Here is a 109747-nt window from a genome sequence, read left to right on the forward strand (position 1 = left end):
TAAAAATAGAAGAGTCAAATGGGAAGGGCAGTAAGAGCAAGTCACATGTATCATCAGTCACAACGAAACTCTTCAGTGGGTGAAGAACAGACACCCCAAGGATGGTCCACTCTAAAGCAGCGTCCACATGGACAGGGGCTCAGGAAGAGCGGGAAGCTGGGGTTACACCGCCAACTCCTAGGGAGGAAGGCACCTCCACCCTGCAGGGTGTCAGGAGGAGCCAGCCGCACTACAGGCATCCACACAGGAGGATGGTCCAGCCAGGAGGCCCAGACACCTAAACTGATGCTCCTCAAGTTCCACTAAGAAAAACCTGTAGGAATGACAAGGTTTAAATCCAGAACCACAGGAGCAGGGTTTGCTTTTGTGGTTGTTGTTTGGTTTAATGTAGATGGACACATGCCTTTATTTTATTTTTATGTGGTGCTGAGGATCAAACCCAGTGCCCAGGCAATTACTCTACGAACTAAGCTACAGCCCCAGCCCCAGGGGCAGTTTTAATACATTTACTATTTTTTCATTGATGATAAGCAAACGGCAACTTAGCACTGCAGGCAGACACAGAGGGTCTTGTGGCCTCAAGCTACCTTGGCACGCGCACAGGGCATGGACCTCAGTGGGCCACCTGCAAACACCCCCTGGGGCCAGCCACCTGGACAGCTGAATAATACGGAAAACAGTGCACGTCAAAACCAGGTTACATCCCCGGCTCAGGAAGGTTCCTGCGAGTTGGCTGCAGGGAGACCGCGGCGATCCTGCGGGCCAGGGACCCCAGCGCCTCTCAGCCGGGCCGCCAGGGGGCGGTCACGAACAGCCCGGACCAGCTTCCCCAGCAAGGAGGCCCGGGACCGGTGGGTGCCTCTCACCGCGCGGCCAGGTAGCCCGAGGCCACCAGAGCCAAGCGGGCTGCAGCAGTGGGCGAGCACACAGCCTGGCTGGTGAGGCGATGCCACGCCAAAACGCGCAAAAGGATAACACATCCCACAAGCCGCAGTGGCGGAATGCAAGGGCCCCCCACCCCTTAAAACTGTCCCCAAATTCACCAAAGGGAAACAGGGCCTGGCCATTCCAACGGCTGCAGAAACCAGTCAAGTTCAACACGTACTCCAGACACAGGAAAAGGGACCTGCAAATTAGAAATGAAAGCAACCTCCCTTCATCTAAGTCGCACTCTCGCATGCACGGTCCATGTCACCCAACAGCAGAGTGTTAGAGGCATTAGCCCAACCAGGAGTCCAGTTGTCCACTACACCATGAAAGCCCTGTCCTGATCAGAACAGTGGATCATGAAGATGAAAAGGGAACACATACTTCCAAATTTCACTAAAATGAGTGTCAGCACAGAAAATCAAAGAAAATCTACAGGTGAATCATTGGAATTAAAAATAGAACTTGGCCTGAGGCAGTGGCCCAGGCCTGTAATCCCAGCCACGGGGAGGCTGAGGCAGGAGGATCACGGGTTCAAAGCCAATCTTAGCAAAAGTGAGGCACTAAGCAACTCAGTGAGACCCCATCTCTAAATAAAATACACAATAGAGCTGGGATGTGTCTTGGTGGTTGAGTGCCTCTGAGTTCAATCCCGAGTACACCCCCCCAAAAAATAGAACTTGGTAAGGTTGCTGAGAACAAGAAAAACACACAAAAACAATCAACAACAGTTAGAAAACACAATTTTAAAAGGTACCATTTCCTACAGCAACTGGGGGGGGGGGGGGACAAGGTGTGTGCATAACAATGACTCTAACCAGGAAAGCACTTAAGGCAGGAAACATCAGAGTATAAGTGTAAATATAGCCTAAAACTTTAAAATATGCTGATATGTTTAAAAAAAACATTTTTTTTTTTTGTATGTAGATGGACAGCATGCCTTTATTTCACTTGTTTATCTTTATGTGGTGCTAAGGATTGAACCCAGTGCCTCACACATGCTAGGCAAGTGCTCTGCACTGAGCCCCAGCCCCAGCCCATCATGTTATATGTTTCACATACATGTTCAGTATGTTTAAAATATATATGACATCCACAGATAAGAATTCAAAATCTTAAATATGACAATTCTCCCCCAAATTAATCTGCAAGTTCAGCTCAGGTATAATACACATTCTGATAAAGATTCTTCCTGAAACCTGATAAGCTGAAACCACAGATACACCACCCAGGCTGTCCAGGTCACTACAGGCTGTCCTGGTTCGGGCATCAGGATGCTAGAATAGGGACACTCTAAGAGACCTAGAGCAGACAGAAGCCAGGGGCTTGAAAAGATGGAATAGGACAGGTCATGGAAAAACCCACAGATGCGGCCAGATCTGTTATCCACGTGGGGAAAATGAGAGATGGAAACCCTGCTTCAAAAAACAAACAAGATTTAATTCTAGGTGGTTTAAACTCCAAACTTATCAGGCAAAAGTGGTGCATGCCTGTAATCCAGAAACAGGGTCATAAGTTCAAGGCCAGCCGCAGCAATTTAGAGAGACCCTATTTCAAAATGCAGATTGAAAAGGGCTGGGGATATGGCTTGGTGACAGAGCACCCTGGGTTCAATCCCCTGCACCACTAAATAAATAAATAGTCTCTAAACTTTGAAAGCTTCACACACACACACACACACACACACACACACACACACATAAATCAACTTTTTGTCACTGGGACAAAACACCTGAGAACACTAACGTGAAGGAGGAAAGCTGGCTCCATTGTCCTGGGCCTGAGGTAAGGAACAAGATCATGGCTGACGGGTGTGCAGGAGGAGAGCTGCTCGGCTCTTGCAGCCAGGAAGGACAAGCCAGGAAAGGGCCAAGAACAAGGCTGAGTTCCCAGAGTACCACCCCCAGGACCCACTCCCTCCCCCTGGGTCCCAGCCCCAGCTTCCTCCACCCCCCCAGGGGGATTCAGAGGGTGCCCCCATGAATGGACCCACTGATGAGGTTGAGCCTTCAGGATCCAGGCACTGCCCCAAGTCCCCCTTTGCGCACGGCTGCATTGGGGACCAAACCTTCCCAGTGAGCCTCTGGGGGACACTTCATAGTCAACCCCCCACGCACACACACTTTATTACATTCAGATGAAAACTTGGTAAAAGGGGGAAGGAAGAGGGAAAGGGGGTGGAGAAGGAGAAGGAGAGGAAGCTGGAAGCTGGGATGAGCCTGCAATCGTGCATTATTGGTCAGAATGCAAACGTTCAAAGCACTCAGACCTCCATACAAAGAGTCAGAGCCCAATTCTGAGTGGCCAAAGGATGTGAGGAGGAAACGAAAAGAAAGGAAAAGGGACCTAGAAAATGAGATGACAGCAGTGGCCCTCCCCAGGGGTCCTGGTCAAGCCCAGGGTGAGGAGGGAGTGGACAGGCCTGGGGCCTCCTTGCCTCCTCAGCACCGGCTGGAACCCTCACCGTCACCATGGAAAGGGGCTGAGGGGCAAAGGCAGGCGCAGCCACTCCAAACACACTGGGAGCCTCCGCAGAAGGTGGTGCTGCTAGAGACAGTGACAGATCAACCAGAGGTCACCTCTGTGAACAGTGCTACAGCCAGAGATCAAGATGGGCCCACAGTCACCTGGAGACCCTTCACCAGCCGTCTCAGGAGAAGCCGGCAGCAGGAGAAAGACCACGTACCACCAGTTACACAAAGTTTGAGCATGCAAAGTAAATTGAAAGGCCATCCATGCTCAGTAGGAGCATGAGGCCCTTGGAGTGGTAATTCCAAGGAGGCTCCATCTGTGTTGTGATTATTTCCGTAAGTTGGATGTTTTCTATGGCTATGTGATACATTATTCTCTGTACCCTTTGCAGATCTAAAACAGAGAACTTTTTAATCAAATATAACTCTTCAGGTAACAAAAATGGGCTGCACCCTGGGACCTTCCTCCTGTATGGACACAAATTTGACAAAAGAGCTGGCCCCACTGGGCACCTGACAAGCACTAAACATGGGCCATACACAAGGGTTGCTGTTAAGAGGGACTCAGGATAAAGAGGACCTAAAAATGGCACAAACAGGAACCAGGAAGTGACCAGGTGCCCAACTTCACACCTGACCCAGGCAGGTACTTAAAGCCCTGGCTCAGGAGGCCCCACACCTCACTCCTCCCTCTCCACCTGCTCCTCTCACCTCCTCCACCCTCCACCTCCAGAACCATGACCTGCTGTGGCTGCTCAGGGGGCTGTGGCTCCAGCTGTGGGGGCTGTGGCTCCAGCTGTGGCTCTTGCTGCAAGCCCGTGTGCTGCTGCAAGCCCGTGTGTTGCTGTGTGCCAGCCTGTTCCTGCTCCAGCTGTGGCTCCTGTGGGGGCTGCAAGGGGGGCTGTGGCTCCTGTGGGGGCTGCAAGTCCAGCTGCTGTCAATCCAGCTGCTGCAAGCCCTGCTGCTGCCAGGACAGCTGCTGCAAGCCCTGCTGCTGCAAGCCCTGCTGCTGCCAGGATAGCTGCTGCAAGAGCAGCTGCTGCAAGCCCTGCTGCTGCAAACCCTGCTGCTGCAAGCCCTGCTGCTGCCAGGACACCTGCTGTAAGTCCAGCTGCTGCAAGCCCTGCTGCTGCCAGGATAGCTGCTGCAAGTCCAGCTGTTGCAAGCCCTGCTGCTGCCAGTCCAGCTGCTGCCAGTCCAGCTGTTGCAAGCCCTGCTGCTGCCAGGACAGTTGCTGCAAGTCCAGCTGCTGCAAACCCTGCTGCTGCCAGTCCAGCTGCTGCAAGCCCTGCTGCTCTTCAGGCTGTGGGTCCTCCTGCTGCCAGTCCAGCTGCTGTGTCCCCGTGTGCTGCCAGTGCAAGATCTGATTTCTGATTTTCAACTTTGCAAGGTTCTTACCAGGTTGATGCCATTCCTGGTCAGGAGTCAGGGATTCCTGCCCAGGCTTTCCCAGTTATTCCTGGCACCCTCTGAGCCAGTCTTTTTCTCCACCCATAGTCCTCTCTCCTGTCCTCCCTTGCCAAACATGCACACTTCTCTCTGGACTCCTGCCGAGAAATGCCACAGGCCCTTGTCTCCAAGGAGAATGGCTTCCAGTGCCTCCTCCTCCAACCTCTGCTGACCCTCCTCACCCCTGCTGCCCGTGCCCATCCCCACCCTTCCCCATCACAGGCAGCCTGCAGCAGCAGGGGGTCCTCAGCTGCTTGCTCTACAGTCTCTCGGAGCTCAGACCTCTGTCCTTAGACATCTAATAAACCCTCTTACCCACACCCACTGTGTGCTCATGTCTATCTTCCCAAGGGCTGGGACATATGGGACCAAAACCTGTGGCTGTACTGTGATCTCCACACGCCTGAACCAGACCAGAGCCCTACAGGTACGGCGTGGCCCTGCATGCACTGTGGCTGTCACCGGCAGGAACACCAGTGACTGCCCAGCCCTGGCCCTCACTGCAGATCCTCCTTCGCGGGGTCGCTGTGGCCTCCTCCGCCGGGTCATCGTGGCCTCCTTCGCAGTTCTGTCTTGGCTAGCTCAGGTGTGTCACAAACACTAGACACTGGGGGGCTTATCAACAAGAGAAGTGATTCCTGAGAGTCCAAGAGGGAGGTGGGGCTGAACCTGTGACTAGGGACGAAGGAGGGTGTGCTCCGTCCCTCTGAGGAGGGCTCCGCCTCCAGGACTTCACACCTCTGAAGGCCCAGTCGGGGAGACAAATCACAGCAGTCCCCAGCTCCCCAGGGAAACTTCTGCTACCCTGTGCAGTCCCCTCTCCCTCCTTGTCCTTGAACTTGGACCTCATTCTGCAGATTCTGGAAACCAGGCTCAGGGTGTTTGGTTATTTGACGTGTGAGAGACGGAAGGTCAGAGAGAAGTGGGGAGGCCATGAGAAAGGTGGGGTGGCCCAGGGACCAAGGGGTGCTTGGGGACGCCGCCTGCCTTCCCTGGGCTCTCAGCCGTCCTGCCCACAGCCGTCCCCATTGCTCGGTGGACTCCAGGCCTCAGCATCCCCACTGGTGCTGGTTCATGCACATGCGCACATTCCTGCTCCCAAGGACCTCCCCAGCCACTCGCCCTCAGGCCCAGCCGCCTCAGGGCACATGAGCTTTGGCTCAGCCTGCTCCAGGTCCAAACGGGGACGATGGGAATCTCAGGGAGGTCTCCAGAGGCAGCTGCCTGAGCATGGGCCTCATCCCCACAGGTGGTGGGGCCCATGCGCAGCAGGCCAGGTGATCACACACTGGTGGAGCCACACACTGGTGGAGCCCCTGCCGTCCAGGAGGAAGTGTCCAGTGTGTCAGTCCTGGAGCAGACGAGGCCACAGCGCACAGACTCGTGTCCACTCTGAGAAGGTCCAGCTTTGACATGAGACTAACATGTAAGTTCAGTAACAGAGAGGAAGGTGGGAGGCCCGGCCCACACAGCTGGTGTGTTGCATGGACGACGGATCCGTCTGTGCAGGGCCTACGGGGCTGGGCTGGGGCTATCTCTCCAGGCAGGTCTCAGCCTGTCACACAGGCCATTCCTGGCCTCACCAGGGGCCTCCTGTCTCCTGGGTCTCCTCCCTGTCTGCCCAGCACCACAAGGCTAATCTTCGTGGACCACCAGCTACCACCAGCTGGACTTGTCCCAAAAGTCACAGCAGGGACATTCCCTCAGGGAGGCCCAGGCTGTCCTGATATGGGGCCAGTTAGGATTCCAAAGGAAGTAGCAAGCAGTAAAGGCCAAGGCACCCAGAGGGCTGCAGCCTCCTGGCGACAAGAGCAAGGGGAGGGGACACAGTGCCCAGCGAAGTCTGGGGTGAGGCTGGGTGGCGCTCAGAAGGCGGAAGGGACTGGCTTGGGTGGGTGAGTCTCTAGTGTTGGACTGCATGTTGGATCACCCCTTGTTTGGGGGTAACGACCTGGGTGCCCTGCTCAGTGCTGGGAATGTCCAAGGCCTGGCTGGTGCTCTAGCCTGCAGGGACCTGCAGGGACAGGCTGCAGTGAGGTCAGCGCCCTGTGTTTCTCAGTCAAGGCAGAAAGGAAACAGCTGACCTGGGGGACCCTACGGACACAGACCTGTACAGACAGGGAGAGGAGGAAACCGGCCACCTGGGCCCAAACAGCTGCTGGTGGAGTGGGTGCTGGGGGCAGCAGAGGACTGCTCCTAAGGTGGGTGGCCACGACCAAGGGTCTCCTGTGCAGCCCCCAAACTGCCCTGCAGCCTTGCTGTCTGGGTTGGTTTCAATGGCCACGGTGCTTCCAAGCCAGGGAGATTTCCGTAATACTGACAAAACCTGGTAGACTCCCAGCACAGGGGCAGGCCCAAACCTGAGGGCTGTGGCTGCTCCCAGTGACCAGCGGCTGACGGGAAGACCCGGCCCCTGGACCGAGATAACCAGTGCGTTGTCAGGATCTGCCTCTGCAGTAGGGGCCTCCGTCCCCTTGCCAGTGCCAAGGCCCTGTGTGGAAGCCAGTGTGGGGCCAGGAAGATAGATCCCGGCACCTAACACCAGACAAAACCCAGTACAGAACAAATAACTCAGGCCATGTGTAGCTGTGGGAATCCCCAAGGCACCCGCTGGTAGTTCTTGAGACCAAAAAGGCCTCTAGGAAGTCAAGCACCCTCCAGTGGGGGAGTTAAGCCCTCCAGGGCCACCCCCACAGTCCAGCCTGCACCCCAGCACCCTGATTCAGCCCCCAGAAGAAGCATTGGCATGGAGCTGGGCATTGCACCCTGGTGAGGCCAAGGGCCTAGACTGCTCCTCTGGATGTGACGCTCACGTGAGCACCAAGGCAGCACAGGAAGCACCCAGAGAGCCAGCTGTGGGTGGACAGCAACTAGTATAGACTGGGGACTAAAGAATATCCTTCCTGCAGGTACCGTGGTGCAAAACTGTCATCCCAGAAACTCAAGAGGCTAGAGGATCACAAGTTTGAGGCCAGCCTCAATATTTTAGTGAGACCCTGTCTCAAAATAAAAAATAAAAAGGGCTGAGGATGTGGCTCAGTGGTTAAGCACCCCTGGGTTATATCACCAGTACCACAGGAAGGAGGGGCAGTGGGAGAGGAAGAAGAAAGGGAGAGGGAGAAGGGAGAGAAGTGGGAGGGGGAGGGGGGAGGAGGAAGGGGAGGGGGAAGAGGAGGAAGGGGGAGGGGGAGGAGGAGGAAGGGGGAGGGGAGGGGGAGAGAAGGGGAGGGGGAGGGGGAGGGGAGGGGAGAGAAGGGGAGGGGGAGGGGGAGGAAGGGGGAGGGGAGGGAGGGGAGGGGAAGGGGAGGGGGAAGGGGGAGGGAGAGGAGGAGGAAGAGGGAGGGGGAGGAGGAGGAAGGGGGAGGCTGTCCCTCACAGTCAGGACACAGGACAGATCTCCAGGTACAGGACCTGCTCAGCCTGCTGTCCTGGCCTCAGCTCTTGGCCTTGCTGCCTGGAGAGGCAACCTTGGACTTGGCCATCACATTGCAGCAACAGAAGCCCCAGAAGCCCCTGCTCCTGGCCCATCTTAGATACTAGCCGCTGCCCAGAGGGACGAGGAGCATGACCCAAAGGAGCAGGAGGTTGGTTCCTGGTGAGGCGGGCTTCCACCTGCGAGGACAGCGAACGCGGAGTGTGCAGGTGCACCGTCCTCCTCCAGACCATTCCGAGAGGCAGTCTCCTTGCAGATCCTGGAGGTGACCTAGACAAGCGACCAGCGGCAACTTCCAAACACCATGGCCAGACCAGCGGGGCGACTGACCTCAAGCTTGCTTCCCCTCCCTTGTCGGGAGCAGAGACTGAACTATGGGTTTCGAACTGTCTTGCGACAGAGGCGACACCCTCTGGAGAACTCTCAGAGCAAGGTGCCGAAGAGATAGCCCAGTTGCTATGGTGACACACTGTTCAACAGATGGCTCTGTGCCAGCCACAGAGCTATACAATTTATAACTGCTCAGGGGAGAGAGCCAGGGGTGCAAGCTTGTCATAATGGAGCTGCCCATACCCATGACCTTGGCTCCACTTACTTTGAAGAAACTTTCCCACAATAACCCTTTTAATGACAGAACTTATATAATCAACATGCTGAGCTTGCTATGGTCAGTCCTCCTCCACCAGAGGTTGGCTGAACCACCCAGCCCCACCTTTCCTCTCTTCATGTGTCAGGTCTTTTCTCCACCCCCTCATCGCCTCCTCTGGGATCCCCCTGGAATCAACTGTCCTGCAGGTCACAACACTCTCTGGCTCCAGGCCTCCCCACCTGCCTCCCCAGGGCTGTCACTTTCAAGGAGACACATGCACCAAGTCCCACTCTCTCTTTTAGGGACTGATGACTCCTGCCATTGCCATGAATGGCAATTGTAGCCAATGCAATATGACAAGGAAACGGAATGAAAAGTTTACAAAGAAATGATAGTCAGGATTGACAGGCATCCTGACTGTCTACTGGAAAATCCAAGCAAATCTACAGGCACTCTGTCAGCACTAACAGGAGGGTTCATAATGTCCAAATGAACAGCATCATACAGCAGGTGACAATAAGAAACTATGATTTAAAAAAAAAAAAAAGCCTTTCAAAATAGCAAAAGAAATTATTAGATATGTTTTAAAATACTTAATAAAATAAAGCCTATCTAGTGAGAACCATAAAGCAATAGAAGGCCATTTTAAAAACTAAATAAATATGCCTATGTGAAAAGACTCCTAGAGTTCTCCTCCAAACTAGTCAGTCAGTGAAGGCAACCATAAAAAGGTCCAAATGCAAAGTGCTAACAAGGATGTTAAGAAACAGAGTCCTCATAACCCACTAGGGGTGGGTACATTAAATAGTAGCCACTTTGAAAGCAAAGCAACAACATCTGGGGAAGCTCAGGAGGGCATATCCTGCCACCTGGCAACCCTCTTCCACGTGCATACCTCCAAGGAAGCTGGCCTGAGGCCACTTCCCAAAGGTTGATATATAAATGGCATGGCCACTCCGGAAGAGTGTGGTGTTTGCTTGCGTGTTTTGTTGTTGTATTGTGCTGGGTTGTTTTGGTGTGTGGGTGAGTGTGTGTGGGCTGCTGTGCTGGGATGAACCCAGGGCCTCACAACTGGCAGTCAAGTGCTCTAGCACTGAGCTACATCCCGACTTATTGTTTTTCATTTTGAGACAGGGTCTTGCTAGGCTGCCCAGACTGGCCTTGTGCTTGTGATCCTCCTGCCTCGGCCTCCAGAATTGCTGGAATTACAGGTGTGCATGGCTTTTTTAAAAACTTTTTGACATTTTTTAGTAAGCCTGGATTTTTCTGGTGTTAACAGAAATAGGTTAACATCTTTTTCTTTCCTTTTACTTTTAAGATATATCTTTATATTTATCATGCTTTTTTTTCAAGATAGGGCCTCTGCCTCTGGATCTGATGGCTATGGAGACCCTACACAAGCAAAGTCACGTGGTATTATTAATTTGTGACCAGTTTATCTCACTGAGCACAAGGTGCTCAAGGCTCTCAGTGTTGTGGCATGTGACAAATTGTCCTTCCTTCTTATATTAACGGACACTTGGCCTGCCAGTGGTCAGGGAGCAATGTTGCCCTTGAACTACAGAGCTCAAGTGATCCTCCCTCTCGAGTAGATGGGGTCAAGAGCAGGCACCACCGTGCCCATGTTGGTATGCAACCCTACACCTGGCTGCTTATCCAAGAAACACAACCTGTGTTCACACAGAAACCTGTATGTGCAGGTCTAGAGTTACTTTATTCACAATAACCAAAAACTGAAAGCGGCACAAACGCCCTCCAGTCAGTGAACAGGGCAACTGTCCATCTGAGCCACGGACAGCACTCAGAGCAAAAGGGGAAGAGCCACAGACACCTGCAACCACCTGGGTGACCCTCAGAGCCCCAGATCTCAAAGCTCCCCTCATGACATTCTCAGGAAGGCTGGGCCACAGACTGGAGAACGGATGCCCAGCTGCAGTGAAAGGGGGCAGGGGACACAGATATAAGGAGATGTGCATCAGGAGATGTGCCGGTGATGGAGCTGCCTGCATCTTGATTAGGATTCTGGTGCCCAGACCTGCACCTGCATTAAAACTCACAGAACTACACAGCTCAAAATGCCAGCCTGGCACGGATGTCGGACTCAGAGCCCTGGTGCAGTGCTACTCAGAGTGTAGGGTGCAGGGTGCTGATGTGGTGCAGCCACGTGGGAAAGCCTGGCACCTCCTGAAAAATTAAGCCTAGAATCACCACATGCTCCAACAATTCCACTCCACTTGCCAAGCCCAAGAGAAATGAAGGCGGGGATAAGAACAGATACATGTTCACCAAGGTACACCAGACATGCACCAATAGGGGCGGGAACAACCCAGTGTCCAGCAATATAAAAAGGAAGGACGCTCAGACACCACTATAGGACAAATGAGCCTCCAGCAGGTGATGCTCAGTGAGAAGAAGCCACTGCAGGGGCACAGACACATTTCTGCCTTTATGAGGCCCTAGGGTCTTCAGATCACGGAGACAGAGAGGATGCAGTGTCAGGGGCCGGAGGGCAGAAAGCTCATGTTGAACGGGGAAAGAGCTCCAATTCAGGAAGATGAGAAGTTTTTACAGGTGGACAGTGGTGATGGCTGTACAGTGGTGTGAACGTGTTAATGTCCCCGAAATCATGCTTAAAATAGCTAAGACGGTTCCTTTCATGCTATGTGTATTTTACCACAATTTTTTAATGCCAATGAAATATCAACTTTACTATGTAATTTTTTTTTTTTTTTTGGTTGACCTTGTACAGGGCCTTCTGCATGCTGGCCAAGGGCTGTACCACTGAGCAACACCTCCACATTATATAATAATGTTTTAAATTAAGCAAAAGTTTGCAAAAGTGAAAATCAAAAATCTGAATGTGCAAATTGGTCAACTTGTTAACATATGGATTTGGACTTAGCAGGCTGTGGGGACTTGGATTCTGCCGTTTTAACAGGGCAGCTGGCCAGGGAGCTGGGAAGTATCCATCAGCCCTGCCCTACAGCAGTGGTTTATGAGGCAAAACCTGTGCCCAAATGTTCATGAATGGCTCGACACCCAGACTACTCTCACAATAGAAAACTAGGTAGCAAGCTAACCTGAAAAAGCAAGGCTTGCTTCGCCAACAAGGATGAACTGACAGATTTTTTATATATATACTAGGGATCAAACACAGGGGCACTAAACCAATGAACCATATCCACAGCCTTTTTTGTATTTTATTTTGAGACAGGCTCTCACAAGTTGCTCAGGGCCTCACTAAATGGCTGAGGTTGGCCTTGAACTTACCATCCTCCTGCCTCAGCCTCCTGAGTTGCTGAGAATACAGGGGTGTGTCACCATGCTCAGTTGGAATAAATGTCAAAGCACACAAAATAAACCTACCTGCTACACGTGGAGACTTCTATGCAATTAAACTATAAAGACATCCACAAGCCTGAGCAGTACCTGCCTCTGGAAAGGGGCGTGAGGGCAGGCTCACCTGCATCCTAACCGTTGTCTTTCTAATCTGAAAATAAAATGGAAAAATGTTGACCTTGTTCTCTGTACATTTGTAAATTTCCCTGTGTCACAATAACAACGCTAGGAAAGGAAATAACCTGAAATTTGTGTATTAGATATTTGAAAGGACGCTGTGTTGTTAACAGCCAAAACATGGAAATAGTCTAATATGTGAAACAGAGAAGTGGTTCAGATGCCACTGGCCACTGTAAAGCATAACACCACACAGATGTTTGTGGTCGGGTGTGGGAAAGCAGCAAACAGAGATCTCGAAGGGGCTTTCTTGCAAGAAAGAAGCCAGCCAGACACACACACACACACACACACACACACACACACACACACATATTTCCAGTTCTGTGTACTTGGAGAACTGGCAACCCTAGCCAGTGGGACAGGCCAGAGAGAGGGGACTGAGGGAAGGCTCGGGGCTTGTCCTGGGGGGTGCTTAAATGGGAGTATTCATCTGTCAATGCCCACTCCTTGAGTGCAGATGCCAGGGGCTGGGCGGCTGTGGGGAGCTGGTGTCTAACGGAGACAGGTTCAGCTTCGCAGTACAAAGGGTAATGCAGATGGACGGTGGGGATAAGAGCCCGGCTAGGCCAACGTTCTCAGTGCCACTTGGGGCTGGGAATGCAGCACAGTGGCAGAGTGCCTGCCTAGCACGCACAAGTTCTGGGCTCATCCCCAGCACAACGATTTTTTAAAAACAAATGAGGTTGGGGTGCGGGGAGGGGGGGGTGACAATCTGCTTTAACGCCTGAGACGAGCATTTCATTAATTCTGCGTTGACTTTAAAAAATATCAGGTTGGGCGACAGAACAGCATGGCTGGTTAATGCGCACGGTTACTGGAAACAATGAACCGCAAATCAGCGGAAACCCACCGCTCTTTTCAGGAAAGAGATCCACCTTCTCTCTCTCCTGCGGCGGCGGTGGCGACCAGCCTGCACCGCGACCTGTGCGCTGCAGAGGGCGCGCGCGGGCCGCCCGGCCTCCCGGCTCCCCGCACCTGCGAGCCGGGTGCAAGCGTTCCCGCGCCGCTGCCCGCCTGACCTCCGCCCTAGCCTCGGCGCCTCCCTGGCCCACGCCAAGTACTGTCCGCCCCGCGGACTCGGAGGCAGCGACCTCAGTCCCAGTCCGGCTTGGCGCTCGCCCGCGGTAGGCACCTACAGTCGCAGTAGGCCTCCCGCTCCTGGCCCAGCGGCCACGGCCTGGGCCCAGCGCAGAGGCCAAGCGGTACTCCGCGAATGCTCAGCCCACCGCAGCCCCCTCCCCATCCACGCCTGCGCGGAGAGGAGAAGCTGGCTGCTGTGGAGAGTCCCAGCTTCCCAGGCGAGGCCCTTGAGGGAGCAGTGCAAGAGGAGGGGAAAGGGACGCCCCCACACGGTGGGAACTACCTCCACCTTGCTGGTGGCCGAGTCCGAGGTTTTAACTGCTTGTTACATGAGAGTGCTCCATTGGGATTTTCAAAGAACCACAATCATATGGCCCTTTCCTCCTGAGGTGCCCAGGGTCTTAGGGGAAGCCGAGTGCCACATCTTTACCTTCCCAAATCTTACAGAAGGGACTCCTGGTCACCATCCACCCCTGCTCAGGCCTTGTGAGGAGTGTTGCACATGCCCCGAGGTCTTCGGAGCCAGTGGCCACCCCCAGGGCATCTGCAATTGCTGACCACATCAGCGCTGGGATGAAGAGGCTCCTGCCCTATCCTGCAGCAGCCACACGGACACCTTGGAGGTGCAGTCCCCCACTAGGCTCATTCTGGGCCTGGCATGGGAGACAGCTGGTCGGGCAGCCCCTAAGGTGAGTTCTTGACAGTGAGTACCCCACACCTGCAGATCCCAGATCCTTCAAGGCCTGCTGCTGCCCTCTCAGGACCCTTGCAGGCACCTCCTACCGTGCAGCCTCTCCAGTCTCAGCCTGAATTCCAAGGGCCCAGCTTCCCCACTCTTCAGTCAAGGAGTAAGTGGAAACCCAGCAAGGTGATATCTCCCTCCCCCACTCATCTGGTCATGCATCCAGCTGACTTCCAGGCTCAGGGTCCACCTCCAGCCAGGGTCCAGCTTGGGGCAAGGAGAGAGGGAAGACCTGAACCTAGAGCTAACTCCAAATAGTCCAGGGGCTCCCAGGGATTCCTTCCAGGATTCTCCCTCCGGGTGTTTGTCCTCTGAGCCAAGAACAATGCACTCCCCCCTCTGCCCCAAACACACAAAGCCTGGGCTCTTCTCAGGCTGGGGAGGGAAGAGAGCCACCAGCAGAGCCTCAACACCTGCTGTGCACACAGGGGACAGGGGTGGAAGGGGAAGGTCCTGCAGGGCCCTGCCCAGCACCCACCTTCTGCCCAGAGGGTCCAGTTTTCATTTACCCTCTGAGCCTGTGGTCCCAGGAGGGGCTTGGCCTGTCAGTCAGCCTTCCTAAGACCCTTCACTCATCAAGCACTGGCTGAGGGCCGCCCTTCAGCTCTTCCCACCTCCCTCCAGTAAGGCACTGCCCTCCCAGCTCCAAACCCCAGGGTGACCCTAGAGGACAGGCCGGCTGGGGGCCCAGGTTGGAGAGTGATGGCCCCTATGCTCCATCCAACACCCCACTCAAGGACAATTTTTAAATGTCTGAGGTGTCCTGTCACACTCCCCCTCCCCAAATCATTACCCTCAAAGACTCCCAGGGCTCCTCAGCTCCCACATACAGGGCTCTTTGTTCTCTTTCTCGGGTCTGGTGCAGGGCACAAGGCCTGGCACAAAGAAGGTGCTCAGTAAATACTGGATGAACTTGAGTGAAGGACTCTGGGCCCACCAGGCCCCTCCTGAGCCACAGCTGTCCCTGGGGTGGCCACCTGAGACCTGCAGGTGCCTTGGAGTGGCCTCAGAACTGGCCCCCGTGTGCTTCCGGCCCAATAAGGTCCAAGGTGTCGTTACCTAGGTTTTGTTAGCGCTCTGGACGTGCTTATGTTCCCACAGTGGTGGGCTGGGGCTGACTTTCCCCAGCCTGCCTGGGTGACATTAAGGTGGTCGTGGAGGGCTGTAGCGGGGTGAGTTTTCACTGGAAGGGTCAAAGGCTATAGGTCATGAGTGGGGTTAGGGTCAGTGCCGCCCCAAGAACGCTCGGGGGTTCTGGAAACGGCCCAACTCCAGCGTTGACGGGATTGTGACCTGAGACAAACCATGTCGCCTCTGGAGCTTCCGATTTCCACCCAAGCAAAGTGGAGATCCGGGCTCCCACCTCCAGGGGTCGCGTAGAGGGTAAACGTGCAAGCTGCAGGTAAGACGCTTCGCCGGCTGGACCCGTCGTGCGCGCGCTCGCAGGCCGCACGGGACTGAAGAAGGCCCTCCGGGCTGCGGCTCTGTGTGAACAAAGACTGGGGACAGGAGAGAAGCCGGCTCCAGCTCCAGCCCAGGCGGGCAGGGAGAGGACCTTCGCGCCAAGGAAATGGACAGGAGGACCGCCCGCGGGTCTGTGCGCAGCAAGGCAGGGGGGTCCTGGGGCCACGCTGAGCCCTAGGCTGGAAAGGCTTCCTGGTGGTGGGGTCCCCAGTACCGCCGCCGGTCGCCCGGGCAAGGGACCGGGACGCCGCGTAGCTCCTTTAAGAGCCGGTGCCAGGTGAGCGCGGAGGGCGGTGGCGGCGAGCCCCGGCACCCCCGCCCCCGCGGCCGCCGCCTCTAATCTGCACTCGGGGCCGGGGCACGGCTGACGTCATCTGCCCTCGAGCTGCGCGTGCTGATTGGCTGCAGGTGACGTCAGGGGCTTTTTCGCTCGGCATGACCTCATCCCCGTTGGCGGCCCCGCCCTCCGCCCCGGGCCTGTCACTCGCTGCTCCCGAGGCTGCTGAGCCGGCTCCGCGGCCCCCGCCCCACCCGGACGCCGGAGCCCGAGCCCGGGCCGAGCTGAGCCGGAGCCGCCGGCCGCGCCCGCCGAGTCGCGGGCTGGGATGCGCGCCGCGAGCGCGCGTGCCCGCCCGCAGTGCGCGCTCTCCGGCTCGAGCGAGCGCTCCCCGCGGCGGCGGCGGCGGCGGCGAGGGCGGCGGCGACGCGGCCAGTGCGCCCCCCCGGCCCCTGCCCCGGCTGCGCGGCCCCCGGGCGGGCCCATGGGCGGCGCAGCGGAGCGAGCGCCCTGAGTGCGGCGCGGGTCCCGGTGCGTCCCGGCGGTGAGAGAGAACCAGGTGAGCGGGGCGCCGGGCCCGGCGGGGAGCGGGAGAACCGGTGGGGAGGGGTCGACCCAAGCTCCCGACACCCGCGCAGCGTCGAGGTCTCTCGGCGGGCGCCCGGGAGGAGGCGTCCCCAGCCCGGGAGCGCAGGGCTGGGACCCAGCCCCGGCCTCGGCTCGCTGGGTACGCTCTGCGGACCCCCGCCCGGCTCAACGCCCGGGGGCCGCTTTGCTTCTCCCCGAAATTCCTTCTTATTTGGGGGGACGTGAATTAAGGACCCAGGTGGGTTATTTGATGCAAACGCAGAGCTGTCGGAGCCCTACGCCGCATCCCCTTGGGGGCCAGAATGGCAGAAGGTCGTCCTTTGCGGGTAGGAGATGTGGAGCCTGGGCCGGCCATAGGAAAAACGGTCTTTGGCTCGCAGGAAGCCTCAGGAAAGGGTTCGGTCCACATCTGCGCGGGGAGAACCTGCAGATCCTCCTCCTGGTCAGGCTGCTCCACACCCGCACCTTGGGGTGCTCAGCCGATGCGGAATAAAGACCATCCTTGCCGGCTGCAGAAGCAGACGCGGTGCTGGGGGAGGGGCCGGCTCAGCCAGCCTCCTAGGCCTTCTGCCCACCTGGGGAGAGGGGTGCAGGCCAGCTGCAGGGTGCCGGCCAGCCTGGCCAGGAGAGGGAGGAGCCACAATAGACCCAGCCCCCACCAAGTCATCCCTGCTGGGAGAATTTGCTTTCTAACCTCCTGCTGCAAAGGTGCGCTGGATTTGCCTGGGAGTTGGGGACCTTGGTGGTGCAGTGATGCGGTTGGAGGTATTCTGGGACGGAGGAAGCGGTGGCTTAGCCCTGCGGTGCTCTGTTGTGCGTTTCGGGATGGGGTGGAGTGGCGCAAGGCAGGAGAGCAGCCCTCTCTGTGCTGCATGCCCCTGCCGGAGGGGTCTGTGTAGAAGCACAGAGGACCCCCACAGACCATGTCACACCTGCTTGCTCCCAGAGCAGCCTTTGGAATTAGGGTGGCCTGCAGTGCCTGGCTCTGCACAGGGAGGACAGAGTTCTGTGTATTTGCTCTTCAGTTGACAAGCACCTGCCCCATGGGCAGATCATGTGACCAGGAGGTAGAAGTTCATCCTTAGGTCTGACTGAAATACCTCCAGTGGGGCCTCAGGAGAGTTGCTGGGCAGTTCTCTTCCCTCCTGCCCTCAGCCTTTGGGGAGGCTACCCCTGGGAGCAGAGTTCTGTGAGCAGAGATGCAGAGAGAGCTTCAAGTCCTCCCGTGTCAGGACTCCTCCTGGCATCTCTCCTCTTGGGCTCATGCTGATGTCTGGAACCAAAAGTCTCAACTGCATTGGAGACCCAGGAGAGAGTCTGGCTGGTCCGTGGCAGGTCTGGGGAGGCCTTGGTGGGCAGCTTAGAGAAAGCAGGGAAGGGTCCAAACTCACAGCCAGGGAGAAATGGCTCTGGTCACCAGACTTCAAGGACTGAGGCCACCTCTGGGCTGCTTGGGACAGTGACTGACTGAAGCCCTGCAGATCAGGGGGGCTGCAAGGGCCAGGTGGGAATGGAGGGGAACTTCTGGCCTCCCTCTCAAAGGCCTACTTGCTGAGCCTCTCCCACTCCAGGCTGGGCCCACTCCTGTTCCTGGGAACTGAGGTTGCCTCCATACCACTCTCCAGCCCAGCACTGGCTCTGCATGGCCTTACCATTGTCCCAGCCAAAGCAGACTGTCCCCACTTGCCCCAGGGAGCTGAGGGGCAAGAGCACTGGACTAACCCTTGTGAGCACTGGAACCCCTGTCTCCTGGATGACCCCTCCAATCTCCCTTCCTGGCCTCCAGAGGTGCCCCTGGGTGACAGTGAGCCAGCGTCTCAGCAGCTCAGTTCTCCATCATCAGTTCTCCATCATCAGTTCTTGTCTGAGCAGGGGAAAGGAGACACCATTCCTGTCCTCCAGTGGCTGAAGGCTCTGGGAGCCATCTCTAGAGGCAGTGAGTTCCGTCTCGCTAGGTGTACGCGGGAGGTAGCTTGGCGAGTGTGCTATCGGTTGTGGCAGGCCCCAGCACTTGACTGTCACTTCTGCGCTCGGGGACATGAATGCTGTGAGGAGGCCTTAGGTGTAGGAGTCAGGGTGTGAGGTCTCAGAGCTAGTACCTGGGGTACCGGTGTACTGAGATGCTCAGGGATTTTGGTAGGCAGAGGGTGAGCACATGTGTGTGAATATGCACATGGGCGTGTGCACACTCTGGCACCTCATGTGTACGCACCTGCATCCCTGTGAGAGTGATTACACACGGGAAGAGGTAGATTGTAGGCCATCCAGGTTCAGTGGGTGTGCAAGGGGTGTGTGTCTTCCTGCATCTGCAGAGGGCAGTGTGGGCCCAGGAGCCAGGCTGGGCTGTGAGGGAGCTGGAAGGTCACAGCCCAGGACATTGGACTTGGGCCCCCTTTCCTCCGAGCCCTTCAGACTGTACCTGCAGGTCTTGCCCTACTAGGACTTCCTCTTGCTCACACCAGGCTCTGAAATAGCAGGGTGACAGCTGTTCTCCCACCCTGGTTCCCAGGTTCCTAGGTTCCCAGGAATGGGGTGTGGGTCAGGCCTGGGGGGGCTTGATGGGGTGCTGGCCTGCCTCAGTTCCCCCTGCTTGTCCTAACCCTGCTGACCTGCTCAGGGCTGACCCAACCTCTCCACTCCCCACATACTCTGCCCAGCTCTGGACTCTGATCAGAACATCTGGAAGGCCAAAGGGGAGGGCCTGTCCACCCCCCAGCATGCACCCTGGGGGCACCAGGGTGCAGAAATTTCTGCAGCAGGGTGTGCTCTGGCCAGACCTTCCCCATGCTGACAAGAAAGCCTCAGAGCAGGCAGGCGGGAGCCAGTGAACTGCAGTGCGAGGTGGATCCTGGGAATTAAGACTAGGTAGGGCAGGGTGGGGGACGGGCTTCCTCACAGGCTGGGGCCAATACAGGCCCAGCTACAGGGCACCTGCTGTGAGGAGTGGGAGCCAGCCGGGAGGGGCGACCTGCGGCTCAGCAGAGCGGTGCAGCCTGCTCTGTGGCTGCTGTGGCAGGAGCAGCCGTTGCCTGGCACCTCTGTGGTTGCCATGGTGACGATGGAGGTGCTAAGTTGCTAATGAGTCCCCCTGGCTGCAAATAACAATACTATAGTGGCTAATAGGGCCAAGCCTCAGCTCCGAGGGTTCCTGGGAGGCAGGGCAGGGACCAGGTACTAGGCCTTGAGCCACCTGCCCACCTCTCCAGCTCCCACCCAGGGCCCTGCAACCAGATTTGCCCTTCCCTGCCCTTCCCTCTGGGTCAGGCCCTCCACCGCCTGGCTCCTAGGCCTGCGCTGGTTGCCTGTCTTCTGAATGGGCACCTGTCCATCCCAGCTTCCTTCAGGGCTGTGTAAGGTCCAGGGCCTGAGTGCTGGGCCTCTCCCAGCTGCCTGTCCTTCTGTACTGGGCGTTCTCTGTTTCTGTTGCTTCAGGTGAGAGCATTGCCCACTTAGCAGGTGAGGATGTTGAGGCTCTGGGGTGGCAAGCCTGGGGACCCCCACCCCCCAGAGTCCCTACCTCACTGTGGCCTGCTCTTGCTCTAGCCACCCAGGGCAGAAGTTCTGCCCAGGCCTGCACAAACTGGGGGTTGGGGGGGAGGTGTTAAGAGCTGCTTTCTCTGGTCCAGAAGACCTGCTGGCCCTTCACCAACTTGTACAGGATTCAGGTTAGAATTGAGGAGAACTTCCCAAGACAGTTCATATAGGAATTAATCTGTAGGCAGGACCCCCTTCAGGAGGCAGCAATCCCCTCAGCAAGTAGGTAGGAAACCCCTCACTCAGCAGGCAGGGATTGTCACTGTTGAACTGGACCCGGGGAGAGGCTCAATCCTGGCCTTCCCCCAGTGCAGAAATGAGGAGAGATGGGAGGCATGGGAATCAGTGAGTGGGACTCACGGTCCCCATGCCCCTGTGCTGCCCAGCAGCACTCCCACAGTTTTGTGGCTCAGCATACGGCCTAGTGAGGCCAGCTGCGGCAGGGCAGGAGGGGAGAGGTCAGGGGCTGAGCTGGAAGTGCCCGAGGAAAGGGATTCTGGGGGTGGCCAGGGGCAGCAGGGCTCCATCCTGCCCCACTACATCTGTTGGTGCCTGTGTCGAGGCTTCTCTGTACCCGCCTAGCTACTCTGCCCCCCTCTCTGGGATTCTGCCGACAGCCCTCACCCACTGGCCTAAGAGCTGACCCAGGGGATAGAGAGCCAGTGGCAGCTGTCACTGTGGTCCCCAGCTTCATGGAGCTGTTTGAATGTTTTGAGGTCAGGTGTGCCACTCCAGCGCCCCACGTGGCTGTGGGTTGAGGGCCCATGGAGGGGGTTTTGCCCACCTTGTCCCTCTGCTACAGACTCTGGAGCACGCCCTGGGCTGGTACAGATATGGTACAGTACAGACCTCCACTGAAAGGCTACCATGGCACTGGGGGGCCGGAGCCACGCAGGGCCACCCAGGACCCTGGGTTCTGTCCAGCCTCCTTGTGTGTGACCTGGGTGGGTCTCACCCCTGCCCTGAGCCTCCTTTTCCCCATATGTAAAGCAGACTTGTCATCCCTGACACTGTGTCTGCTAAGGGGCTGTGAGGCTTGAGGGCACCTAGAGAAAGGCCAGTGCTGGCCGGTGACAGGGGATATAGGACTTGACACCAAGCCTGCAGGAAGGGCTTCCAGTGTCCCCAGGTGCCTGCCACCTCTAAACACCCCTCAGCCCGAGGACATTTGGGGCCATGCTGAGGACCTCCGGCTGCCCCTAAGGGGCCCTGAGACCCCAGGCCACTGCTGCGCCGAGCACTGCCCCGCACACCCCACAGGGGCCAGCACTCACCCCCACCCCTTTGTGCAGCAGGTGGCGTGGGCCAAACCTCGGCCTGCAGAACTGGGACAGTGCAGTCCCTGTCCCCACATCCAGGCTCCTCCTCCAGCACCCTGGCCTTCAGCATCCAGGAGCCATAGCTAGCAGAGGCAGTCCCAGCCCCTGCCCCCCACCAGGGTGGGGATTATCGGCTCAGAGAGCTGCCCTTGGAGATGAGCCTCTAGGGATTGGCCTTGTGGCACTGTGCCAGGGAAGGAGGGCAGGGGCAAGGGCAGCTAGCTGGGCAGAGGGCAGAGGGGCGAGGGCAAGCTCTGGACCCGTCTTACTCAGGGTGGGTAGATAAAGAAGAGGCCAACGGGGCAGAGGTTCCAGAACAGAGGAGTGTAGATGCATGCCAGGGTCCAGAGGAAGGACCCTGGGGACAGTCTGGACCCTTTTTCTGGGTCCCTCTTACCCTCCTCTGCCTCCTTGTGCCTTGAGCAGCTGCTGATGCCAGGACTGGACAGTGCAGGGGCTGGACAGGGTCTCCTGTGTCCTCCACCCTGGGTGAGACTGATGCGTCTGGGACAAAGTGCTCCAGGGTGCACGTCCGGGTTCCAGCCCCAGCCTGCCCAGGAGTCTCTGGCCACTCCCGGGGCCTGTGGCGCTGCTGACAGCCTGCCTCTCCCTCAGGTCTGGCACCATGCACTAGGGCAGTCTCCACGCCGCGAGGCCGTACCCTCCTCACTTCAGGGTCACCCTACCCACCACACACCGCCCCACCATGGCCGGGGACCGGCTCCCGAGGAAAGTGATGGACGCCAAGAAGTTGGCCAGCCTGCTGCGAGGCGGGCCTGGGGGACCTCTGGTCATTGACAGCCGCTCCTTTGTGGAGTACAACAGCTGGCACGTGCTGAGCTCCGTCAACATCTGCTGCTCCAAGCTGGTGAAGCGGCGGCTGCAGCAGGGCAAAGTGACCATCGCGGAGCTCATCCAGCCCGCTGTGCGCAGTCAGGTACCCTTCGCCTGTCCCTGAGAGTGTCCCCATCACCTCCTAGTGCCCAGCGGAGCCTCCTCCTCGGCCGCTGAACCCACACTGGGCTCCTCCACGCTCTCAGGCTCTCTTGCTCGTTTGCCAGCCTCCTGCCTGTCTGCGTGCCCACTCAGATCACCGAGGTGGTGGGCTTGCCACACCGAGGTGTAGCCCCTCACAGGGTACAGGGAACGACAAGAGACACAGGGCCCAGGGGGCTGGCACACACGCAGGCACAGCTGGGTGGCCACTCTGACTGCCATGAGGGCAGGAGGAGTGGTCTGGGACCCACGCTGAGCAGTCCATAAGGCTAGCATCCCAGTCCTTCCCCCCCCCCCACACCCCGGGGTCTTCAGTGAGCCAGAATTCTCTCTGTGGCCCCCCCCAGGAATGTCCTTGCAGGAAGGAACAGTTCATTTGGACAGTTCATTTCTCCTCAGAACCACTGAATCCAGCTACTAGGGAGGGACACTGAGCCAGTGACCTGTGTGGGCAGCAGCAACCCCTCCTACCACCTTAGGTTGGGGCAGCCTGGAGGCTTAGGGAGCATCCTGGTCACAGTTCTTCCCCCTGCAGGCTGGCATGTGAGAGGAGCCAGGTGGGAGGGCTGCTTGTCAGGGGTCCCCACTCAAGGCCAGAATGCCCCCCCCCCCCCCCCCCCCGTGGCTCCAGTGAAGGGAATCCTGTGATTAATCACCCCCAATGAGGACTCCCGGCCACAGTGCAATCCCATTGGCTGCCGATGACATCACCCAGCCAGGGTTGGTGGCTCAGCTGGCTTAAGGACTGAGTGTGCTTGGGGGGTGGGGACCTCGGCCTGTCTGAGCAAAAGTACTCAACATCTGGCCCCCAGACTGGCCCGTGGGGTAGGGAGGAGGGCAGCAGGAGCCCCAGCCTGCATCCTGACTTGCCAGGTGGGGTCCCCTGCAGCCTCAGTTCCTCCATCAAGGGGCTGGAGGGGAGAGGAGTCAGGTGGGCCAGCGGTCAGCTCACTGAGCCTGGACCCAGGGCACTGTTTTGAAATCCAAGAAACATGCTTCCAAGAGCCTGAGGACGGGCTTCCCTTGGCTCAGCCACCCTGGAAGCCAGCTCAGACCTCATACATGTGGCACAGGACCTGTCACTCTCCTGTGACACAGTGGACAGCCACTCTGTTTCCTTCGTCATGAGCCCCTCTGTCTTTCCTGGTCTGATGCCTGTCTGCCAGGCCGTGGGTGTTTGCACCTGCCCAGGTGGGGTGTGTGTGTGTGTCTGGGCAGGTGAAGGAGAACTTGTGAGGTTGTGGCGGCACCTGCCCACCTTCAGGGAGCAAGGTGACAGCACCCCTCCTCTGGACCTCTGACCCCTCACTCTTTCCCTGAACCAGAGGCAACAGGCAGTGGCAGGACACAGGGCACCTGATGGGTGCCCATGGCGCCCTGACCTCTGCCCTCACGGCCCCCAGGTGGAGGCCACGGAACCACAGGACGTGGTGGTCTATGACCAGAGCACACGGGACGCCAGTGTGCTGGCAGCAGACAGCTTCCTGTCCATCCTGCTCAGCAAGCTGGACGGCTGCTTCGACAGTGTGGCCATCCTCACAGGTGAGCTCACAGGGCCCCCTGCCGGGACACCTTCTCCTCTTTTCCCACTGACTCCTTGGCTGGGATGGGTTGTCCAAGGAGGCCAGTGTCTGCTGGGGCAGTGGGGAGGCTTCAGTGCCTCCAGTTCTCACGCTTCAGGACCTGTGTAACCTGGGCCTGCCGCCATGGTCAGCAGGTAGAAAAGTAGACAGGAGGAAACCCCAAGGCTAGTTCTTTTAGAGCAGGGCCCGGGACCCGACCTTGGGAATCTGTCAGCTAGAAGTGGTCTGTACCAAGGGGGTCTCCCTGAAGGCCACAGCTGACCACAGATTGCTTCCTGCTTAGCCAGGGCTGCTGCCTGGGGTCACCTGTTCTGCAGCAGCAGTCTGGCCCTGTGACTCCACACTGGAGACTGAAAGCCCCTGGCGCACACACACACGCACACACATGCACACTCACAGGCAATGGTGAGAGGGATTCTGTGGGATCTACTTCCTGAGGAGGTGGCCCAGGTCCCAGAGGAGCCAGATGGAGCTGGTGTGTCCCAGGAATGCCCCCCACCCCCCCACACCCGTCTGAGGTCTTCATCAGCATTCCTGCAACCCAACCTCTGGGCGCCACAGGGTGTAGCAGGCAGGTGGAGAGTGGAGGCTCAAGACAGCACATACCCACCCTGTGGGGGACAGTGGGATGGCCAGTGAGCAGCCAGGCTGGCCCTCTGGCTTTGGTACCTAGCAGGCACAGTGGCCCCCAACCCAGGCCTTGGGGACCTGCAGACCACATTAGTCAGGCTGCTGGGCAGGCCTCCTGAGGAGCATCTAGGAGGCTTGGGGTTCTGTACCACATGCGAGGTACTTGCTATAGTCCTTTGCGTCTGAATGAGTTGACACCCACCCTGCGGTTACTGTGCTGGGCACCTGGCACTTGCAGCCATGGGTCCCACTTGTGATGTCTGGGGGCATCGGTGGTCTGCGGTGCCTGTGTGTGAACGTGGGACCCCTACGCACAGCACGGAGCTGCACACCCTGGCATCCAGTCCTCTTCCCCTAGGTCACCGTTTGGAGGCCAAGTCAGAGTGGAGGGAGGAGGAGTCCTGGGCATAACAGGACCCTCTGGTCCAGCTTGCCACCCTCGCCAGGAGTGGGAGCCATGAGGCTTTTCTGAGAGTCAGAAGTGGGTCTAGAACACACCTCCCTGACCTGCTTAGGGAGGGGGCCAGTGCTCAGAAGGGGTACAGGGTGGGAGGCTGGGTTTGCCTGGAGGGCAGGGCTGATCTTGTCTGTCCCTGCCTCACTCAGCTCTCAGCTTCCCCCTGCTCTTCCCATTCTGAATATCCATCCCTGCAAGGTCTACGTCTGCCCCAGCTCTCTAAAGGCCAAGCCAGGGAGGAGGCAGGTCCCATCACATGAGGTGGCTCATGGTGACACCAAGTCAGGACTGGAGTTCAGGACAGCCTCCTGGCCTCGCCCACCAGCCCTCCTCCCTAAGGTGGGCCCAGCCCCTGCTCTGAGCAGCCCTCCCCTGAGCAGTGAGAAGGAGGGGAGTGGGGAGTAGGGAGGGAGCTGCCTGCCGTGACCACCAGCAGGGGTGCCTGGTCCCCGCTCCTCTGTTGTGCTGCCGGACCCCTCCTGGGCCCGGACCAGAGGAGTGCCAGGGAGAGGAGGATGGCACAATGGAGAGAAGGGGACGCCCTGGCAGGGCAGATCTGCGGGTAGCAGGAGCAGCACTGTTAATCCAGGGTCTGCTACTGTGACCCAGCCCCCACTCCACCGCTGCTACAGGCTGTCCTGTCCAGCAGGGGCAGGGACAGGAGAGGGCCTAGCTCTTCAAAGCAGCGGTGTGCCCTCCCTGGAGCCAGTGCCTGCTGGAGTGTCGGTCCTACAGAAGGAGGGCAGGTAGTGTCACGATAGTGCCCCCAGCCCAGCCCTTGCAGCCCAGGCCAGACACCCCAGAAGGCCCTCTACCCCCACAGGAGCTGCAGCAAGAGCCCTCCCTGAGTCCAGAGGGACTGGGAACCCTTCCGGGCTCTGTGCTCCCATGCAGGCAGCTGCGAGTCTGGGTCCCTGTTCTCGGGGCAGCAGGAAAGGTGAACGTGGGGTCTGTCTGGCGGCACACATGCCAGTTCCTGCCCTTTGGCGTGTGTCTGAGATTTCCTTGTGGCTAGCAGGTGTGCCCTCCATGCCCCAGAGAACAGGCAACCTTGGTGGGCTGGAGGAAGGTGTCCTTGGGAAATGGCTGGAGGCTAGGGAGGCTCCTAGGCCCCACAGAGACCCACTCACTAAAGTTTGGTGCCCCTCCCTTGCCAGAACATCCCCAGAGCCTGGACAGCTCTGAAATCCTGAAACCTGGAGACTCTATAGAAACACCCAACTTGCCTGGCTCTGCCTGGGGGTCCTGGGAGGCTTCCCTGGGACACGGCTGAGAAGGCTACCAGGTGGCCACACCTGCCAGAACTTCCCTGCTTTGGGAGGAGACAGGGGTGGGAGGACTCTGATGGAATCCACAACCCATGCTGTGGCCAGGGGCAGGGAGAGCAGAGAGTAAGACCCAAGGTCCCTGGGAGAGTCGGGGAGAAGCATGCACTGGGGAAGAGTCTGGAAAGACCCAACCCTCCCGGGTCCTGACCGCTCAGGAACATGCAGGGCTACCCTGGCTCTGGGCTGTGAGCAGGAGCGCGCCCCCCCGCCCCCCCCGCCCCCCCCCCCCCCCCCCCCGCCAGCCCCCACAGCACCCAGCTCAACCTCCCCTCAGGGGACCTGTGAGCTGCAGCACTCCCAGTGCCAACGTCACCTGCTCCTTCCTGTCCAGCCAGCAGTTCCTAAGGAAGGAACCACTTCTCCTCCAAAGCTAGGGCCTGAACGCTCCCAGGTCATCTCCATGCCCCCTCCAAGTCAAGCCTTCTTTGGGTGTACAGGAAGCCCACACAGCACACATTCTGGGTGGGTATTGTATCAGCTATCTGCGAGCTGGACCGGGGTGAGGCCAAAGTGCCAGACTTCTCTTCCTCACGAAGTGTGGAGGTCCCTGGCACCCACTCCTGAAGACCAAGGCAGGAAAGAGCATGGGTATTCCCAGGCCCAAGACCCTGCCTCCACTTTCCTGCCCTTTCCCATGGGATGGGTGGGTCTGAGCTACTGTCTCATGTGCTAGATAATCGGTTGAGGCCAGAAACAGGAACCCACTTGCCATGAGGGTTGTCTCCCAAGAAATGTGGACACCCCGGGTACTTCAAGACAGGTCTCAGCTTGCCCTATCAAGAACTGGTGGCCACTGGATGGGTGCTGCCCAGTGTCGGGTCCGACTCAGCAGTCACCCCAGCCAGGTCAGGTGTGGCCAGGTCCATTCTCCTGTCTCCCTAGTCATTCTTACCTTTGAGCTGCACAGCAATGCTGTGTGGCAGGCAGGATAAGGAAACTGAGGCCAGAGGCCTGCTCTGCCCCGTGTGGCGGAGTCAGATACACCGGGGACTCCTGCTTGAGTCTCTTCAGCCGTCAGTGGAGGGTTCCCTTCATAGTCTGGGGCCTGGGACTTGCCTGCACATGGAAGGTGGCAGGGCACACGCCTGCCATGTGGAAGGGGCAGATGCTCCCTGTGCCCAGGTTTCTCCTGTTGGTGGAACAGAGCTCCGACCAGAACACAGATGTCCCTGCGGGCTATGCCAATCCTAGTGGGTGATGTCATGCCCGGGGCAGGGAAGGGCCCTCTGGAAGCCCTTACCTCGGAGCCCTGGCACCAGAGCCCAGGCATGGGGCTGCCAGCCAAGTGGAGTCAGGGAGGGATTGCATCAGTGCAGCAGAGGAGACGGAAGGCCTGGCCTGGCCCTGGGCCAGCGGTGTGCTGGGACTGAGGAGGGTGCTTCTCCCCAAGCTGTGTGACCCTTGCCCTCAACAGGAGACCCTGTGGAGGTCTGAGCCAGCCCTTGCCTGGGCCATCGCGTGCTGTGCTAGCTGGCCACCTCGACCCCACATTTATGGGCATCACAGCAGCGTCCACAGTGGGGCCATCCCTTAATTAGGATGAGAAGGAATGTGGGCGTAGGTGCAGGCTGTAAATGGGCGGCAGCACGCGCCCCCAGCGTGGCAGAGAGGCCTGCCAGCAGGAGACCAGGTACCTGGGCCAGAGGCTGGCTGGCCAGCTCTGCGCAGGGTCGGTAGGGTGTGGCTGAGCTGCGGCAGTGGATGCAGTGCCCGGGCTCTCTCTCCTGCCCCAGCTGGCCAGCCGGCCTGACGTGCCTCCCGTACCTCCTCCTACAGGCGGGTTTGCCACCTTCTCCTCCTGTTTCCCTGGCCTCTGCGAGGGCAAGCCTGCCACCCTGCTGCCCATGAGCCTCTCCCAGCCCTGCCTGCCTGTGCCCAGTGTGGGCCTGACCCGCATCCTGCCTCACCTCTACCTGGGCTCTCAGAAAGATGTCCTGAATAAGGTGTGTGCACTGCTAGGGATTCTGGATGACAAGGGAAAGAAGCAGGGGTTCAAGAGCTAACTCCTGGGGTAGCCTGGGGGAGGAAGAGGGAAGGGCCATGGATGAACCAGGGTGGGAGAGCATGTGGTAGGGGCACAGGACAACAGAGGGCCCCAGCCCAACCTAGTGGAGCAGGGCATGGGGGAGGTACCAGCAGGGCTGGGTGGAGAGGCAGGCTCCCAGCCCCTTCCCTGGTGGAGCTGGAGCCCGCATGCCAAACTGCTGATGTCACTGGGCCCCTGCCAGCTCTGAAAGAATCCCGTGTTTTAAAAATGGTGACAAGGGAAAAGGGTAAAGCCACCACCCAGGCAACCATGAAATTCCTGGGAGCCTACCGCAGACTGTGGGCGGGGCTGCAGGGAGGCCAGCGGTCCCCCAGCTCCAGCTCAAGGCCTTTGGGCTCTGTAGTTGAGATGGGAGGGAGCTCCTAGGCCCAGCCCCTTCCACATGGCCAGAACCAGGACCAACTGGGGCTTGGGATCTAGGCTCAGGAGCACCCAACACTCACGGCCTTCAGGCTACAGAGAAGAAGAGCGTCTAACCCCACCAGGGGGCTTCTCTTTTCTCTGCCACCTCTTCAACCCATCCTCCTTCCCCTCCAGGATCTGATGACCCAAAATGGAATAAGCTATGTCCTCAATGCCAGCAACTCCTGCCCCAAGCCAGACTTCATCTGCGAGAGCCACTTCCTGCGCATCCCCATCAATGACAACTACTGCGAGAAGCTGTTGCCCTGGCTGGACAAGTCCATCGAGTTCATTGGTGAGGCTGGGTGCTGTTGCTCCCCTCCCAGGAGGGCAAGCTGAGACAGAGGGGAGGCCAGGCACTGTGGCCACTCTGCTCAGGCAAGGGAGGGGTCCCTGAAAAGTAGCTGGGACTGTTGTTACAGGTGTGTGTGGGGGGGGTTGCTACCAAAGGGAGGGAGGGGCCTAGCAATTTCAGCTTTCACTTGGTCCCCATGGTTCTGCTCCCAGATAAAGCCAAGCTGTCCAGCTGCCAAGTCATCGTCCACTGTCTGGCTGGCATCTCCCGCTCTGCCACCATCGCCATCGCCTATATCATGAAGACCATGGGCATGTCCTCTGATGATGCCTACAGGTATTGCACTCCTCCTGGGTTCCAGGTGCTTGAACTCAGCAACCTATGGCCCACAGCATCCCCTCCCTTCCCCTCTCCACCCACTGGCATCCGAATGGCCCAACCTCCTGCCCTGGCCAGGAAGGGGAAGTCGAAGTCTGTGGGACCTGGTGAGAGCCTCTCCCACTGACTGCCTCTCCTTGCCCACTCCAGGTTTGTGAAGGACCGGCGCCCATCCATCTCGCCCAACTTCAACTTCCTGGGCCAGCTGCTGGAGTATGAGCGGAGCCTGAAGCTACTGGCTGCCCTGCAGGGTGATGCGACCCACCCTGGGACCCCTGAATCCCTCCCAGGCCCTGCGGCAGGGGTCCCACTGCCCCGGCTGCCACCACCTACCTCAGAGAGCGCTGCAACGGGGAACGCAGCGACTACCGCAGCCAGGGAGGGCAGCCCAAGCACCGGTGGGGAGGCCCCAGTGCCCATGGCACGGGCTACCAGCGCACTACAGCAGGGCCTCCACGGCCTACACCTCTCCTCCGACCGCCTCCAAGATACCAACCGCCTCAAGCGTTCCTTCTCGCTGGACATCAAGTCCGCCTATGCCCCCAGCCGGCGGCCAGAATGCCCGGGCCCGCCTGACCCTGGAGAGGCCCCTAAGCTCTGTAAGCTGGACAGCCCGTCGGGGGGTACGCTGGGTCTCCCCTCGCCCAGCCCCGACAGCCCGGACCCAGCACCCGAGGCGCGCCCCCGTCCCCGCAGGCGGCCCCGGCCTCCCGCTGGCTCTCCTGTGCGCTCCCCAGCTCATGGCCTGGGCCTGAACTTTGGCGATGCAGCCAGGCAGACTCCGCGGCATGGCCTCTCAGCCCTGTCGGCTGGACTGCCTGGACCAGGCCAGCCGGCTGGCGCAGGAACCTGGGCGCCTCCCCTGGATTCCCCAGGCACTCCGTCCCCAGACGGGCCCTGGTGCTTTAGCCCCGAGGGCGCGCAGGGGGCGGGTGGCACGCGGTTCTCAGCCTTCGGCCGGGCAGGTGTACCAGGACCAGGCAGTGACCTGCGGCGGCGGGAGGCGGCCCGGGCTGAGCCCCGGGAAGCGCGGACCGGCTGGCCCGATGAGCCGGCCCCCGACACGCAGTTCAAGCGGCGCAGCTGTCAGATGGAGTTCGAGGAGGGCATGGTGGAGGGGCGCGCGCGCGGCGAGGACCTGGCCGGTCTGGGCAAGCAGGCCAGCTTCTCCGGAAGCGTGGAGGTCATCGAGGTGTCTTGACCCTTCCGTGGGGTCTCCGCGCCCCTCTGCTGTCCTCAGCACTCCGGGCTCGGCCGCCAGTAGCCGGACCCAGCATAAATATATATTATATATAATGCAAAGAAAGGTAAATGGTTTTACTGCGATTTTTATCGAGAAGTAAATATTTCGATTTTTTTATTTATTTAAGCTGTTCATTCTGGCAATGATTTGGCAACAGTGCAGGGCGGGCCTCGGAGCTCTATTTTTACTGTCTGGTATTTAACTGAAACACAGTTTCTAAGCAATAGGAGGCCACCTTCAGTTGCAAGCTGGGGTGCCAGGCTGGGGCCCCTTCCCGCTCCCTCCCCAGGAAACACTGCTGACCTTGCAAAGAGGCTGCCAGCTTTCATGCACTTTTTACTTAAGAAAAAGGGGAAAAAGGAGAAAGAAAAAAAAACTTTGCCACAAACTGAGCCGCAGAACCTCCCTTTCCCCCTCCTGCCTCCTTTTCCCCATCTCCCTTCTCTTCTCCCTTCTTGGGCTCTGCACCAAAGCCATAAGTGGGGGGGGGGCCTGGGAGCTGGGGCCTCCTAGGAGGTGCCAACCCCCAGCTCAAGGTGCCAAGTCTTGACTTGAGGGCACCTTGCTGCCCACCACCCCATTGCTGTTCCCTGGCAGGTGTTGGTGAGCACTGGGTCCAATGGGGCTAGGGTTTTCAGAGGGGCTTAGCAAAGGGGACTCCTAAGAGTCAGGTAAGGTGGCCTCCAGCACAGGGATGGGGTTGGAAATGGCTTCCCACTCCTGCCTGAGTTGCTCCGTTCCTCAGAATGGCCTCCATTCAGAGGAGGCTGCTCCGATCTCCTCTCCTTTGGGATGCCCCCTAAAGCCCCTGCCCATGGGGAAGCCCAGTGAGAGACCTGGCCTCTCCGGGACTCCTGTGTCAGGCAGGAGGAGCCAGGCTAGCCAGTGCTCTGAGCCCATCTGTGAGGAGGGCATGGGTTTAGGATCTTGTTCTGGGCTCTTCTCCAACCCAACACCAGCCTCAGGCAGGTCTTGGAATTCAGGTGGACACCTGCAGGCTGAGTGGCCTTGGAAGACAGGCCTGCCTTGCACAGGGAGTTCACACCTGCCAAACCTGCATGCTTCCAGGGGATGGGGCCTCTGACTTTGGGTGAGCCATCCCAAGGCAGAGGAAGGCTCCAGACAGGAGCAGATGCTGGAGAAATCCCCTTTTCTGCCCCAACCCCCACAGGGGCCTCTCAGGAGAGAAACCCCCAGTACACCCCTTTCCCAGGGCACTCTCCCTGTATCTTCAAGGTGACATGCCAGCCCCACCCCCAGGGGGCTTTTTGGCCCAGGAGGGCCAGCCTTGGGATAAAGGCAAAAGAGAAACCCCCGTCACTGTCCCATATTCTCTTAAGTCATAGGGACACAAGGCTTTGAGGGCACGATACAGGTCCATGCCCCTCAGGTGTCCTAGAGTCTAGGATTTGGCTGTCACCTTAGGAAGGGGCCAAGGGCTTGGCCAGAGGGAGGCTCACGCAGGACTGGCTCCTGTAGCAGGCCTAGGTCCTGCAGCCTGCTGCCCCCAACACCCCCTCGGCCTTGTCTTTCTATTTGTTCTTCATTTGACCTACACCCTGTGTTCCTGTTGTTCCTCCTTTCAGCAAAAGTCCTGTTCCTGCTCCCTCTGTCCCACCCACCCTGTCCTCCCAAAAATAAGCTATCATTGTTGTATTTGCAATCTATGGATTAGAGGTTTAAGTATTTATTATTATTGGTTAATATTATTATTATTAATTATGTAAATTTGCCTCCTGTCTGTCGTGTTGGGTTTCTGAGGTGACCCTGGGTGTGGAGGATGCACTGGCTCCCCCCTCCTCGCCCCACCCCTGCTGTCCCGGAGACAGTGGTCTGGGGCCACTGGTTGAGCCCCCAAACTCTGGGGCAGGTCCCAAGGCCCCTTTCCTGCCCTCCCCAGGTGTGGCTTCTGTCCTGGGGTATATAAGGCTGGCAGCCTGTCTCTGCTCTCACTCTGTGACACTGGTCTTGGCTGCCACCTCCTGTATGCCAGGGAGCCTGGGCACAAGCTCTTCCCTGGTCCCTTTCCACCTACTGTCTGAGGTACGGAGGGGTCACTGGGTCCCATCCAAGCCTCTCCACCCATCCTACCCCACCCACCTGGCCACTGCCTGGCATTGAGATGGCCCAGAATGGACCTGGCCCCCTCCTATTATTTGCTGGAAAGTCCAGCGCAGGAGAAGCGGCCAGTCCCCCACCCAAGGCTCCCGGTCCCTGAGGACTGGGACGCCAGCCTGCTGCCCTTCAGACTCCTGCCCCCATGGGCTGCACTTTCCTGTTCCCTCCTTTTGTATTTGGAAACAATGTGCTGTAATAAATCCTAAGACGGATGTTTTCCCAGAGCCTGGCTGCCTCTTTCTTCACGCAGGTGGTGGGCCGGGGTGGGGGTGGGGAGCAGTCTGGAAGCTCCCTGAGGCCAGGACCCTGGTGCGTTGGGCCTGGAAAGGCTGCTTGCCTCTTGCTGTGTGAGCAAAGTGCTGGGGGAGGGGGCAGTTTGTCCCCTGTGGCCAGGATGAGGAGGGGCTGGTCTCAGGTGCACTCTTACCATGTAAAATACCCTTTTTTATTGTTACCTGCTAGTAAAAGTAGAAGACTTAAAAACTCCCCTCACCCACAGCCCCACTGTCAACAGCTGGATGCAGCCCTGCAGAGGTCTGTACCTGTGTGTGCACATGTGTGCGCATGCTAGATAGTAGCTTTCCCATTAGAAATGGGATCTACTAAGTACCACTTGTGCATGGTACCAGGATCAAAAGGACACAGGAGATCTGGTGGAAAGTGCTGCCGTGTGTCCTACCCTGTGCCCAGCCACTGGGTTCCTCTGCCTGGAAGTAGCCTGGCCTCGGCCTGCACACACGCACCCCACCCAGAGCATCCCGGTGTGCACCAGCTGCACAGATTCCACAGTGTGAGCGCAGCCCTTGGCTTGGGCTTATTGACTGTGCAGCATCACAGCCACATGGCCATGAGCATCCTCCCATGCTCCCAAGGGTGGACTTCCAGAGAATCTTTTCTATGTCTCTTCACATTGGCTCAGGAGTCAGTCCAGCAGCAGCTCGAATGTAGCCAGCTCTCAGGATGCACCAATCACCACTCAAGGTGCTGTCTGGAGTTTCTAGGCGGTTCCTCAGCAGATCAGCAACTGTGAGAGGTTTGGCTGATACGTCCAGGGACCCTTCCCACTTTGCAAGCAGATATGTACTTCAAAGCAGTGATGCGACACCAGGTCCAACACATGCAAGTGCGTCTGTATGCACATGTGTGTGAGTACATGTGTGTGTGAGTATACGTGTATGTGCAAAAGAGGAGGGGGAAGGGGTGCAGTTAGTCCTCTCCACAGGCTGCAGAAGACAGGTCCTCGAATCCTGCATCCTCAGGAGTCCTCAGAGAGGCTGAAAGCTGGGAGCATGGTCTGACTCCAGCGAGGCTATTTTTAGCTCAAGAACATCTATTTATAATCCTGACAGCCCCTAGGAGTCAATAAAACCAGGACTGGAAAAAGCTGCTGATGTCTTGGGCACACAGTGTGCCCCACCCCATGCTCTTGAGCACCTGTAGCAGCAGGGGGTGTAGTGCAGGGGTCTTACAGGCTCAGGACTCTGGTGACAGTGTGAGAATCCACACAGGTGTCAAGTAGTTGCCATTTACTGACTCAGCCAGGTTGAGGTCAACTTGACCAAGGGCAGCAGAAGAGATGGACATGATAGGCTGGCTCCAGCTGCCCTTGACTACCATGTTGGGGATGCACACAAGCTCCCCCAAAGCCATGACTCCCTGCTTCTACCCCTACACTTCTCTTAGGCACCTCGTGGCTTCTGGATGGGTGGGTAAACGTAGAAGGCTGTGGGAGAGTGGGGATGAGCAGATAGGTGGATCCATGGGGGGTGGGTAGACAGGAAGCAGAGAGGATAAGTGCGTGAATGGATAGGAGGCAGGAGGATGGCTCTGGGGGATGGAGGGGAACCACAGTCCCTTTCTGTGAGTCTGTGTGTATTGAAGCTGTGTGCTGACCCCCATTCTCCCACTGTGCTGCCAAGAGGCTCCTGGTCCTTGCACACAGATGGAACCCAGAAGACGTGCAATGAGGAAGCCACACACTAGCAGTCCTGAGGCTGTACCCACCACAGAGTCCAATTCAGCCTGCTCCAATGCCCAGAAAGAAGAGAAGGCTTGTCCCTCAGATGTCAGAGGCAAAATTGGGCTCCACTTGGTCCCTGTCTCACCGGTCCTGGGCCTGGCCTTGAGCTGCTGGTCTCATTGACCCTCCAGCCCCTGCAGCCCTGCCGGAGCTTCTGTGGGTGTGTGCACCAGGCACTGCCCAGGCTCAGGACTGAAGGGGCTCTGGGAAGGAGAGTGTGGAAGCTGGTCCTCAGAAGGGTTTCCTGGCCTCCGAAACAGGTTGTGCCTGAAAAGGCTGAGAGTGCAGAGAGGGCACTGCCGAGGACCACAGGGTGAAGAAAGGGCACAGGAAGCACTGCACGGGGGAGGAGCCACACAGAGGCTGAGGGCCTCAGGCACAAAGCAGGGTGCTGCCAGGGAAGGCCTCTGCCAACACCCAGCAGGAGTCTAGTAAGTGTTCTTCATCCTTCCCAAACTGAATAAGGACTTGCCTGGCTTCAGAGCCTGCTGGTGTCCCCAGGTCGGCAGCAGCTGCTAAGGGGGTATTCTCTGAGAGGGCAGGGTCTGAATGAGCAGACTGGGAGGGGGAGCCTACTCTGGGGGAAGGGCTGAAGCAGAGGAACTCTGGAGTGGGACAGAGCCAGAGCAAATCTCCGTGAAGGACCACCAGAGGAGGTGACAGAGCCCAGCTGGCTGCTCAGTCCAGAGGCGTCCCTCAGTGCCTTTGCAAACACCAAATGTGAAAGTCGAGTGCAGGAAGACTTTCCTGGGCAGCTCTTGGAGCAGAAGGGTTGGGAGCAGACGGGAAGGCTTCTTCCCTTTCCACGGGGACTCATGCAGCAATCCAGGGTCGGGCACCATTGGTATGGTAGGCAGAAGCCAGACTCAGGCTGATGCAATTGTCCGCCATAGCTATAAATAGCCAAGGAGTGCCTGAAATAGAAGTAGGGGGGAAAGATGGGAGGGGTGCTGGGGGACAGGGAGCTCCGGAGCCTGGTGGGAAGGAGATTCAGTCTGAGTGCCAGAGCCAGAGGAGGAAACAAAGCCGGGCCAAAAGCCTCCTGCCCTGCCCCAGTCCATAGGGTGTTTGCACCCGGAAACTGGGAAGCAGGGCGAAGTTGGGAGCTCTGCACAGCCACGCCAGAGCAGTGACTCAGAGCCCAGGCCTCCGAGCTGCTGCGTGGGTTGGGAGGGTTGGGGAGCTGCACCCACCAGAGCTCCCTGCCTTGGGCTCTGGGTCTCTGCTGGACAGTAGCCCCTTCTCCTGATACCCACAGGACAAGCTGAAAGAGATTCCAGTGCCCCATCTCTCTTTGCCCCTTTCTAGTCAAACCCATGCCTGGGAGACCCCCCAACATCCCTCACACTCCGTAGGGCTGGGATGGGTGGACCCTAAGTCTGCCCAGAACCCTGAAGGAAGGAGGATCTCAGATGGGGGCCTTTACCCCATCATTTGCCAGGAATCTCCCCCAGGTCAGAGGCAGAACATTGCCCACCTGTTCAAGAACACACTGAAGCTAATGGGGAACCAGACGCACAGCAGTGCTCTGGGCCGGCATCTTTCTGACCCAGGTATTCTCTTCCCACCTCTTGCCCACCCTCCTAGGGTTGAACACCTAGGTGTAGGCCAGGCAATGCTGAGCACTCACAGGCAAGACCCCCATCCCAGCCAGGCAGTGCCTTCCAGAGACTTGGGAAGAACACACCCCCCTGGGTTTCCCCACCAAGTGCCCTTCTCTGTTCTCTGCTGGTGGTCAGCCGCCAGAGGAAAGTAAGGCTTGTGGCTGGGGGACTGGTAAAACAGGTGGATGTCCCTGATGCAGCCAATAACATCCTGTGAGCAAACCCCAACCGGACACTCAGGGAGCAGCAGAACTTAGGGTAGGGGGACCGGGTGTGGGAGGGGGAGTTTGGGGCCCTCCCTTTCCCTGCTGGTCCTGGCAGCCCCGCCCCTTCCCGAGATCAAGGCCCAGCAGGGGAAGGACTGTGTCAGTGGGTGGGGCTGCCAGGACCGGAGGTGACATCAGCCCGGTAGGGGTACTCCAGGCAGCGGTGGCTGGTGAGGAAGGAAAGCGCCCTGGGGTCTCTATCCCGAGAGGCCAGATCCCACCCCGCTTTTTAAAATTAATTAATTTATTCCGTTGGTCTAATCAGATATACATGACAGCAGCCCGTTCCGCTTCCTGTGGATAGCGGGCGCAGCCCGGGCTCACAGGGGCAGGAGGCCAGGCGCTGCAGGGCAGCGCTCACTCCCGGACAGTGCGGCGCCCTTCATCCTCAAAGTGGCTGCTCTGGCGCTAGCGCCCCGGATCCCCAGACCCAGCGAGAACAGAGCACGGCGCGATGAGCAGCTGCGCGGCTGCAGCGCTCCTGGCTAGCGCGCCTCAGGGTCCGCGCCCCGGGAGAGCAAAACCTGCTCGGCACGAGCTGGCGAGTGCCCCCTCCCTGCGCGCCGGGACCGCGTTCCTCCAGAAAAGGCGCGTCTCAGTCGCCGCGCACAACGAACGCCCTCGGAGCTGGCTGCGGCCGGGCATCTCGGCCACCCGTGCGCCGCGCTCCCTCAGTCCGGAGGCGGAGAGCAGCCCGCAGCGCCACCTGCTGCCGGCGTCCGCGCCGATCCGGGAACGGAAGGCTAGGAGGAAGACTCCGTCGGGCTTCAGGTCTTCAATACCCCGCTGCGCGGCCCCTCCCACTCTCCTTCGGAGACCCTCCCCTCCGCGCGCCGCTGACTCGGATTTGCCCACACCCGCGCCTGCCCTAGCCTCCCAGTCCCTCGAAAAGGTCGGCCACACCCCTGGCTTCAACTGTCAACTTTCCCACTTGTATCTGCAGCCACATTTCCTCCTTCCTTGGCCTCAGGCTTGGAAATGCCAAGTTCATCTGGAGGGCTTCATCAAGCTCCCAAGGCTGCACCTCCCACCCTTCTTCTGCAGGCTGTTTACTAAAGACCTTCCTCCGTGAGAAGGTGCCCTCCCTGGCCTGCCAGCCTGGCCATGGTCCCTGCTGACCTTCCTGGCCTCAGACAGAGCCTTACTCAGAAGACCCCCAGGAAGAGCAGACACACACACCTGTCCCCTACCACACCCCCATGCCCAGCAGAGCCTGGCATTAAGAGTTCCACCCCAGGGTACCGGGTATCTCCTGGTCCTCTGGAACTGGTGGGTTAGTTAGTTTGCACAACTAACTTTTCTTTCAGAGTTCTGGAGGCCAGAAATGAGAACAAGGTGTCAGCAGGACTAATTCCCTCTAGATTTTTGTTTTGGTTTGGGTACTGGGTTTTGAACCCAGGAGTGCTTTACCAGCAAGCTACATCCCCATTCCTTTTCATTTTTTCAATTTTGAGACAGGATCTCTCTAAGTTACTGAGCGTTTTGCTAAAATACAGAGGCTGTCCTTCAATTTACAATCCTTCAAGTCGCTGGGATTATAGGCGTGTGCCACTGCTCTGGCCAGGGTGGGTTCCTTCGGAGGATTGTGAGGAAGTCTGTTCTGGACCTTCTCCTAGCTGCTGTGGGTTACTGGTACCCTTCTTATAAGGCCACAAGTCACTTTGGATTAGGGGCCCACCCTAATTCTCCTTAGCCAGTTAGATCTTCAATAACATCAGTTCCAAATATGGTCACATCCTGAGACCCTCAGGGTAGGTGGCACTCAGCTTTCTGTCACGACAAAACATCTGACAGGCTGGCTCTAGAGTGTGAAGAGGGCTACTTGGCTCACAGTTCTGGGGGCTGGAAGTCTAGACAGCACAGTGCCCACCCTGGTGAGGGCCACCCCTGGGCCGCCTCTCCCCATGGCCCACAGCAAGAGCAAAGAGCACACAGGAGCTAGCGATGGATCCCGGCTACAAGTCAGAGGGCATGGGTGGGGCCAGGCTTGCCCTGTTTTTATTTTATTTATTTTTACTCTTTGTATAACAGCCCTGCCACAAGAGCAAATCAGAGTCTCCAGAGAATTACCTTAATTCCTTTGGAGGTATTCCCCTGAAGATCCCCAACTCATGCCAGTTCTTAAAGGTGCACACAACCTTCTAGCCCAGCAACCCTGGGGACCAGGTTTCTAACAGCTGGACCCTCAGGTGACACTGAAACATACCAACCAGTTAACACCCCCCCCCCAATTCCAAGGGACTGAGGACACTGGTGACAGCCACTGGACCCATGGGGCCTGCCCTGTCCTGCCATGCCAGGCACAGCTTGGTGCTCCTGATCCTCTGAGCATGCTCAGGTGTCACTCTCTCCACTATGTAGATGTCCTGCTACAGGCCCTGGAACAGAGAACCTAGGAGATGCTAAAATAGCACACATGCTTGCTAAGGAGATATACCCATGAATATTTAGGAACTTGCCACCCAGGTGACTTTGGAGGGCTCCAGTGGTCTGGGAATATGAAGACACCTCCAAAGAGAAGGATGAGTTTTTGCACCTTGAGCATCTTACCATAAAGAAAAAAACAAGCATTTTTATGGGTGTATCAATTAGACAATTGCCTTTAACTCTGAGTGACAGAAATTGGAAAGAACAGTGATTTGACCAGTTTTTTTTTCAATTAAAGTAAGTGTGGGTATGAAGTTCAGAATTGCTGTGGGAAATTCCAGAATTTCAGGGGGACCTCAAGTTCTTCCTATTTTTCTGCTCTGCTTTTGTTACCTGTCTTGTGCTCTATGATGGCTGCAAGAGCTCCAGCCATCATCTTCCTATTCTTGACAGGAAGCATGAGACTGAGCCACAGTTGGGGCTTGAGAAGAAGGATAAAAAGTATTTCCTGGAACTCATCCAACAACATCCATTTACATCTCCTTGGCTACCCTGACTACATGAATTGGTGGCTTAGCATGCCATTACCAAGGAAGATGAGGAGGATGTCGGAGGGGAAGAGAAAGAGATGGATAAGGCAGAAGAAAAGAGAGAAAGAAATGAATACGGGAGTTGGACAGGAATTTATGACTTTTAAGCAATGCCTGTTGAGTGTGCTGTTTGTAAATAATTAGCAAGACACCCAGAAATACAGGAGCTCTGAGTGTGCCCCAGACTGAAACACTCAGCTGGGGCTGCTGTGTGAGCTGTTCTCTCCTGTGGCTCTTATGGCTGGACAGACTCAGTGGTGCCGCGTGAAGATGATGGCCAACTCTAATGAATGAGAAAGGAGGAACCCATGGTTTTGGAGCAAAGCAGCAACCTCTTCAGAAATGAGTTAGGGTTCTCTGAGATTCAAGTTTTGGTCACTGGGCTTTCAATCAGACCACCTATAAAACCATGGACTACCACATAATGCATGGTCTAAACTGCTAATGGAGGTAGGGTACTGACCACTGTCACAGTGCACCATCCCTCAGGAAAAGATGGCCAAACTCAAGCCTGGGCACACTGCACAAGCAGGAGGGCCATGCCCCTCAATGCCCACCACACCTCACCACTGTCCACCTTCCACCTACACAAGTGACCTCATGCAGGATGATCCCTTTGGTTTGGTAATAGCCATGCACTGCATAAGGTCACCTCGCTCAGCCATAGACTGCATATTCAATGGTTGTCCAAGATTGTAATGGAGGACTGGGGTGCAGCTCAGTGTACAGTACTTGCCTAGCATGAAAGAGGCCCTGGGTTCCCTCCCAGCACTGGGGGGAGGGCAGTATAATGGAGCTGAAGAATTCCTAGAGCCTAGTCATGTCATAATGTCTTATATAAGGCATTACTGACGTGTTTGTGGTGATACCAGTGTGAACAAACTTGGTTAGATACCTAAGTGTTTTGTGCTACCACTGCCTGCAGTGTTCAGCAGAATAACATGTCTTACAGACTTGCAGCCTGGGAGCAAGAGCAGGTAGCCTAGTCCAAGCACACACTGATGTTCACACAAGATACACAGCCTAAGAAAGCAGTTCCCAGAACACACCCATCATTAAACCAAGCAGGACTGAATTATTATCCCCATTATATTGAAAAAGAAACTGAGGCAAGGCACATCAGACAGCTTGTCCAAGTTTCCCAGTTAGTAACTGAAAGAGACTAGCGTGTCCTAGGATGACCAGTTCAGGGCAGCTGCTAAGGGAAACCAAGGCAGCCCAAAGCAGGCAGAATTGTCAAGGGATGAAACTTCTCAGGAGTGAAGGGCTGGGCTGCTCTGTTAGGTCAAGATGCCACCCACTGTGGCTGGATAAAAGAAGGTGGTCCTGGGGCAGGGACAGAGGAGATCTTAGCCATGGTCACATGGGCAGCTGGGAGAATGAGGTCAGCATGTATTTTGCTCTCTCACTTCCTGAGATAACCTGCATTCTATGGGTTTCCTGCCCTCACTACTCATTTCAGGTGGTAAAGGAGGAGTGGACACTTCTCAGCAACCTGGCAGTGGCCCTTAGGGAGAGTGAGCATTCTTTCAAGTATGTGTCACTTACATTATGGTGGGCAGCTGGCCTGAAGTTGTCATTTGATGCCCAGTGGTTGTGTCACCCCATCACAGGACATCCCCCTGGATGAGGCTGCCAAGCTCCCTCTGTTTGGGTCTGTGCTCCTAGAAACACTTCCCAGGGGGGAGGAGAATGGGGACTGCAGTCCTTTATAGGAGTCATTGAGCTTCTGATGCTGGCCAGGCCCTGGGACCTGGGTGGACAGGGAATAATGGGAATAATAATTCAGTCTGCTTGGTTTAATGATGGGTGTGTTCTGGGAACTGAAGGTGGACAGGCAGCTGGTGGGACAGATGACCGGGCATATAAGGGACCCAGTGCTGGAGAGGAGGATCTGGGTTGAGAGGGGACAGCCAAGAGCCAGGGGACAGCCAGGGGCACACTGGAAATCGATGCATAGTAGGGGCCAGAGGCAAGGCAGCAAAAGCCTGGCAGTCGCCTAAGAGTCTGGTGTCCGGGGCGCTAGAGGCTCAGGGTCTAGGGCTCTGGGGATTCGGGGCTCCCGCTCTCTGTCCATGGTGCTCAGGGCTATGGGCTCTCAGGGTCCAGCACAGGGTCTGGAGCTCTCAGGGTCTGCGGTCAGGGTCCGGGATCTGGAGCGCTCAGGCTCCGGGTCTGGGTCCGGGCGCTCGGAGTTCGGTGTCTGGTCCGGGCGCTTGGTGCCTGCGGTCAGGCTCCGGGTCTGGAGCCCTCGGGATCCGGGGGCCTCTGCTCCGGGGTCTGGCCTCCGGGGTTCTCAGGGTCCGAGGTCTAGGGTCCCGGCGCTCGGGTCGGGGTCCATGGCCCCGGTCCTCCGCGTCCCAGCGCGGCCGCAGGGGCAGCCGGGACTACGCGTCCCAGCAGGCCGCGCGCGTCACTTCCGGCGGAGGCGGGCGCGACGAGTGTTTACTTCCGGCCGCCGGCGGGGCTGAGGCCGAGCGAGGCGCGGGCCCCGCGCAGCCATGGACTGGCTCATGGGGTGAGTGGCGGGCTGGGCGCCGGCCTGCGGCGGGCGGGGGACGGCGGGTCGCCGGGCGGGTCCTCCGCTGCCCCGAGGCCGCGTCCGCTGGCTGCGCCGGGATCCGCGGCGGGCCGGGGCCAGGGCGCGCGGCCTGGGCAGTCGTCCCGCCCCGAGGGCTCGCGGCGTCCTCTCGAGGGGCGCGGCGCCTCCGTGCGCTCCGGCGGCCCTTCCCGCGGCGGCTCTCTCCTGCGGGGCGCGCCGGGAACGGGGCTGTCGCTACCCGAGGGCCTGGACCCTGGAGCCCAGAAGCTGGTCCAGGCTCGCTGGACACTCGGCCGGCGTCCCCCCGGCCCTGGGTGAGAGGGCAGGGGCGTGCGGGCTGCCCACGGAGGGCCAAGGCCATGGAGGCGGCCCTCCCCTTCCGTGCTCATAGTCCATTGAGGGGCAGACCGGGGGCCGAGTCGGGGTGCAGGACTCGGGGCAGCAGGCGCGGGAAGGCATGGGGTCGGAGAGAGGCAGCCGCGCACCCCAGCCCTGCTGCCCGCTAGCAGCACACCTCTCTAGACCTGCTTGTCATAAGGAAATTGTGGAACTTGCAGTACAGGGTTGTGAAAAGGTAAACTGAGGCCAGCGCGGGTTTGGCATGTGGCAAAGGCTGGAAGCTGTCAGTGCAGAGAGAGGTCTTGTGCAGGCCTGTGCAGCCCACGGGCTCTGCGAGTGGAGGGCGCACAGCTGTGTTCACCCTATTTCGAATCGCCCAGTTGCTTTCTGCATTTATGGATGAGAGGCAGCCTGGCCTGTGTGCAAGTCCCTTTGGAGTAGTTGAATTCACAGGGCTTGGTGGCAGGAGGACGATTCCATCAGATGGGTCAACGAGAAAGCTGCCTGTTGTAGTGTGTGATCCTTATGTGCCTCTGCTGGTGGGTAGCAGGTGCTTTGTGCTGGAGACTCACCAGCAGACATCCTTTAGGCTGACCATGGCTGTGCTTTGTATACTTTGCTGTCATCATTGTGACATGTCAGGTTTCTGAGGGTCTGGTTCTTGTAACTCTTCTCAAGACCTTCGTGACAAGTAGCCCTCCGATAAAGGACAGCCGAGCACTCATCTCCTGCTCTGGAATGGGGCTATCCAGGTGCTAGAGGCAGGCTGGAAAGGCCCCTGGGAAGGGAAGGAACATTTATTGCTGCCTGGCTATAAAAATAGGGATGCAGCTCCGTCAGGGCAATGAAGATTTTAAAAGAGGGATTTAGAAGGCATTGTGACTATCTTCTTTTTGTGTTTTAAATTTAGTGGATTGCATATGGGATGTTGGGAACCATAAACTTTTTTTTTAACAGTCTCTGGAATAAGAAGCTCTTTTATAAGTGGTTGTGTTTCATGTCAAGTATGGTTCTTCCTTGGGAATTAGTTTTCACGTTGGTGTCCTAGGATGGTGGAGCCCAGATGAATTGCCCAGGTGTTCCTCCATTCCTCCTCCTGCTGCTCATTTCACACATTTACTGAACATCCATTATGAAAATAGGAAGATATGCAAGCTGCAGAGCAAGGGAGCCTCAGAAACCTCAGATCTTGCCACTTCTGTCTGTTGCTCACTTGATCAGGCTTCTCCCTGGATGAGAGCCAGCGAGGGGTCAGTATGATTGAAGGAGCACACAAGCCTGTCAGGCAGGCTTGTGTGCTGATGCTGGATTTCATTTGCCATTCATCCTTTAACTAGGCATTGGTCTGGAAAAACTGGGAAACTATTTTTTTTTTTTTTTACTATTTTTTGATACTTTCTTAATTGAAACTATTCAGTGTGAAAGAGGTATTTTGGAGTACAGTTTGCATATGTTTTAAAAAGGTTCTTGTTTTAAGAAAGAGTTTCTTTGGATGAGTTCACATTGGGTTGCAAAGTGTGGACTCAGGGGAATAGCCGTACTGCCTTCTGTATCACAGGTGTTAGAACCAGAGGAGTGGTCTGCAGATGAGCAGGTGAAAACCACATCTGCCCTTTTGCCAGGAGAGGCCCGCCCAGCCTGCTGAGCATCTAGCAGCCTTATCTTGTGCTCCAGCTGCTCCCAGGAAGGGAGGCCCTGCAGGAAAATGTGCTGGGGAAGCCAGGGCAGAACTCGGCGCGTTAGGACTTGGCGGGACCTGGCCAGGACGTTTCTGGAGTATTGTGAGGTGTGGCCCTGGGCCTCTCTTCCTGTACATTTCCTCTGCTTGGCGCTGCTCCTGAGCTGGCTGTTGAAGCCCTGTCCAAACTCTCTTCCTTCCTTCCTTTTCCTTTCTTACAAAGAGTAATTTATAAATCAAAAGGGTTGCCACCTGTGTAGTCAGCCTTAGCTCTGTTCTGGGCTGCAGGGATAGTGCACTGTCCAGGAGAAACTACTGAAGCCTGGGAGAGGAACTCTTTCTTGCACTATTTGGTGCTTAGGGGATGCTCTGTCTCCTTTGCTGGTAGCAGCAGGCATTTGTGAACAGAAGGTACATGTGTAGTTTACATTTTATCTAACGGAAAGCACAATACAGAGGCTCCTGAGCACCTGGGAGTCAGAGGAAGAAAACCTTCCTCCTTCCTGGGTGATGGGAGCTAACTGGCCCTCCCATCAGGCCATCCTAGCCATGATCCCTCACCCTCTGCTCCAGGCTTCAGGGGAGCCTTCCTGGGGCACCCCTGACTCTTGTGGCACAGCAGGTGCCTACACAGTGGCACGCTTCTGCTGCTCTCCAGGCTGCAGGTGGGGTGGTGAGGTGCCTTTGGAGCTCTCTGGTGCTGGCAAGAGGAGGTGGAACTTCGTGTCAGCCATTCCGGACAGAGTGCAGTTGAAGGTGGTGACTTTTACTTAGCTGACAGGTATTTGCTGCGAGGCCCCAGGGCTCACGGCCTGTCTAGAGCTGCCTTCAGCAGCTCTGTGCTCTGAAGGAAGACCTGTGTGCAGGTGGCCAGCCTGCTCTCCCCTGCTTCTCTCACAGGTGCTGTTTCCGGTTGCTGACACTGACTGGACTGGCTGGAGTCTTGCTTTGTTTCAGCGGCTTCCTGGGGTATCAGTTACATGCCACAAAGTTTGGCTGTTTTAAGTGTACAATTAAATAACTTTTAGGAAAATTACAGGCTTTTGTAACCATCATCCTGGTTTAATTTTAGAGTATTGCTGTCACTCCCTGAGAACCTTCTGGTCCATTGTGTTGCCTTCCCTGCTGGAGGTGACGTTGCCTCGGGGTATTTAAGATTTAGGCCTTTCACACTGAAGGAATCAGGATGTCTGGCTTTGACTGGTCGTGTTGTGTACCACTTTTAAAGACCATCTGTGTTGTGCATACCAGTGATTTGTCCTTTTTGCTGCCACATGAGATCGCTATGTGGAGGCACACACATTATGCTCCTCCATTCACCCGTGGATGGACCTCTGGGTTGTGTCCACTCTGCAGTCATGATTGATGCTGTTGTGACTCAGCCCCTCGTGGCAGTGAGCCTGACCTCTTCCTCAGCCGGGGTCTCCTGGGTCCCAAACTCTCTGGCTGCCCTTTGAAGGGCTCCAAGATCAGTGCTTTCAGGTTCTCAGACTGGCAGAGGAGGGCAAGGACATGCAACAGAAGCATGGCGGAGGTAGTGAGGAGGGTGCATAAGGATTTTCCAAGGAGACACGAGGAGCGCTGTGTCCAGGAAGCAGGAATAGCCGTGTAGAAGCATGCTGGAAGAGGGCCATGCAGCCAGGCTGCCCAGCAGCCAGCCAGTCCTCTGCAAGCTGTGATTGCAGAAACCCATCTTTCTATAGGGCTCTTGGGCTTGGTTTGCAGAGGTTTCTGTTGAGAGGATGTTGTTTTTGGATTCCCTTTAAAGAGGAGAGTGGTCACCCTTGCTGTGTGCTCCAGGACACCCTCAGCAACACTTCATCTCTCTTGTGTCCTGCTTGGAGCATCCCCTAGAAGTCTCCACACCGAATGTCCTTGTAGCATTAGGAAATGGGCATGGTGTGAACCTGTTGGAGGTGCCACAGGAAGGCTTTGTTGTGCAGGGCTGGTAGGCAGTCGCAGCGTGAACCAGTGCATGCATGTCAGGCACCTGTGAGGCTGGTGTTTGCCCTTCACAGGGACTCTACCCACTACCTGCTTGGCAAGGCTTCTTCCCAGGGTCTAGGAAAGCCAATGATGCCCAGGACTGCCTGCCAGATCTTGCTAGCAACGTTATGCTTAGGACTACAGATGAGGTTGTGCTTGCCTGTAAAACTGAGGAGCTTTTATAAAAACAGGAGAGGCTGTGGTCTCTGCCATGGTCATCAGGTGCAGGAGGTGGATGTTGGATGCCCCGCATTTCCTGTGTTGTCCATGCAGTGGCCATGGAAACAAACACTCAAACCCCGCTTCCTGTGTTTGTGTAGATACTACTGTGTGGTAATGTGTGGGGTTCAACCTGAAGAGCCTGTGGATGGTGAGCATACCCAGGCCCTTGTCTGCTCCTCTGCTGCTTCTGGTTGGCTGCTGGGGGCATGCTGGGGAGTTGCAGAGGGATGGCCTGTTTCCTGGGGGGATCCCTGTGCCCAGCCTCCTGCCGCTGCTCCAGGAGAGAAAGTGGTGCACATTGTTCTTGCCTGTCTGGGTAGAGGTGCCTCCTATTCTTTGCCTGCCTCGTGTTTGTTGTTCTTTCTGCACAGGATTTATGTAGCCGGGGCACACCCGCAGTGCTCACTGCAGTTCTGTGGGACAGTGCCTGGAACACGGAAGTAGAAACAATTGAACAAAATGGAATGTGGACGCTTCAGGAGAGAAGGAGGAGGTGCTGGCAAGGCGTCCGGGCCATGTGTGTCTGCGGCCCCTCCAGAGGGGTGTGGGCCCTACATCTCTGCCCTGGACCTGGCTGTGCACACGTTCCTCTCTCCTGGTTCCTTCTCTTCGGGGTTCTGTCAGAATGCACATCTACCTGGCTGCGTGGTTTAGCCGTAGTTCCTGTGGTCCTTGGTGGACATTCCCTGGGGGCAGCAGGGATACAGTTAAGTCCACATCACGTGTTTGTGTGCTGTGGTTGAGCTTGTAGCTGCCTGGTTGGGTGGTGGTAATTTGGGTGAGCTTGAGCATTTTGGTGTGGCAGGAGGACGGGAGTACCCACAGAGGTGGAGCAGGGGAGGCAGCAGATCTGGAGGCAGGAGAGGAAGTCTGTACTCTTCTTGTTGCCTTTTCAGGGTCAGGGGTTTTTCTTAGTTCCTTCAATAGCACCCCTTCACTTCCCACCCCACCCTGGCACAAGGACCAGCCTTGGGAACCCTTGGGGAATCTGCACTGTGACATTCAGCTCCTTACTTGCCAGGCTGGGTCCCTAGTCTGGAAAGGCCTGTGTGTGCCAGGTGGCCCTGAGGAGCCAGATGCCTGAGCCTGGAGCTGCTCTGGGAGTGAGCCCAGGGGTGAAAATTAGCTCAGGCGTAGTGGGAGCACGCTTGGCTTGTCCCTGTGGGGTCTGGCTCTGCGTGGCTCTGGCCGGGTCCCCTCCTCCACAGAGGCTGCTGTTGCTGACAGAGCTGCTTTAGGTCTTCTCCCAGCCACCTGTCTTCCCACTCCATGGTCTGCTGTCTTGGGGCCATGTGTGATAAGCTGGGTGCCAGGTGACAAGCAGTAAGTGGCATTGGAGATAGGAGACTGTGTGGCCAGTGTGGTTGAACTGAGTGGCCCCTGTGTCCTGTGCTGTGGTAAACAGAGTTGAGGGGCCTGCCCAGGGGAGCCTCCCTGCTGTTGGGGGTAGGGAAGTAGGGATGGGAAAGTCCTGAGAGGTCCCCGAGGATGCCATGAGATTGAGAGAGGTGGCTGTCTGCCACCTCCCCAGGCCTCTGTGAACTTGGGGACTTGTTTATATTCTGTATTTTACAGTTGAGTGTGGTCTTTACTATTTTTGATGAGTGGGTTGTCCCTAATTGAGCCAGGGGACTGCGTTCACACTGGCTCCTGTGGAGCCAGCGCCTTGCTGCACTTCCTGCTGGCTGTGGAGAGGCAGGCGTGCAGAGGTGGGGCTAGGCCGTAGACAAGAGAACAGGGAGCCTAAACATGGCTCTGGGTGACAGCCAAGGTCCTGTTGGGCTCATGTCTCGCGACTGTCTTAGGAGAGTTATGGATTGACACAGATGCATCAGTGGTGCCAGTACCTAGGCTTCTATTTATTTATTTACTTTTCTTCTGGTACTGTCATATTTCTATGGTTTTTAACTGGTACATTATATTCATATGTAATGATGAGGTTTATTGTCATATATTTATACATGCATACAAAACAATGATAGAATTTGGCCAGTATCACTCCCCAGCACTCCCCCTCCCTCCTTTTCTCCATCCCTAATCCCTTTCCTCTACTGATCTCCCTTTGATTTTCATGAGACCCTCAGCCCCCACCTTTATTTTCCTTTTTCCTCTCTAGGTTTCACATAGTAACCAGGTTTTAAAAAATGCAATATGAGCTGGGTGCAGTGGCGCATGCTTGTAATCCCAGTGGCTATGGAGGCTCTGAGACAGGAGGATTGTGAATTCTAAGATAGCCTCAGCAAGGTGAGGCAGTAAGCAAATTTTATTTTTTTGTAAATAAAACACAAAATAGGGCTGGGGATGTGGCTTAGTGGTTGATGCCTCTGAGTTCAATCCCTGGACCCTTTCCCGTAAAAGATGCAATATGAAATAATATGGAATATAATAAACCAACAAAGACCCCATGATGTTAAATGGGAAATATTATAAACTTGCAATTTTGTATAGTCATCTCTTGGTATCCCTGGGAGACTTGGTCCTAGGACCCTGGAATACCAAACCTTTCAAGACTGAGTTCCTTACATAAAGGTGTTTATTCTCATAGAACCTATGCAGGCCCTCCTGTGTACTTAGTCATCTCTAGGTGATTTGTCATGCCTGACACAAACTAACTGCTGTGTAAATAGTGTTGTTTAGGGAATAGTGATGTTTACATATTAGGCTGGTGAATCCGGTGGTAGATCTCCCAGGTATAAGGGCTGACAGGAAGTATGTGTTTCCCGGCCCTGTTTCTGTGCACGTGTGCAGAGCACCGTGGGTCTGCCTCAGCTCGGCTTGTGAACAGCCAGGGTCGGCGAGTTCTCCCACATGCCCTGTTGTCATTGGCTGTGTCTTTGAAGCAGTGGTGGGTCTGGGCAGAAAGCACAATTTTACACTCTTTTTTTTCTCTCTCCAGAGTTAGGGATGGAACCCAGGCCTTGCACGTGCTAGGCAAATGCTCAGGGAGCGCAACTTGCTGGCTCAGGGGTTCCACTCCCAAAAGTAAAACGCCAGCTCCATGAGGTTGCAGGTCAGTGTGCCGCAGGGGCAGGGGCCAGGTAGATCTCTAGTGTTGGCGTGGCTCTGAGGCCTGACTGGGGCGAGGGTGGGCTCCTGCTCGTCAGCCTCCTTGGAACATCCTAACTCAGGATTCTTCTCTCAGGCTCCAGCCCCCACCCTCAGGTTGTTCCTGTGCTGCCTCCAGCCGTGGGGGCTGGCAGGCCTGGAGGACCTTGCTCCAGTGCCTCTCCATGGAACTTGGGTCTGCTCCAGCCCTCTCTCCCCGTGGAGCAAGGCTCTTACCCACGGAGGGTCCCCTCAGCTGGAGTAGGCTCTCCAACTCCGCTCCAGGACTCTTCACACTCTAAAGGTCACAGGGCTTGTGTAGATAGTTATGATCAGTACTCACTGTTTTAGGAATTAACAGTGAGGGATGGGGTTGTGGCTCACTGATAGGGTGATTGCTGTGCACACACAGGACACTGGACTGGGTTTGATTCCGGCACCAAGTTAAAACAAAATCAAGGTATTGTGTCTATTTACAACTAAAAAAAAAAAAATTTAAATTGAAAAAATCTCTAATTCGTTTAGAAAGGATGAGAACCCAGAATATGTTAATATTAAAATTTTTAAGTAAAGAGTAACTGTTTTCTGGAATACAAATAGTGAGCAGAGGAATGGCATTGTTTTTCTCAGAGCTGGATTCAGGTCAACCGTGTTGATTCTCTTGTGGTCTTGTACCTTGTGGAGCTCTGCACAAGCTCAGGGTGGAGGATGGTGAGGGAAACCGTGTGCTCGTGGTACTGCTCAGGGTCCCCTGTGGGCCTGGACCCTGCTTGGGCACTGTCGCTCTCAGGCTCTTGGTGCTGGGCCTCCACCAAAAGAGCCACAGTGGGTGCGCTGGAGGATGAGAGCCTCGCCTCCACAGCTTTTTGTTGGTCAAGGAATCAGAGCACCCAGATTTGGGGGCAGGAGTGGAAGGGGACAGCCTGTTTCTTGACAGGGCACTCAGGGGCAGTGGAGGTACAAGTGGGGATGCTGGGCCAGCTGTTCCTAAGATCCCAGCACCCCTGGAGTGCCAGTGACAGTTCTCAGCCTTCCAGGGCAGGTGAGGAGTCAGGAAAGGGTACAGGCAGACTGATTCCTCTGCATGACAGTGTGGAGAGTAGGGTTCAGGGCCCAGGTGGGCAGCTTGTGGGCTTCCCTTGAAGTGACTGAGTTGGACCTTACCAGCAGGGTCTGGAGGGTGTGAGAGTCCTCATGGTGGGTTGAGTGTTGTGCTGGGCTGTCAGGAGGCAGTCTTAGGTACCCTTAAGCTGAGGTGGGGAGAACTCGTTTCTGTCCATTGCTGCCGTTGCCTTGATATCTACTTATTTCAGAAAGGCTGCTTACACTGGAAGTGTGGGCCCTCAGAGGGTGAAAGTGACAGCTGGACTTTAGCCCTGCACACATCATCCCAGACCCCTGAAGTATGCAAGGGCTGCCTTTTGATATGCCTGGAGTTGCCTGGGGGGATATGGGCCTAGGCAGCCAGCACTCAGGCCTGGGTGCTCCCCTAGGGCAGCTCTGCCTTTCCTCTCCACCCTGTGAAGAGCAGTGTGCAGCCAGGTGTGGGCCCCTGCTCTGCTTTCACCCATCCTCACTGAGCTGATGGCTCCATCTCCCCTGGAGCCTGTCCCACACAGGCAGCACTGGTTCTGGAGAGCAGACAAGTCATGATCACAGCACCTTGACTCTGCGCCACCTGCTCTTTTGGGGCAATTGTGGAGCTGTCTTGGCTCTTGGGTCCTCACCCCTTACAGAAGTCTGGGCTGGGGGGCCGGCCCGTTGTGTGAGTGGCTACTTTGAGCACTGCTGAGGTGGTACCTCTTTCTAGTGGAGTTCTGTAAAGGACCTGCTTCAAGGAGATGGCCAGGCACAGAATGAGGGGGCTATCTGGGTTCTCACTACCTGGTCCCGTCCCTGAGTGGAGGTTGCATCTGACCCCAGTACTTGTGTGGATGCTGAAGGGCTGCTGAGGCCGACTTAAGTACCTGCCGCCCTGTGGCCCCAAGCACCGTGGCCAGGCCTTCTTACCTGGGGCCACTCTTCCACCTGTGTGCCCTCACAGGACACAGTTGCACCGCATATTCAAGTGTCAGCACCCGTGGGAGTGGCACAGAAGCACCAAGGCAACTGTGGTGAGCCAAGTGTGCATCTGCGCTCGCCCCAGCCGCCTCTCCCGGGGGCTTGCCTTATTCTTTGGTTGAGTGTTTTAGAAGGACCATCCCTCTGCCTGCCTGCAGCAGGCTGGCTTACTCCCTTCACCTGGACAATACCTGTCCCTGCCCCTACTCTGTTTGTCTGGCTGGAGGCTTTCCCACAGAAGTGTCCTGCATTCTGCTGACAGCAGTGCTACCCTGTGCCTCCCTGTGGTGACTTTGTGCTGCCTTCAGCCTGGGCTTTCAGGCCCTCTGCAGGCAGATCTGCTTCCTCTGTCCTGCTTGGTCCTGTCAGTATGGCTCCCCAAAGGACATGTAGCCTCATGGTCCATGCCAGGCCCTTTGCCCCTTCCCAACTCCTTTGGGAGCCCTGACTGCCTCCTGACCGCCTCTTCTTCCCTGATTTCTAAGCAGGTGTGACACGTGCCTGCCCTGCCTTTAGTTTCCTCCCTCTGCTCTTCTCCTGCCTTCCTTCCTTCCTTCCCTCCCTCAGCATTTTTTGAGGTCAGGTCTGTGACCAGCAGTGCAGGGCAAGGCAGTGAGGCCCATGAATGGACGTCTGCTCTGAGCCCTCCTGTCCACAGTGCCCTCTGATAGGAGGCACCTCACTTTGGAATGGGGACACGTGCCCATGTTGGATGCTTGGCCCTTCCCTTAGGGGCCGGCCATCTGTCTGCCTTGGGAAGCAATGCTACCCTTTGTCCTGGCCAGTTTCTGTCAGGGTTGCTGGAGGGCGTGAGGAAGAAGTGTTTATCCTCTGCCATGTGCTTGTCTTTGCTCCTGAACTGCTTCTGCCCCTGGTCAGTTTGTGTGCCTGCAGGCTGCCTTGGGATTTTCCTCCTGCCTTGTTCTTGTCCTCCCATGATGAAGGCTAGTGCCACCACCATGCCACAGCCTGCAAATAGCATCCAATTCACATGCCTTCGAAGGGTGGGAGGCTGTGGGGACACTGGCGGGTCCTGTTGGGTGGGGCTGGCAGCTCAGCTTGATGCCTTGACTCTGTCGAGCAGTTGTTTGGGAGGACCAGGGTGTCTGAGGGAGACTCAGTGGGCAGAGGCTTGGCTCCAGCTGGCAGCAGGTGCAGCTGTCCTCTTCAGCAGGCAGCTGCTGACCCACTCTGATGGGCTGCCGGGCCGGAGGCTTTAGGTGGGTTCTGGCTTTCTCAGTGCCCTTGGGCTGCCTTCAGTTCCTCTGGGAGATGGGAGGAGCTGGTGGTCACTACCCAGTACCAGCTACTCATTAACTAGAAGCTGCTAAAACAAATACGCCTCCCAGGCAAGGCTGCTCCCTGCCTGGTCAGGCTGTCTCCCCATTAGGTCAGCCTGCGGGCTGAGGGGTCCAAGTGAGAGGATTCAGTGGGCAAGACAGGCATCCAGTTTTGTGCCATCATTGGGCCCTAGGGCCAGGTGCCATCTCTGGCCTCTTTGAGTGCCCACCACACAGGGCTTGGCCTGACAGATTTGTGACTTGGGGAACTGAGATCCACTGGCTTTCAGGCTGGAAGTGTCACCTTGTCAGGGCACAGAGAGATAAGGAGATGTCTTGGAGAGAGGAGCTGGGATGGTTCCTTGTTTAGGAAGAGTTCCTGTGCCCCAGGCCCAGATCTGAAGGACTGTGCTTTCTGCACAGCCTGGACTGATCTGCTGCAGCACTGCGGGATGCCAAGAAGCTGCCGCGTCCTGTGGGTGAAGGAGGAAGGGGCCGTGCTGGCCAAGCAGCCTGCTCTGGTGTTGAGAAGTCCCACTGGCGACTCTGCACTCTGCTGTGTGGTCAGGCTGCTGTAGGGCTGTTTATCTCTTGCATGTGTCTGCATTGCCCACAGCCTGATGAACCCTGCCGTGTTCCTTGGCTGCACCTCCCAGCAGACCCCATGGGCTTCACCAGTGAGTGAGAACTCAGCACAGGCCAGCAGTCCTAACGAGGGAGGGACACACAGGAGCTGGTGCCATCAAGCCAGGCCCTGTACACCAGAGTGGCGGGCACTGTGGGCTCAGCAGCAGGATACCTGGTGCGCTGGCTTCATCTGGGTGAGTGCTTTCAACGGTGTCCAGTGGGTTGGCTGGTGAGGGTGTAGTGGTCAGGACAGAGTCCTGCTGCTGGCCCTGGCAGGTAGTCTCCACAGCACCCCTTTTCACTGACTGCTTTCTACCTGTGGCGCAGGAATAAGCTGTTTCCTTTGCCTACGGAGGGTGGGGCAAGCCAATTCCTGCAGGGCTCCCAGCACAGCGGCCAGGAAGGAAGGTGAGGTGGCCATTGTTACTGTTGTTGTGTTTCATGTTGATGTTTAGGACAGAAGGGAAGGTGCACAAGAGAGGCCACCAGGGCCTTCCACTGTGTCAGTACAAGAAGGGGCAATTTCCGGAAAGATGCCACCAGTCTTGGGTGGAACTGGGTCCTTTCTGGAAGCTTAGAAAGACAGATTTGCGGTGTGGGTTCCCTCGAGAGTCTGCATTGTGTCTGTGTAGACATGCCATTTCCTGGTGGTCCATGCGCTGCTGTCAGAGGGACCGGGAGAGGCCAGCCTAATGACACTCCTCCACCCCATGCTTGCTTCCTTGCCCTCCAGCCTGTGTGCCCCCGCTTCTCTTCCCACAGCCTGCTGTGGGGACACACTCAGGACCCTCCATTGCACTTGTGGAATGCTAATGGGTGTGCCTCGAGTCTTGTGCACATGACACCGGAACAGGACAAGGTCTTGTCTTGTGGGACTTGGCATTACATGTCCATCACAGAAATAGGAAGCATAGAAAAAGAACAGAAAGCAAAAAAGCAAACCATCCCATTACCAGGGACAGTTATTCTGAACTTTGAGCTAAAGCTGTGTCCTACAGCTTACCGTATCCTACAGCCAGTAAGCAGTCACGGGGTGTAAGATCCTTGTGTCCTCGCCAGGAAGACTGGAGGGGAGGCCTGTCTAGTCCAGGCTATTGTGCAGCTTGCATTGCAGGAGGTGACAGTCTGGCTGCACTGGGTGGGGCCCATAGCTGCCCACCTCCAGTAGGCTCCTCCCATGCTCTGGGTTGAACAGCTCTCATGTGCACATGGCAATGTTCCAGGCCGTCCAGTTGTCCAGCCCACATTTGGGAGTCATGTGGGTGGAATGGCACACAAGCAAAGGGCTGGTAAGGGAGGTCTGCTGACAGCACCTGCCCATCTCACATCTGCCTCTTTGTGCCCAGTGTCCTCCCTGCCCCTGCCAGCACAGCAAGGCAAATGGGATGGGACGGACTGAGGCTAGCACACAGTGGTCTAAGGCATCGCCTTGGCTGTCCCACAGATCAGGCCACAGAGTTCTGTGTATCCGGAGCTGTGACGTGGGTTATTGTGTCAGGTCTGGGTCTCCCTCACTGCCTCTGCTATGTGAGCATAGTGGTCCCTGGCTGGCAGGCAGCGACTGTGCCTGCAGCCATTGCAGTACAAGCTGCATTTGCTTAGGGGAGGAGGGGTTCCTTGTAAGCTTTCACCATGTTCCTGGCCCTGCAGGCAGTGAGGGTGCTGGGCTCAGGTGTTCTGTGTACCTGCAGGTGTGGTGGGGTGTAGTGGATTGTGGTGTAGGGCTGCTCCTGTGGTGCTGTGCTTTGGTCCTCTTGGGACAGAGGAACCACCTCTGGAGTGCCCCACCCAGCCTGGTGATTCCAGAGTCAGGTAGCCCTGCCCACAGCCACGGTCTCTACATTTTTTCCTGGGGCTTTGTTTTTAGCCAGTGGCCCAGGGGTGTGATCAAGAGGCACCCAGAGCTGTTCCCAGGCTTGTCAGTGCTCTCTGCTGACTCTGTCTTCACAGCCAGGTCCTCCCATCCCAGACAAGGGATGGAAAGGGTAGGAAGTCCTGGGCCCTTGCCCTTCTGAGCGTTGGTGTTACTTGCCAGGTGCAGTTGATGGGACGGGAGCACTGCTGTGGGTAGTTTTTCTTTCTGTCTTCTTTGTATATGTGTGTGTGCTGCTAGGAATTGAACCCAGAGCATGTTGCATGCTAGGCAAGTGCTCTACCACTGAGTTCTATCCCCAGCCTAGCACTGCTATTTTATGTCATTTCTGATAAAAAAAATAATATGTTCCCTGAAATGACATTTGTAGGACTCTAGAGCAATGATCAAACCCTTTAAGATAAGGACCCTGGGGGCTGGGGATGTGGCTCAAGTGGTAGTGCGCTCTCCTGGCATGCGTGCGGCCCTGGGTTCGATCCTCAGCACCACATGCAAACAAAGATGCTGTGTCCGCCGAAAAATAAATAAATAAATAAATAAATAAATAAACAAACAAACCTCTTTCTCTCTCTCTCTCTCTCTCTCTCTTAAAAAAAAAAAAAAAAAAAAAAAAAAAAGATAAGGACCCTGGCCATGTCCCTGGTGAGAGAGAACTAGGGTTGCACTGTGTCCTGAAGCCCTGGGCCAGCTCCTGGCTGTAGGGTCTAATCCAGAAGCCTGTTGGTTTCCTGGGCTGACCCACCTTGTGGCCCCTTCCTCTTAGGAGAGGTGCCTAAGGCAGAGGGGATCTGTGTCCTGGTCATTGACTTGAATCCTCCACAAAGCCATCATAGAAGAGACTGAACATGTCATCCTCCTACTTAGCAGACCCTCTGGCAGACTCTGTTGCCTGTGGGATGAAGTCCAGATCCATCTCCCTCCAGCCTCACCCCATGTGCCCAGCCGTGCTGCAGCCTGGCTAGCCCTCTCTCGGATATCCCATCTTGTACTAGCTCACCTGGCCTGTGCTCAATCGTGTCCTCAGCCTTGGAACTTCCATTTGCCTACCTGACTTCTGCACAAAGACCCTGCATGACTTCTCTGACTGGCTCTTGGGTACCTCAGTTCCAGCCCCACTGTGCCAGTAGCCTTGGGACCTGGACAGATGGGGCAGGTGGAGCTTTCCATTCACCTGAAGGAAGTTGTCTTGGTGTGCCCTTCCTCTTCTTCCTGGGGCCCTGGGGGAGGACACAGCAGCCATGCTGGCTGAGCTGCAGGAAAGTCCTTCAGTAATGTCAGGGAGCGGGCTCTGTCCTGCAGCTCATCTGGCTCTAGCCCAAAGTCAGCATGAGGTGTGTGGCCCAGGAACACATCTGGGCTGATTCAGGGAGCAGAGAGCATACCACCTGTGGGCCATATGCCCCTTCACAAACTCTGAGAAACTTGCAGATTCTGGCTTAGACCTCAGTTTGTCTCAGTGTCTTGAAATTACTTCAACTGTATTCCCTCCTGACCAAAGCAGCATTAAACTGGAAATTGACAGAGGTAGTAACTCCTTAGGCTTCGACATAAGGAATCACATTTCTTTCTTTTAATTTTTAAAAATTTTTAGAGCGTTATAATTATACCTAGTATTTGGGTTCATTTTGACAAAACAATATACATGCAAGGTATTTGATTTCAGTTCCCATTCCCCCCTTTCCTTTCCCCTCCCTCTTCTCTCCCCCATCCCCCGTGGCCTTTCCTCCTGTTGATCTTCCCTTCACAGCTTTATCTATTTAAGTTTGATTGTTTTTTTATTCATATATGTGTATGCACACACACATACGTATGTATACAGGTGAAATTCTTTTTGGTACGTTCATGTAGGTGTGCAACCAGCTCTTGTTGACTCCATGCCGTCTTTCTACCCTTTCCCTTGCTTCCTCTCTTCTTGTCCTCCTTCCTCTACTCCCATGATCTCTCTCAGATCTTTAAGATATCCACTCTTCTCCCTACCACCTCTTTCCCTTATTTTACTCTGGCTTCCACATATGAAAGAGAACATTTGGCTCTTGATTTTCTGAGTTGAGTCTGGTTTATTTCTCCTAAAATATTCTCTCGATTTCCATTCATTTACCAGCAAATGCCAGTATTTTTTTCCTTTTTTTATGGCTGAGTACAACTCCACTGTGTTTATATACCACAGTTTCTTGTTCCATTCATCTGTTGTTGGCTTCTGGGTTGATTCCATAATTTGGCTCCTGTAAATTGTGCTGCTCTAAATATTGAAGTGGCTGTGTCACTATACTATGCTGATTTTAGTTCTTCTGGATAAATACTGAGGAGTGGGATAGCTGGGTTGTATGGTGGACCCATTCCTAGATTTTTGAGTAATCTCCATACTGCTTTCCATAATGGATGTACTAATTCACATTCCTTCCGGCAAAGTATGAATGTACCTTTCTTCCCACATCCTCTTCAGCATTTATTATTGTTTGTGACTGTTAAAATGAAATCTTGGTTTTGATTTGCATTTCCCTAAATTTTTAGAGAAGTTGAACAATTTTTCATATATTTGTTGGTCATTTCTATTTCCATTTGAGAAGTTTCTACTTATTTCTTTGGCCCATTTATTAATTGGGTTATTTGTTTTTTTGGCATCAAGTTTTTTGAGTTCTTTATATATTCTGAATATTAATCCCCTGTCAGAAGAGTAGCTGGCAAAGATTTTTTTTTTTCATTCTGTAGACTCTCTCTTTAGTCTCTTAATTGTTTCCTTTGTTGTACAGAAGCTTTTTAGTTTGATGGCTTCCCGCTTATTGATTCTTGGTTTTATTTTTTGAGCTTTAGGGGTTTTGTTGAGGAAGTCAGTGCCTGCACCTATATGATAGAGTATTTGACCCTGTGTTTTCTTCTAACAGTTGCATGGTTTCTGGTCTAATTCCCAAGTCTTTGATCACTTTGATTTTACTTCCATGCAAGGTAGGAGATAGGATCTAATTTCATTCTTCTGAATGGGATATCCAGTATTCCCAGTTCCATTTGTTAAGAAGGTTGTCTTTTCTCCAGCATGCATTTTGGCACATTTATCAAGAATCAGATGTTGTAAGTATTTGGGTTTGTCTTGGTGCCTTCTGTTCCATTGGTCTTCATATCTATTTTGATTCTAGTACCATGCTGTTTTTGCTACAGTAGCTCTGTAGTATAATTTGAGATAGAGTATTGTAATGCTTCCTTCATCGTTGTTCTTGCTCAAGATTGCTTTGGCTGTTCTGGGCCTCTTGTTATTCTTCCAAATGAATTTTAGGAGTGCTTTTTCCAGATCTATGAAGAATGTCATTGGTATTTTGATGGGGATTTCATTGAATCTGTATACTGTTTTGGTAGTCTAGCCATTTTAATCATATTAATTCTGCCTATCCATGAGCATGGGAAGTCTTTCCATCTTCTGAGGTCTTCAATTTCTTTCTGTAGTTTCATTTTAGAGGTCACTATAGAAGCACACTTCTGAGTAACTGGTGGGACAAAGACTTAGAAAATGGCTTTCACTGAAAGATAACACAAGTATTGCAAGACTTGCCAGATGCAGATGGCCAGAGCAGTTTTGAGCCTTCAGCGTGCCTTTGACAAACCGTGTGGTGGGAAGAGGAGGGAGATGGTGCTTGGCCAACCAGACAAGAGGGGAAGCCTCAAGGAGAGATTTGTTAGGCCAGAGGCTGATTCTGTGAAAACAGGAATTAAGTGAAAGATGTCAATGAGACTGAGAGAGAGAGAGAGGAGAGGGAGAGAGAGATGCTGACCGCAAGCCTTGATGAGCCATGCTGGGTATCTGTCGGTATTTTAAAACTCTGGATTTTAAATTTAAGCCTCATAGCATAGAAAGAAGAGCTGAACCAGTGGAATGCAGTGCCAGGAGTATCCAGTATGTCCTCTGGCAAAGTCCTGTAGAAAACACTGGACTAGAAAAGAGGAATGGAAGATGTCCTCTTCGTGTTGTTTCATATTGGTTGCATGTCAGGAGGGTAATATTTTAGATCTTTGTGTTAAATAAAATACATCAAAATCAATTTCACCTTTTTTTTTTTTTTTTTGCTGCTGCTACAGCTGCCTTCCCCCCCCCCTTTTTTTTTTTTTTTTTTGGTACTGGGGATTGAACTTGGGGCACCTAACTTAATCACTGAGCCACATCCCCAGCCCTTTTTATTTTTAATTTTGAAACAGGGTCTCACTGAGTTGCTGAGGCTGGCTTTGAACTTGTGATCCTCCTGCCTTAGCTTCCCAAGCTGCTGGGATTACCAGCTTGCACCACCACACCCAGCTTCTTTGATTTCTTAAATGTGGTCATTGAAAGTTTAAAATTATACCCATGGCTCACATTATGGTTTGCATCATATTTGGGGGGCAGGGATGGCACTGTTTGAGATCTTGACCCTTAGATTAAGAAAAGTTTTCTTAATTAGGACTGGAAAGTACTAACATACAGGAAAGGATGAATGGTTTGGTTTACACTGAAGTTGAGCAGCTCTGGTCATCAGATGCTGCCTTTTAGAGAGAGAAGCAGCCCCTGGGGGGTGAGACCCAGGCCCAGTACTCCCAGCAGCAGCCAGAGGCAGGAACCAGTGCCTTGGGAAGTGGGAAGGGGCTTTAGCAGCCATTGAGAGGCCTTGCAGATGGCCCTGGCTGCATGGAGGGTGAGCCAGGGAAGCCTGGAGACACAGACCCCGTCCGCATGTGTTGATGGCCGTCTGGTGTGTGTGGGGTGTGTGGGGAACCTTGTGGGAACAGCTGGTGCAAGGACTGGGGAAATGGAGGGAGGAAGAGGGCCATCGGTTCCCAATCCTGCTAGCCTGAGGGTTAGCACCTCAGTGCATGTCCCTAAATGGTGGCCTAAGGGGCAGGGGCAGCGCTGCTCTCTGGAGGCCCCACCCACCTGGAGGCACACTAACAGGCCAGTGTCTGAGACCATGGGATGGCCCCTTCCTTGGTGATGGAAGACAGGGGACTGAGGAAGGAGAGAAGATGCTCAAGGAGCTTGGTGACTGCAACTGACCCTGGTTCAGTGCAGAGAAGGCCCTGAAGCCATAGGTAGCCCCCAGATAAATGCACCTGGACGTAACCATCACAAACCAGGCTTCTCTGGGAGAGGCTCCAGAAGCAGCCTTTGTGAGTGTGAGCGAGTCAGGACTTGCCTTTCCTCTCTGCCAGCTCAGTGGCGCCTGGCTCTGAGCTGTCCACAGGGCGGCAGTCTCCTTGCTGCCTGTTGGAGTCAGGGCTCCGCCCTGCATTGCCAATTTTGACAGTTGTGTTGAACCCGCTTTGACTAAGAGATGGAAGTGCCGACATCAGTTTCTAGAGCAGCCCAGCCTCTTCCTGAACTCCTGGTTTTGGTGTGACGTCTTATTATGCCCTGGAGTTCATGCCAGTCTTCAGGTTTCCCCAGCCTGGCAACAATCAGACGTACCTCACAGGTTCCAGGGCTTACCCTTCCCCAGTAGTGGCTTGTCCCTCTGACCTATATCCTATGTCTCTGGCCAGTACCAGAGTCCTTCTTCTTTGCTCTTCTACTTGGGTGGCCAGAGGCTGCCAAGAAAGGACTCAGATTCATATCCCTACCTCTCATTCCCATCCAGCTACATGCTGGGTATCCTCCCAATGTAGTATTTGCCTGTAACAGCTCTTCTTTCTCCTGGGCTCCATGTGCTGGCCTTCCCCTGGGAAGCAAGGCCAGTTAGTTCTTGGGTTCTATGTCCCAGGGTTTCACTGGGGCTGGTGCCCAGTGGATGAGTGCTCAGTGAGGATGGAGAACTACGTGGACATGGGCACTGATGCCCTTGGCCTCACATGCCTTTCCCCAGTTCTGGCTGGCACCCCAGAGATGCAAAAAGGGCCCTTCCCATGTGCATAGCTTGCCTATACCTCAGGACATCTGGTAGGAGGTTCTGCCTAGCCACTTGTTTAGAGGAGCCCCCCAGCATGTCCAGGGGAGCTGGGCAGGCTCCAGTAGCTAGACTTAGTGCACATGGCTCCTGGGTCTGGCCTTGGCAGTTGATTCCTGAGGCTGCCTTCTTCATGCATCCTTGTGAAGGAGAGGAGGGGTTGTAGAAATGGCCCTGCCAGGAACCCTCCACAGAGGTTAAGCATGACTGGTGTCCCAGGGCACCAAAGAGACCACATTGTAAGAGGAGCTGCGGCCTGTAGCAGGCATACTGTGCGAGAGCAGCTTGGGACCATGGCACCTCCCCACTGGCACTGCCCCTTGCCCTGCCCCTCCTGATCAGACACTTCCCTGTGGTCACCATGCTGGTGAGAGGGATACAGACCTGCTTGGGCAGAGCAGACAAGCAGTAATGCCACTCTGGCCACTTCCACCTCCCACACCCTGAGAGTCTGTCCAGTGTATGATGGGACAGGCCATGCCAGGTTCTGGCAGCAGCCGTGGCTGAAAGGGAGTCCCATGCAGAGTGCAGCGCCTGGCACAAGTCTCCCTTTACACAGTGTTCCCAGGGCCCACCTCGCCTCCTGGGCCAGGCTTGGACACAGGTTTTCATTCATTCTGTGTTTTTCTTCTCCCTGGAGAAGGAGTGAGTGGGCACATCTTTCACTTCCCCGAGTTGCCCCAGCCTGGTCCCTGGCACTGTGGTCCCTGGCACTGTGGTCCCTGGCACTGTGGTCTGATGCTTGTACATTCTGAGCTGGTCTGGAAGGAAGGAAAATGGGGCTCCTCCTGGGTTTACTCATTTCTTGATCCCTTCTCCTCTCCTGGGATGGAGGTGGGTTGTACATCTGCCCTGTCTCATCCTCCCTTCTTTAGCCAGGCACCAGACACCTGCTCCCACCTTAACCCCCCACCCTGTCCCATGCTGAGTCCTCCAGTCCTGTCTCATGCAGAGGCATGTGCATAGCCAGGGGCCTCTGAGGACCCTAGTGGTTCCCTTTGTGGGAAACCTGCTGTGAGTCTGACTCTGCACAGCTTGAGACCTAGATGCTGTGGCCTGCCATTGTGTCAGCATCCCCTGTAGCAGAGTCTCTCCTGGTAGCAAAAGGCACAGCAAGGCGGGCAGTGCCTAGAACCTCTCTAGAAAGGTGCTCTTGGCCCACAACTCTGTGGCCGGGGCCAGCTGCCCATCTGAGCTTGAGGAGCCTTCCAGGTTTCCTGGCATCCAGAACTGCCCCAGGCTCGCTCATGGGACAGAGCTTCTGCCTGCCCGCCACCAACTTTGTCACCTGGGAGCACTGATAGCCCTGTCTATGTCCATATGGGTGCACCCATGTGTGCACCACTGCAGAGGGAGAAGCACTTCTCCCAGAATTGGCACCATCTCGTTCATCCACAAGAAGCAGACTCTTTGGCTATTTCCAGAAACATGGAGGGCCTGGCCCTGGATGGTGTCCTGGGTGTCTGGAGGGTGGTGACAGGAGTCTTGGAAGGGCTGTTTTTTGTGTGTTGAAGTGGCTTGTGAGGAAGGAAGGAAGTGGCAGTGACCTCATCTGTGCAGCTGACTCTGAGGACAGTGCAGGCAGGGTGGCGCCAGTGGGTCTGGAGGATGTGTGACTGTGTTGGCGGCGTGGGATTCATCGCATGGTGTCCTGGGGTTCAGGAGAGCTTGTGTCAAGGTGTTCTGGCAGTGTAAGGCCCATCTGTGCCTCCTTCCTCCCTTCCAGGTGACTGCTCAGCTCTGCTTCCTCCCTCCCTGTCTCTCCCTCTCTGGCTCCCTCCCTCAGTTTGTTCCAGTGGAGACCCAGATTCAGCTCCAGGTTGCAGCTGGCCTGTGCTGCCTGTGCTGCCACCAGGCCCTCCTGGGCTGTGTGTTCTTGTGCTTTTCTCTGGAGGAAGCCAGATCATGCCCGTGTTTCGCCCCACCTGGATTGTGCTCTTCACCATGTTTCTCTGTCCCTGGACTTACAGTGGGCCTGTACTTTGACATGACCCAGAGCCCTTCACAAGTGTGGGTGCTTCCTCAGTATGAGATGGGCCACCTCTTCTGGGGACAGTGTGAGTCATTGCCCTCTGCCAGGACCATGGAGTCACTGGAACCTGCTCATGGTGGCATGACATTCTCCTTGTCTTTCTTCCTTATTAGCTGGAAGGTGTTTCTGAAAAGGAACTACTTCTTGCTGGCTGCTGGTCAACCCACAAAAATCAGGACAGGTGCTCGATTCTTTCCATTTTAGTTCACAGATCCCTGTGGTCCTCTAGAAGTACCTGATGAGCATTAAGGTGTGTATGTGCATTCACGGATTGGAGCTGTCCTGGTCAGCCAGCGAGCACGTTGTCCTGGCTGGGGCCCTGGCTTGCTGGGCCCTAGAACGGTCCTGTCATCTCTGCTATGACAGTGTGGCCCAGGTTTGTCTGTGCCCTTGCTGCCCTGTGTCTAGAACTGAGCTGTGCTGGTTGCTGGTCATGGGAAATGGTCTTAGTGTCTATGTTCCAGGTACTGGGTGCCTGCTGCCTGGGGTGAGCCACTGTTTCTAGGCCTATTTGTCAAACAGGGCTCATGGGACAGAGCTTCTGCTTGCCCAGTAAAAATATTGGGGTGCCATTCCTCATCCTCATCTTCCTCCTCTTTGGAAAAATGTCACCTTAGGCCCATTTTTAAATTGAGTTAATTTTTGCTCTCGACTCTTGCGAGTTCCTCGTGTGTTTGAGTTTTGCCCCATGCATGGCTCTCAAGTCTCCCCATCCTTCTGCTCTCCTTTATGCCCTGAGGCTTCAGCCTGCTTGTGCCTTCCCATTCCTCAGGTTTGGTTCTGATGTCCCCTTCCAAGAGAGGTTTCCCTGACTTCCCACTTCTGGTGGACACTCCTTCTGCCCTGGTCACCTCTCCCTGTCCCGCCCTTTTTTTGGCAGAGGCTCTACCACTGAGCGTTTTTTTTTTTTTTTTTTTTTTTTTAATTTTCAGACAGGGTCTCACTGAGCTGTCCAGGCTGGCCTTGAACTTACACTCCTAGTAGCTGAGATGGCAGGCACGTGTCATGGTGCCTGTCTCTCCACCTTTCCTTCACATGCTTTTCCATAGCAAGTATAAGCTGAAATCCACTGAGTTCTCCGTATGCTGTCTCTGCCCCGGGGAATGCCAGCTTTCTGGTGGCAGGACTGGCTGCTTGGCCCAGGATAGTGACATGCACTGGGACCTAGGGTGCGTTTCATGACCACCACAGCATGCCACACAGGTGCTGTACTGGGTCCTTCTCTGGTGCCTCCTTCAGCCTGGCCCAGGCTCCCTGATGCTGCCTGGAGTCTGTGAGGTGGCCCTGGCCAGGATGCTCCTTGCTGCCTGCATGCCAGCCTGGGCCTCAGTGCAGAGGTGCACCCATCCTCAGTGCTCCTACTGGGGAAGTGGATGTCTATCACATGGGTTTTGAGTGAAGCATGCAGCAGACAGATGGCAAGACAATGAGGCCTTGGGCCCGTCATTAGACCTCTCTGAAAATGGGTACCCTGATGGGGGTGTGGGGTGATCTAAAGATGTGCTCCTGAATCAGTGAGGCTTGGGAGGTGGAGGAGGGAGGTAAGCCAGAGGTGGAACTTCCCAAGACAAGTGAAGGCCAAGTGTGGGGTGAGCCAGCCCTGTGCCTAGGGCCACAGGGTTCAGATGCCTCAGAAGGAGCTGAGGCAGCCACCTTCAGGGGCTCTGCTTGACCAGATTTGTGTCTTCCCAGCATGTCTCCAGTGCTGCTGGATCCCATAGCAGTGGAGCACACGGCCCAGACCAGGGCAGCCTGTGCCCATGCGGAACCCACCAGGGAGAGAAGGAAACAAGGACCAGCCACTGTTTTTTTTCTGCCTGGGTGATGTAGCTGTGTGTAGGTGGGTTCCATCTCTCTAAGGGGGTGCTACTGACCACCCAGGCAGGTGTAAGGGGTAGCTACTACAGCCTGGCCACTTGAGTGTGACTCCCTTTGTGTGGAGAGGCTATCCCTGCCACATTGCGCGGTCAATGAGAGAAGGTGAGAAAAGGGTCACTGTGACTTGAGCAAGTGGAGTGCCTCGAGGGGAGCTGGAGTGAGGTCTAGTACCATGCAGCCACTGCCACGAGGTGTTTGCACTCTGTGCCTGCATAACCAGGCTCCGGGTCTGCACCTCTGCCCAGCAGTGGTGAGGGCCTAAGTGCTCACCTGGACTCATGGCTAGGGGATCAGCATTTCATCTCTGACTGTCCAGCAGGTACAGATGATATTGTCTTCTTTGGACTACTCTGGCCTTATTTGTTTTGACTCCCACCTGCAGTGCTGGAATTTTGTTTGAAGGTTTTGAGTAAACTGTGGCCATCCCTGCATCCCCAAACTTCCATCCCTCCTGGCTCTGTGCCTAGCATATTCTGGAATGGCATTAGGTTCCCTCCTCTGAAGGGGTACCCTGATTGTGCTCTATGGTTGACCTGAGTTCAAGGTCCCATATGTAGATAGCAACCCCATTCATAGCTTATCCACTGCTGCTCACTCACGCAGGAGCCCTGGCTGGGGCCAGATCACTACCAGTACTGGGGACCCCATGGCTGTCCACTGGAAGGGTGGGGCTGTGTGAATCACAGGCTGCTCAGTTGTCGTAGCATTTTGCACAGGGTATCCTGTCCAAGCAGTGTGAGGAAGGCAAGAGGGCCTGCACTAGCCCCTTGTCTCCAGCGTCCAGGTTTGCTGTGCCCTTCCTGTCATGTACAGGACACACTGAGTTGCCACCCATACCCTGGGCTCTGGATTGAGAGCCCAGCTGGGTGCCAGGTCTGTGGTCTCTGACACCACCTTGGAAATGGTGTGTCCGTTCTGAAACCTTGAGTCAGGACTTGAGTGTGGCCATGGCTTAGGATAGGCAATCTTCAACCTTCTGGGTTGGGGGAAGACCATGGCCTTTGACTGCATAGGTACGTGCCATGGGAGGCTCTGCCTAGGGCCCGCCTGCTGACTGGGAGTCAGGGCAGGTATGGAGCCTGCCTGCCACCTGCCCACCTGCCACATAGGCCCAAGAGTCCACCTGAGCTGGGATAGGACATCCTGCCCATGCCAACAGACTCGAGTCTGTGCTCCATGGGGCCCAGCAGAGGTGCTGGATAAGGGGCTGCAGCCCAGGTTTCCTGCCATGGAGTGTGGCTTCCTCACTAGCTGCCTGCTGTGCAAGTGGAGAAGTGATTGTGGGCGTCCGTTGGCAGTTGTATGGGACGTTGAGGGTGAGAACTAGTGGGCCCACATGGCTTCCGCTACTCACATCACATGGTGCATCCTCTTTCTGTCCTGGGCAGAGGGTGGACTGCAGTGTATGGGACCTTCTCCTGGTATGCCAGAAACTGCAGGAAAGAAGGAGGGAGAGAAGACAGCAGCCAGTGATTGAGGAAGCTGGAGAGCTGGATGTCCAGTGTGTGAAAAGCAGACTCACTGGGCTGAGCCAGCAGAGGCCATCCACTGCAGAACTATAGAATGAGCTCATGGTGGGTGTGGCCTGCGCCTCTGAGGAGGAGCTTGCTGGTGCTCTGGATGTAGATGTGAGAAGCAGGAGGACCCGCCCTATAGACGAGTTTGAGTCAGTGGTTTGTCCTGGACACCAGGCACAGTGGGGGTCACCACCATGCAAATCAAACCTGGAGGATGTTCCACCTCCCCTGCCCACAGCCCTCCCACTTTTGGTCCTTAGGACCCTAGCCCCTGCATCTGCCCTCTAGTAAGAGAGTGGGGTCTGACATGGCGGAAGGGGACACGTCTCCTGCCCTGGAGCCAGATGGCCTCCTGTGAGGCCCCTTTGCGCGAAGCGTGTCTGTCACATGGGTGGGCTGGGGATCAAGGTGTTTTGGGGAGTGCCTGCACATGATAGAGTCTGAGCCAGCTGTAGGCACCAGAGGAATACAGAGCCATCTTTGGTCTACCCAGAACCTTTGGGCTGCAACCTTGAGAAGGAAGAAACACAGCTGTCCAGAGTGCTGGGAGGGTGCTGGGCTCTGAAGATCGTGGAAGATGAAGTCAGGCACACTTCCCAGCAGGTGGAGCAAGCGAGCAAAATTGGCAAGGAGGTGGCCCGCAGGTTGACCAGGCTGCCCATCGTCCAGCACAGTGAAGGAAAGACACATAATCGTGACATGGCAGGACACCAGGAGTGAAAAAGCACTCTGAAAATTCCCATAGAGGAAAAACAAGACAGAGCCAGGTCACATCTGCTTGAGCAAGAGTAAGAGTGCAAGTGCCAGCACGGTCACTGAAGCAGCCTTTGGCGTGCTGTCTGAGGAAGAGCTCCAGCATCGACTTCAGTGGCCAGTGCGTGAGTTGTGAGGGTAGAATAAAAGTACCTGCCTTGAATCCCCTTCTGGAAGCTTCTGTGGAGGCCAGTGTGGAGAGACAGAAGGAGGAACTCGGAGGCAGCTGGCGGCAGGGTGAGGCTTGCTGGGGTCTGCCACTGGGCACGAGCAGTGAAGAGTCTCAGGTGAGGCTTTGACTCTGGGGTCACCTGAGAGACGGTAGGGAACTGCCAGGAGACTGCTGGAGCTCGCATCCTCAGGCACCTTGACTGCGGCTTGTCCTTGTAGCTTTAGTTTCTCTGATGGTTGTGACCTGGCTCCAGGTTTAGAAAGGCCGTGTTAGACTGTGTTCCATGAATAGCACAGCCAGGCCTGTTGATGGCTGCCAGTGAGGTGCCGTGTGCTCCCCATGTGCTGTCCCTCCGAGGCTTTGCATCTTTCCTCTTTTTTTTTTTTTTTTTAAGAGAGAGAAAGAGAGAGGATTTTTTAATATTTTTTTTCAGTTTTCAGTGGACACAACATCTTTTATTTTATTTTTATGTGGTGCTGAGGATCAAACCCAGCGCCCCGCACATGCTAGACAAGCCCGTTACCGCTCGAGCCACATACCCAGCCCATGCATCTTTCCTCTTTACACACATAATGCGTGCCTTCAAAAGACATTTGGGGCACTGGGGCTGGGGCTGAGTGGTGGAGCACCTGCCTAGCACGTGTGAGGCCCTGGGTTCAATCCTCAGCACCACATAAATAAATAAAGCTATTGTGTCCATCTATTACACACACACACACACACACACACACACACACACAGGACATTTGGAGGAGAAAAAAACAAGAGAAATGAAAGGAACTCACCCACACTCTTGTATTCCCTCATGAACCAGGCTCAGATGGGTGATGTGCTAGTGGGCCCAGGGGCTGCCCTGATGGGGGCAGGCTGCTGCAGTCTGGTTGCCTCGCCTTGTCTTCCCAGCAGGCAGGCCCATTCTGGTCTTGGCAGTTTAGGGATTGGGTTGCAAAGGTGTGTGTGTGTGTGTGTGTGTGTGTGTGAGAGAGAGAGAGAGAGAGAGAGAGAGAGAGAGAGAGAGCAAGCTGCTGATTAAGATGTCATTACGGGCTGGGGATGTGGCTCAAGCAGTAGTGCGCTTGCCTGGCATGTGTGCGGCCCGGGTTTGATCCTCGGCACCACATACAAAGAAAGATGTTGTCTCCACCGAAAACTAAAAAAAATAAGTAAATAAATATTAAAAATTCTCTCTCTCTCTTTAAAAAAAAAAAAAAAAGATGTCATTTACACAGCCACAAAACCCCCCAGTTTCCAGACATAGTTCAGTAAGTGTGTGGGATTGTGCGAGCAACCCTGGGACATGTCCATCCCCCGTGAGTCTCTCACCTGCCCCAGCACCACCTGGCGGCTCTCTGCACTCAGGGACAGCTGCTGTTCCTGTTGTGAGCCCAGGGTTCCTGTGCACACCGTCCCTGTCTTCTTACTCCCCCTGAGCCGGCCGTGTGGTTGTAGGCCAGGGTAGGCTCCTCCTGCTTCAGAGTGCCACCCCTTGTAGATGACCAGGGCAGGCTGCATGCTCTCTGGCTGTGGACACTTGAGTGTCCACTTTTCAGCTATACTGACCATAGTTCCTTCAGTCACCTGCTGGCAAATCCATTTCTCAAGAAATAGACATGTTTCCTTTTCTGGAGGGTTAACAGTGAGGAGGGGATTGCTAGGTGGCATGGTGAGTGTATGTCTGACTTTTTAGCAGATGACCAAAAGTTTTGCTAATTTTCAAATCTATTTTAGGATATGGGGATTAAATTTTATCTTTGAATTATAACAGCAAACTTACTGGAATTTGGAACCAGGAAAAAAGACTACTATTGGCATTTTACTTTTCTAGGCCTTTTCATCTCTTCAGAATTAAACTATTATTTCCTTCTGATTACAGTGATGATGTATTTTTATGAGAAATTGCAGTAATCCATGCACATACAAAGAAAGTAAAACCTGTGTCAAATTTCATTATGCCCCAGTGTGCATCATGGAAAACCCAATAAGCCATTGACCTTCAAGGAAAGCGAAACCCACCTCCAGGCTCCCCACAGTGCCCTCCACTGTGCCCTCCAGGCCACCTGCACCCAGACCATCCACACTGTGCTCTGTCTGGCCTGCTCCCTGTGGGCATGGGCCTTTACCTCAGCGAGGTCATCCTGTGCGTGGAGCTTTGTCCTCTCCTTCTTTACAGCCATTCTCGGGTGCGTGTCTGTGATCAGTTGCGAAAGTTAGACTTTCCCACTGAAGGGCCTTCAGTTCCTGCCTTCTGGAACATTCTGTGAGGCAGCCCTTGGGCAGAGTGCTACTACTTCTGTGCCTGCTGCTGTGGGAAGAGGTGACAGCCATCGTCTCTGGTTGTACTGCTTTGGAGACCTCAGCCTTCTTTTCTTGTGCTCCCTGACCCTGTGGTTCTCCCTTCGGGGACCTTTTCTCCTTGCCCATTACCCCTTTCTTTGTGTGCTGGTCATTTCTCTGGTATTGATTTGCAGGCACCTTCTGTATATGAGGCCCTCATTCACATGTGGGTTGCACAGCTGCTGGCCTGGGCTGGTTCCCCAGGACCCAGCAGAAGACAGCAGCCACACTTCCTGCTCCCACTGAGCCACAGAACCCCAGGAGAGGATGGGCAGATTGGCTGGAGGAATGGCAGGTGGAGGTGAGGGGAGCGTTCTGGGATGAGGGCTGTTTGGAGGGTCGTGTGCACAGGTCATAGGCCTAGATGGCCTTCCAGAGCCTGTGAGCCATTAGAGTGGATGGAGCTGCTGGGATTCAAATGCGCCTCCAAAGCTCACGGGAACTTGGCCCCCAGTGTGGCAGTGCTGGGGGGTGGTCCTTAAAGAGGTGAGGGCTCTGCCCTCTGGGAGGGTTAATGGCATTATTGTAAGAGTGGGTTTGTCCTAACAGCAGCTCTGTCCCCTGCTGCTTCCTCTTGTTTTCCCTTGCCCTCATCCTTCTGCCATGGGATGGGGCAGCTCAGAGGCCCTCTCCAGGTGCTGGTGCCATGCTCCCCAGCCTTCAGAACCAGAGGCTGAGTAAATCTGCTTAGTATAAATTACCCAGCTCCTGATAGTCTGTTATGGCAACAGAAAGTGGATCAAGATAGGCCCGGAGATTTGAGTCCGAAAGTGTCCTGAGCAAGCTTAGGCTGAGGGCTGGAGCTGGGCCAGGCTCAGTGAGACGGCCATGCAGCTGACTTGCTATGCACTCACTGGGGTGCTGGGTCAGGCTCAGGCCCCTGGTGGGGCAGCAGATGGTGTTCTTTGGTCCCTTTTGTTTCTGTGGGTGCTTCGTGCTGAGCTTCTCTGCGAGCCCTGTCCTCTCGGTCACTGGGCCACCCTTTAGGAATCTAGAGGGTGGCTGCTGCGCCTCCTGCACTGCTTTCCCTTTGACTTTCTCTCACCCTTGGAATGTGTGGCCTGCGGGCTCTGACACCGTCCCTCCAACTTCAGAGACAAAAGCAGCATTTCCAATTAGAGAGGACTGTGCCTTGGAGGGGCTGCTGTCTGGGCTCCCAGCTGGGTTGGCCAGCCTCCTGCCTGCTTGTTTGCCTCTTCTTCCTCTGTACAGCCTGACCAGGCCTGGGGTCTACCCTGGGCATGTCCCTCACCCGGCATCTACAGCAGGGCAAGGACAGTGCAGGTGCTGACCAGTGATGTGGTTGGTATTGATCTGGGGCCTGCTCTGGCTGGTGACTCATGTCTTGCGGTGTCACAGCCCTGGCACACTCCTGGCTGTGGTGGGACAAACTGTGTGCTTTGCAGGCGTGCACAGGAGGCTGCCCTGCCAGGGCTGTGCCTCCTGTGCTCCTGAGGCCAGGCTGTAGTTCTGCAGAAGTGGCCCTGGTTTCTTCCCTGACCTGTGGCAGATGGCATTCCTAGACCCTTGACCCTCTGTGGGGAGCTCTGTGTGGAGACCTCTCCAGCCCTCTTGGCAGAACACCCTGTCCTTTCCCACTGGCGTCTCCATGAGAGGTTCTTTCATTGATTTCCAGTTTTTCTGTTAGATCACTTTCCATACGGCTGCTGTGGAAGACCCTTGTCTAGCTCATAACCTGGAGGGTGGCACTGAGAGGCCTCGCAGCCCAGCCCGTGGGTGGGCCAGTTCCTGTGAGCTCTGCTCCATTGTGCTGTCCTCACAGCCTCTGCCTCCCACCCATGTGAGGCTCCAGTCCTGTGGGACTGGCCTGGGATAAATTTTGCAGCTGAGGTTTTTATACCAGTCAGGCAGGGCGGGGTGGCTTGGCAGAGCCTGCCATTGCCCTTTCCTCTGCCCGAGCAGCTTGGTGAAGCAGGGTGGTGGGGGTTGATGACAAGCAGGGTCACAAAGTCCCCTGTTGCCGTGGACCTGCCTTGGAGCCCTGTGAACTCCCAAGCCTAGTGAGCACTGTGCTTGTTTGACCTCCACATGTGTGGCCCACCTGGGACTTTGTGCAGGTGAGTGTGGGGCTCATGCTCCACCTCCCTGGCACATGGATGTGTCTAGACCATGAAAATGAACCGCCACTCACATCTCCTTGCCCATCCTGGAAGAACCTAAGGTTATGGGAGGGAAGGCGGTACTGAGGCCCCTAGACCCCGCTGCTTCTTCTGCAGTCCTCCTCTGGAGCCAGGCAAAGAAGACTAGGTAAGCTACAATAGCTGCCTTAATAATTTGGAGTTTGACTTGACATGAACCCCAGACAGAAGGCCTGGTGTTGGGTAGTTGTTCATTTCTCTGTCTTCTAAATTTGTGCTGAAATTCTGGTTCTGGCCCTGGTGTGAACTGCAGCCCATCTCCCTCTGCCCATTCAGTTTTGCCAGACAGCTTTTTCTACACAGCTTCAGCCTGCTAACCCTCACCTCAGCCGGACAGTGGGTGTCCAGCCTAGCCTTTACAAGGGCTGGGCTTGCTGCCTAAGGATCTTCCCTGACTTCTTGCAGACTGCGGCTGTGTGGTAGGTGTGTTGTTCCAGTGGGCAGGGCATGCAGGGGGCTCCTGTGTGCCTGCTGTTATCTTGGGTACCCTGGCTCATTGCCTTTCCACATTCTGCATCTGTATAGCCTGCCCAGCTCCTGGGGAGACAGCTGTGGAGGATAGGCCCCTTGCAACTTGAAAGAGAGGGTATTACTATCCCCGTCTTCCTTGGGGTCTACGTACGAGGGAAGCAGGTGTTGCATTTCAGGTGTTGTTGGCTGCTTGTGGGAGCAGTGGTGGATTTAGGAGTAAAGTTCACGACAGTTTTTTCTTCTTTGTTCCTTCCTCTCTGGCCCTCAGTGTAGGAGAGAAGGAGGTGGATGCCTCCCTTCCACATGTATCTTTCCCCCGGTGGCCAAGGGCAAAGCCTCCAGTGCCAGTTGCCTGCACAGAGGGTCAGATAGTGTGCAACAACCTGTGGACTCGGGGGCTGGGAACCTGCCCACTGTCCAGCTCTCAGCAGACATGTTTTCCTCTGGATTCAGGATGCTGAAGGATGGTTGAGTCCTCAGGTGCTGTCCGTGACTCTTGCTTGTGTGGCAGCTCTGTTTTTTTTTTTTGTCTCTGTGGTCTACATGGAGACCCATGTGGCATTGACTGCCTTGACGCTGGCAAGCAAAAGGGGCCTTTCTCAGGTCATCCAGGCCATTTCCATTAATGGAGTAGTGGCATTTCATCTTCCAGGGCAGAGCCTGACTGAAGTTACTGGGTGTCTGGGGAGCCTGGGGCCTGTCCCTGGCAACTTCCGTTCTGTCTGAAGACAGAGCAGAGCTATTGGTTGTTGTAAAATCACCCATGTACAAAGCAATTGAGAGGGGCTGGGTTTGAGCCTCAGCACCACATAAAGTAAATAAACAAAATAAAGGTCCATCCTTAACTAAAATAAATAAATAAATAAATAAACAATTGAGAAAGTAACAAACCCTGTAACTGTGTCCAGTGTAAATATGAAACCTCACAAATTTAGTTGTCACCCTCTTCTTGTTCATGTTTTTGAACGTTCTATTTTTGAGGGTTGGACTGTGTAGGACCAAGCACACACAGGAGAGCTGTTCTCAGTGTGCCTATCTGTGGTTCTCACCAGTGAACACACAGCACCCATGGCAGAAGACCAGCCACACCCATGACCCTTCTCAGCCCCAGAGGTGCTGGCTCTGTTGGTCCAGTGCCAGGGACTGCCTTGCCTGTTGGGGACTTTGCATGGATGCTCAGCGTTGCCTCTACTCCCGTGGTCCCCAGGCTCTCCCTGGTGGCAGGTGCAGTCAATTTCCTTGAGTGGGGTGCTCTGTGCATGTGACTTGGCTTACTTAAGAGTTATAACCTGGCCCTGGTGACTGCCCCTCTTGATTCTGTGTCCAGAGTGTGAGTGCTGTCACTGAAGTTTTAACTTGTGTTTCCTGATGACTGATGATGTAAGACACCTTGTCATGTGCTTCTTAGCCATTCCTCCACCTTTGGAGAAATCTCCATTAAAAAGCTTTTGCCTACTTTTATACTGGGCTTGTAATCTTAGTCTTGACTTTGGCAGTTCTTTATCTGTTGTGGGTATGTCTTTTATCAGCTATGCTTTTTGCAAATTTCTTCTAATTTGTGGCTCTTCTACTTAATGGTGTCTTGAAGCACAAATGTTCTTGGCTTCAATGAAGCCCAGCTTACCAGTTTTCCTGGCATGGGCTGTGCTTTGGTGGCTTGCTCCCCTGTGTACAGGACTGAGCTCTTAGTCTTCCTGTTCCTAGGCTGAGTCTCCTCTCCCCATGTTCCCTTTCTGCCTGTCTACAACTGTTCCTAGCACGGGGCACTTTCTACCGTGGCAGGCAGGCTTGGGAGAGCTGAAGCTGGACTGTAACACCCACTCATCCTGAGCTTAACATTTTAGGCATCCAGTTGTTTCATGGGCTCTGCTTTGGGGCTTTCTGCATCCATGCTCTGAAACTTTCTCTTTTTACCCTCTTGGACCTTGATGCTTTAGCAATGGAAGCATGTTGAGCTGCAAGAAGCCACACTGGGGCCTCTTTCTGAATGTGTGGACCTGGGGCTTACCCAGCCATTTGGAAACTGTCTGTTGTGCCAGTTTAACAAAAATGAAAGGAGAGCAGTCCAATGGAGGCTGGTCTTTGAGGCTGGCAGTGGTGAGCCCTCTTCTGGGAAGGCTGTCAGTGGCCTGGACACCTGGGTGGGTGAAGAGCTGAAGTCAGGAGCACGCTGGAGCACTGGAAGTGGGCCATCGAGTGTCTCAGCTCCTCTGCTCAGCCACCCACTCATCTCCCTGCATTCCCAGGATTGCTGTAGGTGCTGGGAATGCTGAGAAGGAAGCAGACTTCTGGTGGGGTGATGGGGCGGGGCCAGCAGCACACAGAAGCTCCTTTGCAGGTGGCTGTGTTGTGAAGAGAGGTGCGGAAGGCACCGGCCAGCATGTCAGCAGATCCTCCAGGCCCAGGCAGGGAGGCCTGCATGCAACCACTTGCCCAGGCCTTGGGGTCTCAGGCTGAGGAGGCAGGGAAAGAGCATTAGAAAGAACAAACAACACACAGTGGGCACAGAGAATACAATATCCCCACAAGCACACACAGCTTAGCAGTGTACTGGCCCATAAGTGTCCACACAAGGCTGGGCAGTGCAGATACTGTTCTGGGAGGCTTATTGGTGAGAAAAATTACAAATTGGGGTGGATTATGAGCTGGAGAACGCCTTACCCACTTGTTGAGGTTCCTTTCTGTTCGTGCACTGTTTGTGGTTTCTCCCACTGTGCCCCTATGCTGATGATGAGGAACTTGGCGGCACTGGGGCCTGTTTGTTGTGGACCTTTCTCACCACCGCTCTGTCATGTGTACTGTGTGCTGTCAGCATCTGGAGGGTCAGGAGGAGCCATTGAGATGGTGAACAGAAGGGCACTGTGCATGTAATTCTGATGTGTAGATGTCCCATGCCTTGGCTTCTCCTAGGCGCCAGCATCATGCCAGCTGCTACCTATTTAAAATGAGAAAAAGGATTATGGCCCTGTCTCCCAGGGTCTGCAATCCAAGACCTCAGGGGTCTGGAGCCTTCCAGCTCTGGGAGTCTGTCTTGGCTAGGTCTGGAAGCACCGTTGACAGTGCCCGATTGAGCATCTGTTAGCAATAACCAGGCAGGTCGAGGGCTGCAGGTATAGGCTGCCCTGGGGCTTGCTCTTCTGTGTACTCCTGTGCCTTCTTTGGGGGCAGGCCTTGGTCAGATGCTGGGCAGACCTCTCATTTGCCCTGTTTGGTTCCTTTCTGGGAGTCTTTCTTGTTTTGTTTTTTGGTGGTGCTGGGGATTGAACTCAGGGTCTTATTCATGTAAGGCAACCCCCCTACCAACTGAGCTACATCCCCAGCCCCTTTTCTGGGAGTCTTGCTGAGTCCTGTCCTGGCTCTCCTGGCTTCAGAAGCCACTTGGGACCCGGGACCAACATTCACAGGCATGCATGTCTGTTTCTGAAATGCATGTTCGTGTTTCCTTGAGTGAAGAAACAAGAGGAGAACAGCTTCAAAACTCAAATAAAAGTCTAGCTGCCCTCCGCCGTCTTTCAGTTGTTTTTGATGCATTTCTCCTGCCACCTGGGCTCGAGAGGAAGGCAGCCTGAGTGTGAGTGCCAAGCTCCCCTCACTGCCAGGGGTTCTGTGCGAGGCCCACTCCCGGCTCAGGTTGGGGAGAGCACCTGTGGCAGACAGTCACTTGCTGCCCAGCACATGCAGGGTCCCAGGGAGCCAACTTCTTTGCTTCTCTGGAGTGTCACCCATGGTCCACACAGTCATCAGACTGGAGAAGCCACTTGGTGTTGCACCTGGTCCTCACACCCAGGGCATGCTCATCCTGCCTCTCTCACTGAGCTGCTGTGGGGCTGACCTGTGGTCAAGGAGCAGGGTTTGGGTCTGGCCCAGGTACTATGCAGATGACACCCCTTGGCCCAATGAGGGTGGACACTCCATGGCCTGCAGGGTAGGGGCCAGGAGGTGTCCTGGGTTCCCAGGTGTGCTGCTGTGGTCATCCTGGACCAGTTCTCTGCTGCCTCCACCCCTCTGCACTGTGGGGCTGCCTATGCTTCCTAAAGGGAGCTGTGGGACAGAATTCACAGCGGAGTGTCCTGTTACTACCCAGGGTCCTTCAGTGCCATCTGTTCACAGCCCCTGGGGCAACTGGACGAATAGGTACTGGGAGCCTCAGGCTGTGGAGCACCCTGTGTATAGGCGCTGTTTGGGGCCTTTGAGGCCAAGTGGGCTTCAGAAAGCTGCCTTCCCTCTGGCTGGAAGGGCACAGCCCATCATGTGATGGCTGGCCTCCTGGGCAACTGAGAAAGGCCATGGGGTCCTCTGGGGTTGAGCAGACAAAAGACCTTGCCCACCTCCACCTGTTGCCCTCTGGATCCTGGTGCCAAGGTGTGCTAGGCGAACACCTCCCTCCAGGAACGCCTGCTCCCAGCAGTGGGCGGTGCTCTTCTCCACCCAGCTGTCTGACTACTCTGACTCTTGATAACTCAGGAAGGCAGGGAGAGCTGCTGCAGTCAGAAAAGCCACACCGGTGTGCTTCCCGTGCTGAGCTGGGGTCAGTGGTCGCCCTGGAGTTCTTCCTGAGAGCACTCTTCCCAGTCATGCGGCCTGCAAGGAGCAGCTCCTACAGCCTGGCCAGGTGCGTTCCTCATGAGGCCAGCCCCCTACCCCTTCCAGTGCCAGCTAGGAGCTCAGGGCCTGTGGGTGCAGTACTAATTGGAATATAGGCAAGGTTAGTGGATTTGGCTGGCATGTCATTGGGGGGCACATGGGCTTTGTGTCAGTGACAGCAGGGCTCTGAAGTGACTACTTTGACACACGGTCTGGGCTTCTTGGGTTGGGTAGCTCTGGTGTCCTGGGAGCTTGTCCAGTGGTACAGGCCACATAGAGATGTGTGGCGGTGCTCCTGGGTGAGGGCTGCTTAGGCACCAGCCATGCTGGAAGCTGCACTGGGGCTACCTGAGGAGAGGAACCCCAAGCCTGAGGAAGGAGCAGCCTGGGAGCATCAGTCTGCTGCCTGGTGACTGAGGGGCTGCCCATCTCCAACTCTAGGTGGGCTAGGGTTGAGGTGTAGGCTTAATGCTTCCCCATGGAGGTGAGCAGGCATCCCGTGTGGTGAGCATCTCCAGTGTGGTCAGGAAGGCCACCTAAGTGGGGGGGTCAGGAACTTGACTCCAGCTCTGTCAGGCTCATGTCTAAGTATCTGCAGATCCAGCTGCTTATCTGTCCACCACCTCAAACTGCTGTCCCACCTTCTAGTACCTTTCCTGCCCCCTGGCCTATGTGATCTCAGATCTCCTAGTAAGTCCTGCCAGGGGCTGCCCATGTTCTTGGATGTGGTCCAGACCTCACCTGGCCTTACCCACACCACTCTCCAGATGGACCAGGCTCTCTAGGTTCCTCCTGTGTTCCATACCCCTCTTCTAGCTGTGCGCAGAGCCCACCTCTTCCCAGCCTGAGCCCACCCCTCAGGGCTCTCTGGCCCCCAGTCCTGCCTTGCCTTCCTCTTCCCACAGCCTGAAGTGGTTGACATCACCGTTGAGCTCTGGCATTACCAGTCCTGGGTTGTGGTTGTGGTGGGCTCTCAGTGAGGAGAGGGCACAGAGGGTGGAGGGCTGAGTGGCTCCCGCATGGCATTCCACTCAGCCACGCGAGGCTCCCAGGGCAGACCAGGCGTGGAATGGCTGTGGCCCAATGCCCAACTCAAGCTGTGGGGAGCCCTGGCAGCCATATGCTCTTCTTGTACACCTGGTACACTCAGGGTGCCATGGGCTGCTGGTGGTCCCACCTGTGGGGCACCCTTGGCCTGGCCACTCCAGTGCTGTCTGTGGCAGGTGCCTGCTTCTGGGAGTGTCTCGGGGTCCAGGTGTTAGTGGCTTTCCAAGTTAAAGGCCTGTAAAGCCTGAGGCTATGCCTGGTCAGTGCAAGGCTACCCCCCCGCCCACAGTGGCTAGCAGGTCACTCCTTAGATTGGGGGTCTGCAGGACCCTGGGAGGCTCCTTCTGTAGATGGGAACTGACCCTGGGCCTGATAGGCAGGCCTTCCCCTCTGGGGGTGCCCCCATTCATGGTAGTGGGGGCTGGAGGAAGGTGGGGCTATGGACCGGGCCTTCCTTGCCTAGGGCTGAGTGGGCCCCAATTGGCCTGGCTGTGTGCAGCCTGTGTCTTGCTGGGCCTGAGGACAGCCCGACAGCAGAGCCCTTGAGCCTCTTTTCCAGTTGGTTCCATCACAAAGGCATGTTCATGTCTCTCCCCCTGGCCTGCTTCTCTTCTTCAACAAGCACCTCTTTGGTGCCACATATGGGGTAAAACACAACACGTGGCACCAGTCCTGGCAGTGAAGTCCGAGAGAGTTGCCAAGGCAGGCCCAAGGCCCTCCCTCCTGGGGCTCTCAGTGCAGCAGCGCAGCCTTGTAGCAGGTGAGATCCCGTTTTACAGACCTTCCCCTGTCCCTGTGTCTTGCTGCAGCCATGGGAGCCATGCCCGGTCCCAAGGGGACCAGAGGTGTGTGGCTTCTGAAGGTCAACTTTCCCCACATGCCAGAATGGACACTCAGAGATGTGGTCTGCACGGGCAGTTTGAGCCCCTGGTGAGCCCGTGGCAGTAGGTCCACAGAGGTATACTGCCTGGAGCAAGGCCTGCCCTCCCCTGTGTTCCTAGTCTTGGCCAACCTGTAATTAGAGTCTGCAGCTCCTGGCTTGACCATCTCGGCCTCGGAGGCACCTATGGCACTGCCCTACGTGCCATTAGGGAACCAAAGGGACAGAACATGGGGTTGGTTCAGGCCCTGTAGGACTGACTGGGGAAGATGTTGAAAGTGGGAAGACAGGTTTTGGTTCACTTGATTGTGGTTTGACTTTCTCATCACCCACCCATAACCTTGTGCTTAAAGGGCTAATTTCTGGCCTTGATACTAATTTCCTGTTTTGAGTGCTGGGAATACCGTGGGCATGAGGGCCCTTCCTAGAGCTCTCCATCCCAACAGGACAACATGCCAGTCTGTGGAGTGGAGGGTGAAGGGCAGGATGGGGTGGAGGTCCCTTGGGGGATTGCTTCTGAGCCAGAGACCTGCAGGACTGAGTCACAGGATGTGGGATATTACAGAGGTAGGGACCTGAAGGGCAGTTGAGGCCACTGATAGGACTTGAGCTTATTCTCTGCAAGATCTGGGGGCCATGGAGGATTCTGAGCAGAAGGATGGGATTGAGTAAGTGCAAGGATCATGCCCACAACCCTGAAGAAAGGCAGGAGGGGAACCTTCCTACTGCACTGATGACTGAGAGCTCACTGGTGCCTGGCTCAGGGACATGGGGGAGAGATTGATCCTGGTGTGCTTTGTTGACCGAACCATCAGGGTCCCTCAATTGTTGGGATGTGGAGTCCATGAAGGGCACCAGGGAGGACTCCTGAGCAACTGGGAGGATAGAGCAGGTCTCTGGTCTGGAGGGGATGGCCACATGTGAGCAGCCAGTGGGTACCTCGCAGGGCATCATGGGGGTCATGTAGGGGCTCAGTGAGGAGGGCCTATGGAATGGCTTTTCTTTTAAATCTCCACTGGGTTTACTTGATATTCAGCGAACATCCCATGTGGACCTCCAGGGTGTCCTGGTCTTCCAGGTGGCGCTGCTCTCCTTAGCAGCTCCCTACACTGCAGGTGGTACTTGGCTGAAGACTTGGTGGGTTCTTGGCAGCTCACTCTCAGGAGAAGAGAAGGCCCTGAGACCTCTAGCATGTGCCCTCCCCAGACCTCCAGTTTGTCTCTCAGCTGAGGCACACTGGACTCCATGGGGTGCCCCTGTGTGTCTCCCAGCTCGGGCACACTGGACTCCGTGGGGTATCCCTGCTGTGCAGACTCCATCAGGCAGGAGATAGGGTACAGGGGACACTGTGTGGTTCCTTTTTGTGAGGGCCATTGTCTGATGTTCATCAAGGGTCTTGAGGACCGTCATTTCACATTTTACCCACTGGAAGGGAGTGTTGTTTCAGGTGGAAGATTAATCCTGGTCCCTGTGGCTCCAATGGCAGCAAGTGGGCCACTCTTTTTTTTTTTTTTTTTTTTGAGAGAGAGAGAGAGAATATCTTTTTTATAGATGGACACAACACAATGCCTTTATTTTTAGGAGGTGCTGAGAATCGAACCCGGGTCCCGTCCATGCTAGGCGAGCACTCTACCGCTGAGCCATGATCCCAGCCCCAGTGGCCACTCTTTTGTTCCATTGAAAGGTGTGTTCACTCCATAACTGCTCGATTCACTAAGCTGTTCTTGTCACTCACTTGGTTTGGAATCTGCCTCCATCCCTCTCCCACCCAAGTTCTAGCCACACCTGGCCCTTTAGCCCTGAGACCGGCAAGGCCAGGTACATTGCAGATGGGGTGCCACAGATATTACTCGTCTTCTGTGACATGTGAACGTGGGGCGGGGGCTCCTCGGATCAGTTTCCCTTTACTCCCTCCGTGGTAATCCCACGTAGAGGTGTTGGAGTCCTGGCTGTGCAGCTGCACCCAGCTTTGTGCCCACAGACCATGCTGCTGGAGCTGCTGGACCAGGCTGGCTCCTTTGTTGCTCTGCAAGCAGGCCTGCACCACTGCCTAGGAGCAAGACTCAAGCCAGAGCTGTCCTTTCCAGGCCCCGCTGATGCCAAGTGGGAGGGAGGCGGGAACCCACACAGGCTGGGTTGAGACACACAGCTCGACCTCGGGATCTTTACAGTTGATCACATCCTTCTTGCCTGGAGGTTGCACCCAATTCTGTAGGCATTGCCACAGTCATCGGCAGTCATAATCTAGACTTTCTCTTAAAAATGGACAGGAGGTGCGATGAACTCTCACTTCAAGTGCTCTGTTGGCCCTCCTGCCAGATCTTCAGAGCATTTGCATTCTTATCTCCCTGGGTGCCAGGGAAGTTAGAACCTGCTCCTTGTCACCTCATGCCCCAGGCTTCACACCCAGCAAGAGCTCCTGGGAGAGGGAAGAAGGGGAGCTTCCGAGAACATTGACAGCTTCCTGAGGGCTCGCTGAACAATAGACAGGGGTGGTCAGGCTGGCTTGGACTTGCTGTTGTGTCTTGTTATTCCACTCAAGGTCAGGTATGCCCAGCCTTCCTGGACACCAGATGCTGCGTGCTAAGCAACACAGAGAAAGCCTGTCCTCTCTGGACAGAAAGCTGTGGTGTGCTCGTGAGGGCTGTCTGGGCCAGCTGCCCTTTGCGTGGGTTTTGGCCTGCTGTTCCTAGCTGCCTGGTTTCCAGGGGGTAGGGGAAGAGGAGTGACTGGGGGTTTCTACAGAGGGTCATGGGTGCTGTGGTGGTCACCATCACCCCTCCTCCTGCAGTCTGGTTGGCCACAGATACCCATGCCTCTGCAGAGAATGGATACGGTTACTGGTTGGTGGCTGTGTCCCCAAAACCAGGCATGGGACTGGGAGCCACCCAGGGCAAGCTGTGTGCACACTCAGAAGAGTGGTAGCCCTGGGGTGCTGTGCCACAGCCATCATTGGGAATAGGCCATGTCTGCATTACGGCCCCGTCACAGTGCTCACCTGGCTGCCTCTGGGTGCCCCACGTGTCTGCCTTGAGGTGGGACTCTGAGTCACCCAGCTTTGGTAGCTCTGGCTATTAAGGGAAATTGCCACTGAGGATGAGCCAGGAGAGGGTGGTCAGGGAGGCCTCTCTGAAGGGGCTCTTGCTGAGTGTTCCCTCCATGGGGGCAGGTGATTGCGTGTGCCATTTTCGGGTTCTCCCTTTGCTGGTTCTCCCCACCCACGTTGTTTTGAAACAGATTCTAGTTGTGCCTGACTTCCTTGGTATGCATCTCCACTTGTGTGTGGAGGCAGAGGTGCTTTTCCTCGCTGAAGTGGCACTTCCTGATGGACCTGGGGCATCCAGCACTGTCCACATGTCTGCAGTTTCCTGACTCTTGAAGTGTGTTCAGACAAGGTTCATGTACTGCAGCCGGTTGATGGGCTTTGGGAATCTGTTTTTTAGCGTTACATTTTCAAGTAATTATAAACTCACAAGAACTTGCAACAGCCCAGAGAACCCAGCACCTCCTCAGCTAGCCCCCTGAGGTCCCAGCATCGTGCCAACTGGAGTGGAGTATCGGACTAGCAGGGGTGTTGGCCAGGCTGCGGGCTTTGTCCCTTGCAGTCTCAGTCCACAGTCTCTGCCCTGCTCTTGTCTTTTCTGCATTTGCTGTGTGGGAAGACCAGCTTGCCTTGCCTGTGGGAACCCAGCCTGTCCCTGCTGGTGGGTGCCCGGATCTGATGCATCGTTGATGTTCAGGTTCTTTTCTGGAGGCAGGACAGCTCCATGGGTGATGGTGTCCTCCCAGCAGGAGTATGTGAACATCTGGGGACTTCTGTGGTAATTTCAGCTTCTGTTGTCCTCTGCCTGAAACCTTTCTCTTCTCATTATTCTCATTAGGCCACTGGTGCCATCACTAGGGCTGACCCCTGGCTGTGACACCTATAAGCTCCAACCCTGATCACCTTCCAGAGGCTATGCCATTACACCTGGGCTTTGGGCTTCAGTGTAGGAAATCAGGGGTCAGGGCCAGCGTCATTCTGGGGCAGCAGTTTCTCAAGCAAAGCACGCCAAGGCCTCTGGAAAGTTTGGTCCCTCTGCCTAGTTGAGTGTCTTGTTTGTCAAAGGTCTAAATGAATACAAAAATGGGCTGGGGATGTGGCTCAGTAGATAAGCACCTCTGGATTCAATCCCTGGTTAACCCCCCCCCCCCCCACTGCCAAAAAGAATTTTTTTCCCAAGAGCTGGTATTCCTGGAGACTGGACTCCACTGTTCGGTCCAGTGGTTTGACAGTATGGGTTACTGGCGTTTGATGTGTGGCTTTTCAGCCTGCTTTCTCTCCTTCCTTTATGTAGACTTCTAGTTTTTAAACGCTTGGCATTGAGGACAAAGGATGACAGTCACAGGTTGCAAGCCTTGCTCTGTGATTCTCGTGACTGGGCTCTCCTGCAACCATGTCTGGGAGATACAGGCATCCCTTCATCCCCAAAGCCTCTGAGAACCTTCAGCTTGGCCTGGGGTCTTCCTTCCCTGCTCTCTGGAGAGGTGGCCTGAGCTGGAGGCCCTGATCTTGCTGCTGGTGCCTCCAGTCCACATGATGTCTGTGGGGCTGAGCCATGGAGTGTGCTGTCCAAGTGGTGGTCACCCTGTGAAGTATCACAGCCTGTCCAGCCATCCCCGGCCTCAGACTTCTGGGGTGCTTTATTTCCTGGTGCTGTGTGGTTAGTGCTGTGAGTCTCTGTAGATGGGTGTTTCCTTTCTCTGGTAGGTGCTTAGCCTTGGAGTCACTGGTTTGCAGAGGCATGTTTAACTTTAAAAGAGGCTTCCAGCTAGATCCCAAAATAGTTGTGCCATGTCCTGCTCCTGCCAGCACTGTGTGAGCGCTGTGGTTGCTCTGCCTCTCGCTGAGGTCAGGTATTCCAGGTCTGTTTGGCTCCTGCTGTCCTGTAAGTCTTCAGTGGCATCTCATGGCGGGGGGGGGGGGGGGGGGGGACGACTTGCATTTCCCCAATACCCAACTGCCGTGCAGAGCACTCTAGCTCTGCCAGTGTCTTTGTAAGTGTCTTTTTGGTCTTTTGTCCTTGAAATTGGGCTTTTTATCATTGAGTTGTGGACTGCTTTACGTAGTCTAGATAGAACTTGTTAGATACATACAATTTGTGGCTTGCCTTTGAGTGTTTTTAAGTGTTGGAGTAAGGCTGTTTATTTGCTTATTTATTTATCTGTGGTGCTGGGGGTAGAGCACAGGCCTCGGGCATGCTGGTCAAGGGCTCTGCTCCTGACCTATATCCCAGCTCTTGCCTATTCATTTTTTAATGGTGATTTGAATAGAAATGTGTGTGTGTAAATCTTGGTGAAGTGTACCCCACCCATGTTTTCTTTGTGGTCAGTGCTGTTGAAACTCCACAAGACTTCACCCACTCTGAGCTGTAACACGGCCTCTGGCCCGTGTGTGTGTAAGGCAGGGCTGGAGGGTGTTGGTTAGGCCTGGTGGTACTCAGTTTTCTCAGCACTCTTATTAAAAAGACACTTTCTCTTCCGATGGAGTGATTCCACCCTCTGTTAGAGTCCAGTTCAGCACAAAAGTATGATCAGTTCTGAAGCGATGTTCTGCTAATCCATCTGAGTTGGTGTCAGCAGCACAGGGTTTTTGATGTGATAGTCGTAGATGGGTCTTAAAATGGGTGTGAGACCTTCCGTGTGGCTTCCCTTTGCTAGAATGGTTGATTATTCTGGGTCCATTTACATTTCCATGTGCACTGCAGAATCCTGTTAATTTCTAAAAAATGTAAAATAAATTGTGTTGGATTTTGGTAGGGTTGTGCTGAGTCTGTTGGATTAGGAAAATTGACATCTTAACAATATTGAGTCTTCCAATCTGTGACAGTGGTATTTTTGTTTATTACTTAGGTCTTTAATTTCTGTGTTGCTTTGTACTTTCAATGAGAGCTTTGTACAGTTTTTGTTGACATTGCTCTTATATTAGAAAGTTCAGTTGTAAATAAGAATCTTGTAAGCTTTCTTGTGTTTGCTGCTGCTAGGAGCCCCTGTGAGTGTCCTTTCACACTGGCCTGGCTTCCTGTGGGTTAGCTAAAGGTCCTGGGCAGCTCCAGCAGGTGCACGGGTTCCCTGGGTGTTTCTGTCCCGAGCACACCCACCTATCACTTTCCAGGACTCTGTCCTCCTGCAGGGCCAGGACCAGCAGAACAGTGCTGTGCAAGGGGGCAGGAACCTTGCCTGACCCGAGGGAGGTCCCGCCTTTCAGCCGGGCCTTTGGTGTCTGCTTGGAGTTTTTGTGGGTGCCCTTTGTCAGTTGAGAACATTCCCTCCTGTTCCTGGCTTGCCAGAGGTTGGCGTGAGTATTTTGCCACGCAGTCCTTCTGCACGTTGTTTTATTTATTTTTGATAGAACTGTGATGGTCCTGTTTTGTTTTCTCTTCCACTACTGTGATGAATCACACAGGCTGACTCCAGACGTGGCCCAGCTCGTACCACAGCATGGTTCTGGTGTGTTGGCAGTGAGCTTGTGGGTGTCCTGTGGTGGGGTCTGCACCTCTGTCCTGAAGCTGCTGCTCTGCAGCCGTCTTGCAATACCTGCCTTTGCCCAGAGGTCATGATGGTCCTCTCCTTCCTGAGAGCGTGTGTCCCTTCCTGATGCACTTGGCAGGCTTTGTTCGGCAGACCCTACACCTGGCTTCTTCACTCCAGGAAGCTTTTTAGCATAAGGTTGACCCTTCTACTTTCACATGTGGTCTGATTACTCAGCCTGTGAGGGGCCTCTCTGCATCCCACCTCCTGTCAGCCTCTGATTACCTGTGGTGCCTGTTACCCTCTTACTGCCTGTAGGGTCCTAGTCCTGTCCCCTTGAACATCTGATGTGGGAGTTCATGTTCGGTCCCAGCCCCCCCCCCGCCCCCTTGCTCCACTTCTCTAGCTGGGACATGGGCTTTGCAGAAGTCAGGGCTGACTTTGAATGTAATTCTTCATCATTGCTTTGAGGATTTCTGCCCTTTGTTTCCTCTCACTTACTTTGTATTTGATGTGCATATTTTCCTTAGCAGTGGCTGAGAACTGAACTCAGGACTTCTCACATGCCAGACAAATGCTCTACCACTAAGTTAAATTCCCCAGCCCTTTTAAATTTTATTTTGAAATAGTTCTCACTAAGTTGCCGAGGCTGGCCTTGAACTTGCCATCCTCCTGCCTCAGCCTCCTGAATTGCTGGGTGACAGGTGACCACAACACCACTCATGGTGGTCATGTTGGTCATTAGTTTTAAGCCTTTACTTCAAATATAAACTGGAATGTCTCCTACACACTGGAACGGCTGACCTCTCTTGTGCCTGTGGGCACTTGCTGCCTCCACAGTTCTCAAGCCCACCTCTTGTTTTACACCATGATTGGAAAGCATGTGGCTCTCCCAGAAAGCTCTTCCTGGGGTGGGGGTGGGGGTAGGGTTGAAATGACCCTTGCAGTGATGGGCCCTAGCTGGGGACGTCAGGGTGAACCTCTGGCTTAACACACAGTAGATGCAGGTGTTCACTCAGAGGGAGGTTCAGCAGTAGGTGTGTGTACACACACACACACACACACACACACACACACACACACGGCTGCATGCTGTGGTGAGAGTGCCTAGAAACCACACCCCAGCGCAACTCACACACCCATGATGGGATCTCAGTTTTTAATATTCTGCAGTAAAGGAACCAGGACTCCTTCAAGAAGGGGCTGATGTCAGGGCTGGGGCAGGGAGCATCCAGGATGAGCCTGAGCTTCCTATACTGCCAGAGGGTGAGGAAGGGCCCAAACCACACTCACAGTCTGGGGCTCAGGGACCTGCTGGAGAGCTCCTGGGCCTTGCATCCCAGCGAGTGCAAGACCAACACCTGTGCCTCCACATGCAGCCAGGTTTCTATGTGGGGAGATCTCCAAGGGAGTCAGACGTGAGGTGTGACTCCCACCATTACCTGTGTCTCTCCAGCGCCACCTCCTTTCCAGAAGGGGAAAGTTGCTTTACAATGGACACCTAACAGACTGACCTCAGCCAGGTCAGGGGCAGCGTCACAGTGCTGAGAAGGGTTGACAGTGGGGACCCTGTATGGGGGTCACGAGAAGGGCACTTTTTCTCTGGGGTTCTCCCCAAAACCACAGCCTCAGTCCAGCTCTGAGAAAATGCCAGGCAAATTCAACTCAGAGGTTCCCAGTGGTACCCTTGACCAGTCCTCCTCAAAATTTCTCAGGTCATCAATAAAAAATGAACTCTCCTAACCAAGAGGAGCCCCAGGAGGCAGGACCACATGTCAGGTGGGTCCTGGGACAGAAAGGGGTCCAGAGGGAAATGGAGGGAATGTGAGTCAGCTGTGGGCTTAGCTAGTAACAATGTCTCAACATTGACTTTAGCTAGTAACAATGTATCCATGTTGACTTTCTTCATTTTAAAAAATGCACAATGGTGGTATAAGGGGTTACCTGGAGATTCTGTCCTCTATCTTTACAAATTTTCTGCAAATCTAAATCTGTTCTGAAACTATAAGCTCATTACAAATAAAATACTTGCACATATGCAAGCTCATGGCTCTGTGTGTCCTGCCCTACCCGTGTTAATCCAGCCTGCTCTTGTCCACCCTGATCTGTGCTCTCTGCTCCCAGCATGCTCCTTCGCTGGCTTTGCCTTGAGGGTGCTGGGGCTACACCTTTTCTAGGGGAAAGGCCAGACCACATCAGTGCCTGAGTAGCCCTGCCTGGGCAAGTGTGCTCATCTTCTCGGCTGGGCGCTCTGGTTATCCAGTTTTTAGTCTTCTGGTTGCCCCAACTTGGGTGGGCAGTAGCTCCTGCTCTCTACACTGCAAGGAAGAAACAGGGACCCTCCGGCAGCACCTGTGCACCCTGGCTGCTGCTCTCAGGAGCTGCCGTGGTATTCCTGAGACTCACTGGGTTGTACCTGGCACTTTAGGGGTACCATGCCCCTCACCTGTGTTGTCTGTGGTCTGTGGCTTGGCTTTGGATGGATGCCCCTCACCCATGCCTGTGTCTCCCTCGCACCATCACCTCATGGCAGTGGATGGTGCATAGCTCTGTGCCCTCCCAGGTGCTTTTGTTGCTGCTGGTGGCCTGGCTGGGAGAGTGGAACCGTGGCCTGGGAACAACTGCCACGTGATGGAGAAGGGAGCCAGCCCGGGAAGTCCTCCTCGCGGTTCCTGGAGAGTGCGAGGCTAGATCTGTGTGTGGCACTGCACTTGCTCTGGTGGAAATGCAGGACCACTGAATCAGAGCCCTCCTGGCTGTTGGGTGTGAGCCTGCCTCCCTCATCTCCCTCTGCTGCTTCCCAGGTGGCTCTATATGCTGTCAGCCTGACACCACCTGCCATCTGCCACAGAGGGGCTCTGCCCATTGGGAGGCTGGGGCAGGGTGTCGGGGTTCACAGGGTGGAGCTCCTGTGAGCTCCTGTGGGCCATACTGTTGCTGCCTGGGGCCCAGTCTGAGAATGAGTGGGAGAGTTGTTCCTGGGGTGTTATTTTCAGGACTTGACTGTTTCTATATGCAGACTAGCCGTAAAGAAGGCCCTAGCCACACAACTTCTCAAGCCCTGGTAGGAAAGCACCCTGGACATTTTTGTAGATTATGGCCCTTGGTGGTGGTGGTCATGGGTGACCATCCATTGTTGCAGGAGTAGCCCCTGCCCAGAGCTAGGTCAGTGCCCTCCAGACACCTCAAGAGCCAGTCTGTCTGACCCAGAGACCCTTGCCCTAGCATCCACCATACCTAGAGTGAGGGTCTCATGTTCACTCTGCAGATGCCTGCCTGTCCCTGGCTTGAGTCTTGCTGAACCAAGCCAAGAAACCAGCAGGATGGTCCCCACCTGCCTGCTGGTTTCTTGGCTTGGCTCAGTGGGCAGTGGGGAGGCTAGGGCTGCATCAACCTTAGGTAGCATTGGAGGGCCCTTACTATGACTGGGGACTGCCCTGTCCCCTCCTCTGGCCATGCTTGGCTCCGCCTTGCCAGCCAGCTCTGCATACTTTGAAAAGGCAATTCAGGCCCTCCCTATTTCCCATTTGGCTAGCCCTGGCAGCCTTTTACTCTGTTGAGGGAGCAACTGTTTGTTTCTGCGGGCCTCCTCATTGGCCCAGAGCGAGGGCGGAGGGCACTTCCGAGGGAGGGAGCCTGGAGCAACAGGCCTGGGCCCTATTTTTCCTCCCAGCTCCGGCTCTCCTTCATCATGCTCAGAGATCACTGCAGTCTCCCCACAGACCGAGCTCTGCTCAGCCAGCCCCCCAAAACTGGACTCCGCTGCAAAATGGTACTTCAGGCAGTCAGCAGAGTGCTCAGGTAATCGCCTTCCCACAGAGGTCCATCTAGGGCAGCTGGCCTGGCCTCAGCTGCCTCCAGGCAAAGCAGCTGGGAGCCCCTGTGCTGTCTCAAAAGTGGGACAGCCAAGGACCAGAGCAGCCGACCCAGTAAGGTTCCCCTTAACTGCCTGTGCTTCCTGCTGCCCTGCAGGTAGCCTTGCCTTGAACCATAGGAGGGAGCTTGCCCTAGTGCCCGCCATACTGGCTCAGTCTCTCAGGGCTTATGGCATCTGACTCCTGCCTGGTCCTCTCCAGATGTTTCTGGACAGCAGGTGCCTCTCACCACCAGCAGGTGTGTCTAGCCTGTTGTTGCTTCCAGTGACTGGCCCCTGGGCAGGGACTTGGGCTGTCTGAAGCAGGAGTGACCCCACAGCCTGTCCTTGAGTGTCCTGGTCCAGAGAAGTGATGTGGGGCACCCTGGGAGTCTGGTGGGAAGTTGGCTACTGAAGGAGTTATTGCCAGAAGTGTTGTTTCTGACATTTTTCTGACCTCCAACCAGCCTGGTGTGTGGGTGTACATGTACATTAGTTAGTGTATGAGTGTGTTGGTGTGAGTTCTGCACCTGGCTACAGTTTCTGGGTGCCTGGGGCTGCGCTAGGATGTGTCAGGTTTCCTTCCCAGGTTTGCCTGTTGTCTCAATAGGTCATCGTTTAAAATGAAAGCAGACACCTTTTGATTCCAGTGTGGGTTTCATTGTAACCAGTGAAACAGGGCTCAGGGCCCCGGTGAGGCTCTGAGGGGACTGCACCTGCTGGTGGTGTCTATCAGGTGGTAGCGAGAGTTCTCAGGCACGTGGCTCCTGTGTCCAGCTGTCTGCAGGCACCGCTGGCTCTTTTCTTGGCTGCAACCTGACCACCTGTCCATCATTGCAGGCAGGGCTTCACAGTGGGAGTAAGTAGAAGGTAGAGAGTGAGCTGTCTGATTTTAATGTGAAAATGTGAGGTTTTGGAAGTGTTTGGGCAAGTTGATGACATAGCTAGTTCCAATCTGGATTAGTGGCTGACATCAGTGGCATTTGGAAGACTGCACACGGATGTCCACAGGTGTATAGTGGGAGCAGATGCTAGGTGAGAGCCAGGGAAGATGGAGCAGCTTCATCTTCCTCATAGCCACCTGGGAAGTCATGGCAGAGGGGACTTCACTGGGGGAAGTCTCCTTGAAAGGGGGCGACTTAGCCAGGCCTTACCCAGGAGCCTCCTTAATAGGCAGGGGTGTGGCAGTGCTGTGCACTTGAGCACTGTGGCTTCGTGGGCTACAGGGGGCACCTGACTCTCCCGGACACATTGGCTGAGGTATCTGGGCATTTCCAGTGGATGGTTCTCTTGCTGTGTCCAGACCTAATAGGCTACTAGAAGCGCACCTGCCTGGGGTGCCAGCTAGAAGAGAGCTCATGGTCCCTTTTGCAGGTGCAGGTGCAGGGAGGAATTGGATGGACCAGGAGGACCTCTGAGGCAGTGGTGGGGGGTGTTGGGCCTGCAGCAATAATGTTCAGGTGTGGGGGGGGCACCTCCCGGATAGAAACATAGTTTATAGACCCCACTGAGACCCGGGGAATCTGGGTGGAGAATGGGCACCCTTCCCTGGGTGTCTGTTGGGCTATCAGGAGGAGCCTGAGAGTGGTTGGCTCCTTACGGGAGGGATGGTCTACCTGGCCTGATGGTAGGGAAGGCCATCTCAGGGCCTCACCTTGCACTTGTCTGTGGGGAGTGCAAGACTCTGAGATGGCACACACTATGCCCTCCTCTTGTCATCCTCTAGCAATAGTGTTTCTTGGACTGAGCTCCAGAACTTGCACTCCCCAACCTTCTGCACCCACCCCTGCCCCCACAACATTCAGCTATGTGGGTCGGGACAAGCAGCAGGTTTGGTAAGGCAAGCACCCTTCCCACTTTCCCTCCAGCTGCTAGAGCCCACCCCTGCCCAGTTCCTGCTTTTTTGAAGTACCCCATAAGGGACCTGCTTGACCTGGTCTCTGGCCTCCAACCTCCTGGGTTGCTGCCACCCACTTCAGGGCCTCCACCCTCTCGGGTTCCCACACCCACTCCCCAGATCCACCCGTGCTTGTCTCTCAGAGAACCTCAGTGTCCTCAGAGGCTGAGGAAGACAGAGTGTGGTGCTCAGAATGGGGACTTAGGGTGAGTATGCAGGTGGCCCAGCTCCAGGCCAGAGGGGGAGTTTCAGACTACCACTTTGGGCACCGTGCTGCTCCAGCACCCACCCGTGCCCCATGCCACTCTAGCTGCACTGGCTCTGTGCCTGGCCCCTGCCTGTCACACGGACGCCATGAAGATTCATTTTGTTTTTAGAACCTGCCAGCTCCTGCTGCTCCTTGGCAAGTGGGTGTGCCAGTGAGGGTGCCCCATAGTGGCAGCAGTACATGCCAGGTGCAGGAAGGCTGGGCATACAGCACAGGCAAGTGGCTGGCAAGAATTGGGGTGATGTTTGTTGGGGTCTTAGAGGACCAGGAGAGGTTGCTGTGGGGGCTGGTGCTGCAGGTGGGGCGTACAGACCCTGGTGTCGTGGAGGACAAGCAGTGATGAAGGCAGGTGTGTGGGAAGCAGGAAGAAGGTGACTCTGGTAGGGCCGGGGCATATTTAAAGAGGGTGGCACCTGACCAGAGGGCCCAACCTCAGCCCACCGCAGGGTGGGAGAGTCTCCTATCTGCCAAGACCACCCAGGAGAACAGAGGCTCTGGGCAGAGCACCCAGGACTAGGTCAGAGGAACCTGGCTAAGCCCAGGAAAGGAAGGCAGGTTGGGCCTGGGCGTGCTTGACTGTCCTGTTGAGGCCCCGCCATCCGTACTTGCAGATTCCTTCCTCAGGCTGAGTCTGGGCCCTATGTGTCCCCTTGGTCCTGTCCTATGGAACCAAGTGAGCCCTGTGATGAGGATCTAGAGAAGCTTGGGCTGGCAGGAGAGTTGTGTACTGGGCTCTGGGCACCTCTGGCCGGTCTTGGGTAATGGGGACCATGAAACTGAGAGAAGAGCTTCAGACATGGTATTGCACTGGCCTGTTTGGTCTGGAAGGGCAGGTTCCAGTGGAAGTAAACCAGTGCCAGTGCCCAGCACAGGCCTGCCTGCTGCTCTCCAGCCACAGCCCGCAGCCTCTGTGGCCCCTCACAGGGGGCCAGGTCCTTCAGGCAGGCACTCCCCTTGCCTGACCCCTCTGAGAACCCAGGTAGAGGCTGCCCTTGGTTCTGGGGCCTGACCCAGCCTTTGTAACAGTGTGAGGTGTGAGGACAGGATGTTGTCCATAGGGCAGCCTCCCCGAGGGGTCCCCAGAGGGACATCTGAAGCCCTGAAACCTTGAAGCCCTGGTTCCTTCTGACAGCTCTGCCTAGTCGCCCATCCCACTGCCTGTAGCTCACAGGGGACAGTTCTTAAGCCATAAAACAAGGAGATTGGTGGCAGCCTGGCCCCACTGCAGCCCACCTGGCCTTGCAGTTGTGGTCCCCCGATGGGAGCTGGGCTCAGCATGTGTCACTGGCCCAAGTGGGACTTGCCTGCAGAGCAAGGTGTGTAGGAGATGATGGTCAGTTTGGTGACAGTGGAGGCTGGCCCCTGGGTCCTGCAGAGAGTCCACCCTGCTGGCATGAGACTGGGCTCATGTGCCCAGCATTGTATTCTAGGCTGGTCTCAGCTTTTTGATTGCTGCATGAACTCAGCTCACGTTGGTGGTCAAAGAGTGGGGGTCAAAGAATTATTGGGGATAGGGAGTGGAAGTGTCCTGAGGACCTCTGCAGAGCGCCTCCTGGACTTGTCCTGGTCAGCAGCTCTGGGAAGGACTGGAAGCTGACTATGTCAGGCCAGAGCTGTGGGGCCCAGAAGCTCTTGCCAGGAACTTTGAGGTGGCCTCACTGTGTGTAGTGCATTCACACTTGTGCCTCAGCCCAGCAGACCCCTGAGTGCGCTCTCAGAGCTTGCTGTGTGTCAGGAGCCCCAGGGCCCCGTCCTGTCCCCTGCCTGGCTCTGGCCACTCCCAGCTCTGCCCTGGAGGCCAAGCTCAGTCGCCTTTTAAGGCGAAGATCTGCCGTGAGAAGCCAAAAGGAAAACATTTCCCTGGCATTCAGGGAACATTTTTCTTTCCTCTTTCTCTTAAGTAAACCATCAGCAATCTTTCAAAATACAAAGGAAAAAAAATAGGACCTGGTCAGAGAGTTACAAAGACCTTTCACCTCCCATGTGGCCTCCCAGGGCTAGTGGAGGTCAGGCACACAGAGCAGACCAGGTTACCTCCCAGGACCACATGCCCTGCTTGGTTGGAATGCTGTGTCCTTGGGATGGGCGGGAAGGCAGGTGCCCAGCCCATGCCCGGCCTGACTTCTATGCTACATCTCTTCTTGAACAGCTAGGGGCAGCAGCTGGCTGTCTACCTCAGGAGAAGCCAGGGTCAGGTTGGTGCCTTCTTTCCTTCCAGAGGCACCAGCAACCCAGAGAGGCATGCTAGGGATGGAGGCCAGGACCACCCTCACCACCCTGCCACTCCATGGTGGTCATGTATTAGCACACTGTTCTTCCCCCAGGGCAGCCCAGGGCTCCCCGCACCCCACCCCACCCCATGGAGCATGTGGTTCTTCCAAAGAGGCACCTTCTGGGACCAGCCCCTTCTGGCAGGGTCTGCACCTCCCCTTACTTCTCTGGCCCACTTTGGCCCCTGATCAGCACCTGTGCTCCTTGCAGCAGGTGGTGTCACTGGGGGAAGGGCAAACTGGGTGCTTACCCTTATCCCTTCATCTCTTCAGTGGAGCCTCAGCACCTCCCTTTCTTTGGTCACAAGGCTTCATGACAAAATTAACTAACACTGTTTTTTCACAATCCTGTGTACCATTGAAGAATTCAGTTGTTCAGATGAGAACCTGAGGCCAGGCTGGAGGGGTTCCCTGCAGGCTCTCAGGCTTCGCGCCCAGGAGTCCCACTGGGAGCCTTAAGATGTCAGAGAGCCTCATGCAGATACTGCCAGCAATTACAGCCTGGTCCCTTGCTGCCACCACCGAGGTCCTTGGAGGCCACTGGGAGACACTCCTGCCTGCCATGGCTTGATGTTAGGCAGCGCCAGCTCAGAAGGCCTTATCTCCTCGCTGCAGGGCAAGGCTGCTGGGCCAGCTGGAGCATCTGCAGGGCCCTTCAGCAGCCACCTTGGGGAGACCAGTATGGAGGCTTCAAGTAAAAGCTCTTTGCTCCTAGTCACATTTTTGCCCAGGCAGACTTTGCCACATGACAGAGAGAGACTGTCAGAGGAGTCTCCTGGCTGGCCTTAGAGGCTGAGAACTTGGGCCAGGCGTTCCCAGCCAACAGGGCACTCTGGTAGGAGCACCCCATCTCAATGCCTCTTAGAAGCTTGTAGGTGGAAAAGCCTCTCGTGTGCAGGCTCAGTGCTGCCACTGCGTTTACTGGAGCAGCTGGTCTGGAGGAGGTGACCATCTGCAGGACCTGAGCATGCTCTGCATGGTGGCTTGGATGCTGAAGTTTACCCAGTTCAAATGAAAGCAAGATACTTTTAAGATATATTTATTCATTTAAAAATAGCCATAGGATATGGCTCAGTGGTAGAGCACTCACCTAGCACATGTGAGGCCCTGGGTTTGATCCTCAGCATTGCATAAAGATAAATAAATACAGGTATTGTATCCATCTACAACTAAAAAAAAATATTTTAAAAAATTAAAATGGCCATAACAAGCCTACTGTGTGTTAACATAGCAGCACAGTTTCATTAAAAAAAAAAAAAAAAATCTTTTTTGTGGGAGAAGCTTAGGAGTCTCTGGGGGTCCTGGAGAGGCTGGGCTCCCACACCACCTCTACCTTACCTTCACCTGTGGACACCCTACATGTGCCTCTCTGGGGACTTGGTGCAGGTTGCAGGTGGGAATGTCCTGGCTGGGCACACCAGGGACACTAAGGGAGAGGCTGTCTCCTGTGCATGCTGTCCAGCAGCCACCTGGAGACTGTGACAGGAAGGAATGAAGGATGCTGCTGACATTGTCTGCCCAAGCCCATTTTGCGTTCTTGGGGTGCCCAGCAGCAGGGTTTCTATTAAGTGGGGTAAGGTTGCCCTACTCCTGAGGCATGTACCCCCTGAAATCTCAAAATGAGTACACAGTGAGACTCAGTGTGGCTACAGGGGGACACAGGCTCAGTGAATGTGGTCTCAGGGGACACAGGTATAGTGAGGTTGACTGTAGAGGGACACAGATACCCCAAGGGTGCACAGTGAGGCTGCACAGGATAGTGTAGGGTTGTGGTCACAGCCCCAGAAAGGCAACCAGTGCTCACGTGGCTACCACTTGCCTGCCCTGGGCTCTAGCCTCCAACCAGTCAGAGGCCTTGTGCCCCTGTAAGCCAGGCCAGAGCTCCCTGAGGATGGGGGCCAGGGCAGACACATGTAGGACACTTCCCACCTGTAGCCATGGCCTCTGATCCTGCCGGCTCTGGCAGAGGGTTGGGTCCCTCTGCAGGTTTAGGTGTTGGCAGCCTCCCCACTGCCTGTGTCTGCATGAGGCCCTGGTGGTCTGGTCCAGGGGGGCATGCGGTGACCACACTGCCCTCTTTCTGTTGGCAGGAAGTCTAAAGCAAAGCCCAATGGCAAGAAGCCTGCCGCAGAGGAGAAGAAGGTGTACTTGGAGCCAGAGCACACCAAGTCTAGAATCACAGACTTCGCCTTCAAGGAGCTTGTGGTGCTGCCCCGGGAGATCGACCTCAATGAGTGGCTGGCCAGCAACAGTGCGTGCAGGCCAGTGGGGAGGGCCACAGTGGTGGGGAGGGGCATCCCCTCTCCCCCTCCATGGGCATCCTGGAGTGTGCCCAAGCAGGTCTCAGCAGTCCACCTGCTGGGTAGGCTGTGGGAGGGTGGGGCCCTGCACAGCCTGAGCTCCCTGGCTGAGCCATGCACACATGAGCTGGAACCAGGGGCGTGTTCTCACCCGTCCTTTCCATCTCTTCCAGCAACGACATTTTTCCACCACATCAACCTGCAGTATAGCACAATCTCGGAGTTCTGCACAGGAGAGACGTGTCAGACAATGGCCGTGTGTAACACGTGAGTGATGGCCTGGCACAGCCCCTCCCGGGGGCACAGGGTGGGTGTTGCTGCCTTTTCACCCAGGCTCCTGGCTTCTCAGACTTGATCCACATCTGGAGCCTTTGCAGAGTCTCAGGCTGGGCATTCTTCCACACCATCCTGTCCCTAAGGAGCCTCTGGCCTGGCCTTGAGGGGCCCTATTGGAGCACAGGAGGTGCCCGCAGCTACCAAGGCTAACAGGCAGGGAGAATTCCAAAGGGATCACCCAGATGTGGCTCCCTGGGGCTGTGGAGCACTGCGAGGGCTCCTCCTTAGAGCTGTCGGTGTTCTGAGACGGGCGCCAGGGCTGGAGTGAGCAGGCTGGGTTGGTTGGGCCTGGGACACCCTCTTGGTGGCTTTCAGACAGCCCCATGCTGGCTGCCCTTTTCTGCCCTCTTCGGGAAGCACGTGTATGTTCAGCTCCACAGCAGGCGGATGTCCCTGAGGCCCCTCGCCTGCATGGGGTGCTTTGCTGGGGTAGGAGTGGCCAGAGCCAGAAGGCTGCTCTGCAGGCTTCAGCTTGGGGCTGGTGCAGCGAAGAGGTTCAGGGTCTTGTTTTGTTTTGTTGTGTTCTTTTTAGACACACATGACAGGAGAGTGTGTGTTCTGACACAGAGACATGGAGTATGACTTATTCTAATTCGGATCCCATTCCTGTGGTTGTATATAATGTGGTGTTTCTCTGGTCGTGTACTCGTATATGAGCACAGGAAAGTGATGGCCAGTTCATTCTACTGTCTTTCCTATTCCCATTCCCCCTTCCCTTCATTTACTTGTCTAATCCAATGAACTTCTATCTGCCCTTACTGTGGGTTAGCACAAATATCAAAGTATCCAAATATCAGAGAGAACATTTGGCCTTTGGTTTTTTGGGATTGGCGTATTTTCACTTAGAATGATAATCTCCAGTCCCACCCATTTACTGGCAAATGCCATGACTTCGTTCTTCTTTATGGCTGAGTAGTATTCCGTTGTGTATATATACCACAGTTTCTTTATCCATTCATCTGTTGAAGGGCACCTAGGTTGGTTCCGTAGCTGAGCTTTTGTGAATTGGCTGATTTTAAGTCCTTTGGGCACATTCTGAGGAGTGGTATAGCCAAGTCAAGTGGTGGTTCTAATGTCTCCTCGTCATCAGGATGCCGCAGCTCAGGACAGGTGCCGACACACGTGAGCGTGTGTGCATGCACACCATCCTGAAAGCCCTCCTGCCTAAGGATACAGCTTTCCAGGCTCCTGTCACAGGAAGAAGTCCCTAGACAAAGCTGAGCTCACTCTTGGGAACCCACCAGAAGCCTCTGCATGGCAGGTGATAGGTGTTCCCAGGCCTCAGCTTGCTGGGCCTGCTTACGTGGCACTGGTGGGTGTAGGCAGCATATGGCTCTCCACCCCGTTTGCCCAGGAGAATCATGTGTTTCAGCTGGGCATCACTTGGGGAAGATGGCACAGCTCCACACAATCTGCTGAGAGTAGGCTTGGCACAGGTGGGGCAGAGCTGGCCTCTGAGGGACCATCCCCGTGACAGACCCTGATGGCAGGTGTGAAGGCAGCACTTGAAAGTGTGTGTCCAACCTGGCTGAGGAGGATGCCTGCAGCCAGGCGGTGCCCTAGGTGCCCTGGGTGCCCTGTGCAGGCTAACTCAGCACCTCCCAGCTTCTCTGCACCCTCATGCCCTTTGGTATGGGATTCGATTTTATCAAGCCTCTTGAAAGCATGTAGGGTTTAGTGTTGGGTTGACCGGCATCTAGGCCTGCATTCCACCATGTCCAGTGTGCCTTGGAGAGCCAGGGCAGCTGAAGCTCTCCTCCCTGTTCTTTTTTTTTTTAATTTTTTAAAATATCTTTACTTATTTTTATGTGGTGCTGAGGATTGAACCCAGTGCCTCACACGTGCAAAGCAGGTGCTCTACCACTGAGCTACAGTCCTAGTCCCTCCTCCCTGTTCTTGTGTGAAACCTCCTTTATGGGTTTGTTGTATATTAATTAATGTTCCTGTAATCCCTTCCTACGGACGTTTTAAGACCAAGGAATGGAAACTTAAAAGGAAAAGGGAGGTTGGTCAAGGATCCACAGAGCCCCTTGCTGTCCTCTAGGCCAGCAGTTATGCCTGGGTCATGGGAGGGCATATGCCAGGTTGGGGCAGCTCATTATCCTATTGGCACCTGTCCCACCAAAGGCTTGTTGGGATCCAAGGGGGAGGAGAGAAAGTGGACTTATGATGTGCAGAGGTCATGACTCAGAGGTTCCCACAGAGACAGACCTCTGGATTCAAGGAGCAGGATGAGCCCCACAGGACTGACCTGTGAAGCAGTGTGCAGATGTGGCTGATGCTGGCCCAGAGGGGAGGATGGTGCAGTGCCATGGGCCTGGGGAGCTGGGTGGGGGGGCTCCATACATCACCAGTGTGAAGGGGAGAAGGGCCACCCTGAAGTCCACATCCCTGAGCACGCCCTGTGGGAACAGAGGCAGAGTGGGAGGAAGCATGGCACACGGTGGCCGCAGACTTGCCTGATGAGGGCAGACTTGCAGCCTTGGTCTCTCTGTCCCGCTGCTGTGACGGATGCTCAAACGGACAGCTTCTGAACACACAGATGTTTGTTTTTCACAGCTTTGGGGCCGGAATTCCAGGTCAAGGGACAGAATCTGGCATATGGTGAGGGCATCTTGGTTCGTAAGTGGTACCTTTTTGTGAGGTGCTCTGGGCCTTTTATTTTATAAGAGCACAGGTCCCCTTGCAGGGGCCTGATCACCTCCCAGAGGCCCACCTCCTAACACTGTTAGGTTGGGGTGAGGCTTCAACAACGTTTGGGGGACACACACTTTTAAACTACAGCATCACTGTGTCTGTCTGGTGCTGGGGATTGAACCAAGGGTACTCTCCCATGGAGCCTTGTCCCCAGTGGTTTTTATTTCTTGTTTTGAGACAGGGTCTCACTGAAGTTGCTGAGGGCCTAAGTCACTGAGACTGGCTCAGAACTTGCGCTCCTCCTGCCTCAGCCTCTTGAGTTGCTGGGATTACAGGCCTATGCCATAGTGCCTGGCCACAGCATCACTTTAAGTGTGGTGACATCGGGACAAGCCAAGGAGATGCCACCCAGATAGCAGCCGAAGTGGCTGTGTTCGAGCCAGCAGAGACAGCAAGGCCGCCGCTGGGGCGACGGTTGCGTGCTAGAGAACGGTCAGCTCCTCGAGCAGAAAGGATGAGCTGGGCACTAAGCCTGCAGAGCCGCAGCAGAGGCCAGAGGCCAGAGGCCGCCAGTGCGGGGGTCTCAGCTGCAGGAGCGCAGAGTGCAGCAGTGGTTGAGGACACTCCAGCCAGGGCAGCATCACGTTCACAGGGAGCCACCAAAATAGATGATGTCCTTCCCACGGGAGAGCCCTTGACATGTCCTGAAGAGTCTAGTAATGCTAAGGAAGGTGTCCACACGCAGTGTAGGGAAACTGGAAATCAGGAGACAGGAAAATCCACGGACACTGGAAGTCAGGCAGGAAATCTCCAGGGAAATTAGAAGCTATTTGAATTGAACACAAAATACTAGGATTTGTGGGACACAGCCACATCAAGGCCGAGAGGGACATTTATAGGACTCCATGTTTATTTCAGAAAGAGAGGGAAGATCTCAAATTGATAAGTTTCAATCTTAAAAACTAGAAAAAGAGCAAAAGCAACCCAAATTGAGCAGAGGAAGAGAAATAAGAGCAGAAATCACCAGAATTGACTCAGGAAAACAACAGGGAAAATCAATGAAACCAAAATGTGGTTCTGGGCAAGGTCAGTAGAATTGATATGCCCCTGGCAAGGAAGATGAGAGAGGCGAATGCTGGGTAGGAGGGACAAGTGGCGCTATCACTGCAAAGACCCTGGAAGACAGTAGGAGACATTGCAAAACATCTTCTGTGCATGAGTCATGCATCTCCTAAGATAAGCAAGAAGAGACGAAAGGTCCACATTTGCGCAGAACACAATCATGAAAACCTCTAGGTTCAAGCAAAAAATAAATCCAGTAAGGTCAACAGGCAAAGCAAACAAACAGTTCTATGTGCTAGCAATGCACAGTTGAAACCTAAATCAAGCAGTACCACCCACAGTAGCTCCCAAAACAGTGCTATGAACTTGGCATCTGCAGGGTCTGTGCCTGTGGGGTACACTGCAGAAGCAGATCTCAGGTGGCCTGCATGGGTGGAGGGACTTGCTCATGTGCCAGCATGCGAGGGTGCCAGCTGCCCTCCACACAGGCCTTTCAGGTTAGTGCAGCCCTAGTCTGTGGCTTTGGTCCAGCTAACTCTGAAATGTGCATGGATGGCACATAACTACAACAGCTGTGATTCCAAAACTAGAGAGAAGCTGGTGAAGTCCCCAGTGTTAGGGGACTAACACTGTGCAAAACCACACAGTTAAGACAGAGTGGTTGGCCAAGGGGCAGATATTCAGCGCAGGGTTAGAGCAGAGTGCAGAAGGCACTTGCACTGGCCTGATACTGGGAGAGAAAGGAACAGAGCACCACCTGGACCTTGCACGCTCCTCAGAGAACACTGGGCACTTAGGAGAGTTTCAGAAGAAGGTGTAAGAGAGCTCACAGACTTGATAGCAGAGCACCATCCGCTGGTGGACAGCCCCATACCAGGGACTTCACGAAGAACCTGGACTTCTGCTCCTAGAGAGAAAAGAAACTACAGGGTGGGAGAGCATCGTGTACAGGTGCAATCAGGAGCTACAACTGCTGAAGGACAGAGTCCCTAGCCTAACAAGAGGTCCCAGTGCTGGGGAACACGGCCCATGACATTTCGAGCAGAGGGCTCAGGCACCGCTCACCACCGCCAGAAGCAGCCAGAGAGGTCCACTCAGAGCCAGGACGAGGTCCTGCCACATATGCAGCACACCTGTGCACGCCAAGTGCTTGGAGGACGCACAGCACAAAGGGTTGAGCTGTGCCGCCGTCCGCACAGTGGCTTGGCAGGTGCTCACGGTTGAAGCACATACTGATTGTGACCGGTGACTCCTTCCTGGGTATCTGCCCTAGAGAAGGGGAAGCCTGTGTCCACACAGATCCACCGCAGGCGTGTCTGCAGCAGCGGGGTCCTCAAGTGCCCTAACCTGGGAAGAACCCAGATCGCTCCCAGCTAGCAAGTGGATGAACAGGCTGTGGGCCACACACATGGGGACCCATCTCAGCAGTGACAACCCCAGTCAGTCCCCATGACTGGTGTGGAGTGAGAAGCCTGTGTGATTCCTTCCCTGGCCCTTGCTCCCAGAGTGGCCCCCCGGGCAGCCGTGTGCTTTGAGGGCAGCACGGGCTCCCGTGTGGAGTGTGAGTGCCGTGAGGCCCACTGTGGCTGCTTGAGTGGGCTGTGCACCGGCGGGTCCTTGTTGCAGGCACTGGCCTGCTGGGGCTAGCAGTCACCTGAGGACTGGCCACCCATGTCTGGCTGGGGAGGTGCTTGGGTGGGTGCCCAGGGTTCAGGCTACTGACGGGAGACCCACTGGCTGTATGGGAAGGGTGTAGCTTTGAGCAGTGGGAGCAGGACACTGTCAAGGTGGGGGCCTCCTGGCAGATCCCAGGTCCCAGGCTGCCTCCCAGCAGGGGTGCATGTCCACGTAACAGAGAGACAGCACACGTCACTGCAGACAGTGGGCTTCCCGCTTGTGCATTCAGTCAGGCTGGGCTTGGCTCTTTCTGGGGAGTTGCGGTGGCCAGGCAGGCGTCCTGACTGACCTCTGTCCCACAGGCAGTACTGCTGGCATGATGAGCGGGGCAAGAAGGTGAAGTGCACGGCGCCGCAGTACGTGGACTTCGTCATGAGCTCCGTGCAGAAGCTGGTGACTGACGAGGACGTCTTCCCTACGAAATACGGTGCGTCTCACGTGCGCCCAGCGCCGGCTGGTGCTGCTCCTGGGGCTGGGGGCTGGGGGCTGGCTGGGGGCTGGCTGGGGCAGCCGCTGTGGGGCCTGCCCCTTTTGTCATGAGGGACCTGGGCTGTGGAGTGAGGCAGCGCCCGTGGCAGAAAGGCTTGAGCACACCTCCACACTCGGGACCTGGGGCCCTAACAGGCCCTTCTTGGCCCCCAAGAAGGACTTGGAAACGATCCTGAGCTGCGAAGGGACAGCGCCTGGTAGCAGGAAGTGCCATGCACTGGCCACTCGCTGCAGCCTGGCCCACATAGAGAGCCCTGGAGTGCCTGTCAGGGTGGCATGGGGGCAGCCCACACAGTGGCCAGCACCCTTCACTCCAGACACACGCGAGTTTCAGGGAGGGCTCGGGACGGAGTGTCCTTTGAGCTCCTGTCACTTCTGCTGTCTGGTGTCCGGGCCAGGAAATGGCGGCAGGTGCGCGTGCTCTAGGCTGGCCAGGCTGCCTGGATGCAGAAGCCTGGCCTCTTGCAGGCCTGTGACACCCAGCCTCCCCCTAGGCAGAGAATTCCCCAGCTCCTTCGAGTCCCTGGTGAAGAAGATCTGCAAGTACTTGTTCCATGTGCTGGGCCACATCTACTGGGCCCACTTCAAGGAGACCCTGGCGCTCGAGCTGCACGGACACTTGAACACACTGTACGTCCACTTCATCCTCTTCGCCAGGGAGTTCAACCTGCTCGACCCCAAAGAGACCGCCGTGCTGGACGACCTCACCGAGGTGCTGTGCAGCAGCCCCAGTGGGGGCGGTGGGGGTGGGGACGGGGCCAGCAGTGGGGCCCCCGGGGCACAGAACCACGTGAAGGAGAGATGAGCCCCAAGGGCTGGACAGGGGTGCACATGTGCAAAGAGACAACCGTGGGTCTGCGTGTGCGCACACGTGCCTAGACACGCTGGTGGTGAGCTCTGAGGCCAGGCCGCCCGAGTGTGGGCTCCACAGACGATGCTGCTGGGCCGCGCACTTCCTGCTCCCCTGTTGGATGGATGAGTGCCGTGGGTAGCGGAGAGCCTTTGGATTCATTCACGCATTCAACAAGCATTTATTGGACTGAGGGCTGAGTCTTCTGCAGGGTGTTCCTCCCTTGGGTCTTCCCGTGCGGCCCCGCCCTCCCCTCGCCCCTCCTTGGGGGACTCCACTGCTTGGAAAGGAACACCTTGTGGTAGGTGGATCCCCCTCCATGGGGGCTTGGCTTGCATACCTGAGTTTCTGCTCTATTTGGGGGTGGGGCTCACTTTTACAGAGACCCCTCCCCGACCCCCACCCCTGGCCTTGCTGGGATCCTGGCTGTGGATGGCTCTGAGTCAGCCAGCTATGGGAGGCCTGGGGCGATCTGCAAGGGCTCCTACCTGCTGCTTGCTCCCGTCACCCCTTCCTGCTGCCTCCCTGATGCAGGGAGGGCCTGCCATGTGCAGGTACCAGGGCGGAGCCACAACAGGGCTCAGGCCCTGCTTGGAGACGCGGCTGTCAGCAGAAGGCAGAGATCCGCTTCAGTTCATCTGTGCAGTCCTAATAAAAAGAATCCTCTCAGGTCAGAGCCTAGTGTGTCCTCAGCCTGGTCGCTCCTCCCTCCCAGTGGGCAGCCCTGTCTTTGTCCTGGAGCAGTGTCAGGTTGCTGGGACCACATCACCTCCTGTGTCATCCTCATGCAGGGACAGGCACCTTCTCATGTGACTGCAGTTGTCTGAGGGATTCCTGGCCAGCCTGCGCCGTGGACTCTGCTGCAGGGGCCATTCCTGTCTGGGGCTGTGAGCTCAGGGCTGCAGACATGAGAGGGCTTAGGGAAGAAGTGGGGCCAGGGGCCTGAGCTACAGCCTGGAGCTGGTCTGGAAACTGAGTAGGGGAGGGAGAGAGCCAGGGCAGGGACAGGGTCTGGCCAGCACAGGACTTCAGGCCCCTCCCCAGTGGCGGGCGTGCTATGCCTGGTGACTGAGGACAATGCCCTGGAGGTGGATTCCTAGAAGGTTCAGTCTCCACATACACCCCAAAATTGCTGGCCCTCCGAGTTCTGGAAGGCCTCCAGCCTAGCCTGTGCAGCATGCCTGTGTCTGATAGACCCTTTCTCTACTTTCTCTGTACTGTGGCCAGCCCCGGAGAGGAACTGGAGGCCAGAGCCCCCTCCCTCTCTGCTTCCCATGGGGTCTTCTCAACTCCGTCTGGGCGAGTCCCACCTGTCTGCTTTCTGAACCTGGGTAGCAGCTTCCTTGTTGCTTTCTAGGCACAGCCTCTCCTTCTCCCATCCTTGAGAGCTGCCCCCAACCTGATAGCCCCAAATTTCCCCAGAAAGTGCAGGGGCACCCCAGGGTCTTCACATCCTGGCCCCACTGCCTCCTCATATGGGTCCTGCCCTGTGATTTTGACTATCAACTGCACGGAGGGTCAGCTGGGGTCGCTTTAGACTCTCTAGCGCCTGGACTTTCAACCCAAGCCTGGTGACTCAGTGCCAGGGATGGAGCCCACTGGGCTGTCCAAGCCTCGCACCCTGGGTGATACTCATCATGTCTCCTGTCATAGAACTTGACAGCTGGGGTAGCACCTGCAGTGGCTGAGGGTACCACAGGACCCCTAGGGGAGGGATGGCAAGAGGAGGGAGGAGGCTGGCCTAGCAGGGATGTCCTCTAGTCAGCTCCCAGGTCACGGGGCATGGGGAGCTGGGCTCTGGACTGAGCACTGCAGGGAGCACATCTGGCCTGCAACCTGGGTCAGTGTGTTTAGGAACATGGCTGCCCAGTGGGGGCTGGTGGAGGTAGAGGAGCCTGTGGGTGGGGAGCATCTGGGCTCTGTGATTGTCTAGGGTGGGGCTGGAGCTGCAGGATAGGGCTTGGAAGGAAGGGGTGACACATCTCCACCAGCATCACAGGACAGCCGCAGGCAAGTGTCCAGGATGCATGTTGTCCTGATACTCAGTAGGGTGCTATAGGACTCCTGGTCACACGTCCACCTGGGAGGGGATGGGCAGCTGGATGAAAGCTAGAGCCAGCCCTTTGGAGGGTGTTTCCTGCCGCCTCTGAGGGTGACAGGGCAATGCAGTGTGTGTCCTGCCTCCTGTGTGGCTTCTGGCTGCAAGACCTGCCATGTCCTGTCCAAAACCTGGGCCCTTGAGGAAGCCTTCCTGCCTCTGCCGCAGCTTCTCTGCTTGCAGGAAGGTGGCTGCACACAGCTCCCTCAGTTCTCCCTACACTGAAAAAGCCCCGACTGAATCCCAGCAGGCACCCACAGGTTCTCTCTCATCTGTCCTGGCAGGTGGAACAGAACCTGCGACTCCATAGTGCTTCTGTGGCGAAGCGAGTGAAAGCTGCAGGCTGACCTTGAGGTGGGAGACCTGAGTTATCCCAGTGTGCCGAGGTCATCCTGAGCATCCTGACACGTAAAATAGGTCCTTACTTGAAATAAAGAGCCAAGGTGGGGAAGGTGCACAGCTCAGGGTCTCTGGAAGCTGGGAAGGGGAGATGGGCTGTCCCCACAAGCCTCCACAAGGAACCAGCCATGCCAATTTTAAACCCCAGTTTTAGCCTGATGAGACTCGTTTTGTATTCTGGCTTGCAGAACTAAAAGGTAACAAATTTGTCTTCTTTGAAGTCACTAAATTTGTGGCAATCACAACTGCAGAAAACGAAGGCAGTTTCTGGTCCCAGGAGTGAGGCACTACTAGAACAGACCCCTGGAACTGCAGAAGTGGCTTTGGAATTGGGCAGTAGGCAGAGATGGGAAGACTTCCGCGGGGCATGATAAAGCCCAGAGTCGCAGGGCAAATGGTTGGCAGAGTCAGGGAGGTGACGGAGAAGGGCCAGTTCATCTCTGAGGGAACTTAGAGTTACTGAGATCATCCTCTGAGCAGAAATAACAGTGTTTGAGGTGCTGTTGGGAGGGCCAGCAGCAAGGAACATGTCAGGGGGAAGGCACGGCTGAGCCGTCCTTTCTTGCTGAGGAAAGCAGGACCCGCACACAGCTAGCTTGGGCATTCAGTACATGGACTGGTGGCAGCAGCAAGGTCCTATCTTGCCGCTCATGCAGTTTAGGAGGAAGAAGAGCATGCGGGCTGCAGCCCTTGAGCAGCAGGGAGCTCGCAACAGCCTAGCCAAGTCGCAGAGGAGATTTGTCCAAGGAAGGGTTGAGGGTGCAGCAGATGAGCTTTTGCTAGTACTTCAGAAAGATGGAAAGGCCAGAGGGCTCTTGAAGATACAAAGTGTGTAGCTAATAGACACCTTTGGTCATCTAAAATAGAGAAAACAGGGTCTGTAGGGGCCTATGGAAAGCCCCTTGTCTCCTGGAGTGAATCCACATGGTCGAGGTAGAGACCCATGAGGCTCTGAGAAAGTGCTCTCCTCAGAACCCTTGCCTGCTGGACCTGAAAGCAGGGAGACTGGTGAGATAAAAGCCTGTTGGGCCCCCAGAGTTCTGCAGCCAGGAAGTAGCTAAGGAAAGTGTCCAGCTACAGACTCACTGCTTTTCATTAAGAGAAAGCTGGGCTAGTGGGTGTCGTGGCACACACTGGTAACCCTAGCCACTTGGGTGTCTGATGTAGGAGGATCGCAAGTTTGAGGCCACCCTGGACAATTTAGGAATCAGAAAGGGCTGGGGTGCAGCTCAGTGGTAGAGCACCCCTGAGTTCACTCCCCAGTACAGGGGAACAGGGAGACTGGGGGTCAGAGGGCAGGGTGTGAATGTAGGGGCAGAGCCATGAGCCACAGGGACCTGTACAGCTGCTTGGGCTCTGCCCTGCCTCTGTGGCTAGAAAGCACACACAGAGAGACTTTGCCCAGGAAGGACCACACCCAGAGTGTCACCCACCTCATGTGCAAACAGGGGCTATTCAGTGGACCTGAGCAAGTAAAATAACGTCTCTCACGCCAGCGTGCTCGGGTCCCAGTGCCTGGATCCCACCAATGTCCCTGACATAGCTGGGGTTTTAAAGTATAGATGGGTGAGCACTGTAAAGTACTGGCCTGGCGTGGAGATGGACCAGGCCCTGTGTGACCAGAGGCCTTAACGTGAAACAGCAGCAGAGGCAGAGCCAGGAGCTGCAGACAGCCACGTGCTACACAGCCTGCTCTCCTGCTCTGAAGGTGGACAGGGGCCCTGACCCAAGGGGTGCAGGGAGGCCTCAGGCTAGAAAGGCTGGGAGGTGGAGCCTTCCTTGAGCCCCAGAAGGAACAAAGCCCTGCCGGAACCTGGATTTTGGCTCTGTGAGATCATTTCAGTGAGCCCTACCAGTTCTTGACTCCAAAACCACAAGAGAAGAGGTTTATGTTTTAAACTACTGTTGGGGATAACTTGTTATAGCAGTGATAGGAATCTAATCCCTCTGTAAAATGGGCCATGAGGCACTCCCAGGGTCTGTTTTGAAGGCCTTAATAAGACAATCCATCAAAGGAGGAGCTATAGTGCTCCTGGGTATGTGACTACCATGAACTCCATGTCCCAGCGCAGGCTGGTGCTGGGCTTCTGGGTGGGGACTACTCTCCCTGCTCATCAGCCCAGCTCTGTCCCCTCCTCAGGCATTGCTGCCCGATGTCCTCCATGGTCTTCTCTCCTCTCCATCGACCCTCCCCTTTCTGGCTTCCTGCTGACCTCCCTCTATCCCTTGGCAGATGATACCAAAAAAGCTTGGGTGGTGACAGGAAGTGAGTGTGTGTGGGGAGGTTGTCCAGGGAAGGGAAGGTGTTAAGGGGAGGAGAGAAGACTGAGAAGAGGGTGGGGAGGCTCTGGCCCACAGGGAGAGGGGGCAAGACGGGAGGCAGAGTTGCTAGTGAGGCCCGGACGCCTCTGGTGATGAACTCCCTGGCATAGGATGGGTGGGCAGGGCGGTTGGCCCGTGGGACACTGAAGATCCACCCTCTCCCAAGCTCCTAGGCCTCATGACACCAGGGATTCTGTACGCAGGAGGCCCACTGAAAGTGGGGACTGAAGCTGGGACAGGCTCCCTCAGAGCAGAGGCCTGTGGGTGCTCAGCATCTCCTCCCTGAGCTCACCTCACCCTGCGGCAGCTCCTGCCAGCACTCAGCCCTGGCAGGCATGAGTCAGCCATCCCCACGGTCCACCTGTAGACCCATTGCTAGCTCACTGGGAACCCAGCACTCGGGCCAGGCCGTGGGTAGGCACAGACCCAAAATGCACCCGAGAACTAGGAATTGGGAACTCCACCCAAGTCCTCATTTTAATTTCTTCATAGGAATAGCATTGAGGACCATTGGCTTTATGCTGAGTCTAAAGTGCTCAGAACAGTGTCTGACACATAGGAAACCTTTTGTATCTACTTTATTTTTTTATATAAATACAGTTTGGGGATGAGCTTGCTTTGGCTTCTGTTAGTTGAAACCAAGAGAGCTTGGTGGGAGAAGTGAGACTGAAGGGCAAGGCCCCTTCCTGAGCCATGGGGTTAGTAGGTGTGCAGACGGGAAGCCGGCAGGTCTGTTCATTCGATTGGTTTCCTTCTGGGACTCAATCCAGTGCACGTTAAGCTAACCGTAGACTTCAGTGTCCAGTGGGTCTGTGGTCAGCTCTCAGAAGAGCACTGCAGGACCACAGGCCAAGATTTCCTACCCACGACCTGCAACCTGGGACCTCCAGAGCCAGCTAACTGTGCACCTTGCTCGATTGTGGCACCCAGTTCCTTCCTGGAGCCTCTCTTAAAGCTCACATTAACTGAGATAATGTGCTACGCGTCACCACAATAGTTTGTCCCTTGGCTGCTCTCAGTGTCTTCTGGAAACCACCTCCCTTGAGGACATAGTGACATCCAGGATTGGGATGACCCCAGCTTCGCCTTAGCACTCTCGCTTCTGGACTTTGAGCTCAGAGCTAAGCCAGAAAAACATGGTGTTCTCAGGCTTTCTTCCTTCATCAAGATGGTATACCAGCCAGATGCTGAGCTTTAGAACAGGGCCTCAACCGTGCCATTCTGCCCCAGTAGATACACGGCAATATCTGCCCCAGTAGATACACGGCAATATCTGGGAGAACTTTTGGTTGTCACAGCAGAAGCGGAAGACAGTTTCTGGTAGGTATTGGGCAGAGGCCAGGAATGCTTCAGAGCCCCCCAGAGCTTCCACAGAGCACCGGATGACCCCACCACAGTCAGCCAGCCCCCAGTGTTGGCACCGGTGATGGAGCCCTTCTCTAGAGAGGGCGGGGTAAAGGCTGGGCACTGCCACTAGGCCGCGCTGCAGCCACGCCTGGGAACGGTGGCTTTGTGGACCTGGTGTTCTCTGCTCAGAACCCTGTTGGAGATTGCCCCATCTGCCTTGAGGCTGTGGGGAACTCCTAGGCCCTCCCAGACCTGGGGCCTGCTGTCTTCTGGCCCTGGGAACGGGATCCACCCTTTATGCTCTCACAGCAGAAGGGCAGCCAGGCTGTGGGCGACATG

At 55.5% G+C, this 109747-nt stretch overlaps 3 protein-coding genes across 5 annotated transcripts; all 3 read left to right on the forward strand.

Annotated features, from left to right (window-relative positions):
* Positions 1-4135: 4135 nt before the first annotated feature.
* LOC143641405 (uncharacterized) lies at positions 4136-4765 on the forward strand. Its single transcript, XM_077108734.1, has one exon. The coding sequence runs from the start codon at positions 4136-4138 to the stop codon at positions 4763-4765; it is 630 nt and encodes a 209-aa protein (XP_076964849.1).
* An 11666-nt stretch (positions 4766-16431) lies between these two features.
* Dusp8 (dual specificity phosphatase 8) lies at positions 16432-33088 on the forward strand. Its single transcript, XM_076844893.2, has 7 exons — positions 16432-16510; positions 22008-22329; positions 23792-23930; positions 28163-28329; positions 28971-29130; positions 29343-29466; positions 29659-33088. Exons 2-7 carry the CDS (start codon positions 22099-22101, stop codon positions 30707-30709), a joined length of 1872 nt encoding a protein of 623 aa, XP_076701008.2. The 5' UTR covers positions 16432-16510; positions 22008-22098; the 3' UTR covers positions 30710-33088.
* Positions 33089-42164: 9076 nt separating this feature from the next.
* Positions 42165-103918, forward strand: Mob2 (MOB kinase activator 2). Of its 3 annotated transcripts, XM_076847803.2 has the most exons (6): positions 42197-42234; positions 89277-89404; positions 95982-96142; positions 96365-96458; positions 102206-102330; positions 102887-103918. In XM_076847803.2, the coding sequence occupies exons 2-6, from the start codon at positions 89295-89297 to the stop codon at positions 103195-103197; spliced, it is 801 nt and encodes a 266-aa protein (XP_076703918.1). In that variant the 5' UTR covers positions 42197-42234; positions 89277-89294; the 3' UTR covers positions 103198-103918. The 3 variants fall into 3 exon arrangements, with proteins under 3 accessions (XP_076703920.1, XP_076703918.1, XP_076703919.1); XM_076847805.2 differs by lacking the exon at positions 89277-89404 and having other exon boundaries at positions 42165-42234; XM_076847804.2 differs by lacking the exons at positions 42197-42234; positions 89277-89404 and adding an exon at positions 77121-77194.
* The last annotated feature ends 5829 nt before the right edge of the window (positions 103919-109747 follow it).

Source organism: Callospermophilus lateralis, chromosome 2 (assembly GCF_048772815.1).
Source record: "Callospermophilus lateralis isolate mCalLat2 chromosome 2, mCalLat2.hap1, whole genome shotgun sequence".
NCBI lineage: Eukaryota > Metazoa > Chordata > Mammalia > Rodentia > Sciuridae > Callospermophilus > Callospermophilus lateralis.

Bases quoted from the DNA above. Each gene is read 5' to 3' on its own strand.
- LOC143641405 (XM_077108734.1), top strand. From the start codon at position 4,136: ATGACCTGCTGTGGCTGCTCAGGGGGCTGTGGCTCCAGCTGTGGGGGC.
- Dusp8 (XM_076844893.2), top strand. From the start codon at position 22,099: ATGGCCGGGGACCGGCTCCCGAGGAAAGTGATGGACGCCAAGAAGTTG. The intron at 22,330-23,791 runs GTACCCTTCGCC...CACGGCCCCCAG, and splicing joins AGCCCGCTGTGCGCAGTCAG to GTGGAGGCCACGGAACCACA. The intron at 29,467-29,658 runs GTATTGCACTCC...TGCCCACTCCAG, and splicing joins TCCTCTGATGATGCCTACAG to GTTTGTGAAGGACCGGCGCC.
- Mob2 (XM_076847803.2), top strand. From the start codon at position 89,295: ATGCTCAGAGATCACTGCAGTCTCCCCACAGACCGAGCTCTGCTCAGC. The intron at 96,459-102,205 runs GTGAGTGATGGC...TCTGTCCCACAG, and splicing joins ACAATGGCCGTGTGTAACAC to GCAGTACTGCTGGCATGATG. The intron at 102,331-102,886 runs GTGCGTCTCACG...GCCTCCCCCTAG, and splicing joins CGTCTTCCCTACGAAATACG to GCAGAGAATTCCCCAGCTCC.